Genomic DNA, 144,179 nt, shown 5'->3' with positions numbered 1-144,179 from the left:
GTTTATGGTTCATTGAACAAGCATGGGAAACAGTGTTTAAACCCTTTACAATGAAGATCTGTGAAGTTATTGGGATTTTTACGAATTATCTTTGAAAGACAGGGTCCTAAAAAAGGGACGTTTCTTTTTTTGCTGAGTTTATTAACCTAATGATTCTATTGCTATAGCACATACAGTCAGTGAGTCTGGATTCATATATATATATTTTTCTATTTAACCTTTATTTAACTAGGCAAGTCAGTTTAGAACAAATTCTTATTTACAATGACGGACTACCCCGGCAAAACCCAGACGACGCTGGGCCAATTGTGCGCCGCCCTATGGGACTCCCAATCACGGCCGGATGGGATGCAGCCTGGATTCGAATTCGAATCAGCTTGACATCATATCAAAACTTTCCTGCAAAACCATTTTAGTGTCTAAGGGCCAGTTTCCCAGATCCAGATTAAGCTAAAAAACCATGTTCAATGGAGGTGCTTTTTATTCTAGGACTAGTCTTAGTCTGGGAAACTATTCTAGAACTAGTCTTAGTCTGGGAAACTAGCCCTATATTTTTTGCGTATATCAAAGAAGAAATGTGTTTGGTGTTTGTTCCCTGACAACACTCAGGGAACAAACACCACCACTAGGTGTCTGTACGTGGCGTTCAGAGCATATCTCTCCTTGCACAAACTTCTTAGAGTATTCTAGGGGAGCCTCGCTCATATAGAGGATTTTGATGGCCACCTGAAAAATAAATGGTTGGAGGCCTGTTTTTATTCAAGTGTGACTGCAGTGCTAGTCATAGTGAGATACTATTCTTTTGAAATATGTACAGAAAATATGGACATAAGTTCAGGCTAAAATACAAAATAATCAGTAAGTGGGTACATGTTATGGTCATAAATTTAAGTTGAGAATGTATTTTTTATGATTTTTACCATGGTAACAACATGGCAAAATTACATTGCACTACCATATTATGGTTCTTGCTCCTCAGGTCATTGCCCAGCTTGTAGTACTGGCTGATCTTATTTGGGGTAGCATACCCCATGTAGACCTTGGAGAAAGCACCTGTCCTCATCGTGCCAGAGAGAAGGTAGCCATTCTCTCGACACTCTATGGTCCTCTCATTAAGCGACTTCCCTGAGTCCTTTACTCTCATGCCAGTGCCCCTCATACTAAAACAGATACCTTCAATCCGCTTCCTCTCCTAGTGGCTACATCTCTTTTCCTGTGCATCTCAGATTAAGCTCTCAGTCAAATGTATTTGATGTATGACTGAGGTATTTGATATTTATCCATGTAATATTTAGCTGTAAGCATGCCCACACTCATGGTGTGAACTTGCTGAAATGATGACAATATATCTGGAACCTTCTCCATGGCAACATGAATGATACAGTACAAACTAATTCTACAATAGAATGTTGAGGTGGTTCTCTTTGCTTCAACATGAATGGAATGGAACCATTTGCTGATAATCCATTGTTACAGGCTGGAGTGTAATATGTATTAGCTTATCATTATTTGCTCTCTAGCTACAGTACTGTAATTAAGGCTTTTACAGTGCATTCAGTGTATTCACAACTCAACATATTTTCCTTCCACTAATGATTTCATTCTCCTCGCCAAAAATAGCTAAATAGAGTGAATATATTAAATGTGATGAATCAAAATGTCTGGCCAACAGGAGTGACGGACGACTCGTGAGACCAGCTCATTAGGAATGCATGACAAGGAAAACATGGGTCACGTCCCAAATGGCAACATATTCCCTTTATAGTGCACTACTTTTATCCAGGGCACAGGGCTTTGGTCAAAAGTAGTGCACTATATAGGGAATAAGGTGCCATTTGGGATGCACACTTGGTCCTGGCCCACATTAATATACAGGGCTGAAAACAATTACGAGTATGACATTGACTTAGTTATTCCCGCTGGAGAGGCCAGTTTGAGGAAGAGACACATCATAAGTGTAAGTGATATATCAATAGCTCATGGTTCACTATCCAGGCCAATTTAGTTTCAGCACTGCATAGTTGGGCCAGTTGAAGTTAGCCTCAGAGGTGAATGTTGTTCTGGCCTATGTGATGTTGTGGCCATAATGCATTAGCCTTTTCATTTGTATAACTGCTTAGACGAATACTGATGTGCATATGGCCTGGCCGATAGAAGAGAAAATTGTCAAGTCAAATGGAAAAGAAAATGAGGTGAGCAAACTAGTTTCTCAGATTGTGTTGATTTAACGTACCGATGCCAACTGCTTTCACAGATTGTGTTGATTTAACGTTCCGATGCCAACTGCTTTCACAGATTGTGTTTATTTAACGTTCCGATGCCAACTGCTTTCACAGATTGAGTTTATTTAACATTCCGATGCCAACTGCTTTCTCAGACTGTGTTTATTTAACGTACCGATGCCAACTGCTTTCTCAGATTGTGTTTATTTAATGTACCGATGCCATGATATATTGATCTATGATATATTCAATGTACAGGTTTTTGAATGCTCTTGCTCACAATAACATTCACAGACTTACAAAAAATGTTTTATTGTCACGTGCAATGAAATATGTTGTTTTACAGGGTCAGCCATAGTAGTACAGCTCCCCTGGAGCAAATGAGAGTTAAGTGCCTTGCTCAAGGGCACATGGACAGATTTGTATACCTTGTCGGCTCGCGTAATCAAAACAAGATCTTTATGGATATTGGCCCAACGCTCTAACCGCTAGTCTACCTGCTGTCCAAGTATGCTGACAAGTGTGTGTATGTATATATATATATATATATATATATATATATATATATATATATATATGTGTGTGTATATTTAAGCAATAAGGCTCAAGGGGGTGTGGTATATGGCCAATATACCACGGATAAGGGCTGTTCTAAAGCACGACGCAACGTGGAGTGCCTGGATACCACCATTAGACGTGGTATATTGGCCATATACCACAAACCCCAGAGGTGCCCTATTGCTATTATAATCTGGTTACCAACGTAATTAGAACAGTAAAAATACATATTTTGTCATACTCGTGGTATACGGTCTGATATTCCACGGCTGTCAGCCAATCAGCATTCAGGGCTCAAACCACCCAGTTTATAAATACAAGTATACTGACAAGTGTATATAGCCATAGCTTGTGGTATATCACCCTCTTGTGGACATCTATGAAGTGACTTTTATCTTACCGGCATGTACAGTGCCATCTGAAAGTATTCACACGCCTTGACTTTTTACACATTTTGTTGTGTAACAAAGTGGGATTCAAATGGATTTAATTGTCATTTTTTTGTCAATGATCTACACAAACTACTCTAATGTCAAAGTGGAAGAAAATGTTTAACATTTGTAAAATATGAAAATAAAACACTATCTTGATAAGTATTCAACCCCCTGAGTCAATACTTGTTAGAATCACCTTTGGCAGTGATTACAGCTGTGAGTCTTTCTGAGTAAGTCTAAGAGCACACCTGGATTTCACAATATTTGCACAATATTGTAATTAGGCCACTCATGAACATTCAATGTTGTCTTGGTAAGCAACTCCAGTGTAGATTTGGCCTTGTGTTTAACGTTATTGTCCTGTTGAAAGGTGAATTGATATCCCAGTGTCTGGTGGAAAGCAGACTGAACCAGGTTTGCCTCTTTGGATCTATTCTGTTTGTTTTTTTATCCTTGCCATCCCTACTCATATGACAAGCATACCCACAACATGATGCAGCCACCACCGTGCTTGAAAATATGAAGCTTGGTACTTCGTGATGTGTTGGATTTGCCCCAAACGTAATGCTTTGTATTCAACTACTTTGTGCATGGCACAAGTAATTTTTCCAACAATTGTTTACAGACAGATTATTTCAATTATAATTCACTGTATCACAATTCCAGTGGGTCAGAAGTTTACATATATTACATTGACTGTGCTTTTAAACAGCTTGGAAAATTATGTCATGGCTTTAGAAGCTTCTGATAGGCTAATTGACATCATTTAAGTCAATTGGAGGTGTACCTGTGGATGTATTTCAAGGCCTACCTTCAAACTCAGTTCCTCTTTGCTTGACATCATCGGAAAAATCTAAAGAAATCAGCCAAGACCTGAGAAGAAAATTGTAGACCTCCACAAATCTGGTTCATCCTTGGGAGCAATTTCCAAATGCCTGAAGGACCACGTTCATCTGTACAAACAATAGTACACAAGTATAAACACCATGGGACCACGCAGCCATCATGAAGGAGATGCGTTCTGTCTCCTAGAGATGAACGTACTTTGTTGCGAAAAGGGCAAATCAATCCCAGAACAACAGCAAAGGACCTTGTGAAGATGCTGGAGGAAACCGGTACAAAAGTAACAATATCCACAGTAAAACGAGTCCTATATTGACATAACCTGAAAGGCCGCTCAGCAAGGAAGAAGCCACCGCTCCAAAACAGCCATAAAAAAGCCAGACTACGGTTTGCAACTGCACATGGGGACAAAGATCGTACTTTTTGGTGAAATGTCCTCCAGTCAGTTAAAAGTGTTTGGCCTTAATGACCATCTTTATGTTTGGAGGAAAAAGGGGGAGGCTTGCAAGCAGAAGAACACCATCACAACTGTGAAGCACGGGGGTGGCAGCATCATGTTGTGGGGGTCTTTTGCTGCAGGAGGGACTGGTGCACTTCACAAAATAGATGGCATCATGAGGTGGGGAAATTATGTCGATATATTGAAGCAACATCTCAAGATCATCAGTCAGGAAGTTAAAGCTTGGTCGCAAATGGTCTTCCAAATGGACAATGACCCCAAGCATACTTCCAAAGTTGTGGCAAAATGGGTTAAGGACAACAGGTATTGGAGTGGCCATCACAAAGCCCTGACCTCAATCCTATAGAAAATGTGTGGGCAGAACTGAAGAAGCGTGTGCGAGCAAGGAGGCCTACAAACCTGACTCAGTTAAACCAGCTCTGTCAGGAGGAATGGGCCAAAATTCACTCAACTTATTGTGGGAAGCTTGTGGAAGGCTACCCAAAACGTTGACCCAAGTTAAACATTTTAAAGGCAATGCTACCAAATACTAATTGAGTGTGTGAACTTCTGACCCACTGGGAATGTGATGAAAGAAATAAAAGCTGAAGTAAATAATTCTCTCTACTATTATTCTAACATTTCACATTCTTAAAATAAAGTGGTGATCCAAACTGACCTAAGACAGGGTATTTTTACTAGGATTAAATGTCAGAAATTGTGAAACTGAGTTTTAATGTATTTGGCTAAGGTGTATGTAAACTTCCGACTTTGGAAATTTGGACACACCAAGGGTTTTTCTTAATTTTTTTACTATTTTCTACATTGTAGAATAGTAATGAAGACATCAAAACTATGAAATAACACATATGGAACCATGTAGTAACCAAAAAAGTGTTAAACAAATCCAAATATATTCTAGATTCTTCAAAGTAGCCACCCTTTACTTTGATGACAGCTTTGCACACTCTTGGCATTCCCTCAACCAGCTTCACCTGGAATGCTCTTCCAACAGTTTTAAAAGAGTTCCCACATATGCTGAGCACTTGTTGGCTGCTTTTCCTTCACTCTGCGGTCCAACTTCTTACAAACCATCTCAATTGGGTTGAGGTCAGGGGATTGTGGAGGCCAGGTAATCTGATACAGCACTCCATCACTGTCCTTCAACAAATAGCCCTAACACAGCCTGACGATGTATTTTGGGTCATTGTACTGTTGAATAAACAAATTATAGTCCCACTGAGCTCAAACCAGATGGGATGGCGTTTTGCTGCAAAATGCTGTGGTAGCCATGAGAGTCAGTTTCATCATAGCGCTTGATGGTTTTTGCGACTGCACTTGAAGAAACTTTCAAAGTTCTTTAAATGTTCCGGATTGACTGACCTTCATGTCGTAAAGTAATGCTGGACTGTCATTTCCCTTTGATTATTTGAGCTGTTCTTGCAATAATATGGACTTGGTCTTTTACCAAACAGGGCTATCTTCTGTATACCAACCCTACCTTGTCACAACAGAACTGATTGGCTCAAACGCATTAAGAAGGAAAGATGTTCCACAAATGAACTTTTAACAAGGCACACCTGTTAATTCAGATACATTCCGGGGCCCCTATTCACAAAACCTTCTTAAGAAGCAATTTGTTCTTAACTGCCATTTTAAAAGTTAAGCAAAGTTGCTATTCCTCAAAGGTTATTGGACATTTTATTGCTCTATTTCTTATGTTTCTCCTTAAGCAAAAGGTTAAGAAATCAGATACTTGAAAATAAAGTTATTGGAAATGTTCTTAATTCCAAGATAGTTAAACCCTTGTCTTAAACTCAGGGCAGTGAGAAAATAAGCTAATGAAAGCAATGTAACATGTTTAATTCACTCACAAACTTCATCTGAAAGTTTCAGTATTCATTATTTTAAACCCAAGAACATGTTTTAGAACAGTAATCTCAGCATGAAATATGCTAACATGATTGCCATTGCTAGCTAGATAGCTAGCTAACATGGTTGCCAAGCAACAAACATCCTAATTAGATTTGAAAGAAGATATTTGAGAAGTTCATAAGAAAATCATTAAATGTTAAGATATTGTTGAGGTATTGCACTTACGAACTATCTTATGAACTTCTTACAATTTTTCTTGAGAACCTTCTTAAGTTTTTGCAAAATAACTGTTTTGTGAATCTGGGCCCAGAGAGAATACCAAGAGTGTGCAAAGCTGTCATCAAGGCAAAGGGTGGCTACTTTAAAGAATATAAAAAAATAAAAATAAAACTTTTTGGTTACTACATGATTCCATATGTGTTATTTCATAGTTTTGATGTCTTCACTATTATTCTACAATGTAGAAAATAGTAAAAATAAAGAAAAACCCTTGAATGAGTAGGAGTGTCCAAACTTTTGACTGGTACTGTATATATAAATATACAAATATTTTTAAAATATATTTTCCTTTTCTTTTCCATTAACCCTACCCACCCCTACCCTAATTGGAGTAAACTAATGAACACCAACACTTAGGCTTCTACTTCCACCTTACACATACTATATACATTTTATGGACCCTGGTCAAAAGTGGTGCACTATATAGAGAATAGGGTGCCATTTGAGACGTACCAGTGGAAAAGGAAGTAGAGCCGCAACATGTCTCATCAGTACCTCAACTTTGGTTTTAGAAGTGGGGGGGGGGGGGGGGGGGGGGGGGGGGCATAATTAATATAGTATTTTTTATCCAGTCGGATAAACACTCCAAACACCCTACCTGACCGTTTGGAGACATCCACGGGGTCCTAAAGCACACAGTTGCCTCGTTTTGTATCACATTCCAATGTTTAAAATGTGGGGAGGGGGGTCAAAAATGCAATTTCAGTATGTGGGGTGGGGGTCCCCAGTGAAAGTTCTGCGTCACATTACTCTACCTTCACTATTGCTCTCCACACATCCTATTTCTCTTGGCTCCTCAAGGAGCTGGAAATTACACTTTCTACTGTACTTAATAATACCCTGGTTTACCTTGGAGCCTTAATTGTTGAAACTGATGACCAGGAAGTAAATCTTGGTGTTTGTGTTCGATGGCGGGTTTTGATCCAGTAGCAGCAGATTTACCATCACCTGAACATTAATGCTCTCAGAAGGAACGTGAAACCTTGAGAGGCTGGATTCCAGGGGAGACACTAGTTGGAGAGTTTGGTTTTGATGGCATAAGAGTTCATCATGTGAACAGAAAGCAGGGTGGCATTTTATAGGTGACTACGTGTATGTAGTATGGATGGAGTCTGTGTATCATGCTAATGTCCTTATAGAAGGAAAAGGTATAGCTGGTTTGGGAATGCTAGATTTATCTGTGCTAAACAGCAGTCTGTGGGCCTATCTGGTGTTACAGCCAACTAATCCTGTGCATAGAATAGTCAAGTAATAATTTGAAACTCCAAATACTGGACAGATTATTGAGAGGGGTAGGCATAACATCACTGATTATAGAGAGGGGAAGACCTAACATCACTGGACAGATTATAGAGAGGGGGGGTAGGCCTAACATTACTGGACAGATTATAAAGAGGGGTAGGCCTAACATTACTGGACAGATTATAGAGAGAGGTAGGCCTAAAATCACTGGACAGCTTATAGAGAGGGGTAGGCCTAACATTACTAGACAGCTTATAGAGAGGGGTAGGCCTAACATTACTGGACAGATTATGGAGAGGAGGGGTAGGCCTAACATTACTGGACAGATTATGGAGAGGAGGGGTAGGGCTAACATTACTGGACATATTATGGAGAGGAGGGGTAGGGCTAACATCACTGGACAGATTATAGAGAGGGGTAGGCCTAACATCACTGGACAGATTATAGAGAGGGGGTAGGGCTAACATCACTGGACAGATTATAGAGAGGGGTAAACCTAACATTACCGGACAGATTATAGAGAGGGGAAGGCCTAACTCCACTGGACAGATTATGGAGAGGGGTAGGCCTAACATTACCGGACAGATTATAGAGAGGGGTAGGCCTAACATTACCGGACAGATTATAGAGAGGGGAAGGCTAAAATCACTGGATATATTATAGAGAGGGGTAGGCCTAACATCACTGGACAGATTATGGAGAGGGGTAGGCCTAACATCACTGGACAGATTATAGAGAGGGGTATGCATAACATTACTGGACAGATTATGGAGAGGGGTAGGCCTATCATCACAGGACATATTATAGAGAGGGGTATGCATAACATTACTGGACAGATTATGGAGAGGGGTATGCCTAACATTACTGGACAGATTATAGAGAGGGGTATGCATAACATTACTGGACAGATTATGGAGAGGGGTATGCCTAACATTACTGGACAGATTATGGAGAGGGGTAGGCCTAACATTACTGGACAGATTATGGAGAGGGGTAGGCCTAACATTACTGGATAGATTATGGAGAAGGGTAGACCTATCATCACTGGATATCATCACTGGACAGATTATAGGGAGGTGTAGGCCTATCTTCACTGGACAGATTATAGAGAGGGGTATGCATAACATCACTGGACAGATTATAGAGAGGGGTATGCATAACATTACTGAACAGATTATGGAGAGGGGTAGGCCTATCATCACAGGAGATCATCACAGGACATATTATAGAGATGGGTAGGACTAACAATACTGGACAGATTATGGAGAGGGGTAGGCCTATCATCACTGGACAGATTATAGAGAGGGGGGGTAGGCCTAACCTTACTGGACAGATTATAGAGAGGGGTAGGCCTAACATTGCTGGACAGATTAGAGAGGGGAAGGCCTAACATCACTGGACAGATTATAGAGAGGGGGGGTAGGCCTAACCTTACTGGACAGATTATAGAGAGGGGTAGGCCTAACATTACTGGACAGATTATAAAGAGGGGTAGGCCTAAAATCCCTGGACAGATTATAGAGAGGGGTAGGCCTAACATTACTAGACAGATTATAGAGAGGGGTAGGCCTAACATTACTGGACAGATTATAGAGAGGGGGGGTAGGGCTAACATCACTGGACAGATTATAGAGAGGGAGGGTAGGCCTAACATCACTGGACAGATTATAGAGAGGGGTAGGCCTATCTTCACTGGACAGATTATAGAGATGGGTAGGACTAACAATACTGGACAGATTATGGAGAGGGGTATGCCTAACATTACTGGACAGATTATGGAGAGGGGTAGGCCTATCATCACTGAATATCATCACTGGACAGATTATAGAGAGGGGTTTGGACTAACATTGCTGGACATATTATAGAAGGGTAGGGCTAACATTACTGGGCAGATTATAGAGAGGGGTAGGCCTAATATTACTGGGCAGATTTTAGAGATGGGTAGGCCTAACGTTACAGGACAGATTATAGAGAGGTAGGCCTAATATTACTGGGCAGATTTTAGAGAGGGTTAGGCCTAATATTACTGGGCAGATTTTAGAGACGGGTAGGCTTAACATCACTAAACATATTATTGAGAGGGGTTGGCCTAACATCACTGGACAGATTATAGAGAGGGTTAATACATTTGGGCCAAATAACTCACACCAGAATCGGCCCGAGCTCAATCCCCGCATCCTACTCATAAGTAATAGTGCCGAATGCGGCCCAGACTCTGGTCACATGACTTCGGCCGAGTCTGACTCTCAGTCGAGTGCCCCGACTCTCAGCCGGAATCAGCCCAGATCCACTGTGCTACAACTAGGGCCCAGAGTGTTTCAGTTACAGGCTACAACTAGGGCCCAGAGTGTTTCAGTTACAGGCTACAATTAGGGCCCAGAGTGTTTCAGTAACAGTGTACAACTAAGGCCCAGAGTGTTTCAGTAACAGTGTACAACTGGGGCCCAGAGTGTTTCTGGGTCAAGACAGGTCACATAGTCAGGAGAAATTCCTGCCCTTATTTGTGATTTCACCTTGATAAAAAAAACAACTTTTGTTTCGCGTATAAATCATCAATACTATTAGCTTTTTCTGGGGACCTATTTTGAGCAGTCCCCGTATTTTACAGTGAAATTGCGGTTTGATAAACTCTCCTCAACATAGGGCTAAGGCAAAGAGTAGCGCCGTAGACCAAACAAATGTGGAGATGGAACAGGTGGTAAGAGTATTATCCAAAAAGAACTCGGAAACCAGATGGACACACGCCACCAAAAACAATCTCCTGCAATTCATGCGTCAGGACAGGGTAAACGAGGAAGAATAACAAATGACATAAAGTAAGTAAAATCGGGTAGCTGCTGAAATCAACATCTGATAGGTTTAGCTTTTTTTCAGGAGGGTGTAGGTTGTGATACTTCTGTTTTCCTTTGATTATGTGCCCCCTCCACCCTGTCCGTCCCTCCCTCCCTGAAGACAAGTGGTATCAGTCACTCACACAGGAAGAGATGCTGCCTCCCCTGAGAGACCTGGGCTGACTCTGAAATGCCATTTCAGTACCATTTTCATTTCAGAAAAGCAATTTCAGTTCCATTTCAGACTCTGGTCAAAAGTTGTCATTTCAAAAGTAGTGCACTATATAGGGAATAGGATGCCATTTCAGCCACAACCACAGGACCATCCCTGGGGGGGTGACCCAGATTGCTTCTCTTGAGTACATAGCTCACTGGATGGCTCAGGGGACTCTGAAACGCTCTCAAAATATTTCTACTTCAAGATAAACAAACCAATAAACAGCGTAACAAAAATCCACTTTATGTATGAGTGTGTGTGTGTAAGTGAGATACGGGAACCGGGGGGGAGGCTGATAGAAAGTGCCTACCAGGCCTCAGACCTCACCGCACGTCACTGCAAACAGGGTGTATGTAATAGAGAAAAATCTAATTGACAAAGTAGCAAGCAGCAAGGTTACATCAGGTCTGTTTGAACGAAGTCTGATTGACTCCAAGACCCAAATACTGATTGTTATGCTTCGGAAAACTGTGCCGTCCAATTTGAGCACCCTAACTGTGAACGTACACTGAGCAGAGGCAACGGGTGATATACTTCTGAAATTCTCCTTCACCTTCTCATGAGTTGTGAACTAAATTTGACATATCATAAACCCTGTCCTTCCATAAATCTGAGGAACACCAGTGTTTGGGCCTTGCCTATAGAGCTCCTGTTTCTCCTAGAAACTCAGGCAGTCTCTTTCCTTGCCAAATGGCTCCAGACCGACTCAAGGCTACTCTCTGGCCAACTCACTGTGCGTTGCACCACTAGTTCGGGGACTTAGATACCCTTTTTTACTGCACCATTTTACTACCTAATTGGGCTTTCTCTTATTGACCACAGATAATGTATCTTTGTGTTTAAACAGCTGTTAACTACAATTCGCTATCTCTGGAGTACCGTCAACACTGTGAAAAACGGGGGTCCCACCCAGACCCAGTTCTCTCCCAGTTGCCTCACTAAGTGATCCCTGCCAGTTCCCAAACCACTGAATTTGAGCTTAAATATTTGTTATACTTTGCTGCAAATAAGCCGCTGTTCCCACTCTGGTTAAATGTGTCAACTAAACTATAACCATAAATGACACAATCCGCCAGTGGTGTCTGATCCTGGCCTGCCTAAAGTCTGAATGAAACATGTTGTGATGAGTAATAGTGTTTGGATAACCAAACCCTTAATTGCCAGGTCAAAATGGGTCTTTGTGGCACTAAAAGGCACGGGACCCTACGACGTTCACAGAGTGCTTTGTACACCAAAATGTCTGTCGGAACCAGTCCAAAAACACTCAAAGTCCTTCATATAGGGGACTTAACATCGAAGAGGTTGAATCTCCAAAAGCAATAACTCATTCTTCCCCTTTACTTGAGGAAAATAGTATATTTATATTGGTTACTAAAGGCCCTTAAAATGTACTGTTACTGATACCTTTGTCTTTAATTTCATTGTTTTACATAAAATTATATCTGGCAAACTCCATAAGAGGCTACTCCGGCCCGCGTCTATCCAGCTGAATGGACAGACAGGATGTTTATATATTAATTATTTATTTACCTATCACTGCATTAGAAAACATTGGATGGAGTTAGATTTCATTGTTTAACATAAAATAATATTTGGAAAACGCCATAGGAGGCCTGCGTCCATCCAGTTGTTTGGACAGACAGGTCGTTTATCTATTTATTCATTATTTATTTACCTATCACTAAGTTATTCCTATTGTTGCTGCCTGAAACGGTGAGCCATATGAAAGCCACATGTGTAGCTTATTAGCATCATATTAGGTCTGAGTCCTGAGTCACTCTGCTCTGTCGAGGTTCACTTCCTGATCTGCCTGCTCTCGCTGGCCTTTCGCCAGTGGTAAATGACAGTGACACAGCTGAGGGGTCCGCTACCTGGCTTGGCGAGGTCTCAGGTTCGACATCCTGTAGAGCTGTGAACGGACTGTGTCACAGAGGGCTGATCGAGATGGATAGAAGTTCCACAGTGGAGGGAGGGTCAGCGCCAGGGTTATTCCCTCATTATTATGGCCTAAAGTGCTCTAGATTAGAAGGGTCTGTGTACTGCACTCCGCTGCACGCTCCCTATATGACACATTAAGATACACAGTGTTCTGCAGCTTTGACTCTGTGGCTTTGGTTTTCCGCTCCAAACACCATCTGATTATTTCAAGGAGAGGCTGGAGGGCAGCTGGGGAGGAGCTTGGCCCGGGGAGAGGCTGGGGAGAGGCTGGGCCTGGGGAGAGACTGGAGAGAGGATGGGCCTTGGGAGAGGCTGGGCCTAGGGAGAGACTGGGCCTGGGGAGAAAAAGTCGGAGCTCTAGAAAGAGGCCCGAGTTCCCGACTTAGATTTTTTTTTTTGAGAGTTCCCAGTTGTTTTGAACACACTGATGTCGGAAGACTGAGATTTTAGAGTTTCCAGTTCTCAGTTGTTTTGAACACGGCATTAATGCTCAGAGGGAGAGGGAATGGTATTTATTCCCTTTGAGTCAGGAACCAAAACTCCTCTGTAGTGACGCATGAATGTATTCAGTCACATGACAGCTCGATCAGCTGTTCGATTTCACTTACAGGCATGTCAACTGAGACAGGATCACAGTCAAACGGATTGGGAAGTAGGTCCCAAAGTGCTCTTCCAAGCGTTGGAGGTGAGCAGTCATCACTGGTGTGGGACCCTTACTGATGCTGTGTTCTGTTAGAAACATGCAGCCGAGGGAAGGGGGCACGGTTGGCTTTTGAATGACTCTCTCTCCAATAAGAATTATTTCCTCAGAATCCACTGATTCGGTCACTCATCTGTAGATTGTTTTTGTATTTCCCCTGCATGCTTGCGTTCGTTCAGGACACACATTTTCTTTTCATTACGCAGAAAGTCAACCAAGTCTGTTTTTTTATTTTACATCCATTGTGAATGACAACAGTTCCTCTATCAATGTGAATAATCTTTCCAACACTCCCTCTCGATAACCACCAAGCCTCAGTGTGAAATAGAACATTGTCCTGCTCTGATCCCGTATCTCCACATAGTTTTGTGAACAGGCGTGCACACAGTAGATGTGATTTGATGTAGTTTACAATCAAAGTTACCTGCTGCAGTACATCTCTGAGTTCTGTGCTCAGCTCTTTGTTTTCACCATATCAATTGCGACCAGTAATATCGACGTCTTCCCCCTCTAGTTTGGGAACCACTGCTGTAAAGCAACATGTTACCATCAGATCTTGTTGAAGACATTCCCAGACATGTGACCTGCACTTTCTCTTACAGTAAATACACAATGACATGACAGACAGACTCAAACTCAGCAAACTGCACTTTCTCTCATGACAGGCTTGAACCCATTTCACATCAGTGAAACAGTGACAATACCAATACCAGTGACAATATTGATGTTTTCAGAGCGGGCCCTCTCATCATGATGTCCTGTGGTCCTGCTATACCTGTGTAGACTACTCAGAGGGCCAGTCTGAGGAAGGTCACTAGTACAGACAGCATCTGTCTCCCATTTAGCATCTGTCTCCCTCCTCCAGTATGATACAGGCCCTTAACAGCCCCTCTGGAACGCCCCCCCCCCAACACCCCCAACACCCTCCCCACCCCCTAGAGCCAGGCACGCTTCAGCGTCATCGCGCCCACATCTTATGGTGGCCAGATTGATTGCATTCGATATGCATTGTATTTAATTTAGCCCCTACATCAATTGTTAGATTTACAGCCATTGTAAATGCATATAATTGTTGAGATTCTTTTTTTCTTCAAACACAGCCGTTGAGGTATCTTTTATACTGAACAAAAATATAAGCGCAACATGCAACAATTTCAACAATTTTACTGAGTTACAGTAAATCAGTCAATTGAAATTTAAAAAATGAGGCCCTAATCCATGGATTTCACTTGACTGGGCAGTGGAACAGCCATGGGTGGGCCTGGGAGGGCATAGGCACACCCACTGAGAAACCAGGCCCAGTTAATCATAATGATTTTATCCCCACAAAAGGGCTTTATTACAGACAGAAATACTCCACAGTTTCATTATCTGTCCGGGTAGCTGGTCTCAGACGATCCCACAGGTGAAGAAGCCGGATGTGGAGGACCTGGGCTTGCGTGGTTACACATGGTCTGCGGTTGTGAGGCCGGTTGGACGTACTGCCAAAAACTATGTTGGAGGCGGCTTATGGTAGAGATATTAACGTTCAATTCTCTAGCAACAGCTCTGGTGGACATTCCTGCGTTCAGCATGCCAATTGCACACTCCCTCAAAACTTGAGACATCTGTGGCATTGTGTTGTGTAACAAAATTGCACATTTTAGAGTGGCCTTTTATTGTCCCCAGCACAAGGTGTACCTGTGTAATGATCATGCTGTTTAATCAGCTTCTTGATATGCCACACCTGCAAGGTGAATGGAGTATCTTGACAAAGGAGAAATACTCACGAACAGGGATGTAAACAAATTTGTGCACAAAATTTGAGAGAAAGAAGCGTTTTGGGATCTTTTATTTCAGCTCTTGAAACATGGGACCAACACTTTACATGTTGTGTTTATATTTTTGTTCAGTGTAAATCAGCCAAACCCCTTATGGAATAAACATTCAACATGATAAGACAGTAAAACTCAATCATACTGAAGAAATATCATCTTATGACAAATGCAGTAAAACAATCTCTGGAGAGTGCTTTCTCATGAGAACCCTAGGTAATTGAGAAGTCTAGAAATGAAGAAATGAGGGGTTATTGGATGTAAGAGTACCCCATCATTACCCTGTTAACCCGTCCCTCTTTATTGGAGGGATCAGCCTGAGTCCTCTAAAGCTGTGTGGGGTCACACACACACACGCACGCACACACACACACATATTTTTCTATCCTCGTGGGGACCTAAAATTGATTTAAATTCCAAATCTAAACCCTAACCCCTAACCCTAATTGTAACCTTAACCCATACCTAGCTTAAAATATAATGGTCCTTGTTTTACTATCCTTGTGGGTAGTTTAGTACACCTAAAGTAGAGCCCACCTAAAGCTGTGTCTGAAATGGCACCCTATTGCCTATATAGTGCACTACTTTTGCAGAAGAAGTGCTATATATAGCGAATAGGGTGCCATTTCAGACACATCCTCAGTCTTGCGCTGACTACAAGTGTAACACCTGCCCTGGTATGGACAGTTCAGTACTGTGTGACTTAGTCTGGTGCTAGCTAGCTAAATAGGGGAATTGTCCTGCTCCATGCTCATATTCACTTCATTTCATACCAGCGAAAGAGCTGCTGTCCAACAAACACATGCTTCATTTTCAGTGATCCGCTACAGGTCGCATTGGCACTCACCGGTAATTGACACCCAGCTCCAGACATCCCTCTTCCCGCCCCCCTCTCTCCCCTCCCTGTGCACCAACCCTGGGCCCTGATCCCAGGACGAGCAGCGGACGGGAGGGAGCGCTGGACAAAACAAAAACAAACAGAGAACCTGCTTCCTGTTCCTGTAAGCCTCTCCTCACAAAACATTAAGAATCTAGACCCGCGGAGCAATAGGGAGCTCACTTACCCTGCAGGGACTTGGACCGGCTAGCCCAGCGCAGAGTGCAGTTAGCTAGCATCACCTAACTGAGAACACAGCTCCACAAAGAAGACACCTTAAAAGAGTTCAGACAGACAGAGTCTGTCTGCTTTCCTGGATATGAAAGATGCATTGTGTGTTTAAGAGAACAGGGGAACTAGCTCTCTCTCTCTCTCGCTCTCTGATGGTGTGATTCATTCAAAGGGCTAGCTCAGGCTCCATCTCCCACTTCCACCCCATCCACCCCCAGTCTTCCTGAATCCTGCCTGAGGGGAGAGCACTTTCAGGGGGCTGTCCAGGTAAGGATTTAGGGGCTCTGATTTAAGGCCCTGGGGGGACCCCACAGCTGGGTTGGGGATTAGACCTGGGGAAGGAAGGTTTGGGAATGATTGGGGGGGGGGGATAAATCAGGGAATTTCATTCAAAACTCAAGGAGGGGATGATGAGAGGAAGGGAAGGGATGAGAGGACAAGAGAGTAAGAGAGAATTGACCAGGGTTAAAACCTACAATCAGAGTTGAATAAAGCCCTACAGGGTTTTTCTCTGTATTAGTTATTTCGAACCCCTTGTTCATTCATCTTTTTTTGTGTAAAAAGATAACAAACTCAAACAGTCAAGGTCAGGGTTTCAAACCGAATCTGTGGTTGTGGCCTAGAGCCACACACCCACACACACAGGCTCACACTGACTCCAACGCACGAACGCACACACAATCTCACACTCGCACACACACACACACACACACACACACACACACTCCCCCAAGTACTTAAACGTGTTGAGTCTACAACAGAGAGTGAGTGATGTTGCACACCGCCCCTGGAGGGCTGGAGAGACACAGCGGGGAGGGAAGGATGATCCTCAAACCAGCCGCAGGCCCAGGGACAATAAGACTAGAACTGCTTTGCAAACAGAGCTGGATAATGATAGTTTTAACTATGCTACTTCCAGGGGAACTTATTGTTACTTTGGTGGTGAAAAAATGACTACTTTTCAAAACCTTTTGAATACAGATCTCATAAAGTAACTACTTTTTCAACTATTTAAATACAGATCTGAGAAAGCAACGACTTAAAAACAAGGAAGTGACTACTTTTCAGAAACTAGTGTATTGGCTGCTTTCAATTAATGACAGGGCTATATCTGGAACTGCATGTTGAAGGTAGAAATATAATGAATAGATCACACACAATATCCTATACTATTCCACTCTATCTATCTGACAGTCATATTGGATCTACACAATATATTTTTATCTGAACATTTTGTAATGTTCAGATAAATAGATAGATTTATCTGTTTGTCCATTCTCCTAAATATCTATTGCTCCAGGTGTACATAATCAAGTCAAACCAATTAACCAATTATAGATTTTTTTTTACAGATACTGTATATAAATACGTTTACACTCAACTACTGTACGACTCTTTCAACATACCACTGAAAAGGTTGAAAGCTGCAGTAAATGTTATGATACCTGAAAATACTGCAGAGAAATTCAAAGCCATTATGCAAACATTGTAAACATAAAGTTGGATGCTTAGCAAAAGCAACTTCGAACCTCAAATCAAAGTTTATTAATCGCGTACACAGATTTCCAGATGTTAATGCAGGTGCAGTGAACTGCTTGGTTTCTAGCTCCAACAGTGCAGTAATACCAAGCAATACAAAACAATACGCACATAATACAGAAAAATGTAATAAATAAGTTATAGGACGAGCCATGACTAGAATAGAGTTTCTACATAGCCACTGAATGTACAAAACATTGGGAACACTTTCCTAATATTGAGTTCCACCACCTTTTGCCCTCAGAACAGCCTCAATTTGTCAGGGCATGGACTCAGCAATGTGTCGAAAGCAATTCCACAGGGATGCTGGCCCATGTTGACTCCAGTGCTTCCCACAGTTGTGTCAAGTTGGCTGGATGTCCTTTGGGTGGTGGACCATTCTTGATACACATGGGAAACTGTTGAGTGTGAAAAACCCATAATCGTTGCAGCTCTTGACACACCGGTGTGCCTGGCACCTACTACCATACCCCATTCAAAGACACTTAAACATTTTGTCTTGCCCATTCACCCTCTGAATGGTACACACACAATCCAGTTGACATCAATAAGGGATCATAGCTTTCACCTGGATTCCCCTGGTCAGTCTATTGCATGGAAAGAGCAGGTGTTCCTAATGTTTTGTACTCTCAGCTGTATAAAGTGGGTGGAACAGGATGTAAACATGATTAAAGTGACCAGTGTTACATGCCTATGTACATAGGGCAACAGTCTCTAAGGAGCAGGGTGGTATCTGGCTAGCTTCTTGGAACTATAGGGGGTGCTGTTCCGCATTAGCATATTTGTGTCTCCAAATTAAACTGCCTCGTGCTAAATTCTTGATCGTACAATATGCATATTATTGTTATTATTGGATAGAAAACAGTCTATAGTTTCTATAGGAGTTGAAATTTTGTCTCTGAGTGGTACAGAACAATTTCTACAGCACTTTTCATGACAGGGTTCAGATTTCAGAAATTTTTACCTCTGATCTGGGGTCTGTTTATAAGGCCACAGTGAATGCTATGAAGAAACCGACACTACCTACGTCTTCCTCTGGGTGTCTGTACGTCATCACGTTTTCAATGAAGTCTATGGGACGTTCACAGCCATTATAAATGACAAAAATGTACAGAGACCCCTCTTTCTCAACGTGCGCCTCAAGCGTGAAGGCCATCGGACCTGCCTCGTTCCAAATCGTTTTCTAACCAGCAGTATTTCTCCGGTCATGTTTTCAGTCGTTATAGTTGTTAAAAACATCATAATGTAGTGAATTTTAACCGTTTTATATCAATTTATATCCGTTTAGTGCGATTTTGAGGAATTTCTTTGTCGTGCACTCTGAAAGTTTGGACACGCTTTAGGGTGTCGGTCGTTGGTGATGGACATTTCGAAGGACAGAGGACATCTATCGACCAAAAGACGTTTATAACATAGAAAGGATACATTGCCCAAGAATATGATGGAAGATCAGCTCAAAGTAAGCAATATTTAATATGATAAACCGTGTTTCTGTCGAAATATTTTAAACGCATACATCGCCATTTTGTTTGGTATAGCTTCACTTGGCCAACCCTGTATTGAAAAGTAAGGATAATTTTAAAAATGTAAATCAGCGGTTGCATTAAGAACTAATTTGTCTTTCGATTCCTGTCAACCCTGTATTTTTTAGTCAAGTATATGATTAGCTTTTAATTAAACTAGATCACTCTGATAGATGACGTCAGACATATTGAGGCTTGATTTCCTAGTATTTTCATTGTGTAACCACGGTTTTGTATGGCTAAATATGCACCTTTTCGAACAAACTGTATATGTATGTTGTAAAATGATGTTACAGGAGTGTCATCGGAAGAATTCTGAGAAGGTTAGTGAAAAAATTAATATCTTTTGGCGGTGATTACGTTATAGCGCTCTTTGCCTGGAATCGATGCTCTGGTAACGTTTTCACATGTGGTATGCTAACTTATCGATTTATTGTGTTTTCGCTGTAAAACGCTTAGAAAATCTGAAATATTGTCTGGAATCACAAGATCTGGGTCTTTCCATTGCTATGCTTTGTCTATTCTTATGAAATGTTTTATGATGAGTAAATTGGTCATACACGTTGCTCTATCTAGTAATTCTAGTGGATTTGTGATGGTCGGTGCAATTGTAAACTGTGATTTCTACCTGAAATATGCACTTTTTTCTAACAAAAACTATCCTATACCATGAATATGTTATCAGACTGTCATCTGATGGTTTTTTTTATAGGTTATTGGCTATCAATATCTTAGTTGAGCCGAATTGGTGATAGCACCTGAAGGAGTAAGAAACTGATGGAGTTAGAATAGTGGTGTATTTTGCTAACGTGTTTAGCTAATAGATTTACATATTTTGTCTTCCCTGTAAAACATTTTAAAAATCTGAAATGGTGGCTTTATTCACAAGATCTGTATCTTTCATCTGGTGTCTTGGACTTGTGATTTAATGATATTTAGATGCTACTATCTACTTCTGAAGCTATGCTATCTATGCTAATCAGTGTGTGGGGGGTGGGGGGTGCTCCCGGATCCGGGTTTCTGAGGCAGTAGAGGCTAGAACAGTGATCTCATTGTTAATCTGAGGGTAAGTGATCTTTGATGGGATAGTTTACTCAGAATACAAACTAACATCATTTTACACCTACCTTGGCTGTAGTTGATTCAAGAATGCAGTTTTGGGATATTTCGTTTCCTTTCGACACTTAATAGCCATTTTTTGTTACTGTTAGCATTCTCAGTAACATCGAACTGTTCTTGTTCCTGTGTAATAAAACTGCAATTACTTTTGAAGGAACATTTTATTAGCATGTTGTTACATAATAATTGCTCGGCCTCTGACCGCAAGGCACTACAGAGGGTAGTGCGTACGGCCCAGTACATCACTGGGGCTAAGTTTCCTGCCATCCAGGACCTCTACACCAGGCGGTGTCAGAGGAAGGCCCTAAAAATTGTCAAAGACCCCAGCCACCCCAGTCATAGACTGTTCTCTCTACTACCGCACGGCAAGCGGTACCGGAGCGCCAAGTCTAGGTCCTAGAGGCTTCTAAACAGCTTCTACCCCCAAGCCATATGACTCCTGAACATCTAGTCAAATGGCTACCCAGACTATTCGCACTGCCCCCCTCCCCACCACTGCCACTCTCTGTTGTCATCTATGCATAGTCACTTTAATTAACTCTACCTACATGTACATACTACCTCAATAACCAGTGCCCCCGCACATTGACTCTGTACCAGCACCCCCCTGTATATATTGTTATTTTAATTACTTGTTACTTTTATCTCTTATTCTGATTTTTTTTAAACTGCACTGTCGGTTTGGGGCTCGTAAGTAAGCATTTCACTGTAAGGTGAAATTCGGCGCATGTGACTAATTTTTGTATTCGGCGCATGTGACTAATAAAATTTGATTCGATTTGAAATGGCAGCCCCAAATGGTCCAAAGTAGTGCACTATATAGGGAGCCATTTGGGATGTAATCTGGGGCTTCGTCCTGATTTTCCCTTCTTCTTCCCAACGTGTGCACTTGTGCTCTTCTCGTGGATTTGAAACCCCTTCCAGACAATTATTACACTAGTCCAATGCTTTGACATCTAAGAGAGGAGAGAAGGGTGAAGGGTGGAGAATTAGGACGCAGCCTGGGACAACATGAATGGGACCCAAACAGGCTGCAGGCTTCTGCTACACACAGAGCCATATAAGAGCTGCCTGGTGAAAACTGGTCATCTGGCGGATTCATGAGGGCTATAGCTAGCCTAGTTACCCACATCCTGTTTTGAGAGAGATGCCGATGTCAATTTACGGAAGAATCACGTCCGTCATAGAGGGATCGTGCCCAGTAGTGGTACCGAGGTATTTTTATGGTTGTCGGTTGGCTAATACTCCAGCTAACTCCTAATACTCCCCTAAAGCCACAACCCAGACTGTAACAGCCCTCCCTGTTCCTGCCTTCAATAAATGATGAAAGACCTAGAAGAGGTGAACTGTACTCTACCTTTTTTAATTTGACTAGCTACTCCACATGTATTATCAATCTGTGACAATCAGGTTATTCCTCAAAGTTATATCATTTCACTGGTATGAGATAAATACAATCATGGTTTCAAAACAACACCATAAAAAGGAACCAGTGACAGTTCCATATTTTGGGTAAGGGGGGGAGACAATTTGACATTGTAAAAATGAAAGTTAAAGTGTGGTTCCATCTTTTTTTAAATTAACAAAATACACTTTTGATACAGTACATATGGTACACAGTATAGGCCTACAGTACAATAACAGATTTGCTACCATATAGGAACCACATAAAAGCGATCTGAAACCCTGTTGAGTTACACACACACACACACACACACACACGAAACCAGCCTGACGGATGCCAGTGTAGCTGTGAATGTCTCCCAAGCTGCCTTCCTCCTTCTCCCTCTCTTTCTGTTCACGACACCTCGGCTGCACTCCCCCTCTCCCCCCTGGAAGAAGTCCTCTGTGTCCAGATAATAAAAGACTGCTGCTGGGTGCCGCCAGCCCTCGTTACTGGCACGCGGAGGGTAGGAGACTGCTGCTGGGTGCCGCCAGCCCTCGTTACTGGCACGCGGAGGGTAGGAGACTGCTGCTGGGTGCCGCCAGCCCTCGTTACTGGCACGCGGAGGGTAGGAGACTGCTGCTGGGTGCCGCCAGCCCACGTTACTGGCACGCGGAGGGTAGGAGACTGCTGCTGGGTGCCGCCAGCCCTCGTTACTGGCACGCGGAGGGCAGGAGACTGCTGCTGGGTGCCGCCAGCCCTCGTTACTGGCACGCGGAGGGCAGGAGACTGCTGCTGGGTGCCGCCAGCCCTCGTTACTGGTACGCGGAGGGCAGGAGACTGCTGCTGGGTGCCGCCAGCCCTCGTTACTGGCACACGGAGGGCAGGAGACTGCTGCATCAGCTTGGGCCTGACCTGCCCTTCCTCCATATCAAATGTGGTGCTTAAAGTAACCAGAGAGTGGCCTTTTACTTTTCTTTAGATGAGCTCAGGCAACTGAATTTCACTGTGGTTTACTTCCACCACCGTCTGCACGGCTGGAGCACCATGATGTCATCGGGCCTGGGCTGTAGTAAGGACATGTGCAGGCAGGCAGAGCACAAAAAAAAGGTTAGCCCTATTTAGGGGTAATTTATAACAGATCTAAATTAAGCTGACTGCCAAGAGTTCACAGTGCTGTTTTCCCTCCAATTAAAGACTGTAAACTCTCAAAAGTTTGGATTTTGCAGGTGCCGCAAATTGGGGTCAAGGAGTATCAAATCTGTCCTCTCTCTCTCTTTCGATGAAAGATACCCCGTTTCAACTGCCTGTGGGGGCTTTGGTTCCTCGCATGTTTTTTAGTAACCCCTCCCGCCCTAAGGAGAGAGAAAGAAAATAGCACAGGAATGTTTTTCACGCTACATCTGCCAAAGTCTTCAAAGTGGAAGAAGGGCTCCATTGTCAGCGAGGGAAAGCACAGACAGACGAAACAAGATTGAAGATCTGTGAAAGAGAACGCCTTGGCCTGGCCTACAGTACGCTGGCCTGAGCCTCAGAGCTCTGTGTGCCTCTCACTGTCTGTCTGTCTGTTGACTATTGTGTCACCAAGCCTCTGGGAAAGACCAGATCAACCTGTGTGTGTGTGTGTGTGTGTGCGCGTGTGTGCGTGCGTCCCATCCCTCTATGAGAGCTTTGTTTATGAGGGAGTCTATTCCTGGTCCAGGGACACATGATAGATGAGGTCGATTTTGGGGCAGAATCTGTGATCAAATGTGCCCGTCTAAGTTAACAAAACTTAGTCGCTGGTATAGTAGCTAAAGACTTATTTTATTGAGGTGAGTGGGTGCTGTAATTAAAGGACTCTGCAGGACCCTGTATTGTTCGTACATATTGTACCAATAGGGCTAGCTGAGTGTGGTGTATGTCATCGCAACTCTCTGAGTTAAAAATAAACTCAGAGAGGAAGAAATGTGAGGCTCACCAAAAACCATTCAAAACCAAAAGTGGCTCATAGTTCCAATCCTAGAGATTCCAAAAAGAAAACCTCATCTCTTAGTGGTGGTCTTGATTAAGTAAAAAACAACGAAGGAAAAAACAGGGCCACAAACATCAAATGCGAGGAAAATATTAATGTGCCCTCATAATGTCAGTCATTTGTTTGGCTGCTACCGTTCGGAGTGACTCAATGTTTGAATAGCAAAGGCTCTTAAAGATCTGTATTTCAACCCTCTTTTTGCATTCTCTCTCTCGTTTCTGCATCTTTAGCTCATATTTCTCTTCCTGTCACGTACGTGCATCCCTCATCGTCGCTGGCTACCTCAGAGAGAGAGGACGAAGCCACTAAAAACACCCCAATAACTACAAATCACCACATTGTTCAACATCATTACACAGACGGTACAAATCTTGCCTGTTCAGTGTAAACCACTTCGTAGTGAAGACGTGAATTCCAAAACTAGCTCATTATGACACTGTAATAACACACCACCAGTGTTCCGTAGTTAGTCTGAATGGTAGCCAGCAGTGGAATACCCACACGGGCAGCCTCGTCCAAAGCTGCTGACAATCACAGAAAACCCAGAGAGCCCATTGGGGAAACCAACAGAGCTACTAGGTTCCCAAATTAACTTTGTGGAAGCGAGATCTCAAGGAGCCTCAGAACACAGGCAGGAGAGAATGGGGCTCAAATTTTTTCCACTTATCCTGGAATGTGACCTTCCCCAAGCCCAGTTTCTCTACACCGACCGCATATTTGCTGTTTGTTTTGATCACGCTCCCTTAGGGTGAAAAAACAGAAAAGGAGGAAGAGAAGGCAAGAAAAAGCGATGGAAACACTCGCCGTCTGCCAGAACTGCAGCAATTTATTTTAAAACTATTCAGAGTGATGCAATGGGAGTGTTATTGGGTTTCACTGACAGGAAAACCGCAGGTACACACACACACACACACACACACACACACACACACACACACACACACACACACACACACACACACACACACACACACACACACACACACACACACACACACACACACACACACACACACACACACACAGCGCAGTGTTGTGGGTGAGACACACAGTAACAGACATCCAAGGCCTCTCCAAAGAGCCTGTGCTTTTCAGACTGCTTCAGTGCCACTGTCTAAAGTCTTGCACAGAAACGGAGTAGAACTGTCATGACAGAACTACAGAGACACACAGGGGCATTTATCTTACATAGCAGCCCACATACAACACAAAACATACACACATAATAATGGGCCATGACAACACATTTACAATGGAGGCTCTTGGTGGGGCACCCATGCAGGCAGGGCTAGGTTCAAAGCTCTGTGGCAGTGGGGCCCCTGCTCAGAGTATGTGTGAGTGTAACGGTGGGACCCTGGGCAGGGTTCAAAGTGGTGTGGCAGTGGCGAGTCAGAGGAACAGAGCAGGAAGTCATTAAAAGGTCAACAACTCTTAAGACTTTATGACGTCATCTCAAGTTTGACAGAGAGGTTTTCCCTTTGGAATTTGTCTCGTGCTATTTTCAGTTTTGATGTAGAACAGGTCAAGGAGGTCCCTCCCGCCGAACCCAGTCTCAGTCTTGAGGCCCTGCCTGCTCTGATGTTCTTCCAGAGTTTCACCTGTCTCTCCGGGTACTGGCAACCGATCAGCAAATTATTATTACATTTTTTTTACCCATTTTTCTCCCCAACTTCATGGTATCCAATTGGTAGTTACAGTCTTGTCCCATCGCAGCAACTCCCTACAGACTCGGGAGAGGCAAAGGTCGAGAGCCAAGCGTCCTCCAAAACACGACCCTGCCAAGCCTCACTGCTTCTTGACACACTGCTCGCTTAACCCGGAAGCCAGCCGCACCAATGTGTTGGAGGGAACACCGTCTAGCTGGCGACCGAGTCAGCTTGCAGGCCCCCTGCCCGCCACAAGGAGTCGCTAGAGCGCGATGGGATAAGGAAATCCTGGCCGGTCAAACCCTCCCCTAACCTGGACGAAGCTGGGCTAATTGTGCGCCGCCTACAGTGCCTTAGACCGCTGCGCCACTGAGGAGGCCCTACCCATCAGCTAATAACATGCTCTGACTGAGCCCACATGGCCTTGTGAAACCCTCAGGTTTTCTTATGCCATGTATGGGACCAATCCCTTTGCGTTGATAATTATTTTATTTTTTATGCGTGTCCATTTCCTCTGTCCCAGTACAGCTTGGGAGATCTGGGAAAAACAGGACTTCAAAACGGGGGCAGCTGCAATCAATATAATGGTTTCCCAGGCTACTGCCAGTGTTAATTGATAAATGTGGTAAAGCGAACCAAGGCCAACATTTTCCTGCTTTGCTTTTTTTGAAAGCGGAAATTCAAGAGTGGAAACAGATTAAATGGTGGGGGAGACTGAAATATACTTTGAGGCATTGGAGTTGTTCACCAATCTCATGCATGTGTGCAATATCAAAGCACTTCCATACTTACTAGGACTGCTCCTTAAATGTATCTTCTAATTTTTTGTTCCCCGTCAGCAAGAAGAAGCTTCAGGGGAAACTAATGTCACTGCCCTCTGAATGGGCTTTCGTGGCAACAGCTAAAGTTTTCCATCTCTTTAGCTCTAGCATGCTTTCCAGGACAAAGGGAATGGAGAAACTTAATCTAAACTAACACTAGAAAAACAACCTTTTTTTTGTCCTGTCAAACAATTTTGTGGTTTAAAGTAGTTGGCTTTTATTTATTTCCATTTGGACCCTATTGAGAGTTGATTTCAAGACCACCCGAGTCATTCTACATGTATATATGGTGTTCAGTGAAGAAACAAACTGCCATCTGTCAGAGCTACAGTAGACAAGTGGTTTGAAGTGAACCAATTGCATTGTATTCCCCAAACCCATTAAAAGCCTACTCCCCATCGTGAACATGCCAAGTGTGTTAAAAGCCATACGGATCAATCAACTCTTTGAATATTAGCATAATATTGGCCAATGACTAGAATGAGTGTTAGTGATTTCAATACAAATCCTGGCACAATATTGGCCAAATCAATCCACAAGAGCAAACCTAACCCACAAACCAGGAAGAGAGGATATTCCAAAAACCAACTGATTAGGTGTAAGAGGAAATGTAGGGTTAACGGCTAGAAATGCTAGACAGTTTATAAATGACCTGGCATTTGATTCATGGCCATACATTGTGATAAACAACATAACACTTCAACAGTTGAGATGACGCCAACAGCTGAGGTACAAATATCTAGGGCCTAGGCTATAACATACACAGACATTATCTAGAACATGCATATCACCCAGCTGTACTGTATACTTCTGTTCCCTCACCGTTCGTATTGTAATCTAGAACATCGGATATAGCATTGCTTTGAAAACAACGTCAACATTTCTCAAATCACATTTAATTCACAATGCTTTCAGAGTCAGACCATAGCTAAAACATTGACTGTCTCTGAGCCAGAAACCTTTTGTGACCACATACAGTGAAGCCATGAATGTTTAACCAGCTCAGACAGCAGTGCAGTACACTGTATCCACTGGAGAGACCCAAATGGCACCCTATTCCCTATATAGTGCAACATTTTTGACCAGAGACCTACGGGCCATTTGTCAAAAGTAGTGCTTCAGAGACCTACGGGCCCTGGCCAAAAGTAGTGCACTACATAGGGAATAGGGTGTAATTTTAGGCAAAGGCTCTGATAGAGCGCTGTGTGTGAGAGTGTGTGATAGAAACACAGGTGTGCAGTGTAGCACAGCACAGCCCTGACAGAGACTGATCTATAATCCACCACTTTGTGATGGCTCTCGTCTAGGGCTGAGATGAGCAGGAAAACCCACATCCCTGGTTGCATTTATTTCAGAGGTTGAGTTCACCCTCCCTGACCAGGCGATGCAAAAGAGAATGAAGAGCGAGACTCAAACAAAACACACTTCAGACGCCTCAGGGAACACCAGTTTTAATTATAAAGAAATACTTGTAGCAGACAGACAAAGTTGTCGTGAAAAGCAGTCAGAAGGTTTTACAATTCAAACGAGGTTAAAAAAGGCTCATATATCATAACACTAGTCTGATGTCATTGACAGTAGTCCTCAGGAACCTCAACTGGACATCCATTGCGTACACTCAGAGATTTACACATATACTTATAGGACAGGGGCCTTCTGGGGGCCCACAACAGCTTTGTTCTCCATAGTTGTTTCTATTGGCAAGTTCCTTCTCTGGATATACAGTATATTTTGTCACAGGGGATGTCTGAAGTGTCCAAGCATTAGTGGTTCCACTCTTATGCGCTGCTATGAGGCAGCTGTACAGAACAGCTACAGAGACAGAAATGGGCTTTCCTGCCCAGTCCAGATTTGACTTGTTTTTACAGTCTCAGTTTCACTTAGCGAGAGAGAGATTATGGCTGTGTGGTTGGTGTTCGGTGTTCTCTTAGCTTGGACAAATACTAACATGGCTACTAAACATGAGGATAATATGCATGATATCAGGCACTTGATTGATTCTTCCCTCAGGGATAGCCATCAGAGGACAGGGGAGGAGTCTGGGAAGCATCTTAAATACACACATCTCAAAATCAGCCTCTGTTGGTCATTTGTTTTCAGGTGAGGCTGCAGGTTAAAACAAGCTGCGGTCAGGTACTTCAATGTGGTCTCTGGCTCAAGTCAAACCATGTTCCCTACATAGTGCTCCAACCACATAGGGGCCCTGTTCAAAAGTAGTGCACCGTCTAGGGAATAGGGTGCCATTTGAGATGTAACCGGAGGTATCCCTATTTCCTATATAGTGCACAGCTCTTGTCACTATATAGGGAATATGGAGTAATTTGACGTAACCAAGGTGACAGTAGAGATGGTTTAGGTGAAGAGGCGGATGGTGGCATCGGCCCCTGAGGAGAACACCCAGGGCTGGGTGGGGTGGAAGGTCACGTCTAGGACCCCCAGGTCGTGGGTGATCTGGTGACCCTTTAGTACCTTGACTGGAACAATGAGAGGGTTCTGGAGCAGGTCACTGTGAGAGAAAGAGAGAGGTAGGGGAAGAGGGAGAGATAACGAGAGAAAGATAGATGGATAGAGAGATGAGTTATGACATCAGAACACTGCAGAATATGGAACACAGACAATATTCTAAAGTGACTTTCTTCATTCAAATGCCGTTGAGGGTTATACTGTCTAAATAAAAAGGTACAATACAGGAAACAGTCTGTACAATAGGCATCGACATTTAGGCGAGTTGAAAACGGGCCAAAAATAACATTCCATCTTTGGTTGTAATATAAAGAGATCTAATTAGAGGGAGACTGATGAAGGGGTTGTATCGAGAGATGTGTTGCCCTTACGGTACACGCTTCATTACCCTTACTAAAATAGATGTTTATGACCTAACTGGCTCTATGGTTGTGGATATGTGATGGAGGACAGCCAAAAATGGGTTCAGAGACATTGAGAGAGAGTGAGACTTGAGAGACAGACAGAAGAGAGAAATGAGGAAGATTAAAGAGAGAGAGAAGAGGTAATATTGTATTGTACAGTAGGTGTGATGACTTACTTGTAGACCATGCCGTGACAGATGATCACACTGCCATCATCAGCACCAGAGGCGAATAGGGGGTAGTGTGTGTGATAGGCCACGCCCCTCAAAGCCTTCTTGTGGTGCCTGGGACAAAACAGACAAAAAAAACTTCAGAACCACTAGAACACAGATCTTACGAACAACCATCCTTTAAAAAAACCATGGTCACAAAATATGATTCATTGTCAATAATTCCAAATGAATAAGTGAATGGATGGTGTTCACTCACCGCAGCATCTTGTAGGGTTTGGTGGAGAGGTCCAGATCAAACCAGGCCAGTCTGCAGTCATAGCTGCCACAGATCAGGTTATCACCTGACCAGGAAGATTAAGGAGGGAAATTTAGATATGGGTCAGAACAACTCAATATCCTGGATTCTCTAAGTAGCCGTAGATCAAAACATATTTAAACAATTTGATCCAAAATGACAGTGGTCCAGATATTTCACTCATCTCAGACTTCTCTATCGATCATATTAACACTTTGAATCCCTTGAGAATGAACTTCAAATCAAACTTTATTGAAAGTGCATTTCACCTTCTCTCCACACCCTTTACAGTACAACAGAATTATTATTATTATTATTATTATTCTCTGAGGGGGACCTGTGACCTCTGGCGAGGCACTAACCTCCAGGGTGAATGGCCATGCTGGAGATCCACTTGCAGTTGGTCATCAGCTTCTTGGTCAGCTCTTGCTTGATGAGGTTGTAGATGCGCACGTAGCGCTGCGTGGCCACGAAGAAGTAGGGCCGCAGCGGGTGGAAGGAGACGCACTGCACCAGGCCCTTGTTCTTGCGGAAGGGGTTCTGCGTCCGCCGCTTGCTCACCTGGTGGATCAGCACCTGCATGTTGTTGCCGTTGTCAGGCATGACGCTGGCCAGGTAGTCACCCTTACCGTGCCAAACTACCTGCTTCACTGCCTGGAGGAGAGAGGGAGAAGGAGCGAGGGAGGGAGAAGGAGAGAGAGAAAGGGAGAAGGAGAGAGAGAGGGAGGGAAAAGGAGAGAGAGAGGAGAGAGAGGAGAGGGAAAAGGAGAGAGAGAGGAGAGGGAAGGAAAGAGGGAGAGAGAAGGAAAGAGGGAGAGAGAAGGAAAGAGGGAGGGAGAGAGAGAGAAGGAAGGAAGGAGGGAGAGAGAAGGAAGGAAGGAGGGAGGGAGAAGGAAGGAAGGAAGGAGGGAGAGAGAAGGAAGGAAGGAGAGAGAAGGAAGTAAGGAGAGAGAAGGAAGGAAGGAAGGAGAGAGAAGGAAGGAAGGAAGGAGAGAGAAGGAAGGAAGGAAGGGAGAGAGAAGGAAGGAAGGAAGGAGAGAGAAGGAAGGAAGGAAGGAGAGAGAAGGAAGGAAGGAGGGAGAGAGAAGGAAGGAAGGAAGCAGGGAGGGAGAGAAGGAAGGAAGCAGGGAGGGAGAGAGAAGGAAGGAAGCAGGGAGGGAGAGAGAAGGAAGGAAGCAGGGAGGGAGAGAGAAGGAAGGGAGAGAGAGAGAAGGAAGGGAGAGAGAGAGAAGGAAGGAAGGAGGGAGAGAGAAGGAAGGAAGGAAGGAGGGAGAGAGAAGGAAGGAAGGAAGGAAGGAGAGAGAAGGAAGGAAGGAGAGAGAAGGAAGGAAGGAGAGAGAAGGAAGGAAGGAAGGAGAGAGAAGGAAGGAAGGAAGGAGAGAGAAGGAAGGAAGGAGAGAGAAGGAAGGAAGGAAGGAGAGAGAAGGAAGGAAGGAAGGAGAGAGAAGGAAGGAAGGAAGGAGAGAGAAGGAAGGAAGGAGGGAGAGAGAAGGAAGGAAGCAGGGAGGGAGAGAGAAGGAAGGAAGGAAGGAAGGAAGCAGGGAGAGAGAGAGAAGGAAGGAAGCAGGGAGGGAGAGAGAAGGAAGGAAGCAGGGAGGGAGAGAGAAGGAAGGAAGCAGGGAGGGAGAGAGAAGGAAGGAAGCAGGGAGGGAGAGAGAAGGAAGGAAGCAGGGAGGGAGAGAGAAGGAAGGAAGCAGGGAGGGAGAGAGAAGGAAGGAAGCAGGGAGGGAGAGAGAAGGAAGGAAGCAGGGAGGGAGAGAGAAGGAAGGAAGCAGGGAGGGAGAGAGAAGGAAGGAAGCAGGGAGGGAGAGAGAAGGAAGGAAGCAGGGAGGGAGAGAGAAGGAAGAGAGAGGGAGGGATAAAAAGAGAAAGGAGGAGATATTACTACTTACTATACATGTTTTATAGTGCATCTAGGACTACAGCTAAGGTACATTAATCCAATGATAAACTCTCCAGACACTTGAAAATCTCCCTGCAGTTATTTTAGCTTCTATTAGTATTGTAGGCTTTCCAAATGCCATAAGCATTCTGTGACAATAAAATATATATTTGTTTTAATTGGGAAAAAAATAGAGAACTCTTATATTTCTTTCCATTTACTTGAGGAAAAAGGTTAACCACAATCTACTCCGGTTTTGCCAATCCTGAAAGGCCTCCAAGCTACAGCTCACATGTTAGAACGTTTTTGTATTTTCCCCAGTAAACCTATGTCTGAACGTCATCACAGCGGTTCACAGTATCTCCATTGGAATATGTTTCTATCTGGTATTCGGAGGTCCCTGTGACTTATACCATGGTCAGGTTCCTAGGGTGGTACTAGATAAACCATGGTCAGGTTCCTAGGGAGGTACTAGATAAACCTTGGTCAGGATCCTAGGGAGGTACTAGATATACCTTGGTCAGGATCCTAGGGAGGTACTAGATAAACCATGGTCAGGATCCTAGGGAGGTACTAGATAAACCATGGTCAGGATCCTAGGGAGGTACTAGATAAACCATGGTCAGGATCCTAGGGAGGTACTAGATAAACCTTGGGCAGGATCCTAGGGAGGTACTAGATAAACCTTGGGCAGGATCCTAGGGAGGTACTAGATAAACCTTGGGCAGGATCCTAGGGAGGTACTAGATAAACCTTGGGCAGGATCCTAGGGAGGTACTAGATAAACCATGGTCAGGTTCCTAGGGAGGTACTAGATAAACCATGGTCAGGATCCTAGGGAGGTACTAGATAAACCATGGTCAGGATCCTAGGGAGGTACTAGATAAACCATGGTCAGGATCCTAGGGAGGTACTAGATAAACCATGGTCAGGATCCTAGGGAGGTACTAGATAAACCATGGTCAGGATCCTAGGGAGGTACTAGATAAACCTTGGGCAGGATCCTAGGGAGGTACTAGATAAACCTTGGGCAGGATCCTAGGGAGGTACTAGATAAACCTTGGGCAGGATCCTAGGGAGGTACTAGATAAACCATGGGCAGGATCCTAGGGAGGTACTAGATAAACCATGGTCAGGTTCCTAGGGAGGTACTAGATAAACCATGGTCAGGATCCTAGGGAGGTACTAGATAAACCATGGTCAGGTCCTAGGGAGGTACTAGATAAACCATGGTCAGGATCCTAAGGAGGTACTAGATAAACCATGGTCAGGATCCTAGGGAGGTACTAGATAAACCTTGGTCAGGTTCCTAGGGAGGTACTAGATAAACCTTGGTCAGGATCCTAGGGAGGTACTAAGGATAAACCTTGGTCAGGTTCCTAGGGAGGTACTAAGGATAAACCTTGGTCAGGTTCCTAGGGAGGTACTAAGGATAAACCTTGGTCAGGTTCCTAGGGAGGTACTAAGGATAAACCTTGGTCAGGTTCCTAGGGAGGTACTAAGGATAAACCTTGGTCAGGTCTCCTAGGGAGGTACTAAGGATAAACCTTGGTCAGGCTCCTAGGGAGGTACTAAGGATAAACCTTGGTCAGGTTCCTAGGGAGGTACTAAGGATAAACCTTGGTCAGGTTCCTAGGGAGGTACTAAGGAGAAACCTTGGTCAGGTTCCTAGGGAGGTACTAAGGATAAACCTTGGTCAGGTTCCTAGGGAGGTACTAAGGATAAACCTTGGGCAGGATCCTAGGGAGGTACTAAGGATAAACCTTGGGCAGGATCCTAGGGAGGTACTAAGGATAAACCTTGGTCAGGTTCCTAGGGAGGTACTAAGGATAAACCTTGGGCAGGACCCTAGGGAGGTACTAAGGATAAACCTTGGTCAGGTTCCTAGGGAGGTACTAAGGATAAACCTTGGTCAGGTTCCTAGGGAGGTACTAAGGATAAACCTTGGTCAGGTTCCTAGGGAGGTACTAAGGATAAACCTTGGTCAGGTTCCTAGGGAGGTACTAAGGATAAACCTTGGTCAGGTTCCTAGGGAGGTACTAAGGATAGCCTTTACCTTGAGGAAGGTTAGGGAAGGGCACTAACTTTAAAGTAGTCATGATAAGGGTTGGGTGGGAGTGAATGAGTGAGTGAGGGTGAGTTGGGTTAGGTAGGGACTTAACTTGGATTGGGAGTGTTTCGGGGCCTTACTTTGGTGTGGGTGAGGCAGGGCTTTCTTTCAGACAACAACAGATTTTTTTTTACTTGTCCTAAAGCTCAAGTAACACCATTTTCACATCATTGCATGATGCAATGAACCACTTAAAATGCATTACTATATTTTATAACAAAGAATAAGACCAAATGTAGGCTAAACTCTGCCTTTAGGATCTTTGCATATTCAAGCCTGCCTCAAAATACAACACTGCCCCTTTAATAAGGCTCTCCTGGAGGATGGTTGGGCAGCCTATAAAATATTGAAACATTTACAACCAAAATACTTTCTATATCTTTATAAAATAATTCCCTCCTGGGCTCAGAATTAATGGTGTCCAGTTGTCCCTGGATTCTTTGGGGTCTATTTGGCAAAAAACCGACTCAGATCCAAAATTCATACAACCACTGCACATAAACTGTAAAAAGAAAGAAAGAAAACAATGAGGCTGATGCAACAGATCAGTCCTTTTAGTTTAAAATATTGAAAGTTGTATTTGTTCATATTATAAACTCAACAACACGCACATGACTGTAGGCTATACGCAAATGTTCCAAAATGTAAGCAGTGGGAAAACACTGTTCTCAAAAACACACCAAACGCAAGAGCGGTGTCATGTGACAGAAATTTAAAAAAGAGGGGAAATCTAAAGATGCATCAACTAGCATGGGTCCCTAATATGACTAGGATTATCATCAACTAGCATGGGTCCCTAATATGACTGGGATTATCATCAACTAGCATGGGTCCCTAATATGACTGGGATTATCATCAACTAGCATGGGTCCCTAATATGACTGGGATTATCATCAACTAGCATGGGTCCCTAATATGACTGGGATTATCATCAACTAGCATGGGTCCCTAATATGACTGGGATTATCATCAACTAGCATGGGTCCCTAATATGACTGGGATTATCATCAACTAGCATGGGTCCCTAATATGACTGGGATTATCACCAACTAGCATGGGTCCCTAATATGACTGGGATTATTACCAACTAGCATGGGTCCCTAATATGACTGGGATTATCACCAACTAGCATGGGTCCCTAATATGACTGGGATTATCACCAACTAGCATGGGTCCTTAATATGACTGGGATTATCACCAACTAGCATGGGCCCCTAATATGACTGGGATTATCACCAACTAGCATGGGTCCCTAATATGACTGGGATTATGCCTTTTGCTGCCGGACAATAAAATAACATTGATTTGAAAACCCAACATGAGAAAAATGCTGGTTTCTATGGCATATTAAGTATTTATAAAATAATTCCCCCAAAATGTCTAGGATCGTATTTTTGCTAGGCTACTTTGAAACAAGGTAAGACACTTCATAAAACGACAGAAAACGTTGAGGTTTTAAACAATGAAGTTAATGATTAAATAGTTTCAAAATGCTGACCGTCTCCGATCAGACTCAAGGTGGGTGATGTGCGGTGCGCCACGTCCTTTATTCTCTAGCGACCATTTGATATGAACAAACCACACCTTGAGTATTTTGACAGAATCGAGCCTTTAGACGTCAACGTTAATTATCCTTCATTATATTTTGTAAAACATGACTGGCGTTAAGCCTATATTTATGTAGGCCCTAATTAAAAGGCTCATTAAAGTTATGCTACATTTTCTGCCGCCTCCGTCATGTCAGCATGGGTTTGGACATGACGCTGTAGGCAACATACATATCACCTACACTTTACCTGTAGGCTTTCTGATCAGAGTAATTGTTTGGTATTGTGATGTGTCATTTTTTTTTTTACTTGGCCATTCGGAGAACTTAAATCTATATTCTGTCCAACTTTTTTTGTGCTTTACCCGGACAAGAGGACAAGTGTTAATGTCGAGCCCTGTGAGAATAAGTCTGTGAGGGTAGGTTCAGGACTCTTACCTTGGGGTGGGTGAGGGCGAGGCGGTGGCCATTGTTGTGCTCCGGGCCCTCAGACAGAGCCCACGTAACAGCCTGCTCCTTGTCCTCCTCTGGGGGCTCATAGGAGGTAATCAGCTGGTCTGTGGAGCTCACCACCAGTTTGTCTCCCAGAGCTGGGTTCAACAGCAGCACTGTACTCTCACTGAGGGAGAGAGGGGGGAGGGAGTGATAGGGAGAGAGAGACCAAGAGAGAAAGAGTCAGAGTGACAGTGGACTATAGGACCCTACAGGGTTATCTAGAAGTTAGGTTGCTAAAGTCACGAGAATGTCACAACAGTAAAGAGGAAAAGTCCTCTCAAAGTTTGTTGACAGCGGCATCAGTAGTACCACATACTAACAATTATAAACTGGTTGCAGTGGTTATTGGTTAACCTCTGAAACTACACTATGAAATCATTCGGTCTGTGAACACACAAAGTATACTGTATGTTCAGTGATGAAGACACAGAGGAGAACTCAGGACATAGGAAAGAGTGGAGCAACCATTAGGAGGAAAGAGACTGTTGGAGGAGGAGACTTACAAGCACACAGCCACCAGGCAGACGGCCGGGTTGGGGTTCCACGCCACGCTCTTCACAGCTCCGCCCACCTCCAGCGTCTTCATGCATCGCCCCGTGTTGACCTCCCAGAAGCGCACCGTACAGTCGTCTGAGCCTGGAGGGAGAGAGGGGTCAAACGTCAGACCACCAGAGACAACAGGGGGCCCATAACAGCAGTGTGTGTGACTGTGTGTGCCCTGGCAGAAAGTGTGGTCTCTGGACCCCAGGCCTCGTTGAGTTACCACAGCGTGAAAGTGTTAAAGTAGCCCATAAATAAACCGGGAGAGCTCAGAGGCTAGCAGGCTGACTAACCTATATGAGAGGGGATCACAAACTAATGGCACAGGGGTAGAGGGGGATTGGGCCTGGTTTGTGTCACAGCTTAGACAGGGGTTAGTTTATGGGAGACTGTACGCGCGTCCTAACTGGTATCCTATTCCATACGTAAGGCACTACTTCAGACCCTACGGGCCCTGGTCAACAATAGTTCCCTATATAGAGAATAGGGTGCCATTTGGGATGGAGCCTGTGTTGATTAATAATAATAATAATAATGTGATACACAGTAATAGTAGAAGTTCAGACATTACCTCAGGGTAATGTAGCTCATCTTTATATAGCAAAAATAGAACGTACGCCTCTTCAATACATTATCAATTAACTGTGTGTGTGTGTGTGTAAAGTTGTATGTTTGTGTGTGGTTCACATGAGTTCAAAAGTGATCCGTTTGTGTGTATGGTTCACGTGTTCAAAAGTTATCCGTGTGTGTCTGTGTGTATAAGCAGCCATACAGAGGAACGGTACAGATTTCCTGGGCTGCCCATCAGCTGAGTGAAAACAGACGCTCTTCCTGAACGCAGCTCTCGCTCCCTCGCTCTGCCTCTCCTCTCCAACTGCCTGTGAAACCACCGCCGCTGCCTGACACATCATTGGCCGATCTGGACACACCAAGGCCGCGCTCCAATTCACCTACATCGTACGACCGTATGTGCTGCTCTGGTAAAAAGTAGTGCACTATGTAGGGAATAGGATGCCATTTAGGACTAATGCCTTCTGGGAGTACGTGCAGTATCACTGGCGAGCACTGCCAAAAGATAATTTGCATTCAGGTTGACATGTTTTTTCTTTGTCATAATGTGTCTACTAGCCATGGAGCAGTCATATTCAAGTTCTATATCCGTTGTAGATCTTTCTAGAATCTTTGGCAACCTCCTGTACTGGTCTGCTTTTGCTGTTTCGTTTGCCACCACACCTCTGTTAGGAGCCAACGGAGCACTGACATTTCTAATATACCTTTTCTTTGGACAATACTTTGGCATGAATGAACCCCTGCTTATGTTTGTCTCCCTTTTCCTGTTAGGGGGTTTGTTTGAGAAAGAAAGAGTGGAGAAAAAAAAGAGGTCCCAATCAATACCACATCTCTCCTTACTGCTGGCACACAATAAGGAAAACTGTGAACCCGCAGGCACTACGCAAACCAACCACCTTCGATAACACCACCGACGCTATGCTACTCCAACGTATGAGCGGAAGGCAGTAGTAGTAAAATAAAAAGTCGTATTTTTACTTTTATACCTGCATGCTCCATAAACGCATAGAAAACAAGGGGGGGGAGAGGCTCCAGACCGGAGGGTGGAGTGTAATAACTCGAAAAACCATAATCACTTTTTAAGTACTGAGCCCTGCGGCAGCGACGGATATAGAACTGGAGGGACAGGCCCGACCCGGCCCGGCGAGGTTGTGTCCAGCTTGCGGTTTAGAGGGAGAGTATGAGCGCGAGACCAGTCCGTCTGGCAGCGCATAGCTGTGGTTCAGCCGGTGGATTGGCCGAAGGGTCGAGGGAGTCGCATGTGGACACATTGGAAACTCAACACTTGTGTTTGAGGAGAGGGAGAGGTCTAAGGCTGTAAAACTGGGTTAAGAACTCTCCTCGTCTTTTCTATTGAGGGGACTTCCTTAAATTCGAGGTCAATGTCAATGGTTTACTCTGAAATACATAGCTGGGGCAGATCCAAGAGTTTGGAGTGCGCTTACTCACTTACTTGAGAATACGACAAGGATATATTTTTTTGGGGGGCTATGGACATCAATCTGACATAAATACAAGGCTGTGTCACTGGACAGGATAAGAACATTTAGCAAAATTAGAGAATAAAACTAAAACGGACGCGTGGTTTGTAACATCAGAGCACAGTTCAAGGCACAGTGGACGAGTGCAAACCACAATGTAAGTCAACAGACAAGAGCAGCGCTATTGGTCAGCACGATCAACTGACTCCAGGCGGAGGGAATGACGGACTGAGGACTTTCTAGGGCACCTTGGTTTGAAAGTCATGTAGCAACAGCGTTATTCTTCTACCGAGAATCAATATACCGGATTTTTGACATGGTCGTTTGCATTGGGGCGTCAGATTTTTTTTGTTGCCCAAACCTAGCTCAAATTCTAGATATCGGATTAAAACGAGGCTACAGTGACAATTAGGCTCATTTGGACTGAATGCATTTGTAGGGGCAAAAATGTATTCAATTCACAATGTATCACTCTCACAACACGATGTGCTGACAATGCTAACATCTTTACAGACGAATCTTATCTAAACCTGGGTGGAACTCGGTTGCTGCGCAACAGTAGCAGCTAGCTAGTAATACGTTAGAAGGCTAGTAGCTAGCTAGTTATATTTGGCTATAGAAGGTTTAAATCAAAGGAAAAACAAATAAGCTAGTGAAAGTCATTGGCTGCCATTATAGCCAGTTAGATACACAAAACCTTTGGAAAACTGACATGCTGCTAATTTATAAAACATTGACACACCAGAACAGACGTGTCGCTGTTTGAAGATCCATTAATTCAGTACGCTCCCTCTTGTCAATTACATTTTCTTGATGTCACTATAACTTACTTCAAATTCGCAGACTTACCAACACAGTGTCAAGTTACTTTTCAATGTGTTCCATGAAAACCTATAACTTAGTTGCTATCCACAAGTAAAAATTAGCAGGGGTGCGGGTTGCATAAGAAGCATTCAGGTAAAACATCAATGATAATTGCTTGCTTGCGCGACCTGTTGCCAGTCCCCTCCCAAAACGGCATGCTTGCTAACTTGGTTAGCTATGTGATTAAATGAAACTGTTTTCAACAAATCAACTGTTTGACGTCCCCCCCCCAAACAAGAGAAATAAACGTTCAAATCAGTACTGAGTGAATTAACAAACACTTTCTGTCATCACCGGACTGTCCATTTAAATAGTGTTAAAGTAGACAGTAGCCATAACAGGGTTTGTAACGGTGAGCGTCACCACCGTGGGTTCGATAACATGGCTATTTTGACTCCCGTTCCCCACACACAGGCGCGTACATGCAAAAAAAAATGAAAATGCAATGCACGGTCTGCGCTTATTTGAATGTACTATGTGTCTCTTAAAAGTGTGATGTGTACTAGTACGCGCGTCTTGCTACTACAGAGGACAGAACAGTGGACACCAACTCTCAAGGAAGACGTTGTCCTCATCCGTCAGATACACGCCATCCCTACCGTACAAATGCACGCGATAAATTGCACAGGTTGTAAACAATCCTTTTCAGGCGCCACTTTCTGTAATTTGAGAAGCTAAGAAATGTGTCAAGTTGGCCCAAGTGGAGCTGACAAACGACCTATGCTTATTAATATGCACACAGTACATTGCACACTATCAGTATGTATGTTCTGTTCCAAATCTGTGAGTACTCCCATCTGTTTTCATATTTGTACTGGCCTTGTGGGAATTTGTGCTCTTTTAGTGGAGTTGGACAGCTGTGGAAAGGGGGATACCTAGTCAGTTGTACAACTGAATGCATTCAACTGAAATGTGTCTTCCGCATTTAACCCAACCCCTCTGAATCAGAGAGGTGCTAGGGCTGCCTTAATCAACATCATCGACTCCCAGGGAACACTGGGTTAATTGCCTTGCTCAGGGTCATAACATATTTATACTGTTACTGACCATATGCTCCTACCCGCCAGGCTACCTGCCACTGTGTACAGCATTACTAAGAACGTTTGTAGATGAAGGATTTACAACACCTATCCAATGTCAGTTTTGTAAATATGTATTCTGTTTTGTACTTGTCTAATGACTTTATTTTGTGTCAGGAGTTACCAAAATTGCTATTGATGAGCCACAGGTTTATGCAGGCTTTTTTGTTCAAGCCCAGTGCTACCACACCTGATTCTACTACTCGGCTGTTCACCGAGACCTCGGCTGTTCACCGAGACCTCGGCTGTTCACCGAGACCTCGGCTGTAGAATCTGGTGTGATAGAACTGGGCTTGAACAAGAAAATCTGCATAACCCTGTAGCTCTTCAATAGCAAATTGTGGCCATCCCTGAATTGTACAGTGCCGTCGGAAAGTATTCAGACCCTTTGACTTTTTCCACATATTGTTACATTAGCCTTATTCTAAAATGTATTACATTGTTTTTTACCCCTCAAATCTTCACAATACCCCATAAAAACAGTACAAAAAAAAAAAATGTAGCACTGAAATCTCACACTTACATTAGTATTCAGACTCTTTACTCAGTACCTTGGCAGCGATTACAACCTTGAGTCTTCTTGGGTATGACTTTACAAGCGTGGCACACCTGTATTTGGGGAGTTTCTCCCATTCTTCTCTGCAGATCCTCTCAAACTCTATCAGGTTGGATTGGGAGCGTCACCGCACAGCTAGTTTCAGGTCTCTCCAGAGATGTTCGATCGGGTTCAAGTACGGGCTCTGGCTGAGCCACTCAAGGACATTCAGAGACTTGCCCCGAAGCCATTCCTGCATTGTGTTGGCTGTGTGCTTAGGGTCATTGTCCTTTTGCAAGGTGAACCTTCACCCCAGTCTGAGGTCCTGAGAACTCTGGAGTAGGTTTTCATCAAGGATGTCTCTATACTTTGCTCCGTTCATCTTTCCCTTGATCCTGACTAGTCTCCCAGTCCCTGCTGCAGAAAAACATCCCCACAGCATGATGCTGCCACCACCATAGGGATGGTGCCAGGTTTCCTCCAGACGTGATGCTTGGCATTCAGGCCAAAGAGTTCAATCTTGGTTTCATCAGACCAGAGAATCTTGTTTCTCATGGTCTGAGACTCTTTAGGTGCCTTTTGGCAAACTCATAGTGTGCTGTCATGTGCCTTTTACTGAGGAGTGGCTTCCGTCTGGCCACTCCACCATAAAGGCCTGATCGGTGAAGTGCTACAGAGATTCTTGTCCTTCTGGAAGGTTCTCCCATCTACACAGAGGAACTCTAGAGCTCTGTCAGAGTGACCATCGGGTTCTTGGTCACCTCTCTGACCAAGGCTCTTCTCCCCCGATTTCTCAGTTTGGCCAGCTCTAAGAAGAGTCTTGGTGATTCCAAACTTCTTACATTTAAGAATGATGGAGGCCACTGTGGGCTTGGGGACCTTCAATGCTGCAGAAATGTGCTTGGTATCTTTCCCCAGATCTGTGCCTTGACACAATCCTGTCTCGGAGCTCTACGGACAATTCCTTCGACCTCATGGCTTGGTTTTTGCTCTGACATGCACTGTCAACTGAGGGATCTTTATATAGACAGGTGTGTGCCTTTCCAAATCATGTCCAATCAATTGAATTTACCACAAGTGGACTCCAATCAAGTTGTAGAAACATCAAGGATGATCACTGGAAATAGGATGCACCTGAGCTCAATGTCGAGTCTCATAGCAAAGGGTCTGAATACTTATGTAAATAAGGTATTTTTCTTGTTTTTTAATAAATTAGCTAAAATCTGTTTGCTTTGTCATCAGTTTACTGATTGCTTACATTATTATTTAATTATTTTGCTTACCTTTGTAAAATCAGTAGTTAATATGAAATAAATACAAATAACTACATTATTTCTGTTGCCATTTGTTGTATAATCCAGTTTTTTTCTGGATCAAAAAGGGCCTTAGGTGGTGGGCGTGGCAGTGGGTGCAGCAGAACTTTTTCAAACATTTTAGAGGCCACCCATATTTTTTTTAAAGCCATTTTTTCAGTTTTATAGTACATTTCCTGAAATTATACACATTCTACCACGTAGCTGCAATTCTATGCATTTCTCCATGGCTAATGCGGTGTTCTTTTGCTCAAACGTAAAAATCAATACGGTTAAATAAATTGTTTTTTAAAATTTAATTCCTCTGATTGTTTAGATTTTATTTTGGCGGATCTTATAAAACAATATATAGGTCCATTATCTTTTCTACATACTTTTATTTGTTTTTTGTCATAGGTTTACACTGAAAGTGTTTTTCCATAACAACGTAGGCTTAGGCGGCCGGCCCAATGGTTTATATGGCAGACAAATCCCTGGTATCATCACCTTTCAATGTAAAAACCATGGACATTAAAAACAGAAAACTAACTTTTAAGTGAGAAGTAGGCATTGGTCTGAAGCTGAAAAATAAAGGACATTTTACATGAGCACCACCCATGTGCTACGAAAAGTTTTCAAAGACACAGCTTTGACCCACAGTAGCTATGTTGGTATTATACTTCCAACCATGTGTAGGCAGGTTGCTTAGGATTTAAACCTTCACAAAACAGCTTATGTCAATATACATACACTTTTGCCCTCAGAATAGCCTCAATTCGTTGAGGAATGGGACTCTACAAGGTGTCGAAAGCATTTGACAGGGATGCGGCCCATGTTGACCAAAGTTGTGTCAAGTTGGCTGGATGTCCTTTGGGTGGTGGACCATTCTTGATAGACATGAAAAACCCAGCAGCGTTGCAGTTCTTGACACAAACCGGTTCACCTGGCACCTACTACCATACCCCATTCAAAGGCACTTAAATACATTTGCCCTGCCCATTCACCCTTCATGTCTCAAGGCATAAAAATATTTTATTAACCTCTCTCCTCCCCTTCATCTACACTGATTTGAGTGGATTTATCAAGTGACATAAGGGATCATAGCATTCACCTGGTCAGTCTGTGTCATAGAAAGAGCAAGTGTTCTTAATGTTTTGTACACTCTCTGACAAGGACCCTCACAGAAACAGTCAACTAACTCACAAAAACATGACAATCAGTTATGGTACCATCTTGGTAGTGGTGCCATTGGTGCGTGTTATTTCCCTCTGGTTCTCAGGGCTGTGTTCTTCCTGTTGTGGCCTCTGTCCCTGGGCTGCCCGCCTGGGACGGACCACTCACATGTCCACAACCAGCCCAGATAATTTGCAGTTGTGTACCAAAGCAACACTTGTGTGTTCTTTTACAAGAATGACTAGCTATATTCAGCTGGGTTTGATGTTGTGGATAGGAGAAAGAGAGAGACAGAGAGAAGGGGACTAGCTAGGGGAGTTAACCTAGCCTTAGTGTCTATGATGTCACAGGTCCTTCAAAACAAAATGTGAGGGGCCAGCTCTGGCCCAACCAGATGTGGTTAGTAAAAGGCAGGCTACATTTCTATGAGACAAACCTGTTCCATACATAGGATTCTGTAGTTCCATAAAAAGCCAGTGACATTCTAATCCCAACCCGACCAGCGTGTGGAGGAAGGCATTCCGTCCTTCCCGGTCATAACCACCAGGGAAGGGTTGAAGGTTGCGTGTTCAGCCCTATCCAGAGTTCAGAGGGAACGCCACCCGCAGGGCTGGAGCTGGAGGAGCTGCCACCGCACCAAGTTACCCATTGTGGCCACATCATTAGTATGGAATGTTGAGCCGGGAACACCAGAACCCCAGTTTGTTTACTGCTGGGAGTGAGGGTGTGAATATACAGTACACAGTCAAGCCCGAGTCCAACCCAGGATGATCAGTACAATGTCCCACGTCTGTGTCTCATAACACTCTATTCCCTCCATCAGTGTTTCCCAACCCTGGTCCTCCAGTACCCCCAACACTGCACAGTTCCGTTGTACCCCTTGACAAACACACCCCATTCAACTCACTGAAGGCTTGATAATTAGTTGACAAGTTCAATCAAGTGTGCTTGTCCAGGGTTACAATAAAAATGTGTACTGTTGAGGGTACTCGAGGACCAGTGTTGGGAAATACTGCCCTACACAGTGCACTACTTTTGACCAAAGCCCTGTGGTTGTACCTATGGGCCCTGGTAAAATGTAGTACACTATATAGGGAAGAGGATTCCACTTGGGACTCAGACTATACCGGTTGTAAGAGGTTTGGAATGCCTCTTAGCATTTAAAAAAATGGCATACTTATAAAGTGTATAAAAGTCACTCCAGTCCTGAAGAAGAGAGGGCATGCTGGGTGTGGGGTAGGTCATCGTCATGTTTTACAGTTTTGGACGTCTCCAGAAGAATGTATGACACAACCGACAAATGATTTCACAGCATTACTTTGGTTTCCTGTTACAAGTGTTTTTTTCGTTCGTTTAAAAAAAAAATTTTTTTTACATGGGGACATTGTCTGACTGTGTTTTTACTGCTGTTGGCCTTGGTAGCTTCTTCGTAATAATATTTTCCAACTTTATCGTGGTTGAGTTAGTGAGCAGTGAGTACGGGCTTGGTGTGGTGGGGTTGGCGTTAGCCCCCTGCGCTAGCTAGCACTACCCCAGACAGTCCCCTATTTGGAGACAGGGTGGGTCAAAGAAACAGCCATCATTAAAAAGCACCACACACTGATATGGAATGAATTATCTGTCAACCCTCACACAATAGGAAAACAAATTGAAGAAGGGGGGAGCTGCAATTCCTGGGAGGTTGTCAACTGCCATTTTTACTGTGGGAAAGAGGGTTTTACGACTGGTTTAATATATTTTACAGCAATACAAAAGAGTGGCGCTGACTGTAGTGGTTTTGCATATGGGCCTTTATGAATCCTTTATTATGGACGGCTTAACAGACATTGCCACTAAATTGCTGCCAGGCAGCCTCGCTCACTCACTCTATCCTTCCTTCTTCACTTCCCTCTCCCGTCTTTCTCTGACTAGCCCACGTCGCCCCTCTCTCACTCCTTCCTACACTTGGAGGGCCTGGTACTAGTGTGAATGGAAATGTAATCAAAACAGGTGTTATTGCCACCATTTTGTAGTCGTCCCTGTAGGCGACTGACCAGTCTATTCAGTGCTGATATTAAACTACATACCATACAGTAAAACATCCCTACAGTATGACTATGGCTTGGGGAATAGAGATTTCCATGGCTGTCATAGAAGAGTAAGGCCAGGGAATAAAGTTCTTAAACAACATGTAAAGGGTTTCATATGCACAAAAAGCTTATTTCTCTCAGCACACATTTGCTTACATCCCTGTTAGTGAGCATTTCTCCTTTGTCAAGATAATCCATTCACCTGACAGGTGTGGCATATCAAGAAGCTGATTAAACATCATGATCATTACACAGCTGCACCTTGTGATGGGGACAATAAAAGGCCACTAAAATGTGCCGTTTTGTCACACAGCAATGCCACAGATGTCTCAAGTTGAAGGAGCATGCAATTGGAATGCTGACAGCAGGAATGTCCACCAGAGCTGTTGCCAGAGAATTGAATGTTAATTTCTCTACCATAAGCCGCCTCCGTCATTTTAGAGAATTCGGCAGTACGTCCAACCGGCCTCACAACCACAGACCACGTGTATGGCGTTGTGTGGGTGAGCGGTTTTCTGATGTCAACGTTGTAAACAGAGTGCCCCATGGTGGCGGTGGGATTATGTTATGGGCAGGCATAAGCTGACAACGAACACAATTGTATTTTATTGATGGCAATTTGAATGCACAGAGATACCGTGACGAGATCCTGAGGCCCATTGTCGTGCCATTTATCCGCGAAGGACAAGTGTTGCGCTGCAGGAGGGTATTGGTCACACCAGATACCGACTGGTTTTCTGATCCACACCCCTACCTTTTTAAGAAAAAGGTATCTGTGACCAACAGATGCATATCTGTATTCCAAGTCATGTGAAATCCATATATATATATATACACATATATACACACACTGCTCAAAAAAATAAAGGGAACACTAAAATAACACATCCTAGATCTGAATGAAGGAAATATTCTTATTAAATACTTTTTTCTTTACATAGTTGAATGTGCTGACAACAAAATCACACAAAAATGATCAATGGAAATCAAATTTATCAACCCATGGAGGTCTGGATTTGGAGTCACACTCAAAATTAAAGTGGAAAACCACACTACAGGCTGATCCAACTTTGATGTAATGTCCTTAAAACAAGTCAAAATGAGGCTCAGTAGTGTGTGTGGCCTCCACGTGCCTGTATGACCTCCCTACAACGCCTGGGCATGCTCCTGATGAGGTGGCGGATGGTCTCCTGAGGGATCCCCTCCCAGACCTGGACTAAAGCATCCGCCAACTCCTGGACAGTCTGTGGTGCAACGTGGCGTTGGTGGATGGAGCGAGACATGATGTCCCAGATGTGCTCAATTGGATTCAGGTCTGGGGAACGGGCGGGCCAGTCCATAGCATCAATGCCTTCCTCTTGCAGGAACTGCTGACACACTCCAGCCACATGAGGTCTAGCATTGTCTTGCATTAGGAGGAACCCAGGGCCAACCGCACCAGCATATGGTCTCACAAGGGGTCTGAGGATCTCATCTCGGTACCTAATGGCAGTCAGGCTACCTCTGGCGAGCACATGGAGGGCTGTGCGGCCCCCCAAAGAAATGCCACCCCACACCATGACTGACCCACCGCCAAACCGGTAATGCTGGAGGATGTTGCAGGCAGCAGAACGTTCTCCACGGCGTCTCCAGACTCTGTCACGTCTGTCACATGTGCTCAGTGTGAACCTGCTTTCATCTGTGAAGAGCACAGGGCGCCAGTGGCGAATTTGCCAATCTTGGTGTTCTCTGGCAAATGCCAAACGTCCTGCACGGTGTTGGGCTGTAAGCACAACCCCCACCTGTGGACGTCGGGCCCTCATACCACCCTCATGGAGTCTGTTTCTGACCGTTTGAGCAGACACATGCACATTTGTGGCGTGCTGGAGGTCATTTTGCAGGGCTCTGGCAGTGCTCCTCCTCCTCCTCCTTGCACAAAGGCGGAGGTAGCGGTCCTGCTGCTGGGTTGTTGCCCTCCTACGGCCTCCTCCACGTCTCCTGATGTACTGGCCTGTCTCCTGGTAGCGCCTCCATGCTCTGGACACTACGCTGACAGACACAGCAGACCTTCTTGCCACAGCTCGCATTGATGTGCCATCCTGGATGAGCTGCACTACCTGAGCCACTTGTGTGGGTTGTAGACTCCGTCTCATGCTACCACTAAAGTGAAAGCACCGCCAGCATTCAAAAGTGACCAAAACATCAGCCAGGAAGGATAGGAACTGAGAAGTGGTCTGTGGTCACCACCTGCAAAACCACTCCTTTATTGGGGGTGTCTTGCTAATTGCCTATAATTTCCACCTTTTGTCTATTCCATTTGCACAACAGCATGTGAAATTTATTGTCAATCAGTGTTGCTTCCTAAGTGGACAGTTTGATTTCACAGAAGTGTGATTGACTTGGAGTTACATTGTGTTGTTTAAGTGTTCCCTTTATTTTTTTGAGCAGTGTATATATATACATATATATGCTGTTGTGCAAATGGAATAGACAACAGGTGGAAATTATAGGCAATTAGCAAGACACCCCCAATAAAGGAGTGGTTCTGCAGGTGGTGTGTATATATATATATATATATACTTACACACGTATATATACACACGTGAATATATATTTTTACACACACACACTGATTTCATTATATGAACTGTAACTCAGTAAAATCTTTGAAATTGTTGCGTTTATATATTTGTTCAGTGTATTTCATAAATGTATATTATTCTCAATACGTCCTGAACTTTTCATACTGTACAGTTACTACAATAATTTACCTAGTCACTGGCTTTTGTCCTAGTGCTGAGTAAAGAGTTCAAATCTCCAGTCAGCAATACCTCATGACTGTGGAAAGACAAAGCCACCTTCATTTTATATGGCTGGGGCCCTTACTTCATATCTGACATTGTCCCCCAGGCTCAGAACATATTAAACTGAGGGAAACTAGCCAACACTGAGTGAGCAATCTACAGACCCTCCTTCCCTCACCTCCATGTTATTAAGTTCACATCCATGTCTATCAAGTGTTACTGCTTTGAATCGTACGTTGCTTTCCTGGTAAGAATCTGTAGTCAATGTGTATAATTACATCTACTTCTAACGGCTACTCTTCATCACCAAAAGGAGAACAATTAGGGATGACTTTCTACATCACGGACCCTCAACTGGCGGCCCGTGGGCAGTAAGTATGGCCTGCCCCTCTCTCTCTCTCCCTCCCTCCCTCACTGACACTGCCTGGAACACACAGTCATTATGACATCATGGCTCACACTTTCGGGCCGATTTAAGCGGTCAGTTAACTACTGACTCAGGCATAATAAAGAAATGGAGTGCCAGCAAGACAGTTTGCTACTGACTAAGAAAATGGTAAACTGATGAGCTAGCCAAACGGCAGCTGAGTCAGAGATGTTACTACATCACATGAAAGATGAATAGGGAGTTAACACTGACCTGAGACCAGCCATTGGCCAGTGGGAGACGCACTGATGGAACGCACCAGACTGGTGTGGCCAATGTACACCTGTTGAGAGGACACATCATTATGATTGGTACTGACTTATTTAGGATCATCATCCCCACCATGTGACATAGCAAGATTTTCTAACAAATACATGGAAGTCTTCCATCTCAGGTAACTCAAGCTAGCAGTAAAATCAGATTTAAAAAACATTAAAGAACATCTCAAAGAGGACTGTGAAAAGACACACACACACTATTCTTAGTAATGTAGTATTGTAATTGCGTAATGTAATAATGGAGAAATGTACATTTGTATAATGCACAATGTTTTGTTTGATGTAATGTTGTTTCTCTGTTTGGATCCCAGGAAGTAGCTGCGGCCTTGGCAACAGCTAACGGGGATTCTAATGAAATAATAAATGATCCTGTATTTTAAGGCTTATCCAGAAATGACAATTAGACCAAACAAATAAGCAATTTTCTGAGAATGGTGCTGGATCATCTGACATAAAAAAGGGGACAAGTTGATGAAAAAGCTTTAAACAAAAAGGTTAAAATCCAGGCATGTCACATGATTGCGCAACATACAGGACCTTACAATGAGGGACATTTCCAATAAAATATTCCCAGCAGTTCCAGTGGTTGACCTACCAGGGACATGGTGGTGGGGAAGGGCTGCAGGTCCTTGGGTTTGGGCAGCTTGGGGATCAGATCTTCTGGATTCACATTCACCTGTGGAGACCAAGTGAGATGAATAGAGTTGAGGAACGAGTTGAGAACACCCAATTGAACTGACCATAGATGGGTCCTTCAAAATGAGCTGCTTTTCTTTATGAGCATCTTCAAATCAATGTCCTATTTATCCAGACATTCAGGCAGGGTCTGTAGTCTCACCCTCATCTTGCGCTGGCGGGGACACAGGTAGAGGTCGAGGCAGCGTTCAAATCGCTCGTGGATGAAGCGGGAGAAGGCAGGCACGGCCCTCAGACAGGAGTGTTTCTGGGGGAGGAACGGGAGCTTCCTGTCCTCTGCATCCTGCTGCTCCCACGCCATTCTCTGACATGGCGATAAAGAACCAATGGTGGGTGAGTATACTAACGACTGGCTTGCATACTGGTTAATGATTGGTCTGTGTACTGTGACTATAGTTACAAGGAGGGAACTCGGGACCAAAATTCTACAGTTGTTCTATGCTACCAATTGATCTGCTACAGTACAATTTTAGCCAATTACTAAGAGAATGAGGTAATTCATGATGTTGCAAAAAAATATCTGTCCAAGTATGTGTGTGCAGCCAAGACTTTCATAATTACGCATAATGAATGAACTATTTACCTCTTCCTCTGTGAGCAGGTATTCAGGCGGGGGGTTGTAGGACTCCTCGTGTCCAGGTAGCCTCATCTTGGGTGCGGGGACGTGCATCTTGTGGCGTCCCAGGATGGCGTTGGGGTCCTCCTTGGCCCACAGGTCGTAGTACTGAGGGGTGCTCTCTTTGGGCTTACGGGGCTTGATCCAACCCATCTTTATGGCATGGACCAGCTTCGAAACCTGGGAGAGAGAGAGAGAGGACAACAGTAGTGGTGAAACTTAAGTGTGTGTGTTCCCACAAATAATAATAATGTCAAAAAATTAATAGAAGGTATCGGTTGGTTAATAAAGCTATGGTTTATAATGCAAGGGGGGTCTCTAATGGTATTGGTGGATTAATAAAACTACGGTTTATAATGCAAGGGGGGTCTCTAATGGTATCGGTTGGTTAATAAAACTACGGTTTATAATACAAGGGGGGGGGTCTCATGGTATCGGTGGGTTAATAAAACTACGGTTTATAATACAAGGGGGGGGGGGGGGGGTCGGGGGGTCTCATGGTATCGGTGGGTTAATAAAACTACGGTTTATAATACAAGGGGGGGGGGGGGGGGTCTCATGGTATCGGTGGGTTAATAAAACTACGGTTTATAATGCAAGTGGGGGGGTCTCTAATGGTATCGGTTGGTTAATAAAACTACGGTTTATAATACAAGGGGGGGGGGGGGGTCTCATGGTATCGGTGGGTTAATAAAACTACGGTTTATAATGCAAGTGGGGGGGTCTCTAATGTCTGTAAGCCTCCAATATCAGAATCCCCATTTTAACAAAATGTCACCTTTGCTTGCACTTCAACTATGAGGGGACGTGGGTGCAGTTAGGAGTCAAACTGGAGGTAATGTGAGCATTTTCATTTTACTCCCACTATTTACTGTTAATATAAATACAGATTTACAGCATAAAACATAGATGTTGAGTGAGCAGAGAGAGAAGAACAGAGGGGTATTGAGGGGGGGAGAGAGGAGGCACAGATAGACAGAGACACAGAGAGAGAGAACGAGAGAGAACCTTCTCCTTCTCTATGAGCGAGGGGATGAAGCTCCGTTTGTCCTGGGGCCTGTTGGTCACCGGATGGATCATGACCTCGTTGGTGAAGAAGTCCACTGACGGCTAAAAGAAAAACAGAGTTCATGAGAGCGAAAAGGAGAGAGATATATATATCAAAAGCTGTGGGAAGTTTAACAGACTGAACTAGAATCATTGGACCACCAAAGGCTCAAGACAGGTAGCAGCTGATGACGATATGACTGACTGACTGGGATTTTTATTTATTTTACAGTTCTGGTTGAAAAAGTTGAAACACTTGTTTTTGCTCCTGACAGTTTTTTTTTTTTTTTTTTTTACATCGAGTTATTTGGCAAGTGCTCTTATACAGAGCGACTTACAGTAGTGAGTGCATACATTTTCATATATGTTTGTACAGGTCCCCCGTGGGAATCTAACCCTGGTGTTGCAAGTGCCACGCTCTACCAACAGACACACGGGACCAAGTGACTCATCTGTCGCTTGCTTTGCAGTGATCGGTTTAGTTTATATGCTTCTGTAATACCACTGGCATTAACACGAGACAGAGAGCGAGAGCTGAGGCATTACATCCATGACACCATCTAGGTTCCAGACACTACAGCAGTGCCTTCACAATTCAGTGTGTGTGTGTAACCCAATTAAAACCTCTCCAGCAAACCCTGCTTATTGCAGTAAAGGACAACTCTCTCCTCTCCAATTGTGGGTTCAAATACTACTTAAATTCTTTAACAGACTGAGCATTTGCGCCAGTCTGCCTGCAGTGCCAGGTGGACGGGGTGTGCAATTGTGGGACACTTGAATTGGTTCCATTGCAACAAGCAAGCTCATTCAATCACAGCTAAAGTACCTGAAATGTATTCAAATTGTATTTGAACCCATGTCTGCTTTCGACGGACTTGTTCCAAGTGGTGAAGAGAGCAGGGAGTGCAGACAAGGTTTGGGTTATGTTAGGAATATAAGTGGTTAATGGACTGAGGTCTAGTTTGCCCTCTCTAATGGCGGGTATGCTGTAGTCATTATCTGCTCAGTCATTGAACAGAGCCACCAGCCGTCGACACGTCAAGTCAAAACTGGGTCATATTCCCTACACACCAAACAGGGGACGGACGAACTGAAACAGGGAGGGAATACTTAAAAAACTTTATCCAATAAGAAACGTTTGCCGTTGCAAAACGTTTTGCTACGTTTGGCCCTGATGAATAGTCTGCTTGGTGCCGAGCAGACTTGAGAGCAGTCATAACATGACCCGAGTCTTTACCTCGTACTCATTGAAGTTGACGTCGCCGAACTGGCCCTTCTGAAGGCGGTGCACCAGGTCCACCTGCTCGTCTGACAGACGGATGTCTGAGGCTGTCGTCTTGTCATGGACCGTACGCCTGGCGGAGATGGAGGGAGGGAGAGATGGAGGGAGGGAGGAGGGAAAGTGGGGAAGGGAGAGGAGGGAGGGAGAGAGAAAGAGAGAGAAGCCAGGTGAGAAAACAGGTATACACATCCTCTTTTGTCACAGAAGTATACGAGAGAGAGAGAGAGCTCATCTTCATCCTCTCCTCCTCCTCATCTCACCAGTAGTCTGGGTTCTCCATCTTGTCCAGGAACTCATCCAGTTCATCTTTGTTCCTGATGGGCTTAAAGATCTTCTTCCCGTCCAGGTTATAGCCGATGTGAGGGTAGTCCTGGTACCACTCCATGGGAATGTTGCCCACCGTGTTACGAATGTCCTGGGAGAGAAAGGAGGGAGACAGAGAGAAAGAGAGAACCGTGTCAATAACCGCGTCGAAAAACACTTGAGGATGAAATGTTTGTCTTAGCATTAGACAAGCTTGCACAAGGGCTGTTACAGTCCTTCATATCACTTTTCATAGAACCCCTCTGGCCTAGTGGAATACGGAGTGGATAATTGTACTCTGGGAATAGAGTTTTTCTTTACCCTCATGAATAGACCCTCAGGCTGGACTGGCCTGCAAACACTCTCACCCTCATCATCCTTTTCCTCCATTCATCTATGAATGCTATTGGCTGGATGAGGCCTGGGACGGTAAGGTGGGTGGAGTACAGGGCCTGGCCTGGCGGGTGGAGTACAGAGACTGGCCTGGCGGGTGGTGTACAGGGCCTGGCCTGGCGGGTGGAGTACAGGGCCTGGCCTGGCGGGTGCTGTACAGGGCCTGGCCTGGCGGGTGCTGTACAGGGCCTGGCCTGGCGGGTGCTGTACAGGGCCTGGCCTGGCGGGTGCTGTACAGGGCCTGGCCTGGCGGGTGGAGTACAGGGCCTGGCCTGGCGGGTGGAGTACAGGGCCTGGCCTGGCGGGTGGAGTACAGGGCCTGGCCTGGTGGGTGGAGTACAGGGCCTGGCCTGGTGGGTGGAGTACAGGGCCTGGCCTGGTGGGTGGTGTACAGGGCCTGGCCTGGTGGGTGGAGTACAGGGCCTGGCCTGGTGGGTGGAGTACAGGGCCTGGCCAGGTAGGTGGAGTACAGGGCCTGGCCTGGTGGGTGGAGTACAGGGCCTGGCCTGGTGGGTGGAGTACAGGGCCTGGCCTGGTGGGTGGAGTACAGGGCCTGGCCTGGTGGGTGGAGTACAGGGCCTGGCCTGGTGAGAAATCCAGCAGGTAAAATACCTCAGCTCATTCCAGAACCTCATTATACAACGGAGTTATTAAACCAAATGAGTACAGTCTGAAAATAGAGATTCCTTTGTATGAGGAATGACACACACACACACACACACACACACACACACACACACACACACACACCACCTGAAAGCTCTCAGAAGTAGTGAGCCACTCTTTAAAGTGGAGCCTGCACCTGTGAGTGATTTCAATAAAAACACCCCTACCAGATCCAATTAGAAGGGATTGGGCAGAGGTGGCACGCTTTTTCTCACAGCCAGCTGGGGAGACCCTCCCACACACACACTGTCCATCCTCAAAGCCCCCACTCAACACACACACACACACACACACACACACACACACACACACACACACACACACACACACACACACACACACACACACACACACACACACACACACAGGGCATTGGCACCAACTGTAGCTCCAGGTGACCCTTGAGAGGTTGAGAAGGTTGTGCTGTTGCGACTATAGCAACGTGACAGTCAGGAAGCAGAAACAGAATAAATACTATTGTGATACTTCCTGTCTGGAAACACAATCTAACTGGCTGGTCGTTAATGCTTGACCTCTATAAAAGGTCACCCTGCCTTGCTAAGTCCAGACCTCTAGAGAGCTATCACACCACCTCTGGAGACAGAACTACATGCTACTGCAAAAACAAAACATGTAGAATGGTTCCGTGTGGTGGTTCGCTAACTTTATGCCTGACCTTAGCCCTTCACCTAGCCTTGTCTCACACACAAAACTACACACTCAAACATGCACACACATTCTCCATATACACTGCTGCACTTCGTATGGGCTCCCGAGTGGCGCAGCGGTCTAAGGTGATGCATCTCAGTGCTAGAGGCATCACTACAGACCCTGGTTCGATTCCAGGCTGTATCACAACCGGCCGTGATTGGGAGTTCCATAGGGCGGCACACAATTGGCACAGCATCGTCCGGGTTAGGGTTTGGCCGGGGTAGGCCGTCATTGTAAATAAGAATTAGTTCTTAACTGACTTGCCTAGTTAAATAAAGGTCAAATGTTTTTTTAAATGTGCATTATTTACCCTGCTGACAGTCTGATATTAAATACTGCACTGTTGGGAAAGAGCTTGCAAGTCAGCATTTCACTGTACTGTTTACACCTGCTGTGTCCTGTGCACATGATAAATACACTGATTTGATATACTGTGTGTACAAAACATTAGGTACACCTGCTCTTTCCATGACAGACTGACGAGGTGAAAGCTATGATCCCTTATTGATGTCACTTGTTAAACCCACTTCAAATCAGTGTAGATGAAAGGGAGCAGGCATGTTAAAGAAGTATTTTTAAGCCTTGAGACATGGAGGATTGTGTATGTCTGCTATTTATAGAGTGAAGTGTCTTTGAACAGGGTATGGTAGTACAGGTCAGGTGCACTGGATCCAGTGTGTCTACAACTGCAACAACGCTGCTGGGTTTGTCACGTGCAACAGCTTCTCAATATTAGGAAGTTGTTCCTAATCTTTTGTATACTCACTGTCTATCTCCCCAACCCTAGATCAGTTTCAATCTCTATGCCTAACCATAACTTTCAAAACTGCCGGTCGAACATCCACATCCAAAGACGTGCTCAGCTAACTGCATCCCTCACATTGATGTAGCCTGGTTAGCACTTACAACCTGAACTTGATGTAGCCTGGTTAGCACTTACAACCTGAACTTGATGTAGCCTGGTTAGCACTTACAACCTGAACTTGTAGTACTAAGTTAGTGGACCATTCACAACATGCTAAACTGTACGAGGCCCAGACCCTCCACTTTAAGCTACTAAACTGAGGAGAAGCGAATGAAAGGACCAGTCGGCACCCCCCACCCCCACGACACAGCCCGATGGTCAACTCCAACCAACCCCAGTCCCCCTGGCCTGTGTCACTGTCACCAATGCCTCCCTGCTTCACTGGGGCCTGGAAGACTGGAGGAAAGAGAGAGTGTAACGGGGCCAAAGACAGACAAAATGTTCCATTTGACGAGCTCCAGAATCACACAGGCGACTTCTGGGCAAGAGAGACAGTGTTTCGGTCCGGGGGATTGAGTTTCACCAAAGAGTGGGCTCTCACCTCCTCCAATGCACCGAGAGAGGAAGCTAGCGAAGCAAATGAGATTCAACAAGATGGGTTAGATTCGTGATTTATGCATTATTGTTTCCGACGTGTTGCCAGAATGTTAACTATTGTTTTCTTAATCTCAACTTTCAAACGCAACCGTTTATTTTGTTTTACTATGGTAAGGATGTACATTGATATAACTCTATAGGGACAAAGGCAAACATACTAGCAGGCCTACATGACAACCCAATATGATTCAACTGGAAATAATAGATGTTAAATAGACTTAGAACAAAATTATTTGATCCCGGGGTTGACAAGAGACACAAGGAGTTAGTACGCCAACAAGCAACGAGAATCAACATAAAACACAGAAGAATTGAGATTGCATACTCTACCATCACACAGTCATGTCGCCAAGAACTATTCTTATATTGACCGCCGAGGTTATTAGCTGGCTTTACTCAATGTTTTTTTTTTAGCACTTACAAAAGGCTGCCTGTTGTCGCCTGGCAGGCTGCTGTTAGGATGGGATTTCAGGACTGAGTGTCAGACTGTGCTGATGGGAGTAACTGCTGGACTGGTCACTGCTGTGGGCCTGAGAGGACTTTGACTGTCACAGCTGGACAGTGTGTGTGTATGTATGTACAGTTGAAGTCGGAAGTTTACCTACACTTAAGTTGGAGTCATTAAAACTAATTTTTCAACCATTCCACAAATTTCTTGTTAACAAACTACAGTTTTGGCAAGTCGATTAGGACATCTCCTTTGTGCATGACAAGGAATTTTTCCAACAATTGTTTACAGACAATTCACTATCACAATTCCAGTGGGTCAGAAATGTACATACACTAAGTTGACTGTGCCTTTAAACAGCTTGGAAAATTCCAGAAAATTATGGCTTTAGAAGCTTCTGATAGGCTAATTGACATAATTTGAGTCAATTGGAGGTGTACCTGTGGATGTATTTCAAGGCCTACCTTCAAACTCAGTGCCTCTTTGCTTGACATCATTGGAAAAATCAAAAGAAATCAGCAAAAACCTCAGGAAAAAGTTGTAGACCTCCACAAGTCTGGTTCATCCTTGGGAGTAATTTCCAAACGCCAGAAGGTACCACGTTCATCTGTACAAACAATAGTACGCAAGTATATACACCATGGGACCACGCAGCTGTCATACCGCTCAGGAAGGAGACGAGTTCCGTCTCCTAAAGATGAACGTACTTTGATGCAAAAAGTGCAAATCAATCCCAGAACAACAGCAAAGGACCTTGAAGTTGCTGGAGAAAACAGGTATAAAAGTATCTATATCCACAGTAAAACGAGTCCTATATCGACATAACCTGAAAGGCCGCTCAGCAAGGAAGAAGCCACTGCTCCAAAACCGCCATAAAAAGCCAGACTCCGGTTTGCAACTGCACATGGGGACAAAGATCGTACTTTGAGAAATGTCCTCTAGTCAGATGAAACAACAATAGAACTGTTTGGCCATATCGGCCATTGTTATGTTTGGAGAAAAAGGGGGAGGCTTGCAAGCCAAAGAACACCATCCCAACCATGAAGCACGGGGGTGGCAGCATCATGTGTGGGTGCTTGCTGCAGGAGGGACTGGTGCACTTCACAAAATAGATGGCATCATGAGGAATTTAAAGTATGTGGATATATTGAAGCAACATCTCAAGACATCAGTCAGGAAGTTAAAGCTTGGTCGCAAATGGTCTTCCAAATGGACAATGACCCCAAGCATACTTCCAAAGTTGTAGCAAAATGGCTTGAGGACAACAAAGTCAAGGTATTGGAGTGGCCATCACAAAGTCCTGACCTCAATCCTGTAGAAAATTTGTGGGCAGAACTGAAAAAGCACATGGAGCAAGGAGGCCTACAAACCTGACTCCGTTACACCAGCTCTGTCAGGAGGATTGGGCCAAAATTCACCCAACTTATTTTGGGAAGCTTGTGGAAGGCTACCCGAAACGTTTGACCCAAATTAAACAATTTAAAGGCAATGCTACCAAATACTAATTGAGTGTATGTAAACTTCTGACCCACTGGGAATGTCATGAAATAAATAAAAGCTGAAATAAATAAATCACTCTACTAGTATTCTGACATGTCACATTCTTAAAATAAAGTGATGATCCTAACTGACCTAAGACAGGGAATTCTTACTAGGATTAAATGTAAGGAATTGTAAAAAACTGAGTTTAAATGTATTTGGCTAAGGTGTATGTAAACTTCTGACTTCAACTGTATGTATGTATGTATGTATGTATGTATGTATGTATGTGTGTGCGCGTACACGCACACACACACAACTTTCTAAACGGTTCACCCGATATGGATGACAGTCGGCACTTTACCTATTCATTGTATCATTTCAAATCCAAAGTGCTGGAGTACCGAGCCAAAACAACAAACGTGTCACTGTCCCAATACTGTTGGAGCTCACTGTATTAAAACTTTACAAATTTCCTCTCAGGTTGATTTATTCTTTACAATGTTTCAGCTAGTGTGTCACAGCCAGCCCAGCCAAACCAGTGTCTTAATGAGATGACAACATCAAACAGACACCTCAGCGTTCTCACAGATCTTACAATTGAGTGCAACTTGACACCCCTCGTTTTCAGTAAGACCTGCTCTTAAAAAGAGGTCCTTCTGACCCCCTTCATTTCCAGGGTGTATCCGCGTGTGTGTGTGTATGCGCATGTGTGACCACCTCCCTCAAGACTGGGGCCACACCATTTCTACCACAACTTTGGGTAAGTCAACCAGCCTGATCACTGTACAATCATGACTATTATCAAGTCATCTATCATACGAGAACAGAGAATGTTTAGCCACCTCTATCTGTAAAAACATGATGCCAACACTTCTCACAGGCCTATGGGGAAAGACACAACATGAGGACGGGTGATGAAAACTTGAAATAAGATAGGACCAACAGGCCAATCATTACTGTATCATGACTTCTATGGTACTTGGTTCAGCTCCCAGTAATGGTATAGGGTGCTTCCAGACAAACTGATGCATCCAAAACTCAGCTAAACTCAGCTAATCCAATGGTTTTCAATGACAGCAATATGTCTGAGGAATGCAGCACTACCATCCAGCGGTGTACTTGTTGTATGTGTTTTGGTCTGAAACTTGTCTCAGGAAGCAAAGGAAAATCATGAAACAAACAAACATGCCAACCTGGGTTTAGAATAACAACGGTCAAGAACTTGAATGGGACAGCATTTCCAATAAGAATAGCATTGTATGCGTGCCTTCATCCACAGCGCTGATTATGCTGACCATGATGCCAGGCCGCCAGGGTTCATGGCTGACATGGTGGTACAAAGCCTGCCATAGACAGGCCAACAGACTCTACTAGGTCCCAAAACCTCAACCATCAGAAAAAGAGAAAGAGAAGACACTGAAAGAGAAGACACTGAAAGAGAATACACTGAAAGAGGGAGAATGAAAGAGAGAAAGAAATGAATGGTAATCATTCAATACACCGAGTTCCCTAATCTGTTCCCCCCTTTGGTTAGGGCCCCCAGCCTGCAGCTTTGGTTAGTGCCCCCAGCCTGCAGCTTTGGTTAGGGCCCCCAGCCTGCAGCTTTGGTTAGGGCCCCCAGCTTTGGTTAGGGCCCCCAGCCTGCAGCTTTGGTTAGGGCCCCCAGCTTTGGTTAGGGCCCCCAGCCTGCAGCTTTGGTTAGGGCCCCCAGCCTGCAGCTTTGGTTAGGGCCCACCTTGGAGGGGTAAGCTGGTGCTGCTGTCAGAGAGCAGACCAGCTGCGGTTGGTGGAGGAAAATCCAGGTCTGTCTCTCTCTCTCTCCATAACGAAGGAGGGAGCGCGTCTCACTTTTTCCGCTCCTTTGTGCCGCTGACCTCTTCCTCCTCACAGTGGCTGGAATTCCTTGGCTGCAGGAATAACAGGGGGATTGCAGCATGGAATGTGGGTAAGAGCATGACTTCATCCTTCATTACAAATAGAAAGATATGCTTTCAGGTATTTTTTGATGGTCAAGGCACCTAAGATAATTTCTCCCCCCTCACCGTTGCTTGTTATCCCAGTGGTGACATAGTCTAGTGCAGTCAGTGTGCATTTGAAGGTCACTGATTGATAGTGCTCTACAGATCAACACAAATGTGGACACAGAGGATGGCCAAAAAGCAACTGAAAGTGAAAGCTGGAAGGCAAAGTAAAATCACCACAGTCCACCAATATTGGAATAGTCTAATATGACCTGTTTCAGGAAGCTAGGCGTATGGCGCATGTCACTACTTCACAGGAGAGGCATCTGGGGAAAAAAATGTTTTAATCAAAATGGCAGAAATACCTTCTGGAACATGCACACTTTGATGTGCCTTAATAAAAAAATGGTATTCCATCTGTAAATACGAATAAAATAGTTAAATTACGAGCCTAGTTGGTTTAGCCACAGAAAAAGACAGGAACCTAGACATGATTGAGATAATGGCTGGGCTGGAAATGCCGGGAGAGGAGTTTGGATTGGTCTGCCATGTAGCATGCTTCTGTCTATCACGTGAGCTGCTCAGTACGTGTTGATAGTCCATTCTACTGCAGCGTTTTTTTAAAGATATAACGTTAGCCATTGAGAACTACTAAAGTTATGCTACTTTTCTCAAAAACATTGATGCTCTGAATTTAGCAGGTGCTATCAACAGATCAGTTGGTAAAAGTTGTGATGGGCTACTTTCTGCACACCCCACGGTCAGTGTGAACTGGAGTGACTTGACAACACTGGCCCAACAAGATGTAGCTACAAACAACGCAGTGTTAAATGGTTCCAGTCTGCTGTGAAGCGTTCATCCATGAAAACGGGCAAGAGTCTAGCTACATTTTCAGATAGTATAAGTTTCTAATTATGTCAGAAAGTTGTTTTCATGGCAAGTTAAAGTGTACTGTTACCTAGCTAGCGAAAGTTAGCTATCTGGCTTGCTAGCTAAGGTTACATGTATGATCTAAGTTATAATATTATTTGAATCAGACAGCAATTTGCATTACTAGTTATAGCCTAATGTTCGCTAGATAACATTGAACGTAGGTGCTTATGTTTAGATAGCTGTAGTACGAATCTGCAGGTATGACAATGTTTGTATTGGTAGTAGTAGGAGTTGGGATTATTCCGGTTCATTGTTTAGCTAGATAGCTACATGTCTAAACAAGAGACTCCACTTCACCAGCTGATTACATGACCCATCAAGTTAGCGAGGTGTGTCTGGAGGTGATTACAGCCATCTATTGTATTTCATGAACATGAATGTCTAGAGACAATAGTGACCCATCCATTTATCTAGATGTGGCTAGGGGTTGTCAGAGACAATAGTGACCCATCCATTTAGCTAGATGTGACTAGGGGTTGTCAGAGACAATAGTGACCCATCCATTTAGCTAGATGTGACTAGGGGTTGTCAGAGACAATAGTGACCCATCCATTTATCTAGATGTGGCTAGGGGTTGTCAGAGACAATAGTGACCCATCCATTTAGCTAGATGTGGCTAGGGGTTGTCAGAGACAATAGTGACCCATCCATTTATCTAGATGTGGCTAGGGGTTGATTATAACATTTATTTCTCATGACCCATCAATTTAAAAACAAGTGTCTGGGTAAGCATCATCTAATAAATATAAAATATTTTTATCTGGACACGTTCTGTTTTTGATATTGCTACCATCAGTTGTGTAAAGTACTTAAGTAGTACTTGAAAGTATTTTAACTTAAGTAGTCTTTTGGGGTATCTGTACTTAACTATTTATATATTTTTGACTACTTTTACTTCACAACATTCCTTAAGAAAATATTTAACTTTTTACTCCATATACTTTCCTTGACACCCAAAAGTACTCGTTAAATTTTGAATGCTTAGCAAATTCACGCACGTATCAATCGACCATCCCTGGTCATCTCTACTGCCTCCGATCTAGCGGGCTCACTAAACACACATGCTTCGTTTGTAAATTACGTCTGAGTGTTGGAGTGTGTCAAATCAAAAGTCCCTGGCTTTCCGTAAATAAAAATATGGTTTGGATATAATAATATTAAGTATATTTTAAACCAAATACTTTGACTTTTACTCAAGCAATATTTTACTGGGTGACTTTGACTTGAGTCATTTTCTATTAAGGTATCTTTACTTTTAGTCAAGTATGACCGTTGGGTACTTTTTCCACCACTGGCTACTATGCAAGTAAACATTTCACTGTACAGTTCACACCTTCTGAATCCTGTGCATGTGACAAAAACATTTAGATTTGATATAGTGTGTGTTTACCAGAGACGGTAATGTGAACAACAACATGACCTGCACCAAAGTCAGATTAGGATATAGGCCAAGGACTAGATAGTGTATTTTTACCTGGAGTTTTTCCTTATTATAGGCTACTACTTTTACCACTTTTCATCTTGAAACCTTTTGTTGTTTACTACACTACTCACTCTGTTTAGCACATGGCCTCACATGTGAATCCTTAAAAGAGATGGGTGGGGCTTAAGAGGGTGTGAACTACACAGAATGGGTGTAGACAAAGAGCTCTTTAGTAGGTATACCAAAACATTCAAGGGGGCAGAAATTACTTTCCCATTGTTCCTCACCTGCAGTGTATGATATACCATCTATAGCTCCGAGTCTCTACTTTTATCCAATGTAGAAAATAAGATTTCAAATTTTGCTACATAGGACCGAATCCAGAAGGTGGGTCACAAATAGAACGGTGGGCACATAGAGCTACCATTTTATAAGGGGTGTGAATGGAACAGGGGCCTAGGGAGTTCTTAGGGAAATATGAGAAATGGGGCATCTGAACAAACAGAATACAAAGTATTTTGACCAACATGATGGGACAATTTATATAACAGTACCCAGGCTTCCTCCCAGTCTGTCTAGCTGATAAACAAGAACACATTTGGTTTGTATCCCTTTTGACGACTTAATGAGGGCTCATTCCCACCGTCGCCATTTTCCTGTTGGTCTAAAACAAAAAGATGACTTACTTATACTGAACAAAAATATAAAATGCAACATGAAACAATTTCAACAATGTTACTGAGTTACATTTCATATAAGGAAATCAGGTCTCAACCTTTAAGTCTTTACTGAAGACTTATCTCTTCAGTAGGTCATATGATTGAGTGTAGCCTGGCCCAGGAGTGTGAAGGTGAACGGAAAGGCTCTGGAGCAACGAACCGCCCTTGCTGTCTCTGCCAGGCCGGTTCCCCTCTCTCCACTGGGATTCTCTGCCTCTAACCCTGTTACAGGGGCTGAGTCACTGGCTTGCTGGTGCTCTTTCATGCCGTCCCTAGGAGGGGTGCGTCACTTGAGTGGGTTGAGTTACTGACGTGATCTTCCTGTCTGGGTTGGCGCCCCCCCTTGGTGTGTGCTGTGGTGGAGACCTTTGTGGGCTATACTCGGCCTTGTCTCAGGATTGTAAGTTGGTGGTTGAGGATTTCCCTCTAGTGGTGCGGGGGCTGTGCTTTGGCAAAGTGGGTGGGGTTATATCCTTCCTATTTGGCCCTGTCCGGGGGTTTCTTCGGATGGGGCCACAGTGTCTCCTGACCGCTCCTGTCTCAGCCTCCAGTATTTATGCTGCAGTAGTTTGTGTCGGGGGGCTAGGGTCAGTTGGTTACCTGGAGTACTTCTCCTGTCTTATCCAGTGTCCTGTGTGAATTTAAGTATGCTCTCTCTAATTCTCTCGTTCTCTCTTTCTCTCTGAGAACCTGAGCCCTAGGACCATACGTCAGGACTACCGGGCATGATGACACCTTGCTGTCCCCAGTCCGCCTGGCCTTGCTGCTATTCCAGTTTCAACTGTTCTGCCTGTGGTTACGGAACCCCTACCTGTCCCAGACCTGCTGTTTTCAACTCTTAATGATCGGCTATGAAAAGCCAACTGAGATTTATTCCTGATTATTATTTGACCATGCTTGTCATTTATGAACATTTTGAAAATCTTGGCTCTCTCTAATTTTCTCCTTCTCTCTTTCTTTCTCTCGGAGGACCTGAGCCCTAGGACCATACGTCGGGACTACCGGCCGTGGTGACTCCTTGCTGTCCCCAGTCCGCCTGGCCTTGCTGCTATTCCAGTTTCAACTGTTCTGCCTGCGGTCATGGAACCCCTACCTGTCCCAGACCTGCTGTTTTCAACTCTTAATGATCGGCTATGAAAAGCCAACAGATTTATTCCTGATTATTATTTGACCATGCTTGTCATTTATGGAAATTTTGAAAATCTTGGCTCTCTCTAATTTTCTCCTTCTCTCTTTCTTTCTCTCGGAGGACCTGGGCCCTAGGACCATGCGTCGGGACTGCCGCCCGTGGTGACTCCTTGCTGTCCCCAGTCCGCCTGGCCTTGCTGCTATTCCAGTTTCAGCTGTTCTGCCTGCGGTTATGGAACCGCCACCTGTCCCAGACCTGTTGTTTTTCAACTCTTGATGATCGGCTATGAAAAGCCAACTGAAAATTATTCATGATTATTATTTGACCATGCTTGTCACTTATGAACATTTTTGAACATCTTGGCATAGTTCTGTTATAATCTCCACCCGGCACAGCCAGAAGAGGACTGGCCACCCCTCATAGCCTGGTTCCTCTCTAGGTTTCTTCCTAGGTTTTGGCCTTTCTAGGGAGTTTTTCCTAGCCACCGTGCTTCTACACCTGCATTACTAGCTGTTTGGGGTTTTAGGCTGGGTGTCTGTACAGCACTTCGAGATATTAGCTGATGTACGAAGGGCTATATAAAATAAAATTGATTGATTGATTGAATTGAAATAAATTCATTAGGCCCTAATCTATGGATTTCACATGACTGGACAGGGGCACAGCCATGGGTGGGCACAGGCCTACCCACTGGGGAGCCAGGCCCAACCAATCAGAATGGGTTTCCCCCACAAAAGGGCTTTATTACTGAGAAGTATTTCTCAGCTGTCCGGGGGACTGGCATCAGACAATCCTGCAGGTGAAAAAGCCAGACATGGAGGTCCTGGGCTGGCCTGGTTACATGTGGTCTGCGGTTGTGAGGCTGGTTGGACGTACTGCCAAATTCCCTAAAACGTCGTTGGAGGCAGCTTATGGTAGAGAAATGAACATGCAATTCTCTGGCAACAGCTCTGGTGGACATTCCTGCAGTCAGCATGCCAATTGAATGCTCTGTCAAAACTTAAGACATCTGTGGAAGTGTTATGTGACAAAACTGCACATTTTAGAGTGGCCTTTTATTGTCCCTAGCACAAGGTGCAGCTGTGTAATGATCATGCTGTTTAATCAGATTCTTGATATGCCACACCTGCCAGGTGGATGGATTATCTTGGCAAAGGAGAAATGCTCACTAAGAGAGATGTAAACAAATGTTTGCACAGAATTTGAGAGAAATAAGCTTTTTGTGCATATGGATAATTTCTGGGATCTTTTATTTCAGCTCATGAAACATGTGACCAACACTACATGTTGCGTTTCTAGATTAATCACATTTTATTGATCACCGAATACAACAGGTGTAGACTAACATGAAATGCTTACTTTACATGTCCCTTCCCAATAAAATGTCAATCATATTTGCTAAGGAGAGTGGGTGTGGGGTGATTGATTTAGGATTTACAGTAGAGGAGGAGATGCGTGTCTGATTTAGACACTAGAGAAGCAGAGTGTGTGTATGTGTCTGATTTAGATTACATCAGCGGACGAGGAGACTTTTCTGTGCATTCTTGACTAAATCCCAGGGTTCCTTTCCTCTAGTCAGACAGAAATGACATCACTAATGTACCCATTATTCCACTAGGCAGAGGGAGAAAAAAAACTCCATATTGCTCACTCACAACCACTTATTTAAATGGACTATAACCTGAGTCTGTCTAGACAGAGGGGGAAAGCAGACGGGCTCATTGCTACCAAATGCATCAAAGTGCTCCAATGAGCCTCTCTCTTCACGCCTACTAGTGCTTTCCACAGAGTGAGCACGGCTCCAAGCCAGAGTGAAGCTGAAGGGCCCTTCGAAAAACAAAAACAGCTATAGCAACTTTTATATACACTGAACAAAAACATAACTGCAACAATTTAAGTTTTTACCGAGTTACAGTTCATATAAGGAAATCCGTCAATTGAAATAAATTCATTAGGACCTAATCTATGGATTTTACATGACAGGGAATACAGATATGCATCTGTTGGTCACAGATACCTTTTTTCTTTTTTGGGTGTGGATCAGAAAATCAGTCAGTATCTGGTGTGACCACCATTTGCCTCATGCAGCATAGAGCTGATCAGGCTGTTGATTTTGGCTTGTGAAATGTTGTCCCACTCTTCAATGGCTGTGTGAAGTTGCCTGATATTGGCGGGAAATGGAACACGCAGTCGATCCAGAGCATGCCAAACATGCTCAATGGGTGACATGTCTGGTAAGTATGCAGGCCATGGAAGAACTGGGAAATTTTTCTGCTTCCAGGAATTGTGAACAGATCCTTATGACATGGGGCAGTGCATTATTATGCTGAAACATGAGGTGATGGCGGCAGATGAATGGCACGAAAATGGGCCAGGATCTCATCACGGTATCTGAAATTGCCATCAGTAAAATGCAATTGTGTTAATTGCCCGTAGTTTATGCCTGCCTATACTATAACCCCACCTCCACCATAGGGCAATCTGTTCACAATGTTGACATCAGCAAACCACTTGCCCACATGACACCACACACGTGGTCTGCGGTTAGGAGTCTGGTTGGACGCACTGCCAAATTCTCTAAAACAACTTGAGGCGGCTTGTGGAAAATAAATGAACATTCAATTCTCTGGTGGACATTCCTGCAGTCAGCATGCCAATTGTACGCTCCCTCAAAACCTTAGACCGCTGTAGCATTCTGTTGTGTGACATGACTGCACATTTTAGAGTGGCCTTTTATTGTGCCCAGCACAAGGTGCACCTGTGTAATGATTGTGGTGTTGAATCAGATTCTTGATATGAAATGTTCACTAACGGGGAAGTAAACAAATTTGTGCACAACATTTTAGAGAAATAACCTTTTTGGGAGTATGTAACATTTCTGGGATATTTTATTTCAGCTCATGAAAACATGGGACCAACACTACACATGTTGCTTTTATATTGTTGTTCAGTATAGTTTATAGTGTTATCACAATCAAGAGCATCAACCTTCTGGCTAGTAGAGCATTAGATATACAGACTAGTAGACCAACATGATTATCTGTTCTATCGTGTAAACAATTACATTTAACTGTATTGATCCTTAGGGGGAAATTAAGTGGTCAGTGGTGCCATCCTGAATCAGACAGAGGTGAATTTGATGTCAGAGGGGGTCATGACTTTTAGGCTCTCATTTATCTCTGCGATGGTAAGACACTACACACACGTACATTGAAATATTGTTGTATGGTGGTATTATACATTTTGTATTGTAGATATGTAGTGGTGTAATACATGTTATATGATGTACTGTTTTCTTTTATGTGTAATTTAAGTGCCTTCATGTGTTAGGGCCCCAGGAAGAGTAACTTCTGCCTTAGCCGCAGCTAATGGGGAACCCTAATAAATACAAAAATACTAGCCTATTACTCTCACCTTCTCTGGTTCTATCTCTGCGATGGAAAGACACTAGCTTATCACTCGTCTGAAAGAAGGAATGACAATCTAAGGTCACAGGGATGGCTGATGTCTCAGTCCAGTCAGTCCTTCCTCCAATCCACTGTGTGTCATAGGGAATGAATCAGCCCCGTACCCAATGACTCAGTGGAACTAGCAAATCATCAACACATGTATGTGACTGTCCGTTAGAAATATCTCAGTCTGAAGACTCATTCAACATTACTGTTCAGTCTAGCTCGGGTTGCACAATTCTGGCTAGAGGTTTCCTGATTTCACACTTAATCCCCCCTGATTCCAGGAATCCTAAGGCCAGGATTTCATGAAAATCTTGTAATAAATGTTGAACTCTACCTCTAGCCTACATACTATGTCTAGTGAAGAACGAAGGTCTGTCTATCAATGAGACGGAAGTCGGAGGGATAGTGTTTCTGTCTGCAACAGAGCCACATCACTAGACAGAAGAAAATTCCCTTTACCGTATGACCCGAAACCAGCAAACCTCTTTAGCTACCCTCCTCTCCCTCCCTCGCCAGGCTGCTGTCACTTGGGACCACTAGTCTGGAAGTTGTTTTTGGACCAGGAGCCACATTCCTGGAACACGTGCAGCATTCCCGGCTCTCCGGCAAGGCTAAATCCTGGAAGCTGAATTTTTTTGGTTGAGAATTCTCGAAAATAGCTTCCCTAAAAATAAAGGTGACTGGACTGTAGGTAACTGAGACAAACTGGTGAACAAACTCTGGCTGGGTACAATAGTTCCCGCTTGACATCACTTCTTCCCAACAACTCACCCAAGTAAAAGTCCATTTCTCCTTTTGGATCCTGTAGGCTGTAGCCAGACCTGCTGAGTATAGCAGAGTAGAGGAGCCTGGATTTTAGACGAGTGGCTCTGCATATGAGAGATGCTTCTGCTGGTCCCTGGAGAAAAGTCTAAGGATTCTCCCGGGGGTGTCCCATCCCCTCCCATCTCTCCACCCCTTCCCAAGTCTCTCCCCTAAGAGGATGTAGCCGTGTAGCCGAAGCAGGTTTAGCCATACGCTCTGCTCTGCTCCAAGACGTTCCCTCTGCCATTGTCACAGCCCTCCGGACCGCTGTCTGTCTGTCGCAGTCAGAAACACACGTCTGAACATGGCCGCCCACTGCTACTTCACTGTAACAGGTCTGTTTGATTTATCTCTCCACTAAGTGATTTCAGACACGCCTCAGTCATTGTGCAAGCCAGTGACACTGTCCAGATGACTTATTAGCAATAAAAACACCACTCAGCAAGTGGATCCATTGGTTCCCCAAGTTTTTTGTTTGTTTTTTTGGACATCATTTTTTAAACCTTTAAAATCAACAGGGATGTCAGAGACTAAAGTCTGTCTATTTTGCAAGCGAGCCCCGCACAATACAAAAACGAACATCAATTGGCAAGTATAGATAAATATACCATCCTCTCAATTAAAAAAAATGGTCCTGCAGCTGAATTTAGTTGATGATCCATTAGTCTAGTGGATCCATTCATAAAACATTAGATTGACAAAACTTCATTCTGGTTCAGCAAACAAATTGTTAAGCTGACTTTAACTACTATGGAACTCAACTGATCCTGCAGACAGTTTCTCAAGTCCAACCCACTGGTCAGTGTTTCTGCACTGGGAAAAAGTTCTGGACCAACTGACATCATGGTTCTGGACCAACTGGCGTCATGGTTCTGGACCAACTGGCTTCATGGTTCTGGACCAACTGACGTCATGGTTCCCCAATAACGACAGGGGCACATCATGATAACCCAGATAAGATGGATGTTCTGAGAACTAAATTATCCCATGAGAGTGTGTCAAACTAAGCTGCTTTCCTGATTTAACACGTAAAAAAAAAAAGGACATATAGGGTGGAGGGGCCCATATGAAAGACAACAGGAATCAGGACCAGGCCCCTAGCTAGCTAATGCTTTCACCAGCTGACGAGAGTGTGGAGGGTGGATGTGCCGGTTTGTGTTGCAGGTTTTGCGGTCTGGGTTCCCTGGGCCCTGTACAACCACAGAAGTCTATTAGCAAAGTGTGTTTGATATTTCAGACGTTTATGTCTGTCAGAGGCTGAGGAGAACGAGACCCTCCGGGGAACAGAGGAGAACGAGGCCCTCCGGGGAACAGACAGAGCTGCTGTCTTACTGGTTGTCAAGTGACAGACAGTTACTGTAGAAGACAGACAACCATAGAGAAAAGCAAGTCAACAGCATTAAATCATATCCACATTATCCTACTAAGACATAAGTGGTGTTTTTTTTTAAAGACAAAAAGCTATAATTTAGAAGAAACGACTAGTCTAGTACTGTAGGAATGTTACATTAGGCCCTAAACCTGTAAAAATCAGAGGCAATCTTTTTGTGAGAAATTACACTGGTCACTGAAAACATTTATAAAGTATTAATAAACAACGCTCGCTAAAGATTAGGGACAGCAAAAACACTTTAACCATTTTTTTAACAGGAAATGGTTCATAAACGTGGGAATGATGATAAAAAAAATAAGTCTTATAAATGGCATATTATGGACCCTTAAAATAAAGTTTTCCATGCCCCCATCTGATCAAACAATAATGAAAGTCCTCGCTCCGCAACACTACGCAGGCCTGATGGAAAACCAACCACACATTTCTGCTCATTTTCTTTTCAATGACCGAGACAACTTTATTAGATGGGGAGGATTTGTTAATTCAAAGCCACTGTTTGAAATTGTCACAAATGTCCCCTTTTATTTGTATTTTAACAGGAATGTCATAAAAAATGGTTTTAAAGGGACATCATCACATGCATTCCTCTTTAGTCTTCCGATCACGCTCCTGTGGCCTTCTGATGAGAACCATGACCATCCGTCTCCACCTCGACTGCGCCTGTGACCATGTTATCCAAGCATTCAGGATGAACCGGAATGGCTTTGGATGTGGTCTCTATGCATTTTTAGTCTCCTGATCTGCCTGTGCGTTCTGTCATTACCATGACACATTTAAACTTGTATTGCCTATTGTGAATAACAGCCAGTAGGCTAGGCTGCACAGTCACATGCAACAGTTTTTATTGACTGCTGTGTCCGTAATATAAAGAAAGGCCTGTATGAGCAACTTTAGTTGGGATTGGATGGATTAGAGCGAAAAATTGCTCCGCTTGCTAGGAACGGTTGGCCATCTTGTTCACACAAAAAAAACGAGTTAAATGAAATGAACTACATTTAATGATTTATTGGGGCAATTTATATTGTATAAGCAATATGAGAGTACAGAGCTTTAAAGTTTGCAAAGTGTTAGAAAACTTAGTCCTGACATTTTCAGATATGATTTATAATTGTGTCTGCGGCCTCCATGTTTTTTTCCCCCTTCCCAGTTGCTGAAGTGGGCCTAATTATACGGGCACTGCCAGGCTGGTTGGTTTGGGCAGGTCCTCTTTGGTCAGTTCAATTGACGTCACACGTACAGTAGCCATCTATGGAAATGCATTGAAGCTGAAGATTATGTACATTCATGGTTACTTGGTTTAGCTACTCGGCTACTCGGAGATATGGCTGGTTTTCCGCCTGGATGCAGATTGAGCCTAGTCTTGGAATGAAAAGCAAATGGAAAAGCTCCATTAAAAAGTTCACTTAAAATGGGTAGCAGTTGGAGCCCAGCTACTTTAGATGGGCCCATTCTTCAGCGTATAGCTAGATCTAGTCACTGGGAACAGGCATGTGCAGACACAGCAGCCTGCCTCAGCCTCCTCCTCCCTCCACAAATGTAGGTTTGCATTTCCCTCTAATGGGATCATTTATAATCCCAGTAATCTTTACTCTACTAAAGGAATCTAACCACCCCTACACTTTCCACTCAGCCCATCCAGAACAGGATGATGCGCCTGCTGAAAGAACATGTGCAAACGCGTGTTACTGTGTGTGCGATGTGGCTGTGTGTATTATAATGTGTGTGGAGTGCGCCTGTGCGATGTGTGTTATAGAGTGCGAGTGTGTGTGTTGCACGTGAGTGAGCGAGCGTGTATGTGTGTGTGTGGCTCCTGTGAGTGGCAGCAGCACGCAGCCCATTAGAATTGTCGCTTACAGCCACCACTAAACAGCCTCTGGAAAAATGAAACTGGAAAATGACCATGGAATAATATCCCAAAACCCAAGAAGCATGCATGAATAATACATAAAATCAACAAGGGCCTAGAACACTCCAGGGGGAAAAGATTGTCACATTACTACTACTTCAGGTCCATTTAAGGGTCTGGTGCCTGCAGCAAGCAAGATCCTTCTGGTAAGAGATACGTTGCTGCAGTTTAGACAGAAGAACAGAGTGATGCTACCTACATGTATCACTGAAATATGAAAACCTCCACCATAATTCATCTCCATGACTGAGCCATTTAGCTGTGCTTTGAGAGTTTGTTTCAATTTACTCTTGAGATCTCCACAATATATTTTGCAGAGGAAAATGAATGAAGTGTGACTTTGGGTCCTTGAAAAGGCGCTATAAAAATCTGGGTTATTCTTATTAGCCTTATCTTAATTGAATAAATGTAATTCCTCGGTATGATAGCTCATAAATACATGTTAACTAAATAAAGCCAGCCTAAGGTTAAAAAGATACACTCTTGATCATTAAACTGTTCCATGGGTGACTGGACAGAACACATCCAGACGATTAGGTCCAAATGTGGTCCCCTCTTCTCCATCTCTCATTATTACTAGACCTTTGGACCAACAGAACTGAGCAGTACTGCTCTGGTTCCCTTGTATTTCCAGCCTGTTTATATGCTTAATGGATTGTAAATGTACCCGAGAGAAAACACGCCATAAAAGAAAGAAAAAGGGTCAGAAAAGAACACTTTAACGACGGAAAAGCAGGAGTAAGAACAATTTCAAACTCGAGAACAAAAGGTCCGACCTAATTGCATTTTTTAAGCAATTTTTTTCCAGGGGTTTGAACTTACCTCGTCCCCATTTAATAAATGAATTGAAGTCATGGTTTGTTGTGACCCTAACAGGTTCTCTGCCGTCCCACTCTGTATTTTATAAGCGCAGCTGCTCTCGCCGCTATGTCGTCTGGGTTACATTAGGAGCAGTACTGAGGCTGAGCCGGGAGACTGAATGTGATACAGCCAAGGCCCTTTACTCGGCTCTGGCCCGTCCAGACCAGACAGACACCCACAGGTCCAGCAGCCCACAAGAGAGAGATAGAGGAAAGAGAGAGCACGTCACACCGGGCGGCAGCCTAAGCCTCCTCTCTGATGGGCCGTTTGGGGCCAGCTGTGGTCAGGCACGGGGGAGAGTGGGAGTCGTATCCGACTCCTGACAGGACTCTGGCCTGAGACAAACCCACGCGAGGGGGCTGGTGTCTGGCTAGAGGGAGGGAGGGGGGTCTGTGGCGGGGGGAATGGAGGAGGTTGAGAGTGCTTTCAACAGATGGGGGACTGGATTAGATGTCGCACCGTGGAAGAGGAGGTTATGGAGCTAATGACTGTCAGATGGCAGACTGACTGTATTTCCCCTTTAAGGGGGAAGGAAAGAGTGGGAGGGCCGCTCTGTGACAGGGAGATAATAAGCATTGTCATTTGTTACTCTGCATGTCAGCATTTATGAGGTAACAAAACGAGACATCTGAAGAAGAGGACCTAAGTAGGGCTACAGAGCCTCAATGAATGCCGTCACGTTATGAGACGATTCCTTCCCTTGTTAATTGAGTGCTGCCAGATAAATGGCCCTCTGTCTGTGACAGCAAGACGGGGGGGGAGCATTAGCTCAACCCTAAAAAGAGATCATGGATTGTATTGGTTAAATGAGAAACTTCTGAACTTAGTTACTCATGAACTGAATCATATGCTACAGAGATGACTGCAGTCAGACCACATGCATTTGATCTGATGTTGGTCATCGATTGCCAATTTCAAGCACTATGAATCCATCAAGAGGATTAAAAGATGCATTCAGCATTCTGAATAAATGGTGCCCATTTCTCTTTACTGTAAAAACGATCATAAATATTTAGTGCTGAAAATTTGGAGTGAAAAACATTCACGATTTACGACCTTGCTTGTTTGGGGACCCACTGTTAGACATATCTCTGTCAAAATAAATTGCAACGAACAAGGGATAAAAAATATTTAAATACCTCAATCGTCATTGACTTATAGCCTACTTATCTTCATGGAATAAGACTAATACTGTATTTCAGCCTATGAGGGCAAATTGATACTTTTTAGTCTGCGGAGAGCATTATAAAACGTTGACTGTTAAATCCATTCTATTTCAAAATTGGTTTCACAGGGAAATAAAAAACGAAAATCAGACAACTCAAGATTTTATTCCAATTGCTTTGACTGAGAGAAAAAAAAGGAACTGTGTATTTGGAACAAGATGTCCTCCGATTAGCCCATCTTGTTCCAAAGATGTCCTTCGATTAGCCCATCTTGTTCCAAAGATGTCCTCCGATTAGCCCACCTTGTTCCAAAGATGTCCTCCGATTAGCCCATCTTGTTCCAAAGATGTCCTCCGATTAGCCCATCTTGTTCCAAAGATGTCCTCCGATTAGCCCATCTTGTTCCAAAGATGTCCTCCGATTAGCCCATCTTGTTCCAAAGATGTCCTCCGATTAGCCCATCTTGTTCCAAAGATGTCTTCCGATTAGCCCATCTTGTTCCAAAGATGTCCTCCGATTAGCTTATCTTGTTCCAAAGATGTCCTCCGATTAGCCCATCTTGTTCCAAAGATGTCCTCCGATTAGCCCATCTTGTTCCAAAGATGTCCTCCGATTAGCCCATCTTGTTCCAAAGATGTCCTCCGATTAGCCCATCTTGTTCCAAAGATGTCCTCCGATTAGCTTATCTTGTTCCAAAGATGTCCTCCGATTAGCTTATCTTGTTCCAAAGATGTCCTCCGATTAGCCCATCTTGTTCCAAAGATGTCCTCCGATTAGCCCATCTTGTTCCAAAGACCGGCTAATCAGAGGACATGTTTCAACACGAGGAAAGTGTTAATTTACTGCTGTAAATATAACACAAGCATCCCTTCTTTAATAACACATTACAACTTTTTCTTCCAACCATTACAATAGACAACATCTCTCTATTGAATTCAGGAGTGGACATAAATATGAAATCTTGAAATGCCATTTTATGTCCCAACCTTGTTAAAACAAGTTCACTTAGCAGTGACATTGACAAAACGATAAACATCTTACCTAAAGCGCTAATGAAATTTAGAAAATAGGACTTAAAATGGACAGCAGGCTACATTGTACGTTCAGTAGGAGAAGCCAGTAAGGGGTTGTCCCTGGTAGAACTAGGTTAATACAAAGAATTAGACAAAAGGAGCGTCACCATCCTTCCTGGAAATGACCTGTCCTCTATAGGCCAGCAGCCCTGTTAGACTCCAAGTCACATCAGGAAGAGGCTGACGGCTCAGGCTCGGTCGGCTCAGACCAAGGGGGGAACCAGACTTGCCATTTAAGTGGATTTACGGCATCCCCAAAACCAGAACGGCTTTGGGTTTAAGGGTTTTTTGAATCACCATTATTAAATTGAATATCAAAGCCATCAATTTGTGAAGAATTGTTAAGACAGATGAAGAGAGACCACATCATTAAATAGGACTAGTCAGACTAGCCGTCTAGCCCTGAACCGACGGACCGGTATAAAGGATATGAATTATAAGGACAAAGAAGGGAGAGGGCTGGTCACAAACTTTAGAATATTCAGACAAGATTAGAATGTTTGGTTTGTCACTTGAAGGACTTCCTTAATAATTTGACCAGTGAAATATATTTTATATTCTTTCAACTGACACAATTGAAAGCAGTTGGATGATACCCCTGGGAAAGAGTTAGAAAGTACTGGGCACATCCGAAGTTAATGTTTGTTACCAAACATTTCGTAACCCTATGAGAATGACCCTGTCAACCCTTACAATCTGTCCCAGTCTGAATGTAAACATTACGTATAGTACTGTGAGTAATTGAGAATGTTCACGCTAGAAGAACAATCTGTTTAATGCCCGTCTGGTGTCAGTAAACAGGAAAAGAAATCTCTGGGGCTTCTGGAACATTAAGAATTGGTTTACGTGAGTTCAAATCGCTTTCAGTAATGAGGAAACATAACCATCCTCAATGTTTCAACGTCCAATCACACAAACAGCAGGGCCGACATCTGTCATATACAGTAGATCCGGAAAGTATTCAGACCTCAACTTCTTCCACATTTTGTTATGTTATAGCCTTATTCTAAAATTGTTACAGCTTTATTAAATTTAAAAAATCATCAATCTATACACAATACCCCATAATGACAAGTGAAAACAGATTTTTATAAATTTTTGCAAATGTATTAAAAATAAAACACAGAAATACCTTATTTACCTAAGTAATCAGACCCTTTGCTACGAGACTCAAATTGAGCTCAGGTGCATCCTGTTTCCATTGATCATCCTTGAGATGTTTCTACAACTTGGAGTCCACCTGTGGTAAATTCAATTGATTGGACATGATTTGGAAAGGCACACACTTGTCTATATAAGGTCCCACAGTTGACAGTACATGTCAGAGCATGCACTGTCAAGTCTCTGAATGTCCTTGAGTGGCCCAGCCCGAGCTCGGAGTTGAATCCGATCGAACAACTCCGGAGACCTGAAAATAGCTGTGCAGCGACACTCACCATCCAACCTGACAGAGCATGAAAGGATCTGCAGAGAATAATGGGGAAACTCCTCAATTACAGGTGTACCAAGCTTTTAGTGTTATACCCAAGAAGACGTTAGGCTTTATTCGCTGCCAAAGGTGCTTCAACAAAGTACTGAGTAAAGGGTCTGAATACTTATGTATTCAAAATAAAAACCTGAAATCACATTTGCAAAAAAAAAATCTAAAAACCTGTCTAAAAACATTAAAATAAAATAAAATTTTAAAAGAGAATACAGCTGTAATGTAACAAAATAATGAAAGTCAAGGCGTCTGAATACTTTCCGAATGCACTGTATTTGTGCAAACCTAACAATGAGTCTTGAGAACGGTTCTTCCATTCGTCTTTCTGCCACAGGATGATTCAGTGACAAACAGGTGTGCTAGGCAAACTACCTGACCTATAGTCCCTCTGGACCAGATTGTATATTTTTGCTTCAAGCAGCATGACTAAATGGATCCAGTCCGGGTTAACAGAGGAACTCATAAATGAGAAACAACTCACTCCCACCCCAGTGTGGTGGAACCAGTATAGACACAGTAACAGCATCAGTCTTGTGGGGGTTGGACCTAAACTAGAGGAGCTGTGTAGACACGGTGACAGCATCAGGTCTTTACAGTGGGAGTAAAGTCCTTTCACTACCTAAATAAAACACCAAAACAAATCACTCTGTCATAGGGAGGAAAACATTGACGGAGGAAGAGATGGAGTTGAACGATGACACATTGTCTAGCTAAGTAAGAGGTTTAAACTCCTAGCTTGACTGCATTGGGGGTAATTTAGGGGCTATGCCCCAAATTTAGGGAAAGAAAAAAAGATGAGGAAAGAGGTTCCCACTTTGAACCGCTGACATTTAATCCATCTTGAACTTTGCAGGATTTTTATGGGCTTCTTATGAGACACCCGGTGTGTGTCCAGCTCACACACACAATCTGTCAGTAACAGAGAAAGCCCAGAGCAGCCGTTCCTCAACAAAACAACCTGATTCCCTCGTTCACGCACTGGTTTCAGGAAGATTTATTTGTATTCATTTTTTTTTTTTTTACTTTTTAAACAGGGCGTTTCCCGAGAAGATCCAGCATTGTAAGGGTTCAATCAGGAAGATCCAGTATTGTAAGGGTTCAATCAGGAAGATCCAGTATTGTAAGGGTTCAATCAGGAAGATCCAGTATTGTAAGGGTTCAATCAGGAAGATCCAGTATTGTAAGGGTTCAATCAGGAAGATCCAGTATTAGAATGGCTAAAGCTGCATTATGTAACTTTTTGGGCAACCTGACCAAATTCACATAGAAACGTGATATCAGAAAGTATCCATACCCCTCGACTTATTCCACATTTTGTTGTGTTACAGTATGAATTCAAAATGGATTCAATTGATTTCTCGCTCTCACCCATCTTTACCCATAATGACAAAGTGAAAACTTGATTTTCTAAATTTAAGCAAATTTATTGAAAATGAAATGCATAAATCTCATTTACTTAAGTATTCGCAACCCGGAGTCAATACATGTTAGAATCACCTTTAGCAGCGATTACAGCTGTGAGTCTTTTTGGGTAAGGCTCTAAGAGCTTTCCACACCTGGATTGTACAATATTTGCACATTATTGCTAGGCAGCCATGTTCAAGTCTTACCATAGATTTAAGGTGATTTAAGTCAAAACTGTAACTAGGACACTCAGCAACATTCAATGTTGCTTGGTAAGCAACTCCAGTGTATATTTGGCCTCGTGTTTTAAGTTATTGTCCTGATGAAAGGTGAATTTGTCTCCCAGTGTCTGTTGGAAAGCAGACAACCAGGTTTTCCTCTAGGATTTTGCCTATGCTTAGCTGTATTTCGTTTATTTTTATCCTTGCCATACCTAGTCCTTGCCGATGACAAGCATACACATAACATGATGCAGCAACCACCATGCTTAAAAATATGAAGAGTGGTACTTTGTGATGTGTTGGATTTGCCACAAACATAATGCTTTGTATTCAGGACATAGTAAATTACTTTGACACATTTTTTGCAGTTTTACTTTAGCGCCTTACAAGATACATGTTTTGGAATATTTTTATTCTGTACAGGCTTCCTTCTTTTCACTGTTATTTAGGTTAGTATTGTGGAGTAACTACAATGTTGTTGATCCATCCTCAGTTTTCTCCTATCACAGCCATTAAACTCTGTAACGGTTTTAAAGTCACCATTGGTAACATGGTGAAATTCCTGAGCAGTTTCCTTTCATCTCCAGCAATGGCGTTAAGAAGGATGCCTGTATCTTTGTAGTGACTGGGTGTATTGATACATCAAAGTGTAATTTTTACACATCTACCAATAAGTGCCCTTTGTGAGGCATTGGAAACCTCCCTGATCTTTGTGGTTGAATCTTTGTTTAAAATACACTGCTCAACTGAGGGATCTTACAGATAATTGCATGTGTGGAGTACAGAGATGAGGTAGTAATACAAAAATCACCACAGAGTGAGAGTCCATGCAAATAGTTAAGGACATGTTTACTCCTGAATTACTTAGGCTTGCCACAACAAAGGGGTTGAATACCTATTAACAAGACATTTTAGCTCCTCATTTTTTAAAAACGTATTTGCAAAAAAAACACATAATTCCACTTCGACATTATGGGGTATTTTGTCCATTGACATAAAATCTCAATTTCATCCATTTTAAATTCAGGCTGTAACACAACAACATGTGGAAAAAGACAAGGGGTGTGAAAATACTTAAGAACAGTCAGTTAAGAACACATTCTTATTTTCAATGACGGTCTAGGAACAGTGGGTTAAATGCCTTGTTCAGGGGCAGAACATTCCGGTTACTAGTCCAACGCTCTAACCACTAGGCTACCTGCCACCCCTACTCAAGGCACTGTATCTGTTATTGAAAGCAAGTCTAAGAAGTGGTAAATATTTTCTGTGTGCGCTATTTCTATGCTTCCCATTCTTAAGTTTCGTTTTGTACACCAGCTTCAAACAGCTGAAAATACAACATTTTTGGTTATTGAAAAGATATTTCACAGTGGTAAACTGTGGTAAACTACATTGCTTGTTTAGTCACAAACTGAAATTAGGCAACATTTTAGAATTTGGTGGAGCGATTTCTGCATATTGCACCTTTAAATATGGAAGATCTAGTATTGGAAGGGTTAAATAAGGAAGTAGAAAGTTGCAGATAGTAGATCCACACTGTGCTGGACTACCTCCCTCCCAAAACTCCCACAGCCAGCTGGGACATTTGCATACGGAGTGAAGGAGGGAGAGAAAGAGGGAAGGGGGTGGCAGCACCAGACACTCCCACTGGCTATAAAGCCCAACCATACTGAAACGCTCAGACAGAAACCACACGTGGATCTGAGCACTGGGAGAGAGGGAGAGAGAGCAGGAGGGAGGGTAAGAGAGAAAGCGCGAGGGACAGATGTGGAACTGAGTTGAGGGAAACAGACGATCTGAGAGGAGAGCGCAAGAGAGAAATAAAGAAAGACCAACCATATCCTAAGAGGACCTGAGAAAGACACAGTGGAACCTGCCATTTAGCCATTTGGTTTCGGTTTTCCCACCAAAGGAAAAGTCCAAACTCTACATGGGACTTTAATGACAGAGGAGCCTGTGATACTGGACTGTAGTGCACTGGCAGCTAAGGACTTAGAAAGGTATACTGAGGTAAAACTTGTAACTTATTTCCTGTGTTATCATTTAACTATCCATGCATGTGTGAGCAGCAGTGGGGAGTCCAGGTGTCACAGTAGTAAACAAAGCCCAGAGCAGAGCTAGAGTTAGCTAATTGGTGGAACAGCAGAGCACAGTAACGTTGACGATGTCCTTCGCCATGGTGCGGCCAGCGCCCAGCCGGTACCTGTACTCCGACATCTCCATGCTGTCCGAGGACGAAGAGAACGGCAACGAGAGCTCGGGCTCTGACGAACGCTCCTTCCGGCTGGACGCCAGAGGTTATGACATAAAGGTCGGGGGCCGCAAAAGGAAGCCTGGAAGCGTCGGAGCGGGCCGTCTGGGAGGGGGTCAGCTCCCGCCCCAGATGTCACACCTCCAGGTCTCAGACGGATCCATCTCTCCGACGAGCGGGCTGCCACGGCAACGCAACGCAGCTAATGCTCGAGAGCGGGACCGCACCAACAGCGTGAACACGGCCTTCACCGCCCTGAGGACCCTTATCCCCACTGAACCGGCCGACAGGAAGCTGTCCAAGATCGAGACACTGCGGCTGGCATCCAGCTACATCTCCCACCTGGGCAACGTGCTGCTGGTTGGGGAGATGTGTGGGGACGGGCAGCCCTGTCACGGTGGAGCAACCTCCTCTGCTCACTACCTAAATCATCATGGATCGCCAGGCCGCGACGCAGAGAACTCACAGCCCAAACAGATCTGCACCTTCTGCCTCAGCAACCAGAGGAAAATGGTGAGTTGAGTTTGGCTGTCGATGTCCCATCTGTCCTCACCATGCATCTGCCATCGTGTCACAACTAGGACAACAAAACACCACACAACTCCAATCTCTTCAGAGCAGTAATATCCAGCAAGTGGGAGTTTTACTTATGACGCTTCATGGTTTAGTGAATGGTTGTTCCTATAAGATTCTTTAAAAACATTTCAGACTAAAAAAAGCTTTCAAACTTACTCGAAGACAAGCAACGTTTAGAGAATTCCACCCACAAAAAATAAACCTTTTCAAAATGTGAATTTAAAGAGTATCATGTGGTCTCTGCTGTCCCAAAGGGTAAGAGAACAGCCCCTCAATACTCTGAGACAGTGAGATGAGGAGGCTCAGTAGGCAAGCTTCAACTAAACCTCCTAACAGTAAGACCCTAAACCCCAACTCTGAGACAATTCTCCCAGACATCTCAATTTGGTGCCGGCATTCAGTAGCACTTCCCATTGTCTCTGAGTAGTGAGAGACCGACTGAACCGAGGCTAACGGAAAATTAACAAGGAACTGTCACAGCGAACACAAACACATCCATCTCTCTTCCTCTACATACGCCTGGGCAGACTCTGGCTCATAAAGCCAACACCACGCCGAATTCAAAATAAAACCCTAAATCACAGCATGTGAAACAACCAAAACCAAAAACAGAGGGGGAAACTGTAATTTCAACTCACAAGAGCAAAGCAGCTTTCAAACTTGAAATACACCATACGCCCAAAATAATTAGAGTCAACCATGACACTGGAACATTTTTGGTTAGGTATATAACCACCACAATATGTATTCTACCCTCAGAAAACTTGAAGCATGTCCAAAACCCATTTCATTGAAAAAAGTACAGAGGAAAAAGCCTGGAGTGTACAATGTATTTAGAGCTGAATGTGGTTTGAGTGATTTGTTAGGCCTCTAAAATGACAAATAGCCTAAACTTAAAAAAGAAGACACTTGACTTACTTGACATTCCTCCTGGTGGAGCAAAGTCACAACATAAGATTATGGTTAAGCGTTTACCAAGAGGTAGATCGCCGGTCCAAAGCATTCTGGGAACATCTGCTGTATTCCCAAATCTGCCAGTGAGCCACCCTGTGCGATTTATACACACATCCTGTTTTGACCTAAGGCTCTTCTTAGGGCTCCAATTAATAACAATGTTAACAGCCCCCCCCCCGGCTTCCTAAATAAATAATGACGAAGACTATAATGACTTGTCATTCTGAACACCACCACCAGCTCACTAGGGATGTTTATTAGCACATCCACAGAACCCTACAGTATTCTTCACTGATTCATATATTGAAATGAACTGGAAATTAGCGATTTATTTTATGATGAAAAAAGTGATAAGTCACAACTCCTGACCCCGGACAAATGTAAGAGAAAAAGTATGCACTACTCACAAGTGTAATCGCACAAGCCCGCTCCACCATGAACCATATCTGGATCAACCTAGTTACAGTGTCGCCAAGGAGGGAATAATAAATCAATCCAAACTAATTCAAGTTAAAGCCAATTATTAATGTAATGCTCTGCAGACTCATTCCAGTTTATTTACTGCTACAAAGGGCCTTTAAAAGAGCATGGAGGCAACAGAGATGCAAGAGTCACACAACTAATAAAATAAAAACTAAAAATGGACAACATTCGCCTTGACTGGAAGCAATTCTATTCCTCCTTTTCATTGATTTCAGTGAGGCAGAACAAAGCAGCAAATGAGATAATGGCAGTTTAAGAGTTTTCTGAATGAAAGGCCTGTCTATAGGAGGGCTGAATATGGCTGACCATATTTGAAACAGATTGTGCCTCAGCTTTGTAGTTGAGGCTTAAGAATCGAAGCGACCCGCTCCAAACCGCACTGCTCTCTTTACCCGTACTTAGCGCTCATTACTCTGTGAAAGGCATTGCTCTTTACCCGTACTTAGCGCTCATTACTCCGTGAAACGCATTGCTCTTTACCCGTACTTAGCGCTCATTACTCTGTGAAACGCATTGCTCTTTACCCGTACTTAGCGCTCATTACTCTGTGAAAGGCATTGCTCTTTACCCGTACTTTGTGCTCATTACTCCGTGAAACGCATTGCTCTTTACCCGTACTTAGCGCTCATTACTCTGTGAAAGGCATTGCTCTTTACCCGTACTTTGTGCTCATTACTCCGTGAAACGCATTGCTCTTTACCCGTACTTAGCGCTCATTACTCTGTGGAAGGCATTTCTCGGCCAACACATTTCTTTATAGTTTCTAAAGAAAGATGAAAATAAAATGAGGAACCCATACTATAGAACACGTTAAAATGGACGGAACGATTTGTTGCTAAAACAGTTCCCCAATTCTGACAGAACAAATTGAGGACAGGATGGTGAAAAAGTACACCACTCCAGAGTTGTTGTCTGATCTAGAAGATGCTAAAATGCTTCATTAATAAATGAGCATACTGTTCGAATATCACCCGTTAGTGTTTTGGACTCAATGTGCTCCCAATGTGGTCTTTTATAAATCTACTCCTCGGATCAGTCGTCATATCAAACATTTTATATCAACAGAGAGACACAGTCATACGTTCACACTGAATTATCTAAGCTTTTTCCTGCCACTGAAGTCAAATGCAAATTTGCGTAAAAACACACACACACACACACACACACACACACACACAGACACAGAGTTATCAATTAGTGGCTAACAGATGTGTGTGTGTTTGTGATCTTATCAGATACAATGTTTTCCAGTCCAAAATACTATCCATCTGGCACAGATATGACTTGCTTGGACTGAGTGGAATATATAATTTTCTATGTAACATAGACGAGCTAAATATCTTATGCTTACACCCCCCCCCCCAATATGAGTCAGACCATCACGAAACATTTTACATCTTCCATTTCTATTGACAGCTAATTAATTGTGTAAAAGCACATTTCAACTACAACTATAAGTAGACATAAGTCAGAAATTCACCAAAATTGAGATTCCGTTTCTCCCCCACCCTTTCTTTCGTTGGGGGCTGCAAAGCACAGTCCGTTAGAAAAGGGAGCATTCCTTCTCCCTAATAGCTGTAGCAGGTGAAGACAGGGGTTATGAAGGACGGCGAGGGGATTGCATAATGGGACACACAGGGGCAGACAAACCCTAGTCAAATGGACGGTACGTGCGCAGGAACGGTTTCAAGGAGTGCAGGGGAAAGGACTTGGCGAGTTCTCTCTGTGTACTGGGACTGGGGGTAACCCAATGGATTACTAATTGAGTATAGTCAGTCAGCCTCAGAGTCCACTCCCAAAGCGATGCGCTAGCCTAGCAGCCCAAGGCTCATATGTACTGTAATTATCTCCAGTTCCTTCATTACAGCCATATGGAAGTTATTAGAGCAGCGTTTCTCCCTGCAACAGGAGCCAATCAGTGTGAACATGTAACACATTATCAAATGATCCAGTGTGAACCAAACAGTGGGCTGAGGAGCAAGCTATAACAGACAGGGCACTTGGAGTTGAATAGTGTGTAAACTAAATATTTCATCTTCAATCTACCGGTCCAACTGTAAAATAATCCCATGTGATAATAAAAATGGACACATTCACTCACTCTGTCACACACACCCACCCACAAACACCTGTCCAACAAGTTGTTCAATAACACGCAATATCACATCCAACTTCTGTCCAAAGACCAAACAGAGGGTGTAAAGAACCCACAGTCAGAATAGTTCGGATGAACAGAAGGGGGCTGCGTTTAATAACCCAAACAGATGAATCGTCTGTTAGGGCTTGAGTTACATGTCTGAAAATCTACACACCCACACGCAGGCCAGCAGTGAGAGCAGCTGACAAGTGCCTCCATTGTAATCTTGAACCAATCTGCCAACGTTACCCGTCAGGCCGAGACCAAACCAAATATTTGCCTAAAGAATGAAGCCTGAGGTGACAACTGAGGAGAAAAAAAAAAAGAGATCGGCTTCTGTGTCTGTGGAAATGTAATATGTTGTGTTGCTTGTGTTGGTGAAAACAACAAAACCTTCCCGTGCCATTAGATACTGTATAAACAAAGTGGAAGCCTTTTAAAAATAGGAGAGAGAAAAAGCTGCAAGTTCAATCAACAAAGTCTCACGTTTCAGCTGCTGCGGCAGAATTAACCCTATACATCTTTACAATGTGTTATACAGGATATGAAGAAGAAAAAAAAGTTTAACAAAAATCCTATTAGTTGGGTGTAAGTGATCCCTGGAGCTGAAGAATTTGTGACTTTAAAGTGGCACTAAAAAATAAAATAGAAAAAAAGCTCCTGGTGCGTTTTCAAATGCCTGACCTCATCAATCCGATAGCTGACTGCGAGTGCCCGCCTACGTCAGATGTAGCCGTGGAAACGGTTGCATTCCATGGTCTCCGTGAGCCAGGTGTGCTAATGCTAGTGCTGCCACTCAGTATATGGTGAGAGGAGGAAAACATGAACCAAGGCAATACTAAAGCCCACAGCCATCATACCTCCCCATGGCAATGCTACAGCCCCAGACCAGCAAATATCCCCAGTCCACACAGCCCTACAGGCAGCCTCCACACATCCATCCCCAGTCCACACAGCCCTACAGGCAACCTCCACACATCCATCCCCAGTCCACACAGCCCTACAGGCAGCCTCCACACATCCATCCCCAGTCCACACAGCCCCACAGGCAGCCTCCACACATCCATCCCCAGTCCACACAGCCCCACAGGCAGCCTCCACACATCCATCCCCAGTCCACACAACCCCACAGGCAGCCTCCACACATCCATCCCCAGTCCACACAACCCCACAAGCAGCCTCCACACATCCATCCCCAGTCCACACAGCCCCACAGGCAGCCTCCACAGCAGCCTGGACCAGTGGGCATTATCCAGGCTGTATCACATCCGGTCGTGATTGGGAGTCCAATAGGGCGGCGCATAATTGGCCCAGCGTCGGCCGGGTTTGGCCGTCATTGTAAATAAGAATTCATTCTTAACTGACTTGCCTAGTTAAATAAAAGGTTAAATAAATAAAAACATTAAAAACACTCATTGGGGGTTAGACTAGAACTAGGCCAGACTGACAGTAGCGAGCAGTGCACTCACTCAAAGGACAAATGTCAGACTTTATACAAAAGAAATTAAACAATTTATTTTCTTTACTTACCTCATCAATAAGTGTATTGTAAAACTGTTAGGAGTTAGAATCAATCCAGGAAATGTATTCTTCACATCAGTGTTTTGCATTGTTGACTATAAAGAGCCGACTAGAAATTGTAACCGTTTCTCTTCTTCCTTTCAGAGCAAAGACAGGCAAAAAAATGCTCTAAGAAGTTAATATCTGGAGGACGACAGAATATGGACCAGAACTGTGGACAAAAAAAAAACTTGACACACTAAAGGTGTACATAAATATCAAAATCGGTATTTAATTATATGCTGCCCCCCCAAAAAACAGAAACAAAAATATTATTCAGAACTGCTAAGTTTAGTTTCTGAAGAGGTAATCATGTTTGATTGAAAGAGAAGGTGGGACTTCTTGTACGGTGGAAGCATGCCCTGACTCAAAGTTGGTATGAAGAATAATTTTTCCTCTAAAAAACGTTCTACACTTCCGATTCCATGACCTCACAAAGACTTGAAGAGAACACCAAAAAGATGTCTTATTTTTTCTTTACCTGAGAACGTCTGCATACGCAGACTGATAATACTGAAACTTTAGAACCACAACAGCCTCTGCATGAGACGGACTCTGAGAAGCGCCACAGTTACTTAAAGGTGTGGTAAGGAGGGACTTCAAGGACAAGGGCAGCCCAAACAGGAACTGATGATTGGCTATCAGGTTACTTCCTGGAAAATTACCAAACTGTTCAACAAGCCAAATATATAACAGCTTTCACTTGAAATGTGTTCTGGACAGTGAGTTTCTACCCCCATGGACAACTGCCTTTCTCCTGAAGAAGATAGGACAACATGCAGCAGCTTGATGCTATTTGATATGCTGTTCAACGATGTTTGTTAAAATTCATGTTAATAAATAAATATGCTTATGAATTAATTACGTTTATTTCAAACATGTAAGTTTCCTTTATTTTATTGTTATTTTGCAATACCCAAAATTAAAATGTCTAGATATTTGAAGTCTGGCCCTTAGGGCGATAAATCTTTTCTGCCGATGGTTTGACGACGTACTGTATGGAACACTAGTACGGGTCAAAACAAACACCAATCAGGTCAAGAGGATCTTATAGCACTACAAACAGCTATAAAAACAGTGACGTGATAAGGAAGGAACCACAACCTTGTCTTCTCTCGCTCTCTCCAGCTAGATTACTGTCTTTCCCACACCACTACTCACGCACACAGCTGTTCACTCAAACCCTTATTATACTGGACAGAGAAATGAAATGGGACTGGGATTTTTATAAGACCACATCTAGCTTCTTCAACAAAACTATCAAATTGCAACTATTGAAAACTAGACTGGCCAGTAAAGACGTCAACAACTGAAACAAACAGAACATTTGTTTTTCAGAATCAGCCAGGTGATTTGTGCAGCCTTCTCTTGGTCCGTAGAGACAGGAGTAAGCTACTGTCTCCACAGACTAACACACTAAGGAGTGAGGACTACGAGGTCCCTGGTCGCTCGGGCCTTTTAAGGGTCAGCTGTGTGGGTTAGCGGGGGATGATTGGATCTGCAGGTACAGGGCTCCTGGCTGCTTGCCGCAGCCCCCACACTGTCCCCCAGCCCATTCCCCCCTCGCACCCACCAGTGTTCATTTTGGCACTATTTTTTTTAAAGATTTACTCTAGTCTAAATCATTTTGACTGAAATGCAATTAAGTCTTAAGTCACATTTTTGCTATTTCAACAACGACAGTCTAGTTATTGGCAAAATGATGAAAACAGTGGGCCATGTGTGTCAACTTAATGTCCTTTCATTTTAGTCACATCACATTTGTAATGCCTCATGAACCTATAGTAAACATAAAATCACAGACTTCTATGTGCACAAACATATGTCCTACCAACATATTTTCCTGAATAAGATCCTATTCTTCACAATAGCAGAAATGGAACAAATATATAGGAAGAATATTATAGAAGAATTATCTGGCCATGTGAATTCCTCATTTCGGCCCACATCACATACAAAACAAACATACAGAGCGAGAGCGTGCGAGAGAGAAATCACCAGCAAAGTACTGGCTAAGTAGTATGGGTTGCACCTCCATCACTCGGTTGCATCATTGCCATTGTTATCTATGTTCCCCAGACGCTGCAGCCACATTTACATCCACAAGTAGGCACAGGAGCTAATGGCTCAACGGGAGCTAATGGCTCATCGGGAGCTAATGGCTCATCGGGAGCTAATGGCTCATCAGGAGCTAATGGCTCATCAGGAGCTAAAGACTGCTTTGCCCATTGATTTAGTCAAGTCACTAAAACTCAAATCGAGTCCCAAGTCCCTGCGCCTGAGTCACGAGTCCCTATGGCTGAAGTCTGAGTCACTCTGCTGGAATCCTGGTCCAAGTGCTCAACTCTGAGTCACTGGGTCCACATGAACTGAAAATAAAGTTATTTTCTGAGTCAGATATAGTGTAGAGGCAAGGGGAATTTAGTCAAATTGTTGGCTATACATTTTCCTTTCTTTCTGTGCCACCAAGTGTTTGCATATACGCTACTGGTAATGTTACCAGGCCACGTTCAGTTACAAAACATTATTGAACGTTGCAGATAGAAATTCTATGAATTTATTCCATATTCACCATTTCAGACAGAAATATTCTATGTAGGACAAACATGCCTATCTGAACGATCCAAAACGTTGCGTCCTACTGAACGCGTCCCCTGGTTGTTAGTTTTAGCTAGCTAATGAGGTAACATGATTGAAGGTTACCGATCCGGTCCACAAGTAGCCTACTTTTAGAGCGGCCCGTGATATGTTTCAGGAATTGAAAATGTAAGATAGAACAAAACGTAGCGTCGGTATTAGGGGTCATGTCTTTCGAACGGTGCAATCAAGACATTTTCTCTGAGGAAAAGAGTGAGACTTGGCTACAGAACCAGTATATGAATTGCAGGGGGAAAAAATGGAAGTGTTGTGCAAGAATACAAATTCAAAACTTTTTATTTACTTTTCTATGGCCTACTCAAGGGAGATAAAAACATAGCTAGACTGTTGTTTCACTATTAAACTCAATGCTGCTATTGTTTTTATTTTTGTAAAGCAGCTCGTGTTTCTTAACCAGGCCCAGGGTTGCTAACTAGAAGGCTGGTGGTGAAACAAGAGTCGCCTGCGCAATGTGTAGGCTATAATTGGAGGCAGAGCCGGTCTGCCTACACTCATGGCTTGCTTCCTCACAGCTCACCAGCTGAGTAGGCTGTTCGCTGGACACGTCCTTGCCACTGCTGAACAGAACTGCGCTGTGCATCTGTGCCGCTGAAAAGCTCTCAATCTCTCCTAAAATGTCTAGTCCACTTAGTAGTCAGATTTTAGTCACAGAGATAATTTTGTCTTGTCTCATTTTAGTCAAATGAAAAATCATTTAGTTCGTTTTTTAATGGGTCTATTTAGTCATTTATCGTCTCATCAATAAAATAAAATAAAAAATAGGTGTCGACAAATATTTGAGTCACTATTTTTGTTGACGAAATGAACACTGGCATCCACACTGTCCCCCAGCCACCACACTGTCCCCCAGCACAGACCATCCCATCTGTCTGCAAAGGAAGCCTGCACACGTCTGGAATTCCTTCCCCTTTCGCGTAATGTCTCCACGCCCCTAAAGAAACCACCCCTTCCCCCCAGCTAATCCAAAAGGTTTGTCTCCCAAGCTGTCTCTCTCGGTCTGTCGGTCTCGCCAGAAAAAGCTGTGTGTCCCCTACTCCCTGACCTCCAGGCCACCCTCTGCTCCCTCCTGTCTTTCTCCCCCACCAGGGCTGCCACCCGCTGGGGCCTGGCCTCTTGGTTGACCCCTGCTGTCACTCTCACCCATCAGCCCTGTCACAGTCAGCAGTGGAAACTAAATGTGGAAATGTTCACGAGCGCTGGGAGCCAGGTTAGCTGCTCTTTTTCCCTTCATTCATGACAATCTGGACGAACCCACTAACCTTCTGTGTGCGTGTGCACATTTTCTAATGGAAACTAAAATAAATATTTGCAATGTAATGTTTAAAAGGCAACCATAGATTCAAGTGTTATGTTGGAAAGGAAGAAAAACAAAATCTCTCGGTTTTCTTATCTTTGCAAAAATTCTCCCTCGCTCTCTTACTTTATTAGTCAACTTAACACAACGTCCAACCACATATACAGGTATTGGAGAGGTGCGGGGCTCTGCCACTCTGGGCGCCCAGGGAGTTGTTGTTGTGGGGGGGTTAAGTGCCTTGCTCAAGGGCACAACGGAAGGCAATGGCATCTAGGATATAATACCAGCAACCCTCCCCTTGCCAGCTCAATTCCCAACAAATTGTTCCCGTTGACCCGGGATTCGAACTGGCAACCCTTGCTCTGGCAACCCTTGCTGCTGGCACGCCTCTCTAATCGCTAGGCTACCTGCAGCCCCAGATGCATACAGGATTTGCATTAAAAGCTGAAATTGACATTAAGAACATGACACTAACCACGTTTCCATGGTGGGCTCTCTTTGCGTCTGTAAAATTATTTATGCGAGAAATGGTGGTGGAAACGACTTGATGCGCAAATATTGATATACTAACCATCATTTCGAACACATTGAACTTTGAATTTTCATTCGGTACATGAAAAAGGAAGTGAATGGTACATTGTGTGTGGACCCATGTCATCATGCACTGATTTTTATCCACAACAAGTCCGTTTGGTGGAAAATGCATTTTCTTGATGCATATTTTTTCATATTTGCATGAAAATCTGTCGCCAATTGAATGGAAACCTAGCTACTGTTCCTTTGTGTAGAGATCACTTCAGCCCACGTTGTGGCACCAACACTGGGAAGCTTCAGCCCACGTTGTGGCACCAACACTGGGAAGCTTCAGCCCACGTTGTGGCACCAACACTGGGAAGCTTCAGCCCACGTTGTGGCACCAACACTGGGAAGCTTCAGCCCACGTTGTGGCACCAACACTGGGAAGCTTCAGCCCACGTTGTGGCACCAACACTGGGAAGCTTCAGCCCACGTTGTGGCACCAACACTAGGAAGCCATTGCAAATGTAGTGGGTGGCAGAATTGTACTACTTCAAGTTTAAAGTACATGGTTTTCACCTGTTACACTTCCAAGTAAAACAGTCTACTCCTGTTCCCCAGTCTCCTGCTATAGAGACAGAAAAACAAAATAATCTGTGGTAAAATACTGTCTGTTCTCCTGTTCCTCTGCCTCCTGGTGTAGAGACAGACAGAAAAATCTGTGGCGCTTCAAAGAGACAGAGTACAGGACAGGAGTAATCAGACAACAAGTGAAGCCCCCCAGACAGATGAACACCAGAGAGTACTGTCTCTGCATGGCGTTGAGGACAGTTAGGAAGCTTACTCCGATTCATCATATGGGGTTGGAAATGGTGCCGTTGGTTGGTCTGTCTCTAAGTCCCCATGGGTCCCAATCTGGCCTAGGGAATGGTTAGCAGTTAGCAGCCAGCCCATTGAGACTCATGTCTATAGACTGTAAAAGCTCTGTTCAACATCAGCCGGCTCCTCTCCAGTCAAAGCCCAATGAGAGGATGACCGTGAGGGAGGCCAGGGGTGGGAGGCTTACCCTAAACAGGGCTAGGGATAACCACAGGGGGGTGTAGAAACCCAGACTTAGCGACGCAGAAGACCCTTAGCTCCGCCAGACGAATCCCTCATCTGACACTGCAGCTGGAGACCAGGAAACCAGGAGTCCCAACCTCCTCCTCCCACTTTTCATTTCCAACGTCTTATACTATACGGTCGTACTGTAGGAACCGGGGCCTATAAAAATAAATCTGTTCATTATTTTGCAAAATAGCAAAACCACAATTTCAGAGAGGTCACGGCGAGGTCAGGCACTCATTCATAGTGAGGCTGAGTGTAGTCGCTCCTTGCTGAGGCTGTCGAGCCAGGCCACTGTGAGGACCACACGACACGCTAACTCGATAAACACTCTGGAGGATCCTCGTACACGCCGTTTAACCTTGGAGTGTGTACGGCATGTGGAAACTTTGCATTCTGACTGAGCCCGTCCAGGTTTATTTGAAAATGGTTTTTCCACCTGGGGGAAAGCGTCCGGTACATCATTCAGAGAAAGTAGTTATTTATTGGAAATTAAATATCTAATGATGCCCTGAAGCTTCCCTTTCCCCTCCACTCTGCTAAAGCTTGCAGTTATGACAGAAGAGAAAAACATTGGGTAAAAAGAGAACCAGGCGATCCCTCGCTTGCTTGCCTCTGAAAACGCAGATTTCCCAACTAACCATAAACTCCAATATCCCAGTGATGTCAATTCCATTCACTTTCGCCCTGACGGCCACCACCATAGGTTTCAATGGCACAAACGCATATTTTCAGGTAAAAATGAGGGCCGTTGCCAGAGTACATAGATAGAGGGAAGACTTTTTACGAGAGGAACAGAGGGAGACAGGATAAAGACAGAAGGGAGTCGAGGTGAGGACAGCTTTTCAGCCACACTACGCTCTTCCTCACCCAGAGCCGCCGTAATAGATTTTTACAACCCCAGTCTCTGTGTAGAAACTCTGCAGCTCTGAGAGGGGGTGAGCCGGCATGGTGTAAATGAAAAATAAAGCAGTCTAGACAGCTCATCTCTCAGCTGTGCAGAAGATGAGAGCTTCAAGCTTTCAGCGTGCCCCCCCTCCCCCCTCCCCCCTCCCTCTTCACTCAAACCCCGTCCCCCTGCTTCCCACTCCAGGGTTTCGCCTCACAATCCCACCCCTCCATCTCCGAACTTCCCCCTTCTAACTGAAACACATGGCAGCCCCCGCTGGCAGTTGGTTTCAATCAGGCCTTCTGGCAACAGGACACACACTGGGCCAACTGGGAGCCGTGCTGAAGACCGGATGAAAAGGAAGTCCTAAAAACTACGGAACGACAGGTGGCTGCTCTGGCAGCCCCACACTCACACACCCCCCACCTGCAAGGGTCCGGCGCGCCACGGCCCAGGTTTGCTCTGTCGGCGCAGCACACGATTCACCCAGCCACTTCTCAAGACCCCCCCCCCCCCCATCCACCCAGACTCTGGATCAACATCCCCCCTTTGACTTAGAAAAACACAACCCTGATTCTCCCTAAATAGACTATTAAAAAGAGATTTCCTGCTGACAGTGCAGTGACAGGCCAAGATTCCACATCATTTACTACCTATCTGTTAATTTTATCACCATATTGATTTCAGCAGTGTAGTGGAGCTTGAATGCAAATCTTTGTCCCTAGGACAGGAACGGTTTGGTAAGTAGTTTATCCTGGGCCAATACAAATGGCAGACCTGGTCCTCTCCTCGGAGACCTCTCACGGCCCTTTGTTTGGCCCGGGGGCAGCACAGCGCACAGGGTTCACTGATCAATATTAGACTGTTTGAGGAGACACTGAATGCGTCTTCTAGGTAACCTGCTAAGGTGACTCCATCAATCATGACATTGTTTCAGGGTCCATGTCAAACACGTCAGCACCAACCGTAGGGCTAGTTGCATTCAGATGATCACACTGAGTATAGTCTCCCGAGTGGCAAGGCGGTCTAAGGCACTGCATCTCAGTGCTAGAGGCGTCACTACAGACACCCTTGTTACATTCCAGGCTGCATCACAGCGGTCTAAGGCACTGCATCTCAGTGCTAGAGGTATCACTACAGACCCTGGTTTGATTCCAGGCTGTATCACAACCAGCCGTGATTGGGAGTCTCATAGGGTGGCGCACAATTGGCCCAGCGCCGTCCGGGTTAGGGTTTGGCCTGGGTAGGCCGTCAACTGACTTGACTATTTATAAAAAAATTAAATAAAAAGTGGATGGACTTAAATTCCATACTGGCTGGGTATGGGTTAACTATTGTAGGAGGTAAAATGAAACCAAGTGGCTGGGAGGAGGTCTAGACTTCAGACCATTTCCAAGAAGTCTATGGACCAGAAGCCATTTGAGTCAATGACAAAAATTTGTGTCAAAAATGAGTTGTCCCAAGTGGAAATCTCTCTGTCACAGATAGGTAGGGACAGGCATGGTATTCACGCAAGATTCTTTACCCAGGTAACAATCCTCAAATGGGTTGGATTGGAAAAACTACTCTACTTCAGTATAGTTGGCTTCATAATATATTGAGATTAACACCCTCAAAAAGAGAGAAATATTGGTTATGACATCCATCTGGATGGCAACACAGTATGAGAGGGGTAGTCAGAGGGGTCTATATGGCTTCTTATGGAATCCTTATGAATATCCTACCGTCTAATGCTGGTAAACAGATCACCACCCACGTTCTATTAGGTTAAATTTGATAAATCTTTAAGAATGGACTCTAGAACAAAACCACTCTAGCGCCGCAGCAGACATTTCATAAAAACCATGGCCGTGTCTGCCGAAAAAAGCGAAACAAAAGATCCTATAGTCTATTTAAATGTCAGGTCTGGTTGTTCCTCTAATAAAATGAGAAGAAAAGAACAAGGGAATAATCCACTAAGCGAATAAGCGGTGGGTTTCTGTTGAAATCAGACGCAGATATTGGAAAAGTAGGGTTGATTATGTCTTTGGGTTAAGGCGTAACCAACCAACGGCACTTCCACCATTCCTGCCGGCTACATTGACTTCCATAAAGGAAGTTTTAGTGGCCGCTGAGGGCTGGCAATGGTTATTTCATTTCAGCCGTCGAACGCAAGGCCCCATTTTCCGACCGCTGCTGATGTACCTGGCTTGCGGTGTATGGCCATAACTCCTTTGCGGCAACATGGACTTTACTGCTTGTAAAAATATAAAAATACTTAATATTTGGGGAGGGAGGTTGGTTGGTTGGAGTGAAATTAATTGAATGAACAGGAGTGGGGTAAAGAATCATAGTTCAATGCTGTAGACTAGAGGAAGTCTGTACAGGGCTTGGGGCCATCCGTTTAACCACGGCATGACCAGACCAGCGTTGAAACAACCTCTCCATACATACATACACACATACATACAACATGTTCTCCAGTCTCACACATGTATGGGCCCTCTGCTTTCCCCATTTAAAAAGGCCGCACTCACACCCAAGTTATTGGTGCTGGTCTTCAGGAACATTTAGGACAGATAATAGAAGTAGACCCTCCATGTACTGGGAGTAGGGGTGAGTTCGGGCCTGCTCCTCAGGCCCTTTCCTGGGCTAAGGTTGTGTTGAAATAGACCCCCTGGTCCACGTTCCCTTAATCGATTAGATTTCATGGCTGGAACGCAGCGACACGACCAGAGGAAACCACGGACCGCCCTCTGTGACAGCTCTTAACTCAATAAATGAGGAAGAAGGACCTGGGAGAAGCTAAGACCAATGCCCATGGCCTCAGTTTAGCTGAGGAACAGCCAGCAAACTCTGCTGAAGCACTGATAGCTAAACGTGCCTCTGAGCCTCTCCTGAAATCAGAGTTGATATCCGGTTCTCTTTTTCCTTATCCACACAGGCAGGTTTTTGTTACGTTTTACCACAGCTACTACACCCAGGAGGAACCTAAAAACATTTATTTTGACTGCTTTAGGTAACAAGCTGTTCCCAATGAGACTCTGGCTCAATCAGCGCATTGTGGCTGAGCACGGAGGACAGAGGGAGGGAAGAAAAGAGCGAGGGAGTGATAAAGTGAGAGGGAGGAGAGATGGAGACAGAGTGACAGAGAGAGGGGGAAAAGCAGAGAGAGACAAATGAGAGAGTTTGACCTCCTCAGTCAAAGGGACACTGGGTCCAGATCACACCGTGTCCTGTCCTCTCTAGCTGGGTCCAGATGTCAACATTGGAAATAGAACCACTCTCTCCCTGTCTGCTGTCAATCAGAGGTGCTAATAAAAACAGAGAGGAGGACGCTGTGGTCTGGTCTCCCTCATCCAGTCAATGAGCCGCCAGTCCCAGTCCGAAAGAGTGAAAATCCCTGCTTTAAAAGAAATGAACTGCCATCACGAATTGGACTGGGATTGTGGTGGATACCATCTGGAAGGCATTAGAAACCGCCACCTGGAGACATCCCAATCACAAAATTAAACTTTGGGATTACTAACATTTTGCGAAAAAAAAAAGAAAAAAAAAACTCACTTCCAGACATGAGTACCTCTATTTCCAAACCCCCTTTTCAAAATCTGGTTTCATCAGATTTCCGAGAGGAGGGTGGAGGAGGACGTGGAGGGGAATACGAGTCTGGTCTCTTAGCTCATGGTTAAACGGGACACCCAACACGTCACAACGTAGAGAGGTTGTCTGTTATGGTTGGTAATGAAATGAAAATAAGCCACCTCCTACAGGCTGCTCGCTCCTGAGCACCTGAGAGTTCTGGCAGAGGAACAGCCTTCCTGAAACAGATAGGATCACACATCGTCCTATCGTTGATTAGGCTGGAATAATAGGAGGGGGGGGGGGGGGTCAGGGTCAAGGGATTTAGGAAAACATTTTTTAAAAAGGTAGGCCATCTCAGCACATGCCGGAGAAGCCAGAGGAACATAACTCTAACATATCCTAGACGTTAGACATAGGAACTTCCATCTTGAGGTTGTGAAAAAAGGTTTGATTTGACCAAAACATGGTGAGGAAACTTTTCACCAATGATGAAGTATTATTATTATTTTTTATTCCCAGCACAGCACATGTGATGGTGTGCCGTGCGTGTTGATACGAATTCACTCTCAGGAAACTCACGTCTTGGCATGGATGTTGGTTCTACACCGAATGGTGCACTCAAAAGACCGGCTGAACCGTGTTCTGTTCCTGTGGACCTGCTGGTAAGTCAAGCAGCATAGCCTTGCAGGGTAATCTAAGGTTGTCAGGTGGAGAGTTTAAATGGCTGCCAAGTATGCATCTCCATCTCCCCTGTCCGCTCCGTCAGTAATGCACACACTAAAATTGATATTATGCCATGTCAAAGAGTTGAGTGCACCAAACACGTAAATGTTGTGATGTAAATGTACCCTTGAGCCGTAGTCTCACAAAAACAGCTTTACAGAAAGAAACAAAAAAAATAATACTGATTTCATCATGTCTACAGTCTACTACTAGCACCACAAGAGCTCAGCTATGCAAGAGGCCCACCATGCTGGAGTTTTCATCATAGGGGCAGCTTGGCAGGGGTACCCAAACTAAGTAGACAGGATCTGGGATGGGGAGTGTAGAGGTGGGGGCCTACATCATGGATGTCCTAAATATCAATGCAGCCTTCAAGAGAGCCGTTAAAGTGTCTGCCTAAGGACCCACACATTTTAGGTTTGTCTGTGGTCCACCAAATTCAAAAGCGCTCCAACTTCCCGTGTCGAGCTTAACAAGAACAGCCAACCGGGAGGCTACGCTGTGAGCACAGCCACAAGAACAGCCAACCGGGAGGCTACGCTGTGAGCACAGCCACAAGAACAGCCAACCGGGAGGCTACGCTGTGAGCACAGCCACAAGAACAACCAACCGGGAGGCTACGCTGTGAGCACAGCCACAAGAACAACCAACCGGGAGGCTACGCTGTGAGCACAGCCACAAGAACAACCAACCAGGAGGCTACACAGTAGGCTTGGGAAGTTATGGGCATTTAGAAAGAGACACAGGATGGTTTTTCATTACCGTCAAAACAATACAATTTTTTATCAAATGTCAATAGTTATTTGTAGACCTGCAGTCAACTTATTCAATAGGTTAGGAGATAAAGAAGATGGCGTTCTTCATTTCAACTTTCACAATTGTTCATTATGAAGTTTATTGGTAGTCCCCAGTCACGTGGTGTTTGTTTACGAGCAGACAACGACGAGAGACGGGAGCCTTGTGAGTCACTCACTGTCATGCAGCATTCACCAGGTGATCTAGTTACAGTATGGAATTCACAATTAAATGTTTGCCAGCTAGATATGTTCTAACTATTAAGTTACCAGTCTAAAATGTGATAAATGCTCTGCAGTTGTGCATTTGGTTCGCTAATTTATTAGCAAGTTACTTCTTCCAAAATCAACCATTTACTTGGTAACAGTAGAGAATTCCCTCCTGGATCAAGAGCCTTGCTGTTTGATGTTTGGTTTGTGTGTGTAGCAAACTGGCAGTAGCATTATGGACTTGTATAGTTTAGGTCTGAGACTGTATAAAATATGTTCGCAATGCGCTCTTAAGCATTTAGTTAGCATTCTTTATCGGATTTTACATGTACTTATTAGGACTGCTAACCTTCGATTTACTGAGTATTAGTGGTGTTTGAAAACAGCGTCCCTTGTGTTCAGTGCCGGTATTACCGAATATCCCGGTATGGCACAAGGTCGGTATGAAGGTATGACCATCTGGATACCGCACAAGCCTACTACGCAGTGAGCGCAGCCACAAGCCTACTACGCAGTGAGCGCAGCCACAAGCCTACTACGCAGTGAACGCAGCCACAAGCCTACTACGCAGTGAGCGCAGCCACAAGCCTACTACGCAGTGAGCGCAGCCACATGCCTACTACGCAGTGAGCGCAGCCACAAGCCTACTACGCAGTGAGCGCAGCCACAAGCCTACTACGCAGTGAGCGCAGCCACAAGCCTACTACGCAGTGAGCGCAGCCACAAGCCTACTACGCAGTGAGCGCAGCCACAAGCCTACTATGCAGTGAGCACAGCCACAAGCCTACTACGCAGTGAGCACAGCCACAAGGCAGGGGGCACACATGCACTCACTAACACTTCCAGCCTGTTAAGAGCTTTGGCAGCCCTGCCAACCCGGTTTGCCAATCTCCCAATTGAGCATTTCCCCCTTAGCTCCCCATCCCTCACTCACTCGCTCGTGCGCACCCTTCCCAGTCTAGTGTGCTACCGAATTGAGTTCTCCTGCATTGTGCACAGGTCCCGTTGAGCAGTAGCTATGCAGAGGCAGGAAGAAGGAGGCATAGTGGGGAGCCAGGGTTCTCTCTCTCTCTCTCTCTCCCCCCCCTCCATTCCACAATGTGTCTTCATTCATCTCAAAGAGCACATGGAAAAGAAATTGTGGGAGAAAAAGCCCCTTCCTGCCGGGCGAGGAGGCCTCGGACAGGCGCTGCTGCAGTCTCACGTATTCCCCCTTCACTCCGCGAAACAGGAAATAGCCCTTTATTACAAAAGGAAGGAGAAGAAGAATAAACGGGCAACATTTTTGACTATCCGCCGGTTTGTTTGTAGATAACTTGTGCGCCGACAGAGGGCTGCATGCGACGGGACGGCGAGGAGGAACCCCATCTCCTGTTCCCAGGCAGGGGACTAACTTAACGCAGGCCAAATGGGCCAGGACCACCGTGGTTCCACTCATGCGGGGCAGCAGCAACACCATGACCACACAGACTAGAGCAGACCGGACGAAGGCTTAAAGGGCACACCGGCTAGTCTAGGGTCACACCGGCTGCTGGAGGAAATGATCAGAATGACAAGATGGAACCAGTGATGATGTTTTCCATTTCCTCTGTCCTCTCGTCGGACGGTCCGTAACCCCTAAACTCTTACAGGGGTTGAAGACAGTAGATCCTTAAATAAGGGGAAACTTAAGTTGAGGGAGGGGAACACACGAAACATCTGTTTTAATGAAAGAGACTCATTCCATCTCTCCATAGAGGAGTATTCTGACACTGTTAGACTGTGTAGGTGAGGCTAATGCCATCAGTGGAAGGATCAGGTCTAGGGTGGGATGAGTTTCTGCCTCTCCCTCAATGGGAGCTGCTCTCTGGAACACCTCTTCTTGACTCCCTGTGGTTGACTCTACTTGACTCCCTCACTCTATCCCTCCACCCATTACACTCTCTCTCCCCCTCCTCTTCACCCCCTCCCCCCTTCCTCTCCACACACACCGCCCCCCCCGACCCCTGAGTCATAGTACCAGACACCTGCGGGCTCCGGCTCGCACACATGGATGCCCCCCCCACTATGGACGAAGTGACTTGAATCTGAAACACCTCTGTTTAAACAAGCCCCGAGTCTCTTAAAAATCCCTCTGGTTTTTCAAAAGCTCTGCTGAAGTCTCTTTAGAAACTAAATCAAGTAAGCAGTTTTGATTCCAGTTGTGTCCTATATTATTTCACAGGGCATTAAACCCACCTCACTCTCTTTTAAAAGCAAAGCCCTTCCCAAGAACAATATGGCCCCTTCACTAGCTACAACACATTCCTCATCCCAGAGCCAAGTGCCAGAAACAGTGTTGGATGGCTGACAGTTTCAAGGTTGTATGGCCTGGCAAATGATCTAAACCACAGGGTTCAACGCTTCTCAACGGACCCTGTAAATTAAATAGCAGAGTACAAAAAATAAGGCTTTAATAGGCCAACATGCAAATAAGGAAGAAAAATCTCCGTCCTGCAGATCTCCTGCTTGGTTGTGGTGGCATGAAGCACACGACTACATCATCATACGCTGCTTCTGAGCTCACTTGAAAAGCAACAACATAAAAAGTACTGTCTGTTTTCAACCCAATAATGAGAAACGAGTGGAAGCCAATCTGCTGAGTCTCTAACTACAGACAGACTGGAGGACATGTTGACCAGACGGCAGGGATCAGAACAGCAGTGTAATAGGAAGCACTACAGCAGGAACACATGATGTCTCATCACCTTGTACTATAGCAACAACAATGCATGGTGGTTAGTGTGTTTCACTACAAATCTGCTAAATCTATTCATTCAAATCAATGAAATTGTCCCTTGTTCTTTTGTATTCTGTTTGAGCCTCAGACAGAATGCATCTTATTTCTAGAGTATGGGACATTAGAAAATGTGTGTTTTCTCACTGGTGGACATGCCATGGACCAAATATCCGTACAAACTTTGAGGACAATTAATATGCGATGGTTCTGAAAAAGCACATTACTCCAACCAACTCTGTACTGGGTAGGTAAAGAATAGCAGTTCATGGCCTTGAGTGCAAATTATCAGCTTATTTGTACACCAAATCGCCAATATGTTAGCCATCCAAATACATCTAGAAGTGCTAGTCAAATGACGACTCAAATAAAAAAAGAGGCCCAGTGGAAGAAAACAGATTGAGTGACAAATGCAGGGTTTGTCTCAGCAGCATTTTCATGATTGAGTATCAAGTCGACTGATGTTAAAACAATGACCTTACCTCTTCATCAGAGGTGTCGTGTTCATACTCGTCCCCATGCTGAGTGGTGATCAGTCCCTTCTCTCCTCCGTCATCCATGGCGACTCCCTCACCTTTATTCATCTTCCTCTTCTGCTTTGGTGCAGTTTTTTCGTCTGGCTGCTATGAAAACAAGACACCAAGGAATGACATTTAGAGTTCATAGCAATCGGTTGCTATGCGAACAAGTTCTGGTACATTTTTTAAGTGCTGGGGGGAATGACTTCCCTGCTTGGTGCTGTTAAAAGCATTTTTGTCTAATTATCTAAGAATAAAAAAAGTTATGCGTGACAGCCAATCAACTCTGTCAGACCTGTAAGTAAAATAGAAGCAGTTTAAGGAATTAAAACTTCCTGCAGGCTTGAAGGGACGACTGATTATTTGATGCCCTTAATGGCTCAATGACAGTTTCCATGTTTTAGGATTCAGATTTATTTACACAGCTTCCTTTGCATGATTCTCACACACACACACACACACACACACACACACACACACACACAAGGAGCAGTCACCAGAAAGGCACATCCTGTGTGAGTGGAAGGCCAGCGAGGATGGAAGGATCCAAGGACCCACCACTGGACGTGCTTTACTGTGAGCCATCAGTCACACAGACGCAGAGCCGTCAAAGGCTCTCTTAACAGGAATGAGGGGATAGAGGGATGTAAGGCAGGGCGGGATGGATGCATGGAGGGAGGAAGGGGGAATTAACTGCTTTGAGACAAGGGGATAGAGGTATAGAGGGAGGGATGAAGGGAGAGAGAGAAGTTCTTTGAGGTTGCAGTCTCATTTCCCTAGAGGCAGTGACAGGCAGGTGAGTAACCTGCTATGATTTATGCCTCCTATGGGTCCCGGTATCTCTTGGCCTGCAGCTCTAAGTGAAACACTTCCTCCCTGATGCCTAGTTAAATCCCCATCAAGACAGAGCTGCCTGGGCCCAGTTTTAATACTAAATGCATTTTTACACCCAGGGGATTTCAGTCAGACCTGAGTTTCACTCTGCTGTAGCCTCCTCTTGAACTGAACAAACAAGGTGAAGTGGGGTTTGAGTAGGAGGCTGTTTAAGAAAGCCAAGAGGGAACCTTGTTTACTCCACAACACAGAAGCCAACGCTTGTAAAATAGCAGACCAGATAGAAGAGTGGGGCTTCCTGACTACACTACAAGTCTGTTGGAGAATTACCAAGCTAATCTGTTTACTGTTACAGGGATGAGGAGATTGCGGGGCAGGGAGAGAGTGAGACCACGACAGATGACTTGTCCAGATGATGTGCGACAGATCAGCCAAAAGAGAAGGGCTCGCAGAGTGGATCATACAGCTTGAAAACAAGCAGTGGACTGGACATCCAGCTGAGCTTGGCCCGGAGCTCATGTGACCACAACCGCCGACGAGGATAAAATGTGGGAGAGAGGCTGTGGACGGGAAGGCACTGCACGGAGTCAGTCAGGAGAGAGGGAGAGGCTGAGGATGGGAAGGCACTGCAGAGTCAGTCAGGAGAGAGAGAGAGGCTGAGGATGGGAAGGCAATGCACAGAGTCAGTCAGGAGAGAGAGAGAGGCTGAGGACGGGAAGGCACTGCACGGAGTCAGTCAGGAGAGAGAGGCTAAGGGCGGGAAGGCACTGCACAGAGACAGTCAGTCAGGAGAGACAGAGAGGCTGAGGATGGGAAGGCACTGCACAGAGTCAGTCAGTCAGGAGAGACAGAGAGGCTGAGGATGGGAAGGCACTGCACAGAGACAGTCAGGAGAGAGAGAGAGGCTGAGGACGGGAAGGCACTGCACAGAGTCAGTCAGTCAGGAGAGACAGAGAGGCTGAGGATGGGAAGGCACTGCACAGAGTCAGTCAGTCAGGAGAGACAGAGAGGCTGAGGATGGGAAGGCAATGCACAGAGTCAGTCAGTCAGGAGAGACAGAGAGGCTGAGGATGGGAAGGCACTGCACAGAGTCAGTCAGTCAGGAGAGACAGAGAGGCTGAGGATGGGAAGGCACTGCACAGAGACAGTCAGGAGAGAGAGAGAGAGGCTGAGGACGGGAAGGCACTGCACGGAGTCAGTCAGGAGAGAGAGGCTAAGGGCGGGAAGGCACTGCACAGAGACAGTCAGGAGAGAGAGAGGCTGTGGACGGGAAGGCACTGCACAGAGTCAGTCAGGAGAGAGGGAGAGGCTGAGGATGGGAAGGCACTGCACGGAGTCAGTCAGGAGAGAGAGAGGCTGAGGATGGGAAGGCACTGCACGGAGTCAGTCAGGAGAGACAGAGAGGCTGAGGATGGGAAGGCACTGCACTGAGTCAGTCAGGAGAGAGAGGCTAAGGGCGGGAAGGCACTGCACGGAGTCAGTCAGGAGAGAGAGAGGCTGAGGACGGGAAGGCACTGCACGGAGTCAGTCAGGAGAGAGAGAGGCTGAGGACGGGAAGGCACTGCACAGAGTCAGTCAGGAGAGAGAGAGAGGCTGAGGACGGGAAGGCACTCCACGGAGTCAGTCAGGAGAAGCCAAATGCAAAGGCCATTATTTCCCCCCATAATTAATGCTCTTAGTAGGGACATTCAAATGAAATTGGCCTGCTGCAGCACCTCCATCCAGAGAGAGGGGTCATCCTGGGGTGAACTCTGCTACACAACCCTCACACAGGGGGTGGGATTTGTATTAGCGGGGGTGGGAGTTGTATTAGCAGGGGGTGGGAGTTGTATTAGCGGGGGTGGGAGTTAAGTGTTTTAAGGGACTAAAATCGAGTAAACAAAGGGGATGCACTTTGTCTTGTTGTCTGGGATACCATTCCCCCATGTCCACCATCAATTTGACCCCTGCGCTCACATCCCTCCACCTTTCCAAAACTTTAACGGCTGGTGGATGGAGGAGACATGTGTAACCCACGGTGGAAGTGGCCCAGACACGTCTGAAGACCAGAGCTCCTGCGTGGGTGCATTAGGAGCAAAGCCTTCCTGGTTACTGTAAGATGAGCCACCCCCCAGTCAAAGTCTCCCCTTTCCTCCCCCACTCTAACCCCATTTTAATCGGCATCTCCCACCCACTCACACGCCGAGAGCGCGGACCGACTGGCCGGCCAACGGCAGAGCTGGAAGGCCCGATCTAAGTGAGCTGGCTGCAGCCGGCCGTTGCACCAGGGGACTCTCCCAGGGACCATAAAGCCTCCAGCAGCCACATTAACTTCTGCCTGGTGTGTTGAAGGCCCAGATTCTTTATTCACAAGAACAGGGAGGAGAAAAGAGAAACAACAAAGAGTCTGGATGGATAAGAAAGCTGCAGCAGGGAACAGATGTGCCTCCCGCTACCAGATAACAGCACATGATGATTTCAACGTTTCAAATTTGTTCCAGTGTGCCTTTGCAATAACATAATACAATTATTTTTTTGCTTTAACTTTGTCCTTTGTTTGCGTCTCTTGGCATTTCCAAACTTACATGCTGACCAGACCGGACACGGCGCATGCGCCGCAAAATAAATTTTGAAATCCATGTTATTCAATTATTGCACCCACACTGCCAACGAGCGTCTGCGACGCAAAGGGCTAAAGTAGAAGTCCTTCCTATTTCTGACGCAGATTGCGCTGAAAGTCCTGCCTCTCCCATCTCCTCATTGGTTTACAGAAGCAGGTACCCACGTGACATCTCCTCATTGGTTATACCCACATGGGTGATTGAAAGACGAACTTTGTTGCCGGTTGTCGTGGTAATACAATGAAAGTTTAGATGCGATCACCATATAAATTCAAAGATGTAAAAGCCTGGAAGGAGGAGAGATGACTAGAAACGATTCGGTTGGCCGTTTTATGTGTGGATTAATTGTCGGAGTAGAGGTCCTTGTGCATTTCAGGTAAAATAACAACTCAATGTTTATATCCCAGGACAAATTAACTAGCAACAGCAAGCTAGCTAAATAGGACAAATTAACGTTAGCTAGCAAGTGCAAGCTAGCTAACTAAATTGCCATACATGTTTAATGCTTTTCGACCTGTCCCCAAATTAATGTCATTGGTTCAGACTTTGTTTTGATATTTTAACCTGCGTGTCGTGATCGCGTTTGGTGTGGGGGGGCAAAATACATTTATGCACGATAGCGCACGCGCGCAGCCGGTTTGGGTTCCGTGTTACTTGAAGGACTGCACACTTAAAAACAGCCAAGACCCGTGTTTGATTTGAGTGATGCATGTGGTGCTAAAATCTGCATGGCAGTAATAAAATAAACAGTAAACATGTTGTTCCTGATGAATGAGGCCCCTCGTACCAACCATTGTAATTTTGTAAATGACGGCTCTCTATTGCAAGACGTATTATTCACCCAAGTTGTCAAAAATCGAGCCAGTGGTGTCAGATATCGCGGCGGGTTAGTTAGACTCATATCCCTGAGCATGTGTGCAAAAGCTTTTGCATGTGTGCAAAAGCAGACCTTATTATGAGTCACGGAGGCAAATTTGTTCCTTGTGAGGAGAGGGACCTATGTACCGAATTGCATGACTTTAGGTCAAATGGGGTGAGGGACATGACCTTTCAAAGTTTTTATTTTCAAACTCTTGTTATAGCGCCACCATCTGGCCAATCAGTGTAATTTTCATCTCTATGGAAAGATGCATCATTCACCCAAGTTGTCAAAATCAGGCCAGTGCTGTCTGAGATTGCTCATGCGACTAAAGAATGAACGGAGACAGACCCAGTCCCCTCCCTGATTTCATCGTGGGGGACAATAAACATAATTGTAGAATTGAGACTGGTCAAAAAGTTAAGAGACAATGAAGGTGTTGGGAGGATAAGCTGACGTAATACAATGCAGTCATTCCAAGCCGTTTGCATGACAGTTGGAGATTTTTGAACACACCAGACAGAACAATGAGCTAAACATTAGCTGATAAATATAGCAGCTATCCCAGGAAGTCCCAGACACCTGCCCCCTACCTATTAACCCTATCCATTTCCCCTCCCATAGTTGGAGTGGCTACATCTCAATTTGCAAACCACTTCTGACAGAGGACTTTCTGCATTTGAAGATGGAGTCAGAAGGAGGGTAGATGCTACTATGGCAAATGTAGGCTTTACAGTAGACTGGCAAGAGAATAGAGATTGATAGACACCTGCCTGTTCCTGATTCCAAAGAATGTAATAAATACAACTTCCACTACGGGGTAGTAAAGAGTAATATCTATTAAATCCACACAAACTGACAGATATTTCATCCAGTGTGTAACTGGATGATGGATATTATTATATAGACTAATCTAGAGTTGTAGACAAATGTGTGAGTTGATGATCATGAAAAGCGTTGGAAAAAAATATTTGATTTTATTGCAAGAGCAAAAGTTCTTTATTAAGACAAGAAAATGGATTCTACTTAAAATAACCAAAGTAAAACAGTCACATTTTAGTAAAATAAAGTTGATTAAAAAAATTAAATCAACTTTATTTTACTCAAATGTGACTAATGTGTTTTACTTTGGTTATTTTAAGTATAATTAATTTTCTTGTATAGAGAGAGCTATACACATACACACTACATGACCAAAAGTATGTGGACACCTGCTTGTCAAACACAGGTAGCCTAGTGGTTAGAGCGTTGGACTAGTAACCGAAAGGTTGCTAGATCGAATCCCCGAGCTGACAAGGTAAAAATCTGTCGCTCTGCCCCTGAACAAGGCAGTTAACCCACTGTTCCTAGGCCATCATTGTAAATAAGAATTTGTTCTTAACTGACTTGCATGGTTAAATAAATATATTTTTTAAACATCTCACTCCAAAATGAATATGGAGGAGTTGGTTGCTCTCTTTGCTGCTATAACAACCTCCACTCTTCTGGGAAGGCTTCCCACTAGATGTTGGAACATTGCTGAGGGGACTTCAGATTTCATTCAGCCTTCCAGCCGGGGAAGTTTCCCATCCAAATGATGAAGGCAAAATCAGCAGCAACGTCTATCAGGTTAAAGGAGGCGCACTGGCCCCCTATTGATCTTTTTCTCAATGTCTACATCGCAGCGAGCTTATTGAGATTGGCAACAGCACTCTTGGTGGCATCGTAGTGTTGTAGGATCACTGGTTTCTGATGCTCGCCCTCAACCTTGGTGTCATGGTGCCTGGTGGACAGCGCCTGTACGGCCATGCCTGGTGATGGAACGTGGGACACCAAGGTAAGCAGCGCACGGAAGCCGAACAATGAACTGTAGATCTGTCTGCCATGGTTAGCCTTCATCGTCTCTGGAATGTGCTGGATCTAACAGTGCCGATGTTAGTCCACCTTTAAGAAGCTTTTCAGCTAATGGTACAGCTGTATAGTTCTCTGTGGTGATATTTCACTTTTGCACCAAGGAGCCACAAGCCCTTGAGAACTTACTTAGAGCGACTGCGTGTCTTTCCATGTGGTTTGCCGAGGTATGCCTCTACTTTGAGGGTAGCTCAGGCCTGGGGTAGCTGGTCTCGGTCGCAGTTCCACCAGATCTTTATCACATTTGTCAGGCTTCAATTGGATGCTTTGTCGGGAAACTATATCAACCTCCGAAAATAAAGAGCTGCTTATCCACACAGATCTGTGCCAGGAATAAGATATTTTTGGTAGCTGGGCTACAAACATGCTCTAGATATCCATGAAAGGGGCAAGCTTGTCTGCTGCAATTCGTTCATGCCTCGTTGCTCTGTTGTCAAACCTCATGTATTTCATAATGCGTTGGAACCTTTCCAGGACATAGTTGCAGTAAACACTGGTCTGCCGTCAGCTTCTGACCAGAGGGAAGTTTGAGTCTCATTTATGCACAATCCTGCTATAAATCAAAAGACCAATAGGCTGTCATTGTAAATAAGAATTTGTTCTTAACTGACCTGCCTAGTTAAATAAAATGCAGACGTAGATTTTTTTCAGGGATGGCTCTTATTCCGTTCATGTATTCTTTATTTAGCTTCCGTTTGTTTCAAGCGCAATCGTGTCAATCATCTCTAAGGTCAGAAACAAATTAAACGATTCTTCAACTGCTTTGTAATATCTGGTTGATTTAGACATTTCTCTGCTGCTGCACACCTTTGACCTCCACACTGTGCCATTTCTGTCAAAATATGGTGTTACATCACCATGCTTTTTAGCTGCAAGCCTTTATTGCTACCATGGCCTTTGACCCCAGCACTCCACTCTTCTCGCCCCCATTCAGAGCGAGCCTGCAAGGGTGCAACTTCAGTGTCACTATACTCAGAAGTCTTTGAAATATGATTGAAACCACTCCCTGAATTGTCCTGAGTGTTCCTGCTGGCATTTTTTACAGAAAATAAAACATTGGCGTCACCCAAATTTACCTTGAAGAGTGGAACTCAAGATGAAGGTAAATATTTTAGCTTTAAAACAGATTGCCCCCATCCACCTAGCATAATGTGTTATAAAAAAACACTTTAAAAATATCTATTAACAAATATAAAGGTCATTTAGATTTTTCATATCGTTATACCTGGCAAATAACATTTCAGTATGTCAGTAGAGCATATGATGAGCTCTACTTCTGCAGCTGATCGTCTGTCGGCTCAAAGTTAAGTGACACACGTCCCCTCCCTTGAGGGTACATGTCACTGGATATTATGTTTATGTAGTAACCCAAGGGTGGTTTTGACTGTGGGTCAAAATTTCCTGAATGTATTTCTAGCATTTGATATCCTCATGGATTTATCAGACAAAGATATGTATGCCTGGGTGGAAAATGTCACTCGAAAATGTCAGGTCTAACGAAATGGCTACCATTCCTTGATAACTCAAGTATAGGGTGGAGAACATCTTTCAATTTTACAGTACATTTCCTGCAATCCTACACATTTTGCCACGGGGTGGAGAGAAATCTTTGCGGTTTTCAAGCTAATTTCCTGCAATTCTACAACTTTTGCCATGACTTATGCCATGTTAATATGATATCTGAGTGAGAGTGACTAACAAAATCAAATGGGGGCCCCCTGGAAGTCAGGGCCCCTGGGCATGGGCCGGGTCAGTATTATATAGTTTAGACACACTGGCAAGTTTAGATAGCTGGCAAGTCTAACTTACCAATCTAAAATGTTTGGCTGACATGGCTAATTGAGTGACTATCAATGACTGACAGAAGAAAAACAGCTTATAAACAACCACATTACTATATTGCACCTTGTGTATTCTACCCTTCTACCTCTCAACAGTGAGTTAAGACTAGAGGTCGACCGATTAAACGGAATGGCCGATTAATTAGGGCCGATTTCAAGTTTTCATAACAATCGGAAATCGGTATTTTTGGACACCAATTTGGCCGATTTAAAAAATATATATATTTACACCTTTATTTAACTAGGCAAGTCAGTTAAGAACACATTCTTATTTTCAATGACGGCCTAGGAACGGTGGGTTAACTGCCTTGTTCAGGGGCAGAACGACAGATTTTTACCTTATCAGCTCGGGGATTCGTTTTTGCAACTTTCCGGTTACTAGTCCAACGCTCTAACCACCTGCCTTACATTGCACTCCATGAGGAGCCTGCGTGGCAGGCTGACTACCTGTTACGCGAGGGCAGCAAGAAGCCAAGGTAAGTTGCTAGCTAGCATTAAACTTATAAAAAACAATCAATCTTCACATAATCACTAGTTAACTACACATGGTTGATGATATTACTAGTTTATCTAGCGTGTCCTGCGTTGCATATAATCGATGCGGTGCTTGTTAATTTCTCATTGAATCACAGCCTACCTCAACAAACGGGTGATGATTTAACAAGCGCATTTGCGAAAAAAAGCACTGTTGTTGCACCAATGTACCTAACCATAAACATCAATGCCTTTCTTTAAAATCAATACACACGTATATATTTTTAAACCTGCATATTTAGTTAATATTGCCTGCTAACATGAATTTCTTATAACTAGGGAAATTGTGTCATATCTCTTGCGTTCCGTGAAAGCAGTCAGGGTATATGCAGCAGTTGGGGACGTCTGGCTTGTTGCGAACTGTGTGAAGTCCATTTATTCCTAACAAAGACCGTAATTAAATTTGCCAGAATTGTACATCATTATGACATAACATTGAAGGTTGTACAATGTAACAGCAATATTTAGACTTAGGGATGCCATCCGTTAGATAAAATACGAAACGGTTCCGTATTTCACTGAAAGAATAAACGTTTTGTTTTCTAAATGATCGTTTCCGGATTCGACCATTTTAATGACCTAAGGCTCGTATTTCTGTGTGTTATTATGTTATAATTAAGTCTATGATTAGAGCAGTCCGACTGAGCGATGGTAGGCACCAGCAGGCTCGTAAGCATTCATTCAAACAGCACTTTCGTGCGTTTGACAGCTGTTTATGACTTCAAGCCTATCAACTCCCGAGATTAGGCTGGTGTAACCGATGTGAAATGGCTAGCTAGTTAGCGGAGTGCGAGCTAATAGCGTTTCAATCGGTGACGTCACTTGCTCTGAGACTTGGAGTAGTTGTTCCCCTAGCTCTGCAAGGGCTGCGGCTTTTGTGGAGCGATGGGTAACGATGCTTCGAGGGTGGCTGTTGTCGACGGTGAGCATTCGCCCACTGAAGTCGCTTACAACCCTGGTGAGGACGACAAGCACGCAGATGAGCTTCCCTGAGATGGTTTCTGACAGTTTGTGCAGAAACTCTTCGGATGTGCAAACCCACAGTTTGATCAGCTGTCCGGGTGGCTGGTCTCAGACAATCCCGCAGGTGAAGAAGACTGATGTTGAGGTCTTGGGCTGGCCTGGTTACAAATGGTCTGCGGTTGTGAGGCCAGTTGGATATACTGCCAAATTCTCTAAAACGACATTGACCTCCAGTAACTTATGGTAGAGAAATTAACATTAAATTCACAAGCAACAGCTCTGGTGGACATTCCTGCAGTCAGCATGCCAAATGCACTCTCCCTCAAAACTTGAGACATCTGCAGCATTGTTGTGTGACAAAACAGCACATTTTAAAGTGGCCTTTTATTGTCGCCAGCACACATGTGTAATGATCACGCTGTTTAATCAGCTTCTTGATATGCCACACCAGTCAGGTGGATGGATTATCTTGGCAAAGGTGAAATGCTCACTAAGAGAGATGTAAACAAATTTTAGCACAACATTTAAGAGAAGCTTTTTATGCATATGTCAAATTTCTGGGATCTTTTATTTCAGCTCATGAACCCAACACTTTTTGCGTTTATATTTTTGTTCAATGTAGATGTATTTTGCAAGCACACAAATATGTCACCTTGTTGAATCCGGAGCAGCCAAGATACAAAAAGTAAAGTCACAAAATAAAATAGATTCCCACACAATGTTGAACGCTATCACAGTTTATTGAGTGCAAGGTCTGATAAAGTCAAGACTTTTAGGTCAAAACGTTTGCACTCAAACTGCCTTTAACTTGCCTAAAGTTTTTCCTGCCGAGGTCACGTGGTCAGGAAAAACTCTGGACCCTACTATACTGCTTCTGTAAAAGAAATAAGACTCCCATATTCACCGTAGGTGTATTCTTATCTGTTGCAGGCGGTTCAGTAGCTGTTTCAACACTACTACTCTTCGTCAGAATCTCATCAAGAATGACAGCATCATCATCATCATCATCTTCTTCATCATCCCCTTCTTCAGCATCCTCTTCTTCATCGTGGCTGTCACTCCCAGAGTCTTCCAGTCCAGAGAACATACTCTCCTCGCTATCTGAGAGGTCTGCATCTTCCTCCTCCCCAGCCTTCTTCTCAGTGACATCTTTGTCAAATATGGGAAGCTGAAATATCAGAGAGAGAGAAAAACAGACACATACAGATTTGATGGGCGAAACATGAATGAGTAAGCACTTTAACGGATACAAAATTAATATAGAATCTTCGAACGTTAGCTAGTTACCTGACCCAAGTGATACATTGGCAATAGCACAAGGATGCTTGCTAGCTGATCAAGGTGAGACAGACAATTAGCTAGTTATTATTTATACAAAAACATCCGTACTTATTTTAGTACCAAATACATCAGGGGGCTGTGATTAACACACAAAAGTTAGTTCGGGAAAAAACGGCAGTGTTTTAGTCTGCACATCCACATTTTCCTGCATAGCCAACGTGTTAGCCTAGCTAGCTGGTTAGCTCCGAATTACAAGTGTTAGCTAACGTTACCCTTTTACCGCATATACATTTCAGAAATACTTTCGTACCTGGTCCTCGTCCTCTTCAACAACTCTTTTCTTCGCACTCTTTTCTTTAGCTTTACTCATGGTGCCGTTTTTCTGTGATTCAAGATTCACCGTACGCATGCTTCTTGAACGTCAACAGCCGAACATGTGGGACTCCGGTAAGAGGTCAGAGTTGAAAGTTGAACGTCTGTTTTAAAACTGCGGTTTTCTAGAACGATTATAAAAATATAGATTATATTATTTTTTGGATATTTTTTGGAACATAACAACATACTTTGATACCTAAAGTGATTCAGCCTAAATACGTTGCAAATTGATTAAGTAAAAAAAAAAATGGTGTATTTTATATTTTATCGTTGCATCTTGTGTTATATTATTTTATAAATACTATAAGTTAACTATATACTATTTTGGCATTTAATTCATGACATTTTAGTTGTGATTTATGGATAAATTATTTTGTTCTTCCCCTTGATGATGTCACAAAATGGCGACCACCATGCGCCTGTGCAATGGCCTTTTTCTACGCACTTTGTAGCTGTGTCTTGTTGATGGAAATTTCCGTTCATAATAGTTTCTCAATTATAAGTCATATATTCATTCGTTTTAGAAAAATGTTCATTTAGGTGAATACTGCGTCATTGCCAAACGGAATTATAGAATTGTTGCAGCAAATATCGAACTGTCAAGAGCATTGTGCTTGTTTTTCACTGGAGTTCTTTCCCTTGTGCTATTTTTGAAGTTGATCAACTTTTGAAGTTATTATTTTTCGTTGATATGGAGTTCCACGGTGGTGGGTCTGGTGGGGTCGTGGTCAGTGGCAGTAATGTACCTGCATTTCTTACGAAACTTTGGACTCTTATTGAGGATCCGGACACCGATCCTCTGATATGCTGGAGCCCAGTGAGTTAACTAGTTTGCTAGCTACTAATGCTATCTAACCTGCTAGCTAGCTAGCTGCTGGACATCTAAGTAAATTAACATAGACTTGGTTCGCTTTATAGACAGTTTGTCAACCAAGATGGTTTCACATTTCATATGTGATGTTAGCGGGGCATCACTTATATCTAGTTAACGTTAGTTATATGATCAAACATACAGTGTACTAACGTTAACTAGATTTATCTAGTGTTAGCTAACGTCCTAACCAGATTATACGAGTAACGAACTCTGAGTCCTAAAGATGTAGCTAGGTTAGCTATCCAGCTAACTAACTAGACAATTTAGCTAATTTGGTAAAACGTGAAGGTGATACATTTATTCGTATGCAATTAATCAGCGAAAAAAAGCTAGGCCAAGGGCCGGGGAAGCTTCGTGGCGGAAGGTTTTGTTAGTCCACGCGTCAGCTGTTCCTGGGTGTCAATTATCATTAGCTAACTATGTTAGTTAGCTGCAGACAGGTGGCTTGCTAACATAGCTAACTACTTCATTTGGTTAACTGTGAGTGTAGACAGTATGTAGCTGTCTGTGTCCAAAAAGCCATGCAAAAAAAGTAATTGAAACTAGCTAACGTTAGCTACAGCATTGTAACGAGAAAAGGGGGTGTGTGAAAAGGGGTGTGTGGCTGTATAAACAATTTGACAGCCTTTTCTCTTTGCTAGCCGCAATGTTGGAATTCTCAGTAGCCAATAAGTTGATGTTACTCTAAATTGTACAAATAACGCCGTGTCATTATCATGTCTAAAAACAAATATTATAATTTGTTCACAAATAAAAAATGTTGTCACATGCTTCATAAACCACAGCTGTAGACTAACAGTGAAATACTTTCGGCCTCTTCCCAACAATGAATAGAAAAAAGATTAATAACACGAGGAATAAATACACAATGAGTAACGATAACTTGGTACCAGTATCGAGTCGATGTGCAGGGGTACGAGGTAATTGAGGTAGATATGCATGTACAGTGCATTCGGGAAAGTATTCAGATCCCTTGACTTTTTCCACATTTTGTTATGTTGAAGCCTTAATCTAAAATGTATTTAAATTGCCCCCCCCCTCAATATACACACAACACCCCATAATGACAAAGAAAAAGAAAGGTTAGAAATGTGCCAGTTTAAAAAATAATTGGAAATATCAAATTTACATAAATATTCAGACCCTTTACTCAGTACTTTGTTGAAGCACCTTTGGCAGTGATTACAGCCTCAAGTCTTCTTGGGTATGATGCTACAAGCTTGACACATCTATATTTTGGGAGCTTGTCCCATTCTCTGCCAATCCTCTCAAGCTCTGTCAGGTTTGATGGGGAGTGTTGCTGCACAACTATTTTCAGGTCTCTCCAGAGATTTTTGATTGGGTTCGAGTCGGTGTGCTGGCTGGGCAACTCAAGGACATTCAGTCTTGTCCCGAATCCACTCCAGTGTTGTCTTGGCTGTGTGCTTAGGGTCAGTGTCCTGTTGCAAGGTGAACCTTCGCCCCAGTCTGAGGTTCTGAGCACTCTGGAGCATGTTTTCATCAAGGATCTCTCTGCATGTTGCTCAGTTCCTCTTTCCCTCGATCCTGACAAGTCTCCCAGTCCCTGCTGCTGAAAAACATCCCCACAGCATGATGCTACTCCCACCATGCTTCACCATAGAGATGGTGCCAGGTTTTTTCCAGACGTGACATTTGGCATTCAGGCCAAAGAGTTCAATCTTAGTTTCATCAGACACGAGTGTCTTGTTTCTCATGGTCTGAGAGTCTTTAGGTGCCTTTTGGCTAAACTCCAAGCAGACTGTCATGTGCCTTTTACTGACTAGTGGCATCCGTCTGGCCACTCCACCAAAAAGGCCTGATTGGTGGAGTACTGCAGAGATGGGAGAACCTTCCAGAAGGACAACCATCTCCATAGAGGAACTCTGGAGCTCTGTCAGAGTGACCGTCAGGTTTTTGGTCACCTCCCTGACCAAGGCACTTCTCTCCTGATTGCTCAGTTTGACCCGGGCAGCCAGCTCTAGGAAGAGAGTCTTGGTGGTTCCAAACTTCTGCCATTTTAAGAATGATGGAGGCCACTGTGTTCTTGGGGATCTTCAATGGTGCAGACATTTTTGATTACCCTTCCCCAGATCTGTGATTTGACACAATCCTGTCTCTGCGCTTTACAGACATTACCATTGACATCATGGCTTGGTTTTTGCTCTGACATTCACTGTCAACTGTTGGACCTTATATAGACGGGTGTTTGCCTTTCCAAATCATGTCCAATCAATTGAATTTACCACAGGTGGACTCCAATCAAGTTGTGGAAACGTCTCAAGGATGATCAATGGAAACAGGATGCACCTGAGCTCAATTTCGAGTCTCATAGCAAAGGGTCTGAATACTTATGTAAATACACTATTTCTGTTTTTTATTTAGAATACATTTGCAAAAATTTCTAAACCTATTTTTGCTTTGTCATTATGGGCTGTTGTGTATAGATTGAGGAAACAAATCAATTTTAGGATAAGGCTGTAATATAACAAAATGGGGGGGAAAGTCAAGGGGTCTGAATACTTTCCGAAGGCACTGTAGGTAGGGATTAAGTGACTTGGCAACACGATAGACAATTAACCGTTGAAGCAGCATATGTGATGTATCAAAGGAGGGTGTGTCATGCACCGGATAGGTGCTGTGAAATGTGTAGTTTTGTGGAACAAATTAGGATTAAGTGCCTTGCTCAAGGGCACATTGACATTTTTACCTTGTTGGTTACTGGCCTAACGCTCAAACAGCACCGATTTTATTATTCTTATTTTATTAAATGTCAAATGATGTTGCTGACTAATAAGGAATTATCTGGACTCTACCTTTTACACTCATTGACCCTGAGGGTGAAAGCATAGACAGTCATAATTATGTTTTCTCTAACTACTGGGTAGGAGACAATCCTGTATGTGTTGATACGCTGTCTATCCAAGGGCCTCCTCTGTTTATGGACTCTGGTCCAAGCAGTGGACTTCTATCTGTGCATCCATTTCCCCGAAAGTGAATAAATAGCAAAATAACTGACAAACATTCAGACAAAACACTTCTATTGCGCTTTGGCGCTGGACCATTTCCACTATTCATTGCACAGGAATTGCTTCACAATGGGGAAGTTGTAGGAGGTTTTGTGTGTGAACTAACCCCAGAATATTGAGAGTATGTAAAAGCAAATCTACTAAATAGGACATTTCTTAACTGATTTGATGAAGTATTTAGGATGCACTGCCATTAGCGGTCGGAGTCATTGTTTTCTCTTTAACCTACATAATCAGTAAGTTCTTGCGTCATGATCCAACTTGTCCATTGCCTTAGACTTCACACCATTCTCTACCTTCCATAATCACTGTAAGTAGAGCCTTTATCAGACCCAAAGTTGTGAATTAGTTTAGCTTTGTCGTAGGCCAGCCAAAGCAGCTTAACTTGATTCTTACTTCAGTACATTTTTATTTTGCCAGGGAGTCAGTAAATAAATAGTGCACAACCCCAGACCAATGTCTCTTTTACAAATGACCCGTGGTTAAAATTATAGGCCTAGCCAAGGTAAACTGGGGTTGTGCACTATTTATTTAAAGGGATACAGTAGATAAAGGTCTTTATGCCAAAATTCCGAAGTATTCCTGTAACTTTTACTGTTCTTTCTCTTCCTTTACAGAATGGCAACAGCTTCCATGTGTTTGATCAGGGCCAATTCTCCAAGGAGGTGCTTCCCAAGTATTTCAAACACAATAACATGACCAGCTTTGTACGCCAGCTCAATATGTGTGAGTTGTCATTCATGTATTTAACATGTTAGGCATGGCAATGCCATGGAATTAAAACGTGCAGTTAATCATGTGTGCTACATTATATGCAATATCGTTTAGATGAGAAGCGCCTGTATAGTTTGAATTGCTATCCTTATTTTGTTTGTCTATATATTATGGTATTTACGGTATGACACATGAAGTAGTAATTGCCACATCCCACACAAGGCTAAAGTAAGTATAGTGTAAACAGAAAAGTAGCAAATCTTATGTTGAAGAGAGATTCTACTAATGTAAATCCACATTTATACTTTTACATTTGCCTCCAGCATCTACACTGATTGGTTCTGGGTGTTTTGGTAGATTCGACCTAATTATTTGCTTATATTATAATGAGCCTTGAAACCAGCGGTGTCAAACTCATTTTGCCCCAGGGACTGCATTCGGTCTTCAACGAGGTCCGGAGGGCCGCACCAAAAATGGGTTATGTTTCCTTGCAGTCAAAGTTGGGGGGGGGGAAGTCCTCTATCCGTAATTCTTTTAATTTCCGATGCTCCCTAACTGTCTAGTGATTTATTAACAAGCTGGACAGTCAAACTATATGACTATAGGTCCGTTATCCTTACTCCACAGTTTCCATAAGGTTTTAGTCATTTTGATGTATATTGAGTTTGTTTTTACTCAAACTTCCCATGGGCCGGATTAGACCCCTTCTCGGGCGGTATCCGGCCCGCTGGGCCCTGCTTTAATTAGACTCAACGGAGGACCTTTTTCAATAGGGGCTATTTCTCAGAAGTTGAGGTAGATGTTAACATGTATTTCTTATACTGTGAAAGCCTTGAGCTTTTTGTTTGTGTCTTTAAGCAATAAGGCACGGTATATGGCCAATATACCACTGCTAAGGGCTGTTCTTATACTTGACCCAACGCGGAGTGCCTGGATACAGCACTTAGTCGTGATATATTTGCCCTATACCACACTCCCTTGTGCCTTATTGCTATTATAAACTGGTTACCAACGTAATTAGAGCAGTAAAAATAAATGTATTGTCATACCCGTGGTATACGGTCTGATATGTCACGGCTTTCAGCCAATCAGCATTCAGGGCTCGAACCTCCCAATTTATAATTGGTTATATAATCCACTTACATGTTATTTATTAAGACTGAGAAGACTTGGAGGAGGAAGATATAATTGCATGCAGTGACCTAGAAACCAGGCACATTTTACAAACAATAAATACAGGCTAGGTAATTGCCACGTATCTAGAAATTGAATGGTAGTGCCATAGTCAACTGTAAGTTGTTGTTGTTTTAACTTTCTACAGACGGCTTCCGCAAAGTAGTCCACATTGAGCAGGGTGGTCTGGTGAAGCCTGAGAAGGATGACATGGAATTCCAGCATCCCTACTTCATCCGCGGACAGGAGCCTCTGCTTGAAAATATCAAACGGAAAGTTACCAATGTAAGTGCAAAACGATGAGATGGCATCATGTGATATGTGTCTTGAATCACCTATCAAACCTTTCTTCATACTAGGCTTGACATAGCCTAGACTGTATTACCAAGATCTATAAAATGTATAGTCAGGCTCCTCAGATAGACAGCATGTCAGACAGCATGTGCTCCAAGTGCTTGGCCTGCTCTTCTGCTCTCCTCCCAGGCCAGATTGAGCTGATCTAGGGGCCTCTGTGGAGCCAGACAGCTGAGGATGGGAGGATTAGAGAAGGCAGGCCAGGGAGATGGTAATCTGATGTTGCCTGACACAGCCACTTTCTACTCTGCTCAGTCTGTTGATTTACAGCCGCTTCCATCTGCACCTTGATATAGTCTGCCTCGGGCCAACTGATCAGTTCAAGCAAAAAACTGATAACCAAATCATACTCTTTTCATTGTGTTTCCATTGTCTGTCCCTCAGGGTTCCAGTTGGGGCCAAGGCCGACACTGAAGGCTCGTTTTTATCTCTTTCCCTCCTCACTTTAATACTTTTCTTTTGCTTTAGCACTTTTCTTTGCTTTAACCATTTCATCATGTTCTCTCTCCCTTTCAGGTGTCCAATGTTAAACATGAAGACCTCAAGATGAGCTCAGACGATGTCTCGAAAATCCTGACCAACGTGCAGAACATAAAAGGCAAGCAGGAGACCATAGACTCCCAAATCATCGCCATGAAGCAGTAAGTGAAACGTTGAGAGGTTTATTCTGATTCAATCTCATGAATATTAGACGGTCGACTCAGCTTAACTAATGCATTGACGGGAACCAAATCAAACAGAATGTCTGACAAACCATAGTACAAAGTACAAACCCCTAAGTCCACAACTCCACATAGATGCAAGATTCAAAAACAGTTTCAGAATTGACTGCCCCTTGAATGAGCCAAAAATGCTCTTCACCAGCTTACCTTTAACTTCTACACAATTAGATATCCCCCCCACCCCCCACTCCCCTTGCTGCCGTGTTGCTATATTAGCAAGTATGCATACTGTGTGTCCCTGTAGTGCTGCAGTAGCCTACCATGCTGCATTAAGGCGGTGTAAGCCAGTTTATTTAAAGCTGATGATTAGGCTGCATGAGGCAGGATTCCAAAAGGCCTGTCATAGGCTGAAGTACTGTGTGTGTGTATATACACACTACATTACAAAAAGTATGTGGACACCTGCTCATTCAACATCTCATTCCAAAATCATGTGCATTAATTTGGAGGTGGTCCCCCGCTCCCCTCTTGCTGCTATAACAGCCTCCACTCTTCTGGGAAGGCTTTCCACTAGATGTTGGAACATTGCTGCGGGGACTTGCCATTCAGCCACAAGAGCATTAGTAAAGTTGGGCACTGATGTTGGCCGATTAGGCCTGGCTCGTAGTCGGCGTTCCAGTTCATCCCAAAGTTGTTCAATTGGGTTGAGGTCAGGGCTCTGTGCAGGCCAGTCAAGTTAATCCATACCTATCTCGACAAACCATTTCTGTATGGATCTCACTTTGTGCACTGTCAGCATTGTCGTGCTGAAATAGTAAGGGCTTTCCTCAAACTGTTGCCACAAAGTTGGAAGCACAGAATTGTCTATGATGTCATTGTATACTGTAGCGTTAAGATTTCCCTTCACTGGAACTAAGGTACCTAGCCCGAACCATGAAAAACAGCCCCAGACCATTATTCCTAAACTTTACAGTTGCTACTATGCATTCGGGTAGGTAACGTTCTCCTGGCATCAATCTAGATTCGTCCATCGGACTGTCAGATGGTGAAGCATGATTCATCACTCAAGCGAATGCGTTTCCACTGCTCAAGAGTCCAATGGCTGCGTGATTTACACCACTCCAGCCGACGCTTGGCATTGCACATGGTGATCTTAGGCTTGTGTGTGGCTGCTCCCCCATGGAAACCCATTTCATGAAGCTCCCGAAGAACAGTTCTTGTGCTGACGTTGCTTCCAGATGCAGGTTGGAACTCGGTGGTGAGTGTTGCAACCGAGGACAGGCAATTTTTATGCGCTAAGCGGTCCCGTTCTGTGAGCTTGTGTTTCACGGCTGAGCTGTTGTTGCTCCTAAACGTTTCCACTTGACAATAACAGCACTTAGTTAACCAGGGCAGCTCTAGCAGGGCAGAAATTTGATGAATTGACTTGCATCTGATAGTGCCAACTTGAAAGTCATTGAGCTCTTCAGTAAGGCCATTCTACTGCCAATGTTTGTCTATGGAGATTGCATGGCTATGTCCTCAATTTTCTGCTGTAATAGCCGAATCCACTAATTTGAAGGGGTGTCCACATACTTTTGTGTATGTGGGAGATATGCTGGCACCTGACTATGTCCGTGTGCTGTTTAAATCTACAGAGCTATCATAAATGATAGATTTCACACATTTTTCACCAGCTTTAAACAATGATTAATGGATTATGTCTATTGATATACATTCTTATGGTGGTAGAACTGCAGCTGTGGAGAGTTGGACCTGGTCTGTTTCCATGTGTTGATCCAGTGTCCAGGTTTGGTTTGAATTAGGTTCAGGGTTTGTTTTGTGACCTTTTTCTGGATGACTTGATCAGACTAAGTTCCATGTTTTGTAGCAGTAATGATGTGGATACTGACATAACTCAGCCTGGTTAGTTATTGGTTATAATGTCTTCATCAGATGTGGTTTCAAAGTTGATAGTTCCCATTTTGTAGCAGTTATGTGGGATAACCCATTGGGTTGTGTCAGTGTGCCCCACTCTGGGACAATATAATTGTGGCTCATCTTTCAGGACACTTGGTTGCCATTCTAAAAGCATGAGGTTCTTCTCATGCAGCTGGGATGATGTGGGTGTGCTGTTCACCATCTGCCTATAGCCCGTCAGGGTGCATGTCAGAACCCACATCATTATTACAATCCTTCCTACACGCGCACACAGGCACGCTTGGATTCTCCAGCTGGACCTCACCCTTGGACTCTTCATTGCCACCGAGGGCTTTCTCTCCTGTCCCCAACAGGTTAATAAACCAGACTTTTTCTGCATGGTACCATGATGCAATACGCACAGCAGATTTTATTGTGACCTCATTCATCGTGTCCATCGGCACGGCATGACAGTCTCTCTCCATGTCTTAGAATAGATGGGATTATTTACCTTGTTTTATCTAATCCGTTTTATCCAATTTGCCTATTTTATTAAGATATGTTATTCAAGAATGATGGCTGTCCATCACCCGAGGTGGGTGGCTCTCACGCTTTCTTAGGGGGGAAAAACTGGATTGTTCTCTATTACCACATTCCACCTCACCTCTGACCCTCGAACAAATCTGACGCGCCAAAAAGTAATGGGTATGTTTCCAATTATCTGATCCCGTTCACATGTCAAATAATCCCTCAGTATTGGTCAGAGTGGTGTTCTGGGTTGGGGCCTATGGTGAGGAATCCACACCTGACCCTATAAATCCCTGTTTGTCTGCCCCACAGGGAGGTCAGCACAGATGGTGGGCTTTTACAGGGCAGAGTGGGTTTACAAGGCAACAGAGACCACTGATAAAGGACCTCTTTTCCACACTGGAAGTATGGAGGCCCTGTAGCTCTCTGATGGCACCCCAGTACTCGCATCCTTTAACCCTAGTTTAGTCGCGGTTTTAATATCACATCAGTGTGTTGGAGGTTCTTAAGGTTACCGTGCGTTACTCTGTAACAATGCCAGGATGTAAGGCCTAAGCTTTGATTATCAGCAAATGTATTTTTCATTTTGTCCTCGAAGCTAGGCCTAATGTTTGTTTGTTTATTTATTTGGGGGGGGGGGGTCTAGAATAGTTTAATTAGCAGAATCTGAGAGTAGCCTTAATAAAGACATATGACTAAAATGCTAAACAAACTCTGAAATATCTAAAATGTGTATTCTGTTTATTGTGGCAGCACCATTTCACCAGGTCAAATTCTTGGTACATGTTGATGTACTTTGCGAATAAATATTTTGATTCTTAATTATTTTGATGGAGCCAGAAGACTCAATCTGACATATTTCACCAAGGTATTGTCTAGCCTGGTTCTGGCCTGGTTCTAGCCTGGTTCTAGAACTGTTTACTCTGTTTGATAACTCCAGTGGGACTGAGACCATAGGAGATTGCAGAACAGCACGAATAGATGTGGGACTGGGCTAGGTGTTGTCTGAGTCCAGGGCATGTCATTTAATGTGAGCCATGTGTATGGATGAATCGGGCCCATGAGCACACCTACAAAGTATCTGAACCAGAGTCTGAGGAGCCAGGCTTTAAGAGCCAGGTGGAGGGGCAGGGTCTTTATAGACTGCACTAAAAAAGCTGAATAAACACAGCGCGCTAAGATCTTTCAATAGCCATTAACTTAACAAAATAAACTGCCTCAACTATTCCTCAAATCTTTACCAGTGCAGTAAAAAATCTGCTGTGCCTTGATAGGCGTTCCACAGTATGGGTGGGTCTTAAAGATTAGAGCCTAAGCCCTTGCCCCCCCATCTTGGCTACATGTCCTGTGGAGATTTAGGTTCGTTAGGGATGACTTGCTGTTCTGAGACTTTTACTTTTTGATTTATTTCAAATATGCTTTGCAACGGGTTATTAGGCTATTCAACTTTGATGTAGGAAACCACATCACAATGTCAAGGACTGCTGTCATTATAGCAATGACATACCCTAAGAGGATGTCATGGGTTTGGGAATGGAAGGGAAATGTACTGTCCCTGTACTCCATTTAAAGTTCAATAGATTTGTTATGTGTGGTTTATTTATCTGTAAACGAGTATCCCCTTTGTCTTTCCAGTGAGAATGAAACTCTTTGGAGAGAGGTGGCCAGCCTCCGACAGAAACACGTCCAGCAACAGAAAGTCGTCAACAAGGTAAAAGATAGTTGCGTTACCTGCCACTTCTCTGACCACCCAGAACAAGTAGGCTCTTCTATGCTATGTTAACATAGTAGTTCATGTGATAACTCTTGGAATGACGTTCACTATGGAAATAAGGATTTATTTATTTCATCTCATAAAACATGGGACCAACACTTGTTGTGTTTTTATATTTTTGTTCAGTGTAAATCAACAAATATTTTCCTGTTAACTAGAGCTGGGACCATAAACTGAACATTATCAACACAGACCATACCAACCAATTATCAAGGCCATTTTATTGATATCGGAAATCACGATAAGTAGCTTGTACTAGAGACATGTGATGGTAACAACTTAAGTTCATGTTTTAAGTATCCCTATATTTCTGTTATTATGGTGCTACCACTCTGATATTAGTACGCCTGCGCAGTAGTCTGACTAGATGGACCTGGCCTGAGTGTGATGGAACTATGTACTCTGGTGAAGTAAACGTTGTTAAACTGCAACCTAGTAGTTGTGTCATTTTGAGTTAACATTGACAGCAGAGGATGGCTAATAACTACAATGTGCCATCTCGCTTCGACGAGAAGAGGTCGTATGAAAGTTAGAAAAATTAACTTGGAATCTGGACAGGTTACTAATCTGGATGAGAGAAAGCAAGCACTTGCAGTGGTATCGCTTGAGGGAAGAGTGAGACAGACAGCACTGGAAATATCGGTGGAGGATTTGAACAAGGATGACGGTATGAGAACTTTGATCAAGGCAGTGGATTCTGTGTTTGCAATGACGGACTACGTAATTGATTTGGACTACATTTATTTTGTACTTGCGCAATAGGTTGCGCAAGTACAATATGGTTCTCCCGGATGCCGTGTTAGCGTTCAAGTTGCTATATTCTGCCTGTCTGGATGGTAGTGAGAAACAGTTGTCTTTGCTATATTCTCCCTGTCTGGATGGTAGTGAGAAACAGTTGTCTTTGCTATATTCTGCCTGTCTGGATGGTAGTGAGAAACAGTTGTCTTTGCTATATTCTCCCTGTCTGGATGGTAGTGAGAAACAGTTGTCTTTGCTATATTCTGCCTGTCTGGATGGTAGTGAGAAACAGTTGTCTTTGCTATATTCTGCCTGTCTGGATGGTAGTGAGAAACAGTTGTCTTTGCTATATTCTGCCTGTCTGGATGGTAGTGAGAAACAGTTGTCTTTGCTAGATTCTCCCTGTCTGGATGGTAGTGAGAAACAGTTGTCTTTGCTAGATTCTCCCTGTCTGGATGGTAGTGAGAAACAGTTGTCTTTGCTATATTCTCCCTGTCTGGATGGTAGTGAGAAACAGTTGTCTTTGCTAGATTCTCCCTGTCTGGATGGTAGTGAGAAACAGTTGTCTTTGCTAGATTCTCCCTGTCTGGATGGTAGTGAGAAACAGTTGTCTTTGCTATATTCTGCCTGTCTGGATGGTAGTGAGAAACAGTTGTCTTTGCTATATTCTCCCTGTCTGGATGGTAGTGAGAAACAGTTGTCTTTGCTAGATTCTCCCTGTCTGGATGGTAGTGAGAAACAGTTGTCTTTGCTAGATTCTCCCTGTCTGGATGGTAGTGAGAAACAGTTGTCTTTGCTATATTCTGCCTGTCTGGATGGTAGTGAGAAACAGTTGTCTTTGCTATATTCTGCCTGTCTGGATGGTAGTGAGAAACAGTTGTCTTTGCTATATTCTGCCTGTCTGGATGGTAGTGAGAAACAGTTGTCTTTGCTATATTCTGCCTGTCTGGATGGTAGTGAGAAACAGTTGTCTTTGCTATATTCTGCCTGTCTGGATGGTAGTGAGAAACAGTTGTCTTTGCTATATTCTGCCTGTCTGGATGGTAGTGAGAAACAGTTGTCTTTGCTAGATTCTCCCTGTCTGGATGGTAGTGAGAAACAGTTGTCTTTGCTATATTCTGCCTGTCTGGATGGTAGTGAGAAACAGTTGTCTTTGCTATATTCTGCCTGTCTGGATGGTAGTGAGAAACAGTTGTCTTTGCTAGATTCTCCCTGTCTGGATGGTAGTGAGAAACAGTTGTCTTTGCTAGATTCTCCCTGTCTGGATGGTAGTGAGAAACAGTTGTCTTTGCTATATTCTGCCTGTCTGGATGGTAGTGAGAAACAGTTGTCTTTGCTATATTCTGCCTGTCTGGATGGTAGTGAGAAACAGTTGTCTTTGCTATATTCTGCCTGTCTGGATGGTAGTGAGAAACAGTTGTCTTTGCTATATTCTGCCTGTCTGGATGGTAGTGAGAAACAGTTGTCTTTGCTATATTCTGCCTGTCTGGATGGTAGTGAGAAACAGTTGTCTTTGCTATATTCTCCCTGTCTGGATGGTAGTGAGAAACAGTTGTCTTTGCTATATTCTGCCTGTCTGGATGGTAGTGAGAAACAGTTGTCTTTGCTATATTCTCCCTGTCTGGATGGTAGTGAGAAACAGTTGTCTTTGCTATATTCTGCCTGTCTGGATGGTAGTGAGAAACAGTTGTCTTTGCTAGATTCTGCCTGTCTGGATGGTAGTGAGAAACAGTTGTCTTTGCTAGATTCTCCCTGTCTGGATGGTAGTGAGAAACAGTTGTCTTTGCTATATTCTGCCTGTCTGGATGGTAGTGAGAAACAGTTGTCTTTGACTGCTTGTACTGTGCTGACTTGCGTCATTCAAGTCAGCACTAAAAAGGATTCTTGGTCAGAAGACGTCTGTCACGCCAATAACTGATGGAATGCAAGTCAGTGACGCGGCATATTACACTGAGCAGCAGAGAAAAGGCATTAAACTTTCTCAAGACAACTAGACGAGGGCGCCATTGCCCGCCACAAATCCACTGGACAGGTATGGAAGGAGATCAAAATGTGGTATTTGTCAAAGCACTTACCATTGTGTTGAAGACTGTCCTTATAAAAATGAACAAGTTAAACTAACAGGAAACGTGAACACAGATGGAGCAGTGTAACATTACACTGTTTTCAAATGAATCTGCTTCTGATACTGAGATCTTTATAGTTGAATCCTTAGGATCTGCTGTTATTGATACTGTATGTACACACAGTGTGTGGTGCAAAATGTCTTGACAGTTATGTCAGTGAACTAAATATGAAGTACAAAATATGATTGACGCAACAGAGCTTTCATATTTGGAGATGGGGGAGTTGTCCATTCTACCAAGAGTCACGATACCAGCAAAAATTGGTCAGACTAAGTGTCACATTTGTAACAGAGGTGGTCCCTGCAGATATCCCCTTACTATTAATCAAAGCTTCCTTCAAGAAGGCAGGGGCTGTACTAGACATAGAAAATTACAAGGCAGTGATGTTTAAACAACCAGTGAACCTTGAACTTACTCCCTCGGGCCACTATTGTGTAAACATTTTAGACAAATACATCGCAGGGAGACCGTGTAAGAATGAGATTCTGACGGACACGGAGCACATGGCCACAGAAGAAAAACAAAGTATTGTTAACTTCACAAACAGTTTGGACATGCTACAGTTGACAGACATCGGAAGTTACTCAGCAGTTTTGGGAATAATGATGATGAGAGTACTTCCATTCTATGGCAGATAGTTAACAGTTGTGAGACATGCCAGAAATACAGCAAACCTAAGCCCAGACCAGCTGTTGGTTTGCCACTGGCTTCCAAGTACAATGAAACAGTGGCTGTAGATCTACATGAGTTAGGACCAAGTGTGTGGTACCTTCACATAATCAACCACTTCACACGCTTCAGCGCTGGAAGCGTTGTGAATACAAAGAAACCCAGTGAAATCTTCAACCTGGATAAGTGTGCATGGCCCACCCCAGAAATTGTACAGTGACAATGGAGAATTCAATAATAATGAAATAAGGTAAATGGCTGAGAAATTCAACATGGAAGTAAAGACAACTGCTGCATACAGTCCATGGAGCAATGGACTTCTGGAGAGACATAATCAAACACTCACAGAGATCATGCTGAAAGTGAAGCAAGACAATAGGTGTGACTGGGAAACCGCCCTAGATTGGGCTTTGGCCATAAACTCAGTGCACAATGTTCATAGTTACAGCCCATACCAACTAGTGTTTGGGCAGAACCCTAATCTTCCATCTGTACTGGTTGACAAGCTACCACCACTAGAAGGGACCAGTGTGAGTGCATGTATGGGACAGCACCTTTTTAGAACTACATGCAGTGACCAAAAGCATTCACTGAAGCAGTGTGTTCAGAGAGAATTCACAGGGCTCTGCGTCAACTGCTTCGATCCACAGATAAGAAGTACGAGACTGGAAACAAAGTGTACTCGTTTGTAGTTGACTGTCGAGTGGAAAGGACCCAGAGTAGTCATTGGCCAAGATGGCGTGGTGATATTTGTGAGGCACCAGTGTCCTGGTGCATCACTCGCGATTGCTGTTGCTGAGAATCCGCCTCCTACTGAAAATGACAACGACACATTAACAGACACAAACCTACCAGATGTCGCATCCAATGATATGGAAACTGACACCTGGAAATGGAGCAGAGACCTTCAACCATGATACAGGTAATACTGTTGAACGTTTTCCTCATTTGAACCCTCAACAGTTACATGGTTGTTCCAATCTAAAAACTGGACAAACTGTTGGACAAGCAGGGAAATCCAAAGGAAAACACCGGAACTGGAACAACTTGCAGTACTCTGAACCAGCTACACGTTCTGGTACAACAGGGTCAGCTGACCTGTCACTTGTAGATCATCTCAGAATTGAACCAATGGAAAATCGAGAAAAGTAGAATGACATTCAAAATGATGATGTACTTGAAACCAAGGACGTGTCATTTGACTCAGCTAAACTAGATGAACTCAGTAATTGGAGGATTCAAAATTATGTACTTGAAACAAAGGATGTGTCATTTGACTCAGCTAAACTAGATGAACTCAGTAATTGGAGGAAACATTGAGTGTTTGTGGAAGTCAGACATTGGCCAAAAAATGTGTCTCAACAAGGTGGGCTTGTACCCTCAAAGAATCCTTGACTTGAATAGTGCCAATTTGAAAGGTGCCTTTTGAAAAGCTGGCTGCTAAAGGACTCCCAAAAGACTCACTGACATGCGTCTCAGAATCACTCAGATTGCTGCTGGCGATGATCTGCCAGAATAAATGGAAACTTCATTCCACAGGCATCAAATCTGCAGTTTTGCAGGGAACAGAGCTGTCAAGGGACATTCACATCTAACTTCCGCCTAAAGCTTAGCGCGGAGGAACACTGGAAACGAAAAGGTGTGTGTGGCCTGGCAGATGAATCACTCTACTGGTACAACAAAGTCAAGGCAACAATGCTGAGTACAGGTGGAAAAATGTCACAAGTGGATCCTGCAGTCTTCTATTGGCTTGATCAAGACTGCAATGTGACAGAAGTATTTGCTTGTCATGCTGATGACTTCATCTGGGGTGGCTCACAGACCTTTGCTACAACTGTGATTCCACACCTCAAAGCTGTTTTCTAGGTCGGCCGTGAGGATCATCATAGTTTGTTATGTTGGCATAGAGTTTATTACAGTTGACTAAACTTTCCTGTTGCATCAGTATAGTTATGTCAAGAATCTTCAACCCATCCACATGGATACTTCAAGAGCCGTACAAAGGAATTCCCCTCTCTGTGGAATTGAAGCTGATCAATTGAGGTCAAAGAGAGGTCAAATTCTATGGATTGCTAGACAGAGTAGATCTCATGTAATGTTTGACTGCAACTTGGCAGCCAACACAACACGCCACTGTACAAACCATCCATGAGGCAAACAAAGTTGTTCGTAAACTGAAATCACAACAAGTGACTGAAGTTTCAGCATGTTGGAAAAGATGACTCTGAAACTAGGTATCTTTAGTGATGCTTCCCTAGGGAACCTTACAGATGGAGGCACACAAGGTGGACATCTAATCGTGTTAATGGGTGAAGGAGGAAGATTCTCACCTATCTGTTAGCAGTCAAAACGGATCAGAAGGGTTGTCCGAAGCACACTTGCTGGAAAAACCCTTGTTCTTGCATAGATGACTATGCCATCTTTTTGACAACTTTGTTCTCAACTGTAGTTTGTCACTTGCAACTAACTACTCTCCCTAGTTGATGCTGTCAAGTCAACCAAGTCTGTCACAGAGAAAAGACTTCGTCTTGAGATTAGCACCATCAATTAACTAATTCAAACACAGAGAATCAAACAGATTCTGTGGTCGGACACAAAGGAACAGCTTGCTGGCTGTCTGACTGAACAGGGAGCAGCCGGTCTTGTGCTCCTAAAGGCTCTCAGTAATGGAAAGTGGCAGCTTGAGTAATACAAATAAAAACTGTCATACACAACACATTTGTAATGGGGAACTTAAATAATACTTGGGACATTTAATTATTTAGTTAAACAATTTGACTTTAAAGAAAAGTAGGAGATTGTTAAGTTAATGTTTTAAGTATCCCTATATTTCTGTTATTATGGTGCTATCACTCTGTTATTAGTACGCCTGCGCAGTAGTCTGACTGAAGATGGACCTGGCCTGAGTGTGATGGAACTATGTACTGTGGTAATACGGTGAAGTAAACTGGAAGCTAGTCGTTGTCATTTTGAGTTAACAACCATATTCCAAGGTGATGGTAGTACTATGGGTACAGTAATATACACAAGTAGGCTAATCAGTGCACATTCATGTTATAAACCTAGCATTCTATTTATCATTATTGTGATAATCCAGTAAATGTATTGTGAAATGTTTTTTTTGTCCGTATCACTCTGTTCAACTGCTTACTGTGCTAATGTCTTCCCCCAGCTCATCCAGTTCCTAGTGACCCTGGTGCAGTCCAACAGAGTCCTGGGGATGAAGAGAAAGATGCAAGTCATTTAGAATAGCAACCTCATTCTCTCAAATAGTGGTCTGTTTTTAGAATAGCAACCTCTCATTCACTCAAATAGTGGTCTGTTTTTAGAATAGCAACCTCTCATTCACTCAAATAGTGGTCCGTTTTTTTAGAATAGTAACCTCTCATTCACTCAAATAGTGGTCTGTTTTTTTATAGATTGTTTGTCTGACTCTTGTCTGGTCTCTATGGTACTACAGTCCCCTGATGCTGAACGACAGCAGCTCCGCCCACTCCATGCCAAAGTACAGCAGGCAGTACTCTCTGGAACACCTTCAGGCATCGTCCTCTATCTCTGTGAGTTCACCTTCTGGAACCTAGCCTAGATTGGCACCTTCCGGTGGTAGAAATGGAACAGGCCTGCACTCTTGAAATACTGTAGTAATATCAGATAGGAAGCACTCTTTTTGTATTGTGAGTTTGGGGGGGGGAATGTCAGTCTGATTTGAATTCACAGTAATATATTTAGGCCGAATTATGCTATTGATACAGCTGTACTTTACAATTTGAGGGATTTGTAAGGCATGTTTTGATGTAGGCTAGTGAAGTAAGTTACCCAGAAGTGTGACGCTCCCCAGGAAAGATGACCAACTCATATCTCAGACATGAGAATGTAGCTACTGTAAGTCTCACTTTTTTAAGGCTCTTAACCAGCCAGAGGTAATGCATTCCGAGAGGTGTGGTTGCTGGAGCACCACTAAGGTGTAATGTTAGTTAAGCCTGTGTTACATAACTGATCTTGTTAGGATTTCAGGGCAGATTTAGTATTCTTGTGAACGTGTGTCCTACTCCCAGCCCTCGGGCTCCCCATTCACCAGTACAGGTCTCTTCACGGCGGAGTCGTCACTTAACAACGGCCCCATAATCTCAGATGTCACTGACCTGGCTCAGGCCAGCCATGTGGAGGTCACCAATGAGTGGATGGAGGAAAGGTTAGTGACTGTTAAAATTCAAGAACAACTCCTGACCCTATACCAAATATACACTAATTTAAAAAAGTCAATTTGTCTTCCTGTCTTCAGCACGAGCCCATTGGTCCACATAAAGGAGGAGCCATCCAGTCACATGTTGGAGGAGGTGTGTCCTGCTGAGGTTGTGATTGGGGGGGCAGGGGTACAGGTTGACACGCCTCTGTCCCCCATCAACTTCATCAACTCCATCCTGCAGGAGAGCAATGAGCCTAATGCGGCCCCTGCCCCCACGACCCCTACGGAGCAGAAGTGTCTCAGCCTCGCCTGTCTAGACAAGTGAGTAATCCCCAGATTATGTCACCGTGACCAGGTTCCACTGCCAGTCTGTCCCTCAGACCCTCCTACCTAACACCTAGCAACAGATTACCACAACGAGCCTAGTTCTCTACCCTAAAAAGTTTTTTTTTTTTTTTTTTTCACTTCTTGTTTATCAAATTTGCTCAACACACTGCGGCAACAGCAAGTGATAGGAACGCCACCCAGAGCTTTTAACCGTTGGTCGTCGCGGGGTGTGTCCATCGCTTATGATCCACTTGCATCACACTTGCCTTTCATTACCTTTTATATTCAGTTGTCCCATGCCAGTCGACGTCTGCAGCCAGCCTAATGCCCTAGGTTTCTCCCCACACACACAGAGATGGTGGCGCATCACGTCACATTGCATCAGGAGGATGTGCTAGTGACGCAAAGCAGCTCTCCACTGATAAATAGGGCAGCTGTTAGCGCTTTATGCTAGTTTAATAAGCACCGTCGTTCCACAAGCTCTACATAAACAAACCCACTGGCTTGTCCCGAGTGTTGCTAAGTATACACGTCAAAGACTTAGCTAATTCTTTCAAACCAAACATGGATTATTTGGCATTTTAGACACGGTTCTGTTTATTTGTTGCATTTCATCTTGGCTTTTTAGTTGTAGGATCCTGGCTGTTGCTACTAACGGTACATAATAAGCTGCTCAATGTTTAATCAAACTAATGCATACTGTATATCTTAATCTACTCATCTATCTTTATGTAGATAAGTTTACGATATATTAGCGATGCTGTTCATCTCTCGCCCAAGCATCCTCATTCTTTTTTGAACTCTTTTTTTGGGGGGGGGGGGTTGTCTGTCAATGACTTGTACAGTTTCTGTGTCACTGTTGAGATGAAAGTGTTTGTTTTATTGAAATCGTACTCTGATAAAATACATGGATCCTAGACTGTCCGTACTTTTTTTTTTCTTTTTTTTACAGGATTCCTTTTTAAACCAGCTGTGAATTCTGTTCCTGTGCCCCCAATGCCCATTCTCATTTTCAGCCAATGAGAAGCCGAGTAGCCTATGTAATCCCCATCCCTGGGCTTTAGTCAACCTATGGGGTGCAGTGTGTAGTAGTCTGCTCTCCTCTTTCCAGCTGTTGTTCTTTTATCTTTTCAGTTCTACACAGAAGTCAGAGGTCTCCCGCCTCTTCCCCTGCCCCTCCTCGTCTCTACACCTCAGACCTATCCCAGGGTTAGCATTTCAGTTGGCCCACAAACCCTGTTGTGTTGTCATCTCCCAGAATGTTTGATTGACGCTGCTGTACCTGGCATTGCCACCAGCAACAAGCCCAGAAAACGAACGGTCAAGCCTGTGTGGTCTGTAGTAAGAGAAAAAAACAAAGTGATTTGTGTATCTATTGAGCAAATATATTGAATCATTATTGAGGCTTGTATCATTTCTAATAGTTTACCATATCCCTGGATGTAACAACCTTTTCTCTGGGTCTACAAGCGGATAATGCTTATCAGTATTTGGCACCAACTGAGAATGGCATTGTTGATTATTAACAATGTTTTGAACACACATGGCCTTGAAAAAACAGCTGATTTAGCATGGTTTGTCCAAATGTTAATCTAACTGCATACCGCTCAACCCCATAGGCTACCCTCCATTTAGGTCAAACGGCAATCATTCTGTGAGTGGGTTTTAATGTGGCAGGCCCAGTGAACTATAGGAAAACCATTCCACTTTCTGAGCATCAGGTTCACAACTCAGTGATTGTGTGGCCCACTCATTGCTTTTCCAATGGCTTCTGCAGCTCAAGTGAAACGAGTTATTGGTTGATTTGACTCCATTCGTTTTAAGCAGCTAATTTGCTTTAATGCGTGTTTAGTCAGGGAGATGTTCAAAGATGAATATGAACCATGTTGATTTCTCTTTTTGGTGTAGGAGTGAGCTGAGTGACCATTTGGACTGCATCGACAATGGCCTGGAAAACCTCCAGACTATCCTGAATGCACAGTCCATCAATTTTGAGTCATCACCCTTCTTTGAAGTAAGTTTTGCCTTTTTCTTAGCCTGATCCCGGATCTCTTTGTGGGACCAGATCGACATCGGGCTACTATATTCTGTCCCAACAACAGTATGCTGAGGCGTTTCCTATGTGGAACACTGACCGGCCAGATTAGATATTTGTCGCTGCTGGGCATTTCTAGGTGTGTTTTGACGGGACGGTGGCTTTGTGAAAGATGATGCTAGGTGGTCAACTTGGTGTGAGTGAGGACAATGACTAGATGAAACCAACAAGAGTTAGTTATGGTTCATGTCTATTTTCTAATTCCTCCGGTGTCTTGTTTTTGTTAATCTGCTTCATCTGAACCCCAGGGGATAATAACATTTTCTACCCACTACTTGTCTTTCAGTTCTTCAGTTCTTCCCTGCCTGGCTCTGAATTCGACCTGGAGAGCCTTGACAGTGTAAGTTAGACAGAATCAAAATCACAATTTATTCGCCAAATACATTTGCATGTACAGGAATTTGACTCTGTGAAATGGTGCTGCGACAATGAACAGAATATACAGAGACGATATACAGACAGAGTTTACACAATCCACATTATGTACACAATGAACACCAAGCTAAAATCTACAGACAACACTATAAGCTATATTATGAGATGCGCAAACAGATGTATACACAGTGTACAAAACATTATGAACACCTGCTCTTTCCATGACAGACTGACCAGTTGAAGGCTATGATCCCTTATTGATGTCACTTCAATCAGTGTAGATGAAGGGGAGGAGACGGGTTGAAGATGGATTTTTAAGCCTTGAGACAACTGAGACATGGAGTGTGTATGTGTGCTATTCAGAGGGTGAATGGGCAAGACAAATTACGTGCCATTGAACGGGGTATGGTAGTAGGTGCCAGGCGTACTGATTTGTGTTAAGAATTGCAACGCTGCTGGGTTTTTCACGCTCAACAGCTTCCTGTGTGTATCAAGAATGGTCCACCACCCAAAAGACTTCCAGCCATCTTGACACGAATTTAAGCTGTTCTGAGGGGAAAACGGGGGGTGCAACTCGATATTAGCAAGGTTCTTAATATTTTGACTCGGTGTAAAAAAGTTTCAGTCCAAGGCAAAGGGAAGGATAGCTTGGTGTTCATTGTGTACATACAGTCTGGATTGGGGAAATTCTGAGCGCAAAGAGCAATGTGCAGTTCCTTGAGTTTTTTTATTGACCTTTTATTTAACCAGACAAGTCATTTGAGAACAAATTCTTATTTACAATGACGGGTTACCCCGGCCAAACCCTGGGCCAATTGTGGGCCGCCCTATGGGACTCCCGATCACAGCCGGTTGTGATGCAGCCCGGGATCGAACCAGGGTCTGTAGTGACACCTCTAGCACTGAGATGCAGTGCCTTAGACCGCTGCGCCACTCAGGATGCATAGTCAGTGGATGAATAGTAAACTGTAGTCCATGAATGAGAAGATCACTGTGGCCCGGTTGGTAAGGGCCACGGCACAAGGGAAGAACCTGTTCAGGTGGTGGGAGGTTTTGGTTGTGATTGACCTGAGGGGGTGGAAGAGGTATGGATATAGACCCTCTGCCTTGGCTGGGCAAGATGATTGTGTCTTTAGCTGTTTACTGCTTTTGTTTTGTTCATGAAATAAGTTAGTCTCACTGTGGCCCCCGTTGTTCTAGATCCAGGACTTGCTTTCATCGGATCCACCTAAAGGGGCTGAGAGAAGTGACAACTACACCGGTAAGAACTCCTAATATACTATATATCACGCTGAATATCCATTTCATTTTTATGTGACATTTGATGGGAGTGACCGTGTGCTGCTACTGCTAGTACCGCCGCTGTTAGTACCGCCGCTGCCACTTCTACTGCTACTGCTAGTACCGCCGCTGCTAGTACCGCCGCTGCTAGTACCGCCGCTGTTAGTACCGCCGCTGTTAGTACTGCCACTTCTACTGCTAGTACCGCCGCTGCTAGTACCGCCGCTGCCACTACTACTGCTACTGCTAGTACCGCCGCTGCTAGTACCGCCGCTGCCACTACTACTGCTACTGCTAGTACCGCCGCTGCCACTGCTACTGCTAGTACCGCCGCTGCTAGTACCGCCGCTGCCACTTCTACTGCTACTGCTAGTACCGCCGCTGTTAGTACCGCCGCTGCCACTGCTAGTACCGCTGCTGTTAGTACCGCCGCTGCCACTTCTACTGCTGCTGCTAGTACCGCCGCTGCTAGTACCGCCGCTGCCACTTCTACTGCTACTGCTAGTACCGCCGCTGCTAGTACCGCCGCTGCCACTTCTACTGCTACTGCTAGTACCGCCGCTGTTAGTACCGCCACTTCTACTGCTGCTGCTAGTACCGCCGCTGCTAGTACCGCCGCTGCCACTTCTACTGCTACTGCTAGTACCGCCGCTGCCACTGCTAGTACCGCTGCTGTTAGTACCGCCGCTGCCACTGCTAGTACCGCTGCTGTTAGTACCGCCGCTGCCACTTCTACTGCTGCTGCTAGTACCGCCGCTGCCACTTCTACTGCTGCTGCCACTTCTACTGCTGCTGCCACTTCTACTGCTGCTGCCACTTCTACTGCTACTGCTAGTACCGCTGCTGTTAGTACCGCCGCTGCCACTTCTACTGCTGCTGCTAGTACCGCCGCTGCTAGTACCGCCGCTGCCACTGCTAGTACCGCTGCTGTTAGTACCGCCGCTGCCACTTCTACTGCTACTGCTAGTACCGCCGCTGTTAGTACCGCCACTTCTACTGCTGCTGCTAGTACCGCCGCTGCCACTTCTACTGCTGCTGCCACTTCTACTGCTACTGCTAGTACCGCCGCTGTTAGTACCGCCACTTCTACTGCTGCTGCTAGTACCGCCGCTGCCACTTCTACTGCTGCTGCCACTTCTACTGCTGCTGCCACTTCTACTGCTACTGCTAGTACCGCCACTTCTACTGCTGCTGCTAGTACCGCTGCTGCCACTTCTACTGCTGCTGCCACTTCTACTGCTGCTGCCACTTCTACTGCTACTGCTAGTACCGCCGCTGTTAGTACCGCCACTTCTACTGCTGCTGCTAGTACCGCCGCTGCCACTTCTACTGCTACTGTTAGTACCGCCGCTGCCACTTCTACTGCTACTGCTAGTACCGCCGCTGCCACTTCTACTGCTGCTGTTAGTACCGCCGCTGCTAGTACCGCCGCTGTTAGTACCGCCACTTCTACTGCTGCTGCTAGTACCGCCGCTGCCACTTCTACTGCTGCTGCCACTTCTACTGCTACTGCTAGTACCGCCGCTGTTAGTACCGCCACTTCTACTGCTGCTGTTAGTACCGCCGCTGCCACTTCTACTGCTACTGTTAGTACCGCCGCTGCCACTTCTACTGCTACTGTTAGTACCGCCGCTGCCACTACTACTGCTACTGTTAGTACCGCCGCTGCCACTACTACTGCTACTGCCACCACCACCATGGAGTCAAATTCAACACCATTTGATCCCACCCCCATTTTAGAGTCAAAACTACTCTGGTTTCAGTTTTGTGTTTTTAATAAACTCGCATGTCATTTTAGATTTCTGTGTTTTGAACAATCAACTCAATTGGAGTACATTTCCACTTTAGTAGGTTACTACCTTTTTTAACACTGTAGGATGTTAAAAAAGTAGTAAAGCCTAATTAGCATATTTCCCACTGCTATTTGAATGAATGAATGCTCAGGTTACTACCAATTACCGTGACATCTAATTCCTTATGGAATCCAGCCAGAAGGACATCCAACAAACTTTACATCCACCACAACCGGCTGTCAGTGATTGCCAGACTGAAAGGTGTCATTTTAAATGACTACCTAGAACAGGTATACTAACGGCTGCAAAAAAATCAAACCACTTACAAATTGGGTTAGTTTAGAAAAATGTATACTTATCTTTGTATACCGTAAGGTCAGTAACGATCAATGTACAAAAACAAACAATAAAAAAATAAAATCTACCTGCAACAGAGCATGCTGGGAATTTGCTCCAACATTTCCTGGTTGCTAAAAATTCTCAACTGTTCGCCTAATTTAAGTTTGTGACAGAACAAGCAGTGCAGAGAATCATTGTACCATTTAAACCACTGTGAAATATATTTTTTGATAACCAAAAATATCGTATTATCAGCTGTTTGAAGCCGAGGAAAAACCCTTCAGCTGTGAAAAACAAAACTTAAGAATGGGAAACAGGCAAATGCGTCACGTAGAATGGAGCTACCGCTTCTCCGACTTGCTTTAAATGAGAATGACTGATGTATAACTCGCATTTCTATGTGAATTTGGTCAGATCACCCAAAAAGCAACGTACTCCGCACATACTACATAATATATATTGCGAAAATTCACACGGTTGAATCAACTCTGAAAATGTGCGGCTTAAACTTCTTGCTGTTTTCTCCAAAGAAGTGTAAAGAGGCTGTGGATACTCACCCCATGGATATCTCTCCCTGTCTCTGGTTCCTCTTATGGAGTTAAACGTACTCGTATCAATCCACTCCAGTTATCAACACTAACTCCAGCAAGCAAGAAGGGATTAAGTTAACTGTCAAGGGATTAAGTTAACTCCAGTAGTCAATAAAAAAACGACACTTTGCTTCCAATTTTCCTTGATTTATATAATACAATGCTGAGCCATTAGATTTAATTATGCTTCTTTCCCTATGGAAAAAAGGGATGATAATCTAATGTGTTTTCATATGTTGATTAACGCAGGGAAGCAGCTTGTCCAGTACACCACCCAGCCAATGTTACTGACTGACCCATTGACCAGTGAGAACGGGGGGGCGGACCTCCCCTCTCTGCTGGAGCTGGAGGGAGACTTATATTTCAGCCAGGACCCTGAAGAGGAACCTACCATCTCACTCCTCACCTCTGACACAGAAGCACCAGACAAGCCCAAATTATCCTAAAGAAACTTTTTATGAAGGGATGTACTAGTATGTTTAATTTTATTTTGTTGTGTTCATGTGCAGATGATGACAAATCAACCTGGTTGAATGATGGTTGTTCACTATTCTCTATGAGCTATTGAGCTTCATTCATTTCAAGGCTTAAACTTCCTAGTGAAAGAATTTTGCTTTAAAAGTTTGACTTAAATTACTGCCATGGTTTGTTCAGCGCTTGGAAGTGACTTCCTGGGTTGAATTATCTGTGGTCTTATTGGCGGGCCTTAAATAAAACTACCTAAAAGCTTAATCATTACCAGGTCTAGTTTTAAGCATTGATCACCAAGCACCTTTAACTAGTAGATGTGGAAGTATTCAGAATAATTGTTGTAACAATACAGGGCATAGATTCAGTACATTACTGTTTCTGGGGAAAAAAACACTTAATCTTTTTGTTTCTCTTTTTTCCTGGGAGGGGGTATTTTCTTTTACCTATTGATATAAGGGTAGTACCTTTATAATGTTAAGTGTTTTAAGTCTTTGTGCTGCACCATTATCTTGATTTATTCACAGTAGATGCAGAAAGTGTTTTCTTTGACATGTTTTCATTGCATAATTCATAATGGAATGCTGTTGGTACTTCAGCACCTTTATAGTAATTGAAGTTTTTAATGCTAGAATCCTTTAGTTGCTACATCTAAGCATTCTAGAAGAATATCATTTATAAAAGCCTCATGAGCTTAGTTCAACTGTCGTTCCCCATCAGACCCCAAAATTAACATATTGTTTTGTTTGTAAACAATGTATACTGAACCAAAATATAAATGCAACAATTTCAAAGATTTTATTGGTTACAGTTCATATAAGGGAGTCATTCAATTGAAATTAATTAGGCCTTAATCTAAGGATTTCACATGACTGGGCAGGGGTGCAGCCATGAATGGGTCTTGGAGGTTGTAGAGGCCCACCAGAATAAGTTTTCCCCCAGAAAAGGGCTTTATTACAGACAGAAATACTCCTCAGTTTCATCAGCTGTCTGGGGGACTGGTCTCAGACTAGATGCCAGACGTGGAGGTCCTGGGCTGGCCTGGTTACACGTGGTCTGCTTTTGTGAGGCCGGTTGGACGTACTGCCAAATTCTCTACAATTACTTTGGAGGCGGCTTATGGTACAGAAAGTAACATTCAATTCTCTGGCAACAGCTCTGGTGGACAGTCCTGCAGTCAGCATGCCAATTGCAGTCTCTCTTAACTTGATACATGTGTGGCATTTTGTTGTGACAAAACTGCCCATTTTAAAGTGGAATTTTGTCACCAGCACAAGTTGGACATGTATAATGTTCATGCTGTTTAATCAGATTCTTGATATTCAACACCTGTCAGGTGGATGGAATATCTTGGCAATGGAGAAATACAGGGATGTAAACAAATTTGTGCAGAAAATTTGAGAAAAATAAGCTTTTTGTTTGTATGGAACATTTAATCTCATGAAACATGGGACCAAGTCTTTACATATTGTGTTTATATTGTTGTTCAGTGTAAATGTAAACAAACACTATATAGCCTTAACACGGTTGGGCTGTGTTTCGGAGGACGCGCGGCTCTCGACTCCCGAGTCCGTACGGGAGTCACAGCGATGAGACGACTGTAACTACCAATTGGATACCGCGAAATTGGGAGAATCTTTTTTTTATTGGGATTTCATGGATGGTCAGTCCTTGCATCTTCAGCTCTAGGAAGTTGAGGTTACATTTCTCTGGGCCCATACCTCAGCTTTTTACCAATACAGAATCCTGGGGGGGGGGGCTTTATTGTTTCGATTAAGGGCTCTAGCTTTAAAGTGTGTATACACCCACTGGCCAGTTTATTAGGTACATCATCTAGTACCTGGGTCGGACCACGCGAGCCCCAACAGCACACCTGATTCAACTTGTCAACTATCCATCAAGTCCTCTGTTGAATCATGTGAGATTCTCTGGAGCAAATGTGTACTGTTGGTGGTACTGGAGTTGGAGAACACTGTTCTAGTGCAGGGAATCAGCAGTGTAGTTGTAGGGCAAATACCAAAACGGGGGGGGTCAGGAATGAGTTTGAACCCTGTTTTAGTGGATAACCCTTTTGTTCACATCAAGTATTCATGTCTTGAAATTAAATCCATCGAATTATGACTGGCCTTTTATGCAATTTGTACAGACTGCTTTTAGGACGCTTTCTGTCTATGACAAGACGGACATAATATCCCCGAGGTAATTATTTGCGAGCCAGCATATCCCATTATGAGTATTGCTTTTTGGAAAATAGTTGAATTTAAAGCAGGATGACATGTATGTCCTCCCTCAATGTCTACTCAATCCTTACGGTCCTCATTTCTCATCTGGAAGCCTGTTTCCCTCAAGCTTTCTTATTATTATTTTTTGTCAAATCCTTTTCTAGGAAAACCAATCCACCATTGAATGGTTCAAGTGTGAGGAACTTTGTGAAATGTTACTTTTACTGCCCCCGGAGGTCATTTTGAGTTTGTTCAAACTAGTTTTTTTTTTAATGAATGGCCATTGAGACGGAGAAGGGGGAATTATTGCAGTGTATTGATATGCGGAATTTTGAGTTGTTTAGAACTTTTAACAATTTTACCGTAGCACAATGTCACAGCCTGAGAATCCCAAATTACGCATGAGAACAATATTTTGTATATGGTATGTTTCAAATAAACATGGTTGTTTTAAAATAAATGATTGTACATTATCTGCTGCATTTAAGGTGATATTGTAGTTGCAATTGATTGAGTAATCAGTTGGAGAAATTAGTTTGATGTTCAAAAATAGATGTTACTTTGAATGTAGAGTTTTTACTCAAATTACATACATTTAGCAATGTACCATTTCTGACAGTGGAGATGAATATCTCACATTTTCTATACTCAGAAGTACAGTACTTGCTGAAATAACAAACCTTCATAAAGATTCAGTATATTATTTGAGCTTTTGTATAATTTTCACAGGGATTAAAACACTGACGATCCGTATTCATCTGAATCTCTTTTTTTGGTAGCCTCTTTTCTTTCTCATTTATGCAACGAATAAAATATAACGTACAGGATAACTTGTAAATAATTGCGGGGAAAAAAGAAGCTAGATCTCAACATTGCTGAGACATATGTCTGTGTTTACACATTATTTCCACTAGTTGGTCTTTTGATCAATCACATCAGATCATCCAAATTGGGCAGTCTGTGTAAACACAGGCGTGTAACAGTTTGAACCTGAACTCCCATGAAGCTTTTACCAGCAGGTTGTGTCTGTTCTGTTACACCAGGATGACCTGTTTGGACAAAGAAATGACATGAACACAGACCCAACAAACAGCAGGGGGAGACCAGCATGAACACAGACCCAACAAACAGAGCAGGGGGAGACCAGCATGAACACAGACCCAACAAACAGAGCAGGGGGAGACCAGCATGAACACAGACCCAACAAACAGAGCAGGGGGAGACCAGCATGAACACAGACCCAACAAACAGAGCAGGGGGAGACCAGCATGAACACAGACCCAACAAACAGAGCAGGGGGAGACCAGCATGAACACGACAACCAGGGCTGTCTGTCTTCAATGTCGCTGCTCATCAGCTTTTCACACCATTACATCACTACCTAGACTATGATTAATTGTGAAGCGCTTTGTGACAACTGTTGCTGTAAAATGGGCTGTAAATAAATTTGATTGATTAATCTATGGCTGGGGTGTCAAACTGAATTCCTGGAGGGCCTAGTGTCTGTAAATTCTCTTTCCTCTCTTGTACATGATTGATCATTGAATGTATTTGATTAGTTAGGAACTTCCCTTACTAATTGGATATTCATTGAAAGGAATACAAGCCAAACCAGCAGACACACAGCCCTCCAGGAAGAGAGTTTGACACCCCTGCTCTGGGCTCTCCCTCCCAGATTAAAGGACTATTTACCGCTACGGTTCATTTCATCAACCCTTTAGGAGAAATAGACCCTTATGCAAGGCGGTGTGTAAATTAATATACCAACTTACTGGAAGCCTGTGGAGTAGCTTCTTGTGGACCCGCTGTGACTACCATACAAAAGATAGATTCAACATGGTGAGTAAAGGCGTGTTGTTTTGGTATAGTGACTGGCAGTGTCTAATAAGGCTGCATCCCAAGTGGTACCCTCTACAGTGCACTACTTGTGACCAGGGACGATGGCATCCATTCCTTTTATAGTGCACTCTCTCTCTGATGTGTAAATGAGTGGTAAGAGAACCTTACTGACCCGTGCCCACCATGGTGTCTGTCTGGGATAACGCTCCATGTGGATCCCCTGTAACTGAAGGTATTATTGGGGGGGGGGGGCAGTTCTGTGGAAATGTGTTTATTTGTATTTTTTTATGTTAAGGTCATTTGATTGATGTGTGTGTTTGCCTGGGGATTCGGTCTGGATGAAGACTGTGATTCTGCAACACCTGAGACGGTGTGTTATGTGAGGGGCCCTTGTTGAGTTATTTACTAGAGCACTTCTGATATGTTGTAGTAGATGGAACCTTACCTCTAGTGTCATGTCCCAATCCAAGGCAAGAATCTGAAATGGGAAAAATGTATACTTATCACCTTAGTCGCCTGGACATTTGTGTGTGTGTCATCACGTGAGTATTATTTGTGTACATGCATGTCATTGGTTAAAACAAACCTGTAGATTTTGAGTCCACTGGTCACAACCACATCAACTAACCCTGTTTAAAATAAGAGGGGATATTACACTGTTATATTGTAAAAAAAAATATATATATATATATTAGGAATGTGTTCCTATTCTAACCTTTCTTAGCTATTCTGGAACAGTGTTCCAGAGAAAATCTAAGGAAATGTGTTGTAAAATGCTGTTTCCCAGAATACAATGTTTGTGACAGCTTTTTTTTCTCCTCACTGCCGTTCCCTTCCTCAGGCTGGCCCCAGCTCAACCGGCTCTGTGCTGAGTGTTAAATGGATGTTAGCAAAACTAGCGATGCCGTAGGAAAGCAGCATGTCAGCTCTAAAAATAGGCAGGTGAGGAAATGAACACTTGATCATCAGTCAAGTACGTAGCCGACCGGCCGTGCCTGGTGTGCTGGAGCTGTACACGTTCGTCCCTAGGGCTAGGGAGGGGGAGGAACATGTGAGTTAATAAATTACCGTTACATGGACTTGATTGAGTATCCATTTGGTTGACTAGCCTACTAAATATGTTTTATAAGATGTCACCCAGTGTAGTAATGGGATGTTTATGATTGATCTTGTACATGTGTACAATATACGGTATAGTAGTAAATAGATGGGCTGAAATGTACCATTCAAGTCCATTCCTTACCAGAGATCTGAGTGTGTGAGCTGGTTACAAGTTCTTCGATCGCACCTGTTCACACATTGACACCTGTATCAGTGTACCTGTGCACAGAATATTTCACTCTACTTGATTTTTTTTTTAAACTTTTTAATTTCTCCATTATCAATATTTATACAAAGCTTTAGCAAATCAGGTTAACAGGTGTGTAGCTAGGTCAGACAGCCCTGTTTATAGAAACATTACAAACACATTAGTAGGCCTAATTCAACGCTCACTGCAGGCTTCAAGGTTAAAGTGGTGGCTTACCTGTGGTATCTGTTTGAGGGCCGACGGTGTAAACGTCATCATGATGCTGAACAGTGATGCCATCTGTAACAGCTGAAATACCGCAAAATGATAATGATACCTGCGAAAGTAGTATACCTTAGGCCTACCGCGCGAGCTCACAAACTGTGCCACATTATAGTCGCTTCATACATGGAGCCGTGAGTCAACAAAGTGGGGAAATAAATATCCTAAACGATGTTATATTTTGCCAAATCTATTACAACATTGTAAAAAGTCAAGTGATCCCTCGAATCCCTAGGACACCTTCTGAAATGTTTAACTTAGCAAATTAAATGTATCATTGATTCCATTTTGGTAGGACCCACCTGCCATGTCGTCGTGATACGAGACATGTTCACCTGCAGGAAAGAGACAAAGAAAAACTGACCTGTGAGTGGTGATGGCTAACATCTGGGAAATATTTTTATGAAATGTCTAT

General features: G+C 43.9%; 3 protein-coding genes across 5 annotated transcripts; 2 read left to right on the top strand and 1 right to left on the bottom strand.

The window, feature by feature from the left end:
- Positions 1-27,981: 27,981 nt before the first annotated feature.
- LOC139555224 (ribosome biogenesis protein bop1-like) lies at positions 27,982-112,234 on the bottom strand. 2 transcript variants are annotated; one of them, XM_071368841.1, is made up of 16 exons: positions 112,078-112,234; positions 111,391-111,654; positions 100,930-101,070; positions 52,907-53,061; positions 52,602-52,719; positions 51,326-51,427; positions 50,285-50,497; positions 49,844-50,005; positions 49,601-49,681; positions 48,941-49,010; positions 36,418-36,550; positions 35,858-36,038; positions 30,244-30,535; positions 29,843-29,927; positions 29,590-29,697; positions 27,982-29,052 (listed from the first exon to the last, which is right to left on the bottom strand). In XM_071368841.1, exons 1-16 carry the CDS (start codon positions 112,174-112,176, stop codon positions 28,899-28,901), a joined length of 2,358 nt encoding a protein of 785 aa, XP_071224942.1. In that variant the 5' UTR covers positions 112,177-112,234; the 3' UTR covers positions 27,982-28,898. The 2 variants fall into 2 exon arrangements, with proteins under 2 accessions (XP_071224942.1, XP_071224943.1); XM_071368842.1 differs by having other exon boundaries at positions 100,930-101,067.
- On the top strand, positions 79,667-86,804 carry LOC139555223 (basic helix-loop-helix transcription factor scleraxis-like). The gene is made up of 2 exons (XM_071368840.1): positions 79,667-80,746; positions 86,049-86,804. The coding sequence occupies exons 1-2, from the start codon at positions 80,147-80,149 to the stop codon at positions 86,082-86,084; spliced, it is 636 nt and encodes a 211-aa protein (XP_071224941.1). The 5' UTR covers positions 79,667-80,146; the 3' UTR covers positions 86,085-86,804.
- Positions 112,235-112,539: 305 nt separating the features above from the next.
- LOC139555222 (heat shock factor protein 1-like) lies at positions 112,540-140,251 on the top strand. 2 transcript variants are annotated; one of them, XM_071368838.1, is made up of 14 exons: positions 112,540-112,959; positions 116,660-116,768; positions 118,078-118,214; positions 118,800-118,924; positions 123,008-123,083; positions 129,852-129,913; positions 130,140-130,236; positions 130,735-130,871; positions 130,962-131,186; positions 132,327-132,401; positions 133,101-133,206; positions 133,574-133,627; positions 134,863-134,923; positions 137,915-140,251. In XM_071368838.1, exons 1-14 carry the CDS (start codon positions 112,834-112,836, stop codon positions 138,109-138,111), a joined length of 1,587 nt encoding a protein of 528 aa, XP_071224939.1. In that variant the 5' UTR covers positions 112,540-112,833; the 3' UTR covers positions 138,112-140,251. The 2 variants fall into 2 exon arrangements, with proteins under 2 accessions (XP_071224939.1, XP_071224940.1); XM_071368839.1 differs by lacking the exon at positions 132,327-132,401 and having other exon boundaries at positions 112,556-112,959; positions 137,915-138,929.
- Positions 140,252-144,179: the final 3,928 nt, after the last annotated feature.

The sequence above is a fragment of the Salvelinus alpinus genome, chromosome 26 (assembly GCF_045679555.1).
Source record: "Salvelinus alpinus chromosome 26, SLU_Salpinus.1, whole genome shotgun sequence".
In the NCBI taxonomy this organism is placed as follows: Eukaryota; Metazoa; Chordata; class Actinopteri; order Salmoniformes; family Salmonidae; genus Salvelinus; species Salvelinus alpinus.
The sequence above is the reverse complement of the archived record's forward strand: the minus strand, read 5'-3'. Positions and strand labels throughout refer to the sequence as shown.

Bases quoted from the DNA above. Each gene is read 5' to 3' on its own strand.
- LOC139555223 (XM_071368840.1), top strand. From the start codon at position 80,147: ATGTCCTTCGCCATGGTGCGGCCAGCGCCCAGCCGGTACCTGTACTCC. The intron at 80,747-86,048 runs GTGAGTTGAGTT...TCTTCCTTTCAG, and splicing joins TCAGCAACCAGAGGAAAATG to AGCAAAGACAGGCAAAAAAA.
- LOC139555224 (XM_071368841.1), bottom strand. From the start codon at position 112,176: ATGCGTACGGTGAATCTTGAATCACAGAAAAACGGCACCATGAGTAAA. The intron at 111,655-112,077 runs GTACGAAAGTAT...CTGATATTTCAG, and splicing joins TTGAAGAGGACGAGGACCAG to CTTCCCATATTTGACAAAGA. The intron at 49,682-49,843 runs GTGAGACTACAG...TGGTCTCCACAG, and splicing joins CCCGCCAGCGCAAGATGAGG to GTGAATGTGAATCCAGAAGA.
- LOC139555222 (XM_071368838.1), top strand. From the start codon at position 112,834: ATGGAGTTCCACGGTGGTGGGTCTGGTGGGGTCGTGGTCAGTGGCAGT. The intron at 112,960-116,659 runs GTGAGTTAACTA...CTTCCTTTACAG, and splicing joins CTCTGATATGCTGGAGCCCA to AATGGCAACAGCTTCCATGT. The intron at 130,237-130,734 runs GTGAGTTCACCT...TCCTACTCCCAG, and splicing joins AGGCATCGTCCTCTATCTCT to CCCTCGGGCTCCCCATTCAC.